Genomic DNA, 106,030 nt, shown 5'->3' with positions numbered 1-106,030 from the left:
GGGATGTGAATATGGAATCTCATTCAACATTATTATAAAGTAAAGGTATAATTGCAATACAAATGAGATGACATCAATGAATAAGATTGTACGGCTTCCAGTGTAAAAGTGAGAGCTAATGAGATTTGTTCTCCACCAGAATGGGGTATTGGGATTGGTGATCATTTACTGCGATTATCCAAATCAAAAGTTCTTTCTGCATGAAAGCAAAGTACTGTAGGGAGCTATAGGGTTAACAATCTATAGGTTTAAACCCTATAGCTTAAACCCTACACTTCCATCTTTTCTGGGCAGAAACTATTTATATCTATTTTGCTATGTAGCATAGTTCATAGTATTGGCCATATGCCTTATGACCACTTCCTGTCACACTGTAATATAGTGTTGAGCAGAGGGTGGAATCTTCCTTTTTGGCCTGCATCTGTTGAATCAGGTGGATGTTCCACTGAGCCTGGGATTAACAAGGCCCCAGTAAAGCCTCATCTGCCCTAGAGAAGCCATCTTTCTCCAGTGAAGTCGGGAAGCAGGGAGAGATATACAAGGTGAGATAGTCAGCTTTTGTTAGAAAGAGCAGCTTTCTGGCTGCAACCAGGAGAGATAGCTGGGAGTATTCTCCGTTACAGGCTCTGCTGCCTTACTAAATGGACCGCAGCAGTGACAAGGGTATCAGGCATAGTCTTCTCCTGAACCACATCAGCTGTATGGGATCTGGACCATTAAGGTGGAAACCCTAAGGATAAAGAATTGATTACCAACTAATTTACCATCTGCCTTTACCATCATTTGAAGCTGCCATTCTTGTATTACAACCGCTTGTGAGTATTGATAACCCTGCTCTTGGACAATAAACCCAGTTATGTTCATGTTTTTTTAGCTTCTGGCATCCTCACTTTTACTTTTACATTTACTTTATTACATCTGGCAGTGTGCGGTGTAGTGTAACAACACCCTCTATAATCATCCTTCCACATAGCACAGGCCTATCTTTTGAGAGAGTCCAATGTACATGGGGTAACCCCTCCCCTATCTCTAAGCTATCACTAGCTGGACTTGCCTGTATTGCAGCCAAAAAAAGGGTTACAGTACATTAGTGAGTCATAGGATGGACTAAATCTCAGGTTCACTTGGTTTGTTTAAAAATTTGCACCCATTCCATTTACAGGTTTGTGCAGTTGTGCTACATCATTGGTAGGAAAGTGTAACCCAGAGCCATCCCCCCTATAAAGCCTTCCTTCAGGTTGGCCTTGCATTGAGAAGTCCCTTAAGAGTTTGACTTGAGCTGAGAAGGGGTGGGATAGGGTGGGATGGGGTGGGATAGGGTGGGATAGGGTGGGATGGGGTGGGATAGGGTGGGATAGGGTGGGTACAGATGGGGAAGTTCCTGACCCATAATGTACCTGGTTTAATGAATAAGATAAGCTTTGGAAAATATTATGTACAAGTACTGTATCTAGTATGTAGAACCCCTAGAAATACAGTACCATGTTCCTTACTGTCCTGTTTAAAAAAAAGTTTTTTAACCGATTTGCTTTTTTTGTGCTGATTCCCTGGTTTGGGATTCAGCTAAATCTGTCCCATTTTGAGCAGGATTCTGATTCAGCTAAATCCAAGAGTCTGGCTTGGATCTATATCATTTTAAGTCCAACATCTAGTTAAGGCAACTGAGAACATAATATTGTAACATTACACTCCCATTTGCCCTCCCAGACCATTGCCATGGGCCTCTCTAAGTGGCAGTGAAATAAATGGCAACCCACTGAGTATTCCTGAGTTTTTTAGTAGAACCCTACGAGTTTGAAATAGATGATCCTTCTGTGCCCAATATTGACCTGGATTGAAGGGAAGTGGGCAATTTACTTTATTCACAAAGGAATAATCACCTTTTTCTAACTCACTCATTTCCATTAAATGCCCAGAATAAGACAGCCATTATTGTCTCCCGAAGGTCTTTGCTAATCGCCCTCTAATCAGCTCATTACTTCGAATGCATTCATATAGAAACACATGGATGTATTCATACCATGCTAATTATCCATCTGCTTAATGCCGCTACTTGTGTGTTGGTAGGGTGTGTTGTTTAGTACGAACTGGTGAAAACATCTATATTGTGATAGGTTCTGAAGGGATTTAATACACAAAGTACTGCAGCAAAAACACTGCTCCATGTTTCCTGGGGCATAGTAATAAGGTTTGGAGAACGATGGTGAATAAGGTCAGAAGATGGTGAGCTCCTGTGGGCAGATTTGAAGGCCTGGATTGTTACTGTTATATGAGTCCAGCATTCCCAGCCTTATTCTTATTAGGTTTTAGTTCTCTGGTGCTGTTGCTTTGTACTTTGGTGTTACAGGGGGTTGGGGGGGGTGTTTTAATTTTTTTTATATGAAGTCTATGCAGGAATGCCATTTTATTTGCAGACAGGGCAGCCATCAGGGGGCAGAGGGGATACAGTTGTGCCAGGCCCGGTGAAACCTTCTGAAAGGGGGCCCAGTCAAGTTATAAAAGTCCTACAAATTGCGTGTTATGTATAAAGTTACACCAAAACTCGGGCAGCCACATTGTGGCACTCACTGGCTCATTATGTGTATGTGTGTGACATAGGAGGGTGGGTCACATTTGGGGTGATTCCACTGCCCCCAATGAGCTGACTGACTTATTAGCACATTAATTATTGATTTTAACTATTTATATGAACTGTTTATTATAGAGTTACATCAGCTGTTTATATTTGGATCTATTTACTGAATTATATTGGCCTCTTCTACATGAACTTCAGGGAATGGCTGGTTATTGTGCCCCACAGCAACATCATTGGGCCCCTGAACTTACACAGTTTCTGTAACGTATGCAAAAACGTATGTAACTTCCATATCAAGCAATGACAGCACAGAGAAGGGGCACGTAGGTGGGAAGGGGTTAAACTTTGGCCAAACTCCTCTGACCCTCGATAAACCGAATAACTTTTTAGCACATTTTGCTGCACTGCCCCATATAAATAACTTGTGCGGAGCCCCAAAGTTTCTGATGACGGCCCTGTTTGCAGAGTGAATGGGCTTTCCCAGATATTTATAGTGTTATTGTTGCAAGTGAGACTACTGGATCATCTGGCGCAGCAGGAGCGACGCAATGAGTCACATTCTCACTGTGTCATTCTCAGTGCACACAGCAAGGGGAGGCTGATCAGCTCACGTGACTGCCCTCAGACCCAAAGTTTATGCCAGTGACCCTCTCATCTCTGAAGTGATGCCTCGGGGGTAAGGGTTTCATATCAATAATTAGAATTATTTATGTCTGAAGACAGTGTGAGGTATGCCCATGGGGAAAATCAGGTTGTCCTAGCCTGAAGAGCTCACACTTGCTCCCCGCTGTTTATGTCACTTCACAGTCTATTTTTTCTCCCTGCCCTGAATAATAATGGTGTCCCCCCCGCCTCCTCCATAGCTGTGTCCATGGAAACAACCAATAATAGCTACAAGAGATTGCTTACTGTGTTGTGCTGTGCTGAGAGGGACAAAGCGAGAGACAGACAAAGAGAGATATGTACAGCGAGACAGAGCAAGAAAATGACAGACACCAACTACCAGACAAGGAACAGAGTGATGGCACAGGGCAAAATGCCCTCTCATGCACCATGTGGCACTCTCTCCCTACGTGGAGCCCTTAGTTCCTATGCAGTGTGTGGCACTCTCTCCCTACAGGGAGCCCTTAGTTCCTATGCATTGTGTGGCACTCTCGCCCTATGTGGAGCCCTTAGTTCCTATGCAGTGTGTGGGACTCTCTCCCTACGTGGAGCCCTTAGTTCCTATGCAGTGTGTGGGACTCTCTCCCTACGTGGAGCCCTTAGTTCCTATGCAGTGTGTGGCACTCTCTCCCTACGTGGAGCCCTTAGTTCCTATGCAGTGTGTGGCACTCTCTCCCTACGTGGAGCCCTTAGTTCCTATGCAGTGTGTGGCACTCTCTCCCTACGTGGAGCCCTTAGTTCCTATGCAGTGTGTGGGACTCTCTCCCTACGTGGAGCCCTTAGTTCCTATGCAGTGTGTGGCACTCTTTCCCTACTTGGAGCCCTTGGTTCTTATGCAGTGTGTGGGACTCTCACCCTACATGGAGCCCTTAGTTCCTATGCAGTGTGTGGCACTCTCTCCCTACGTGGAGCCCTTAGTTCCTATGCAGTGTGTGGCACTCTCTCCCTACGTGGAGCCCTTAGTTCCTAGGCAGTGTGTGGCACTCTCGCCCTACGTGGAGCCCTTAGTTCCTATGCATTGTGTGGCACTCTCGCCCTACGTGGAGCCCTTAGTTCCTATGCAGTGTGTGGCACTCTCTCCCTACATGGAGCCCTTAGTTCCTATGCAGTGTGTGGCACTCTCTCCCTACGTGGAGCCCTTAGTTCCTATGCAGTGTGTGGGACTCTCTCCCTACGTGGAGCCCTTAGTTCCTATGCAGTGTGTGGCACTCTTTCCCTACTTGGAGCCCTTGGTTCTTATGCAGTGTGTGGCAGAAAGTGTATACAGGAGTGCCACGGCTCTATATGCTCATCAGATACTATAACTGCAGGCCAAAAAATGATGAAAACAGCAGCACTCCAGTTGATTTGAAAAATGTGAAACTTTACTCAAGTGCCAAAGGCAACGTTTCGGGCTTCAATCCAGCCCTTTATCAAGCCTGCAGGCCAAGCAACTTCTAGTTACTGACCTGACATGATTTGTCTATTCTATATCTGCATCCTGCCTGCATTAATATGAAAGGGAGTTATTTACTGTATCTGCTCCATGAACCCGTGGTCCTTCAGCTGCTGTTAAACTTCAGCTTTATGCCCTTAGTTCCTATGCAGTGTGTGGCACTCTTTCCCTACGTGGAGCCCTTAGTTCCTATGCAGTGTGTGGGACTCTCTCCCTACGTGGAGCCCTTAGTTCCTATGCAGTGTGTGGCACTCTTTCCCTACTTGGAGCCCTTAGTTCCTATGCAGTGTGTGGCACTCTCTCCCTACGTGGAGCCCTTAGTTCCTATGCAGTGTGTGGGACTCTCTCCCTACATGGAGCCCTTAGTTCCTATGCAGTGTGTGGCACTCTCTCCCTACGTGGAGCCCTTAGTTCCTATGCAGTGTGTGGGACTCTCTCCCTACGTGGAGCCCTTAGTTCCTATGCAGTGTGTGGCACTCTTTCCCTACTTGGAGCCCTTGGTTCTTATGCAGTGTGTGGCAGAAAGTGTATACAGGAGTGCCACGGCTCTATATGCTCATCAGATACTATAACTGCAGGCCAAAAAATGATGAAAACAGCAGCACTCCAGTTGATTTGAAAAATGTGAAACTTTACTCAAGTGCCAAAGGCAACGTTTCGGGCTTCAATCCAGCCCTTTATCAAGCCTGCAGGCCAAGCAACTTCTAGTTACTGACCTGACATGATTTGTCTATTCTATATCTGCATCCTGCCTGCATTAATATGAAAGGGAGTTATTTACTGTATCTGCTCCATGAACCCGTGGTCCTTCAGCTGCTGTTAAACTTCAGCTTTATGCCCAAGACTGATAGGCAAGGTTCTGGCAATGGGGTTCTACAATCACTGATAAACACTGTAACACAGTGTCTGTATCATTATTGCAGTCATTGTAGCCATAGACAAATATAGTATGATATTCCATTCCTTGTAGATTGTAAGCTCTTTTGGGCAGGGCTCTCTTCACCTCTTGTATCGGTTATTGATTGATTTATATGTTACTCTGTATGTCCAATGTATGGAACCCACTTATTGTACAACGCTGTAGAATATTTTGGCTCTTATAAATAAATGTTAATAATAATAATTCCATATCTGCACATATTTATTAAGATTAATCTATATCTATTTTGTTGCTTCAGGGGAAATTGACAATTGACTGGCACTATATAAGCAGCTAGCCTGTGGCAGACTAGAACTCAGCATGCACTGTTGGCATGCTTGCACTTGCCTCTTAGGCTTGAATAAATGAGGCCCTCTAATGTCTCATGGTGTTTTGAGAAGAATCAGGACAATTGTAACAATCTTACACAAATCACTGATTTTGATCACTGTCAAAAACCTTTATCTGTTTTAAGACTCCTACCGCCCTCTTACTTAACAGCAGCTGGGGAGCGGGAGATGCAAGCAGCAAGGAAGTGGGGTACAGGGCCAAGAAGGGGTGGATGTGTGCGCCAGGCCGTCAAAAGCTTCCTCTGCAGGGGGGGGGGGGGGGGGTCCGGTGCCATGTAGGTACACCACTGCCTGATTCAGTTAGTGATTTGGTCAAATCCAAGAGCCTGGCCAAAATGAATTGGAACCCTATGCATTCAAAAATAATTGTGTGTTCACCAACGTTTGCGACTGCATCTTTGGGAACATCTGCTTCCAGGTTCGGGTTCGGTTTGGTACATAAGGATTTGGGGTTCAGCTGAAAACTGAATTACTGGGTTTGGTGCATCCCTACTGCCTATAGGGTTGCCACCCGGCCGGCATTTCACCGGCCTTGCCAGTAAAATACCAGCCAGGGCCAGAGCTGGTATTGCAAATTTACTGGTAAGTATATTGTAATCCCTAGTTGTTCGGCCTCCGGTCTGCCCCTGATCCGCCCCAGTTCTGTCCCCCACTCCCCCTCCATAATGCCCAATACCAATTTTGCACCAGCTTCTAGCTGATTCTCCTTCTCCTTTGCCCGATGGTGTAGCAGCTCTGCCCCCAACCGTGTCATAGACCTGCCCATTATGCGTAATAATTCTGCCCCTTTTGGTCTCACCCCCCCACCTCCATGTCATCGGCTGGTAAGGGGCCCACGAAAAGGTGGCAATCTTAACTGCCTATGGCATCTTACTGCAGCCACTCTGACAGAATCCACAGATTGCCAGTCTGGGCCTGGTCATATGTATATGTTATATCAATATAGAAAATGATGTATTATATTATTTTTTTTTATATTATAATTATGTATTATATAACAGTGTTTTGTATGCATGTCTTTACTGCATTGATGCACTGAATCCTCTCTATCTCCACCTGCATATACATTATCTGCAGATAATATCTAATTAAACCCATAGGTGTCTCTATAAATAGAGGCTCTAAGCTTGCTCTCTAATGTTAAGCAATAGTGATCCCTCATTGGATATGCACAGTCTGTCCATGTTCCAAGATCTGTCATGCTCTCCACGGAAAAAATATTGGCCCGCCATGACAGTTTTCACCACGCCATATGTGCTAAGCCTTACGTATTCAAGCTGATAAATAATTCATATACATATGGTTCAAAATGCAATAGTTCCTGGGAGCAGGCTGGTTCCGCTGGACTGTATTATTATCAAATAACCCCAGTTTTTATATATAGGGAGTGCAGATTTGTGTCCCCATTTAAAGTATTATTATTATTAACATTTATTTATAAAGCGCCAACATATTCCGCAGCGCTACATACAGAGTAACATATAAAGCAATCAGTAACGATACAAGAGGTGAACAAGAGGTAAATGCCACATAATTCTACCTACTGCACCCTGCTACAGGCGTACCCATCATTAATTGGCATGTTGTGCCCACCAGCAATGGCAAGCTTGAGTGCCCACTATGTAACAGCCTTCTAGATCACTTGTGTTGCTATAGGCATTGGTTGTTGCACCTATTGTAGAGTAAGTAAATGAGGAGCATACAAGTAGAGAACCATATCCTGACCCTATGAGGATGGAGGCAAATTGTTCCAAAATGCATGTAAGTTAAGAACAAATCAGTTTGGTACGGGTGCTGTTACATTCTGCAGTGTGGGCACTCTGCTCTTCCTTATAAATGGCCCTGAAATCTCAGCTGCATTGCCCCCCTCCATATAAGATACCTCATAGAAGATGTGTTTTTTTGTACAGACTTAGTATTCACTTCTAAATATAGCTGGTTGGGATACAAAAAAAAAGAATGTTCAGCATTTGCACAAAAAGGAAGAACATTTGGTACCTGTGCATGCAGCATTTAATAATGGCTTCATTTTGGATCTGCGAATGGGCACTTTTGGTCTGGTAATTAAGGGATTTTCTACCCCTGCTCATCAGCCATGCTCAGAGACTGTATTTATAGGTGGGGATTTATACAGTTCTTTTTCTTATGCAAACATATTGGAATTGGATCAGAACTTACAGACAGGATATTCTCCTTCGACCAGCTGACATTTGCCTGATGTGAGAATGGGAGTTTCCATTCCATGTAGTACAGGTATGGGATTTGTTATCCAGGAACCTGTTATCCAGAAAGCTCCAAATTACAGGAATGCCTTATCCCATAGACTCCATTTTAATCAAATAGTTAAAATTTGTCAAAATGATTGCCCTTTTCTCTGTAATTAGAAAACAGTACCTTGTTCTTGATCCCAACTAAGATATAATGAATCCTTATTGGAGCCAAAACAAGCCTACTGAGTTTATTTAATGTTTAAATAATTTTTTAGTAGACAAAGTATGGTGATCCAAATTATGGAAAGACCCCTTTTCCGGAAAACCCCCGACCCTAAGCATTCTGGATAACAGGTCCCGTACCTGTATAAATGCAGGTGGCAGCCTTACTGCAGGAAACCACCAGTTAAAATTTATTCAAGAGATTAAGTGGTTTATATAAATAACAGACCCCCAAAAACCTTTTTTACATCATAACCTACTGCAGTCAATACTGTTCCCTGTTAATATTGACTATCAGCAACTATGGTATTATGGTTTCTTTATATTAAAGGTACAGTAACTCCAAAAATGAGTGACAATACATGAGAGCAAACATGATAACTATGTTCTGTATTTAGTTTTGCACAGCCCATCCTGCCAGTTGGTACTAGCAGCCTAACACTAAACTAACAATGTAACTGCACTGTACTCTTAGGGCCCAGGTATTAGCCATTTATGTCCATTCAAAATAAACTGTATATGGGCAGAGATTCCAAATCCTCCCTATTATTTGAGGTACATAAAGGCCCGAACAGCCCCATGTTAGCCCAGTGGAGCACCACTCTATTGCAACTTGCAGAATCCCCTCTGCTGTTTACCAGAATATACAGATTTCCAGGGCAGCTGTCATCGGGTTTCAGGTAGTACATATATTTGGCTCAGTCATTGGTTCAGCCCTGAGAACCAATATTTACAAAGCTACACTATAGCACACTGGGCCCACAATGCATTTTGCAGTTGTTTTGGCCCGTGGTGGCTAAATGGGTTTCTGCTGGCAGTCTTGCAGATCCCAGCCATAGATCTTGTCTGCATTCTCTGTGTGGATCTTGTTTCCAAAGTCTACCCTCAGTTGGCTTTCTATTAAGTGGGACCAGCATTCCTTCTTTGGATGTTATATAAAGTACCCTTTTGTAAAATATAAGGATATTATAAGTCACTGATGATTCCCTGACCATATTAAAGCACAAGGCCAAAGCTTTTATACAGTTGACAGATCTCCGAGGTGACTTCTAATATCCCTTTATTTTTCAACAGGGGGTTCTTATTTATTATAAAACACAAGTTTCAGTGAGTCACGTGACAGAAATGACATCACTAAACACTGATTATAACTGATTATTTCACTAAGCACCTTTTATAAGGATATAATTTACAAAATATTTATGGCTCTTGTGTATTATATATTAATCATCAACATCTGAGTTCATTATGTATGAATGCATGTATTATTTAACTTTACCTTTGGAACTATATTGATACATAAAGTTATACATACATAAATCTCCTATAAAACCAATTATATACACCGTAAGTTTATTTTCACTTCATCACCTGCTATAAGGTCAGTAAGTGTTCCCCAATCTACTTCATAATTATCTAATATTCATGGAACACCCATCAGTTCTCTTCAGAATTCCAAGCAACACAAGGCTCTCATACTAGCTACTCCTTAACTGTACTTGCACATTAGCTGGAAGTAACTATACTCTGTGGTGCTTATGAATAGAAAGATCTTGATGCTCAGATCTCTGTATTAATTATATGTCAACCCATCAAAAGCAGAAAAAGAAAAACTGTCCTTATCTATAAACTTGTCATTGCAGTCATTGATTACTGTAAATCTCTCCCAATAGACCTTCAGACTTTCCTGCCCCAAAGTAATGCATACACTGGGAAACTCCTGGGCCCTTGGGACTTTCCACCGAGGAGATTTCTTTAAATAATTATAGTCCAGTCTGTAAAGGTGCCGTACAGCAGGAGACATTGGTTGGAGGTCCTCAAACTCCTCACTTTTTGAATTCAAGTCAAACACACTGCACAGGTCCCCTGTTTTATCCAATCACTGGCCTGAGGGCTGAACATTTGTGTTATACAACCAATCTATGTGGGCTGCCATTTGATAGGAGGCCAGATATCTCTATATCAGTGCTGTCCAACTTCTGCGGTGCCGAGGGCCGGAATTTCTCTCGCATACATGGTGGAGGGCCGCAAATGGAAGCCAGTTTTGACCACTTCCCCTTTTAAACCACACCCACTTCAAACCACACCCATTTTATCACAATGGTGGTAGTGCAGAAAAAACCCAAATGCTTGGTCCTCACTGCAGGGATATCAACCATCATTCATATGTGAAAGAATTACATTATTTCATATTAAGATATACCCTAAAATCCATATGCCTCCTCCTCTTCCCCTGTGGATAGCACAGGAACCCCCAGCACATAATTACACACCTTAGGGACCATTTAATGGCTATTTCCAACTGCTAACAAACTCCCAGAACAAACCCCTGCCAGGTTCACCTCTCACAGGCACCTACTTGTGTTTGACATACTCTGCCTGCCCTATGATGCCTGTGTATTCAATACCCTCCCTGTCCTATGCTGCCTGTTTATGCCATACCCTCCCTGCCCTATGCTGCCTATGTGCCATACTCTGCCTACCCTGTGCTGCCTACACACAGACAGCATAGTCCAGGCACTACATACAATGTCTGAGGTGTGAACAGACAAACAAGGTGGGTGATTACAGCCTGAGCCTGAGGTGTGAACACTGCAGGGGGTGAACAATGCATAGATTAAAAGGTGTGAACAACACAGGGGATTACATGTTTAAACAATACAGAGGGATTACAGCCTGAATCTGAGGTGAGAACCATGCAGGGGGGGCAGTTAATCTCAGTACTGATACCATTTAAAGTTTACACAAGGGTAAGCCATCAAAGCAGCCAGACAGGTGGAGGGCCACACAGAGAGGGGTCGCGGGCCGCATGCGCCAGTTGGACAGCACTGCTCTATATATTTACTAGCTAGTGGCTCTGCACCCTTTGCTGCTGGGGCCACGCAATTACCCTAACTGTATTTAATCATTTTTTAAAGAATTCTGTTAAAATTTCTCATTTATATTTACTTTGGGAAACCATGCTCATGTTCAGTGGGATATGCTGAAGGCTTATACATCCGTAAATAGCTGCATTTGACAATTCTACCTGCTTACACTCTATTTTTTTACTGGGGCCCAAAAACCTGTAGTAACCCAAGCTAAATAGCATACATGAATACTAAAATGAAATATGGTTCCAATGAGGGTAACAATATAGAAATGCACCCACTGGGTGAGCTTTAAAGCACAATTACACAAGGTCATATGGTCTGCTTCTCTCCACCTGCATAGGCAGAGAGAAGTGGATCCGCTCCTATATGCTCTCTTATGTAGTGTCATGTGTGACTGTGCCCTTAGCCTATAGGGTATATAAGATAAGTATTTTGCAGCTTACCCAGGAGCAACCTTGGGAGAAAAGGCAGTAAGACAGATGTTCTGAGCTTTGCTTCATCATAAGAGGATTCATAACAGCAAATGTTGAGCAGCAGATAAATGTGCTCTGATAGATTCCAGCTTACTGAGATCTCTGCAAGCTAACACATAATAAGAGACCATCTTTTACTACCATTAGAAGGTATTATAGTAACCAGGACCATCCTGCACACACAAACAGGCATACCTCCTAACTCTGGCTACTGTACTGTAATAGGAGTTAACTGTCAGTGTATGAATTAGGGTCACCTTTCATCCCCAACAAGGTGACCTTAAAGATCACTTATCTCCATTTCATGGACAGGTGGGTATGGGTAGGTTAGATGACCCTCTTTGACAGATCAGAAATACTCAGGTTTCGCTGTTTATTGTCAGTACCATTTGTGTATTAATAACTCAACATGTATTGCTTTACTTTTACTAAAAGCCACTCTAGAGAGTCCTAAAAGGCTTTCAGAAAAATAAATAAATAAGGGTTTATTCAGTGGAAAACACTGTACTTCGACTGCTCAGAAAAAGCATCTCACTTGTAGTTCATAAGCACATCCCAGCAAACTCTGGTTAGCCAGATCTCCACCTGGAGCATCCTAAGCTTGACAAAGTCAGAGAAGCTGGAGAGGAACAGTGTGTCCAGTTTAACGCCACCCAAGGTGAACATGCCCAGTGCTGGTACCAGCTTCTCATTTTAAAAAGGCTGTTTAAGCATGTGAAGGTGGATTTTATTAGGACTTAGGTGGATTTTATTAGGATGCTATGGATATACCTGCCTTTGGATCAATGGGAACTGGTTATCGGAGTTAACAGTACACATGCGCCCCCAAATGCGGTCTTAACCCATGGTCCTTTCTGTAACGTGATAATCTTTCAAAGATCCTACTTAACGTGGTTGTACATGTTAAGATCCACTTGTTTTGTGAGGTCTCCAAATGGGGGATCTTCTGATATGCCCAGCTAAGGTGGGTGATATCAGGCTAATTCAATCATCATTTGGCCCTAGGGCCAACAACAGATATAGGAGCCGTTGGACCAAGGACCGCATCAGCTCATTCTGATGGGAAAATTAAACCTGCCCGATAGACACCTGCCCAATTTTCAGACAGATATTGATTAGGAAGGCCCACTGGGGGGGGTGGGGGGGTGTCTACATGGGCAGATAAGCTGTTGGTCTACATAGGCAGATAAGCTGAATTGGTCTAAATCAGTGCTGTCCAACTTCTGTGGTACTGAGAGCTGGAATTTTTCTGGTGGAAGGCTGGTAATGGAAGCCAGTTTTGACCTCACCTTTTTTTTAAACACACCCATGTTATTACAAGATCTTACAAGAGTACACACAAGCAGTGCAGGGCAGGCAGAGTATGGCACACACAGGCAAAGTATGACACACACAGGCAGCATAGAGCAGGTCAGGCAGAGTAGGGAAGGAGACAGGGAAACCTATCCTGTCTATGTAAGTAACCACTCCAAGATGAAGTTTGTACTGCAGTACATACAGTGACAAAATGCTGGCACTGCTCCTACAGTCTGAGGTGTGAACAGGTGAACAATGTAGGAGCCTACAGTCTGAGGTCTTACAGGTGTAAACAATACCGGGGCTTTTAGCCTGAATTTGGGGTGTGAAAAATGCAGGGGGGGTTGCAATTATGTTCAGTACTGAAACCATTTAAAGCTTACACAAAGATAAGCAGCCATAGCAGCCAGACACATGGGGGGTGGGGGGGGGGGTGGGCAAGGGCTGCCAATTGGACGGCACTGGTATAAAGTACTCAAATCGGCAGCTTAAATCTACCCATAGATGTCCACCTCACCTTTACATTATTCCTTTACATGATGAATTGCAGTGAAGGCTGCATCTGATCAGTTGAGGCAGGGCTGGGTGTAGGATAAGGTAGAATGGTTTTTTTAGTGGAGTGTTCTGCCCAAATTGGCACTGCCCTGCCTAAAAATATCCTAAGCACTGGACTGGATCAGGTAGCTTGCAATTTAAAATCTATTAAGTTGTCAATAAAGGCTATGTATTTAATAAGTAAACTTTACTGGTCATTTTTAAAAAAAAAAGACAAATATGAAACGGTCACGTACTTCTATACTATGTGCTAGTGATCCTTTATAAAGGCAGGGGCTGAACAATGCACTGTGCAAGGCTGGGTTCTAAGGTGCTGAGTGATTCTAAACCAAGACGAGAAGATGGACCATAATGGAGCCACCACTGGAATCCTTCACTATGGGAAATAAGTATTGAGTCCCAAGGCTTGCTTTCTCATTCAGAAGTATTTATCCTACTGTTAAAGACACAATGACAGATGAGACATCTTGGGAAATTACTGATTTACACTTATAGACCACTGTCCTAATGACTGTATTTGATGACACTGCCTGGTCACACTACATCCGGATATAAGGGCCCCTGAAACTTGCACTTGCATTTCTTACTAAACAGTACACATGTCTATGAAAATGGACAATGCTTATAATGTGGGAAGCAGTAAAGCAATGCTCCCACATAGACATACATGCAAATATGCTGAGAAGGTATTTTAATGTGCTTACTTGCAGGAAACATGAATGGAAGATAAACTCTAAGGCAGCGTTTGCCAGGCCGGGGGTCCCGGAGCAGCTCAGGGTATGATGGTACAGCCTGAAGACCAGAATTTGAAGAGAATGTGCATGTGGGTCCTACTTGAAGGTCAGTGAGAGTTATGAACTAAAATGGGGCCCTGAAAAAAAAAGATGGACCACCAATGGGGACTTGAACCGGAGAAATCCAACAACAATTACTGTAAGGTATCTCTAATGTAACAATGCATGGTCAATGGACATCAATGCTTTTCATAAACTGGGCCTACAGCAGATGAACATCTAAGTCATTTTAGCCATGCTTTGGAGGCTATTTTTTTATGGGTCCATATCTTTATCATTAGAGTAAGTATTCAAGGTAGTTGATTATCTATGCAAAGTTGATACATTTTATTTATCGTTATTTATTCAGCGACCAATTCAGAAGGAGAGCTCCAATAACGTCCAGCTACCAGCAAGGGCGTAGAAAAGAGAATTTGGATGAGTATACCACGAGGAGTAAACAGAAAACACATATTATTATTATTATTAACATTTATTTATAAAGCGCCAACATATTCCGCAGCGCTGTACAATAAGTGGGTTTCATACATTGGACATACAGAGTAACATATAAGGCAATCAATAACAGATACAAGGGGTGAAGAGGGCCCTGCCCTAAAGAGCTTACAATCTACAAGGAGAAAGGGTTGAGACACAAGGTGTGGGAATGGGCATGACCAGAGTTGTGAGAGGTGCGGCACAGGGTATTGCTTTAAGCAGCACACTGAGGTCATGTTAAACTAAATTAGGGTAGGCTTCTCTAAATAAATGTGTTTTTGAGATCTTTTGAAGGCAGAGAGATTGGGAGAAAGTCTGACAGTTTGTGGGAGCGAATTCCAGAGAAGGGGGGCAGCCCTTGCAAAGTCTTGAATGCGAGCGTGTGAGGAGGGAATGAGAGAGGAGTTGAGGAGCAGGTCAGTAGAGGAGCATAACAAGCGGGTTGGATGGTACCTAGAGACAAGTTCAGAGATGGAGGGTACATATAAAACTGACATACAAGCAGCTGCTAAACAAACATGCAAAGCATGTGTTCAATAAGGTGTGTGTTCATCCTTCCCCAGTCTGTACATATTAGTCTTTCCTCAGGTCCAAAAAGCAATATTTAGCATATTTAGTATGGAACACTAGAGTTCACTTAATAACAACAGGCACATTTGCACTAGTGCAGTAACCCATGGCAACCAATACTAATTTGCTTTCATTGTTTTTCCTGTAGCTCTCCGTACAAAGCTATTCACTGTAATGGGTTATTGTCGAGGGTAGTAAAGGTCCCCATACATGGTAAAATCTGCTCGCTTGGCGAGATCGCCAAGCGAGCGGATCTTCCCCCGATATCCCCACCTACGGGTGGGCGATATCGGGGAGCTTGAAGTTAAAAAAAAAAATAATCCGATCGTTTGGCCGATGCGGCCCCTGATCCGACTGAATCTTTTAACATGGCCGATCAATATCTGGCCAATTTCAGGCCAGATATCGGTCGGCCAGTCCATTTGTTTCTGCCCCTACTCGGGCAGATAAGATGCAGAGTCGGTCCAAGGGACCGATATCGGCAGCTTCTATCGGCCCATGTATGGGGGCTTATAATGAGCTTGAAATGGTATGCCCTATCTGTACAAGGCATTATATGGTCTACTGGTATTCCAAGTACACAGAGGCCCAAACAGCCTCACTAGACCAATAAATAGTGACTGTCTATGGCTTCTTACAGCAGCCCAGCATTTGCCAGAACCCACAGATTGCCAGTCCGGGCCTGAATGCGGTTTCTTAATTTCTAGGTCCAGCCCCAGCTGGTCCATATTGGCTTGCAAGGGTGGCCAAATGAGCACCTGCATTTTCCCATATCTTTCCCTTTAAATTGTGCTATGACAACACTGGCTGTAGTAGAACATTGCATAATCCTGACCCATTCCCTCTAGGGAACAAATGCTGTTATGAGAACATTTTACAGACCACTGGGTTCCTTAATATGGGAAAAAATGAGCACACGTGCGTGCCTGAACAGACCTGACATGCTCCCCCTCCCCATGTCAGGGCTATTTATAGTCACATCTTGACTTTAAGAATTAAACCTTAATTTCTCCCTCCTGACACTTCACTTACGAAAAGGGACTCCCCCCTTTGTTGCGTGAGGTGGGGGTAGTATATTACGATGTCATTGTTCCAGTAGCTGTTGCCATGGCAACATGGCACATGCTGCATCTCCATGCTTGGCTCAGGCCAAATGCAAGTAGCCAGATTCCCAACCCCCTTCCTTGACTACTAATTGCCTACACTACAAATAGTTTGGGTGAAAGGTCACCCTTTAACCCCTTCACTGCTATAATATATGTATATATCAAATATATGTATCCTAAACTTACATTCCTTGGCTAAACTTCTTCCCTTTGCCCTAATTCTCTCCCATGGTGACTACTGTAACAAGTTGTTCTTTGTCAGCCTCTCTGCTTGAAAATATCACGTATAAAGCCTTCAAGTGATTTGCACTCAGCAAAGCATTTAGGCAACACAACCACCCCCCAGCATTGTATCATAATTGCAAGGAACCCCCCAGCACCCTGCAATCCCATTATATGTACTTTTGTACTTCATTATGGAAGCAACAACTGTCCACTGATCCAAGTCCTGCCCATTCCAGTATAAATGAATGGAGAATGCTACCTGGAGTTATACAGCAGACTGCCAGGTATTAAAAGAACAGTTTAAGATTGGGATCAGTAGTAGCATATGATCTCTATTTTAAGGGCCCGAAAACAGGGTGCGTATAGTATTTTGGGTTACAATCTGTGGCCCTCTAGTCACATCTTCCCCTCATCCTTTTGGGCCTTATTCCTTTAGCAGGCCACAGATGCTGCTAAACTACAACTCCCATAAGCCACCACAGGCAATGCTAGGAGTTGTAGAACAACATCTGGAGTTCAGACATCTCTGCACTAGGCCATAATCAACTCCCCGCAGCCAGTACTGCAGTGTGGAACTGCTGGACTGTCTGTATCTGTGTTTACCAGCTAGTTGCACAGCCTGGGGCAACAGGACACTTGCATGTATTTATGATCAATAAACAGACCAGAAGTCTATGAATTTGCTTGGTTACACACAGGAAAGGGCCTTAGTTAACCCTTCAGTGCCTGGAGGGAATCTGGCATATATTATGCTGAACTGCGTTACAGACCCCAATTTTCTCCATGGGATGGCAAATAAATGGTTGCTTCTGTCCTGTCCTCAACACTTTTTTTTCTCCTGTACCCCCCTCCTGTTCTCTTCATCTGCCTGTATCTCTACTCTATCTCTGCCCTCCCTCTCTCCCTCTGTTTCCCTCCCTCCATCCCTCCCTCTTCTTCTCTCAGTCTGAAATTAATACAGGCAAGACACATTCAGAGCTGCTCCTGCCTGTCTCTCCTCTCTTTTTTTTTTCCTTTCTCCCGTTTTCCCTAGATTTCTACCCAAACCCTCTGTCTCTTTCTTTCTCCATCCCCTTTTTTGGCTTTTTGTTACCCTACATGCTTTTTTTGGCATTTATTTATTGTGTGTGAGTGTGTGTCTGTGTGTGATAGAAAAGACGCAGAGAGCCCTACAGAAGGTGCAAGGAGGGGGAAAAAAAAGAAGCGATTAAAGGACCAGAAGGGGCAGGTAGAACACTCTCCAGAGCATCTCACCCCCTGCCACTCTATTCAAATCAGGACTGAACAGCTTCTGTCCCCAACTAAAGCCAAGAAGCACTGCAGAGCCGGGATCCCATGCAGACATGGCTGTAACCTGCACTCGCTTCACAGATGAGTACCAGCTTTATGAAGAGATTGGCAAGTAAGACATCACCCGATTCCTCACCTGCAGCTGGGCATCTTGGGTTATAAAGCACCCTGTTGGGGGTGGTGGGGGCAGAAACCTGTCTCCATCCTTTTAATAATGGTTTGGGTTTACAAACTGGACTCCCCAATAGGATTATTTACACCAACACCCCTGAATACCCTGCTCAGTGCAACTGGACTTGGGAAAGGGCCCTCTGGTGTAGACAGGGTCATACAGGGTGTTTATGGGTGTCAGTTTGTTATCCCTTGATGTGACTGCAGATATCTTTAAAGCATGCCTACATGTGTCTGAGATGATTAATCCAGTCCAGCGATGATAGTGCATTTCACCCTGCACCCAATGTTAATGCACTGAATATTCTATACCTATATTCATATATATCTATTTATCTATCTGTGTGTCTGTCTAATACATAAAGGGTATGCTCACATTTCTGTCTATGTGTTTGTATATGAAAACGTGGATATACAGGTGCATATATGCATGTGAAATCCTATATTGTACATTGTTGAGCATATGTTTCTGACTGAGCGACTACCTAAAATTCTGTACATATATATATATATATATATATAGAGTGTCTGGGTGCCTAGCGGAGTGTCTGCGTACATTCCTTCTGGGAGGTGTTATAAGATGCAGGGTGAGGTTTGGGGTGACAGGGGCTGAGCAATGCTGAATACTATTCATAGATTGCAGGGGTATAATCGCTGGTTACTGGCAGACACTGGTGGGGTGGGCAAGAATCCTTTATTTGTTTAATATCCAGTAAAATGTGGCAAACTGGGGTTACGTTGGTGGATAAGGTGTGCCTGATGGATGGGTGCTAATTATTAATAGCTGAATTTTGCCCCATTTTATGTACAGGAAGATTTTGACAGTGTGCTCTGGGTGACAATGAAAGTACCTACTGTGATTCTGGGGGATGAGTTTTACTGACAGGAAATTCACAGGGGGGGTGTGAGTGGAGATAGATGTTCGATTACATTTTTTAAGCCTGAAAATCTTGACCACAGGGGCAGGTTCTTCTTTAATTATCAGCAGTAAAGCATCCAAACATATTAAAAGTGAGGGTAATTATGAAGCAACTGGAGTTATGAAATTCCTTGGGCACTTTGGCTTACTGACCAGCACTGACAAATATAAATAGGAAATTGACTGCCTGAAATGTCTACAAGCAGTAAGCATTTTGTATCCATTAGGGTATTTCATGGATGATTGGTTAGGTAACACTGGGTTTGTGAAGACTCCTGATTTGATTGGCAGGTATATTGGTATCTGTGTGTCCCCTGGATTCTTACACGCCCCCCCCCCATCCGCCCTCGTGTTCCTAGTCCTCCCTCCCCCGAGCGCTGATGTCACACTTGGCTGTCACATACATGAGGTTTTTGGGACAGGCCCTGTAAGATGTGAGGTCACGGTGTCACCAGGATGTTCAGGAGGGCGGAGGAACTGACCTGGCCTAATTTGCCCAAACACAGACACAGTGGAAGGATTCATTAATCTGTACCGACACACAGCTATAGCTCCCTGCCTGTCTAACCTTATTAGCCTTTCTGTTTGCTTTCTCTTTCCTGCACCCGGTATTCTCTATCCTATCCATGTAGCAAATACATGTATGAACCTTGGCAGTGTTGCTTATGGTACCCAAAAATGCTGGGGGTTTACAAAACTGTACCCAGAAGAACTTGCACTGCAGGCCTTTACTAGTGAGACATGGGTAAGCTATGATTGGGTTAAGGAGGATGTAGAACCTCTGGTCACAGTACTTTGGAAAGGTGGTGCATCTGTTCTGCTAGATGGATTTTGCCTATGTAATATGTTTCTGCCAGTTATTACTAGTTGTGCCCAGGTAGTTCATATACCTACAATACCTGACAATGTATGCAGGCCACATTCTGCAGTACTAAAACTACATACTTCTAAGTCATTGTACCAATACCTGCACCCGTAAATGACACCTGAATTGAACTTTTTGAACTCTGTTGGCTTATGGCCAACAGTAACTCCTTGCAGTTCACTCTGCACCTATAACAAACTCCATGCACATGTATAAAACATTTTAGGGTTACTTAAGCTTTTTTTAAGTAATAGAAAGGAATACTAGTACTTATGAACCGCACAATTTGATCCTAAGTCTATAGTTGTCTGTGCGTTACTCAGTAAGACCATGTTGCCCAACCCTGGTTCTATAGAGTTTGTCCAAGAAAGTCATCTTTTATATACTTGTCTGTTCCTATATGGAACCTGGTGTAGAACAGGAGGAAAATAATAAAAGAAATTATTTGCTTAAAATTGATTCTATGGAATGGGCTTTCATCTGGATATTGGATTTTTAGATAAGACATTCCATGCCTGCACCATGTATATTTGCTTTGTGGTACCGGAATACAACTGTATATAAGTACATTATTTCATAGTATACAATTCCTCTTAATTGGAACATGCCAGTTTGTATGCACACAAATTAATGCCAAACACTGACTACAGAAAATGTATCTGTAGTCTAGGAGATACTGATGCCTAATAGGTCTGTATGAAGCACGCAGGTAACATGGGCACAGCACTGGTCACTTATGTACTGCTGCTCCCATGTTACCTGATGGCCATAGCAGCATATAAACAGCAGATCTTGGACCATGGTAACTCTGCACAAAACAGTTCATTCTTGGGTGGATATGTTCTAATATAATAAGCCCTAGATATTATTTGCAGCTATATACGCTAATGATGATAATTTGTTGGCAATGTGAACACTTATGCATATACAGAGGACATATGAAGTGCTATCAAGGCTGGGCTTGCCTGGCAGGACATGGAGTCATATGCCTATATATACCTAGCAAAGTGTTTGCTCAGCACTACCCAGCATTTGCCCAGCGGTACTTACACCAAAAAGGGCAGAGCTCTGCAGAAAAAAAAACCCCTTGCCACGTTTTTTGTGCTCCGACTCTCTGTAAAATCCAATGCGCTCTGCACAGAGGCTGAGCATGGTGTTTGCTCACATCCAGACACCAATATTAATTTATTCCCCTCTGGGAGCATACAGAATGTGACTACATAGTGGGGTCAATAGAGACCTATATTTAGAATTCTGCTGGATGTGTGTGAGGCTGTATCACAGATATCTGCAATTCCCAATGCTATTCTAGCACTGAACATGCACAGCTGTCACCTCTCCCCGTCGCTTCCTACGGCCGCATCTGCTGTTCCAGTACTGACCCCCGCACACACCACTCTCAGGCTGAGATGAATTAACTGGTGACAAAAACCTCCAGTGAGTTAAAATCTTTCCCAGTTCCTATATAATTCTTTGGAACCCCTTTATCACATGGAAACCATGTTTAGACACATTGATAAATGGGCTCCTTAGAACCTCCTAGGAATTAGAGAGTCTTGAGTCACTGGAGAGTTTCCCTATAGCTTAATACATCAGTACCTGTCACTTGCAATCCATTCCACCCTGCAGCCATCTCTGTTATTGTTTTACTGACCAGGAAAATACACGCCTCTAACTACATCTCCATCTTCCTATGACTAATGAGCCTCACACGATGATATCTCAGCTTCTCAGATACTTTTCTGACCATGCATGCTACTGGTACTTTGCCCAAGCTCTTCCCTTCATGTATTACTTATGCCACTCTAACAAATCCTCTGTGCTGAGTTGCTTTCAGGTGGATACAGTCAGGGGCAACTGTTCCAATACTACACAAAATATTTCCTATCTAAGTTCTGAGAAGCAATTGCAAATGCTGCATAGTGCCTATAGTGTTGAGGCTTTGCCTGTGCCACCCACTGAACAATTGTAAAGATACTGGAAGTATAGATGCAATGGATCCATAAAAGCCAACTAATCCTACACATGGCACTGCACAACTGCATATTCACAAAAGTAATGAGTAATGGGAACAAATTCACTGACACCACCTTTATCATGATTGGATCCTTCCACTGGGTTGTGAGAATTCCTTATACAGGTATGGGACCTGTTATCCAGAATGCTCAGGACATGGGGCTTTCCAGATAAGGGATCTTTTCATAATTTGGATCTCCATTAAGTCTGCTTCCAATAAGGATTAATTATATATTATGGAATCAAGTACAATGTACTGTTTTATTATTACAGAAGGAAATCATGTAAAAAAAATAAGAATTACTGTATTTTCTTATAATGGAGAGATGGCATTTCCGTAATCCGCAGATTTCTGGATAACGGGTTTAGATATAATAGACCCCATACCTGTAATTGCTTCTGCATGCTCAAATTTAGCAGGCAGGGCTACAGCAGACCTGTAGCCAATCAGAGCAATAGAACCTTCATAGAATGAGCAGTGTTGGAGGTCAACATCTGTTTTATGGATTATACAGTGAAGGGTTACACTATAATACTCCTCATAAGGAGCCCAAAGATGGCGTAATGAATTTCTAATTACTAGCGCAACATTAGCAGCACTCCTGTTCCTGTTCCATATGCTGGCGTGTCACTGCACCCTGTCTTACCCTTCAGTGCCTTGATTCTGACCTGCATTCTGTTCCTCTCTTATTATGTATTGGCAGACAGAATCTGTCGCTGTATCACATTGCCGCCTACCTAAGGTTCAGCATGTAATCATTGTAATCCTCTCCATCATAAACACCTGCAAGAAACAAGGTGAAGCTGGAATCACCTGCTGGGTTGGACTCTCTGGCCAAAGAAACAGATAGTCTTCCTAGGCTTCCTCGGGGTATAGGGGACCACAGGCTAGAAAACACTCTACCAGCCCTTTATAATTTGCTCCTTAGCTCTAGACAAGGTTAGTAGCATTGAACATTTTCTATGGCTAGGGAGGCCACTCTGATCTTGATTATCTAGGATAGTGCTGTCCAACTTATTACATGTAGTGGGCAGATTATTTCTCACATAGCATGGTTATGGGCCAGATTAAATTAAAATAATGACGCTGTATTGTGAAGTCTATGGAGCCTTCAAGCAGACTGGGGGGCATAAAAATCCTTTTGCGGGCTACATACGGCCCACTGGTCACCAGTTCGACACCCCGGTTCTAGAGCAATTATAAAAAGAAACCTAGTAATGTTGCATATTTAGCTAGTAGTATATTGCCATAATTTCCACACTCACCAAATACATGACACATTTTAAGAGACTCAGAAGGAAGGAGGTGTCTGCCCTCCCAGAGAACTGGGTGAATACACAAGCAACTGATTGGAAGTGCTAAGAAGTACTGAAACTTTTTATTTTTTTATTCCTACTCAGATAATAAAATGATTTAGTACCCCATTTAAACTTTTGTTTGCTATCTACATGGCTGGGAATAGTTAATTAAAAAATGAATTAACTGGTGAATGGGTACACAGTGTTACTGTGTTAAACTACCTTTTTCCACCTGCAAGTTAAGTACAGACTAGTTGCCCATATGGATTTATTTATCCATAGGGTGAAGTGCATGCTTCACCCTTCGAAGTGGAATAAAGAATTTAAAGGAAGCAGATGGTATGTATTTTTAAGAATTTAACTGGTGCCTTATCTATCTTTTCCAGGGGAGCATTCTCTGTGGTCAGGCGCTGTGTAAAGCTCTGCACAGGCCATGAATATGCAGCCAAGATAATAAACACCAAGAAGCTCTCAGCAAGAGGTGAGTGGCGACCAAAGACAGTATGTTGAACTTCAGATAGAAAAGGTGCCTGAAGCAAGGAGTGTTGGTATCTGGAATTGTTATAAGGACCAATTTATATGGTAATGGGTGACAGTATGTAGAACTTAAAGCAATGTTATAGGAAGTATTTCTTGTAACAGAGATGTGTAATGATATGGTGTGATAGGCACAAGGAACAGTTATAGGGAGCACGTGTTTAGAGCCATAAAGGACCATACCATAAATAGGGTTTATATCTACTAATAGGAAGACTTACATGTATGCCAACAGGGGAGGTTATATCAGTATAAACAGTTCACAGTACAGAGGATACATAAAGAAGTAATTGGGGCCATACCATACACAGGTGTAATATGGACCAATAGGAAGACCTACAGGGAGAAGGTTACATGCATCTATAAGCGATAAAATGGGTTATAAGAAAGGTTTGTATGGAACAATAGGAGGATAATTAAGAAGGGGGCATATAGGGCAACAGAATGGGTTATAGGAAGAGGGTATATGGTCAGTAGGAGTTCCGGATAATTTATGGTACAGTGGTGCAGCACAGGCCTGGTTTGGCAATCTGTGGATTCTGGCAAATGCCAGAGGGGCTTCTGTAGGATGCCATAGACAGTCACTATTTATTGGGCCTGTGAGGGGCTGTATGGGCCTCTGTGTAATTGAAATGCCTGGGTCTATTTTGAATCCCAATCCAAACTTGGTATAAAAATAATACAATGCTAAATAGCTCAAAAAACAGAAGTTGTAATGAATAAAAGGAAAAGGCATACCTGGTTATATAGAGCACATTCATAGTACTAAAGAGATCCATTAAAAGGAACAACATCAAAGAGAAGATAACATTTGAACAAGTTGTAACATAAATTATACAATAGGAACAACAACCAAATGTGTTACATTTACAGGTATGGGACCTATTATCCAGAATGCTTGGGACCTGGGGTTTTCCAGATTAGGGATCTTTCTGTAATTTGGATCTCCATACCTTAAGTCTGCTACAAAAACATTTAAATATTGAATAAACCCAATAGGATTGTTTTGCCTCCAATAAGGATCAATTATACCTTAGTTGGGATCAAGTACAAGGTACTGTTTTATTATTACAGAGAAAAAGGAAATCATTTTCAAAAATTAGAAATTTTTGCTTATAATCGAGTCTATGGGAGACGGCCATTCCGTAATTCGGAACTTTCTGGATAATGGGTTTCCGGATAATGGATCCCATACCTGTACCAGCACAAATGGAATCTAAATCATAAAGTACATGCTATTCTATATGAAGAAAAAGATGTTACTCTAATGCCATCCTAAGGTGTTTACCTTCATATACATAATGCTAACCAATGTATTGTATGACTAGTGAGAGATCCTATCACTTTAGTCAGCAAAGCACTTTCCATTTTATTGATAGATGTGTGGAATTGAAATATTGTACTGATAAAGTAAATTATATATTATTTGAAAAAAAAAAATACGTTCTCTGTAACTTTACTGGTTTAATTGTATTCAAAATCAGGTTAAAACTGCACTTGGTGTGCCACTGTACCCAAGAGTGTTTGCTGGCCCAATGACTACATGAATGGGATGGGCCAGGAGCATGAAGGGAGACAGAATGGTATTCTGGCACATGTAGCTTTGTGTTCCAGAACAGCTAGTGTATACATGCATGGTGAACCGCAGTATGAAGACTAAGCTTCTTGGTACCAGCAATAGAATTGGATCATCAGGAGAAAGTGATATAAGATTTACTTTTCCCATTCATTGATTGGATGGATGCTGATGATGTCATGGTGCCAGCTGATCACGTTTGCTTCTCCAGGAAGCATCTGCCAGTGCAAATATAAGATTATTGGATTATGGTTTATTAATATCTTTCCCCCCATATGTCTACATGTCACTGACTCTATTTACCTTTCTTCCATATGGCCCACAATATAGAGTTTAATATCTCTCCTGTCAAAAATGGTTTGTAAGTGTCTAAGTTTCCAGCAAGTAAGTGTATTTTCTTGGCTTGAAGAGAGACTCCAGATGCAGTTAAAAAGCAATACTTTATATACACAGGGCTGAAATTGCATTTACATTGTACTGCATAAAGGCAATAAGCCCTGCTGCCACCTTGCACACTGTAGTGTGGCATGCACAGAATCAAAATGTCACAATCAATATACAATGTTTCTATGTATATAGTTCTATGAAACACATGGATTCCATTCTTAGGAAGTGCATATTATGGTATATGAGAAAAGAATAATGTTGCACGGGTGTCTATTTGCAAAGAAATATCCCCCTTACATGATAACTCTTCCCCACACCCTTGGAACAAACCATATAAGGTTGTTCCTACTGAGCCACTACCAGCTTTGTATGCACTGCTGATGGGTGATAAGCTATTTGTAAATCCCATTGTAACCACTTAATGCTTAGTATTAACATATTAAAGGAACAGTAACACCAAAAAATGAAAGAGCTTTAAAGTAATAAAAATATAATGCACTGTTGCCCTGCACTGGTAAAACGGGTGTGTTTTGTACAGTAACACTACTATAATTTATATAATAAGCTGCTGTGTAGCCATGGGGGCAGCCATTCAAGCTGGAAAAAAGGAGAAAAGGCACAGGTTACATAGCAGATAACAGATAAGTTCTGTAGAATACAATAGTGTTTTATCTGTTATCTGCTATGTGCCTGTGCCTTTTCTCCTTTGAATGGCTGCCCCCATGGCTACATAGCAGCTTATTTATATAAATTATAGTAGACTTTCTGAAGTAAACACGCAACTTTTACCAGTGCAGGGCAGCAGCACATTATATTTTAGTTACTTTTATACACTTTCATTTTTTGGTGTTACTGTTCCTTTAAGGGCTCCTCTTCTATCCAGTCTTGCTGAATCCAAGGCTGTACTTTAAGATTGTAAGCTCAGTTGAACAGGACCCTTTTTACCTATTGCATTGATCAGTATGTGTCTGTAATATGGTATACTATAGAAGTATACACCCTTCTGTTATACAGCTTTGTGGGATATGCTGGTGCTTTATAAATACATGTCAGTAATTATAATGATACAAATATATTTCCATACCACAGTGGTGCTTGTAGTAATGGATATTCATTTTCCCCTGGTGCCACAATAGTAACATAAGTTCATTAGAAGTTGCTTTAAGCAGGCACACCTCTGCTATCCGACCCTATTCCTTGAATAAGCCTAAAAATAAAGGTGTCTTATACAAGTTATATTGCAATAAAGTCAATAAAACCTTAAAAAAGCTAAAGAGAAAGCAACTACACTGTAATCTCTTAATGCTACCATTACAGAAGAAAAAGTATGGATCATAGTCCAGGTTTTGTGCACCACCAACCAACAGATTAGCCAGAGGCTTTGGGGATAGGGTGCCTAGTAACATACAGTTACAGCACTGGCTGGAAGTAATGTTTATGCCAGTTTTTGACTAGATCAGCTTTATTGGAAGTGACACATCTGTACATTACAGAGGAGTTACACGACAAGCAGCTGGTTGGTTTCTCCTTAGCTTGTTTAGATATTGATTTTTGGACTGTTTTCCATTGTTGCCTAAAAATGTTACAGGATACCATGTGTGGCCATTATAAACAGCTCACCAAACTCTTTTTCAGCATGTAGTAATTGGTACATAGGGCATTTTAACCACTGCTGCAGTCTGGTGGAAACCAACAATGGTCAAAACAGCTCTCAAAATGCTACTTAATAAGAAGGCCACTAAGTGAAGCACATGCCAGCAAGTGTTTTGGCACACAGGTCTGCCTGTCAACCAGGCCTGGACTGGGATTCAAAATAGGCCCTGGCATGTTAAGTACACAGAGGCCCAAACAGCCCAACACTTGCCCAGTAAATAGTGACTGTCTATGGCATCTTACAGCAGCCCCTCTGGCATTTGCTAGAACCCACAGATTACCAGTCCAAGAATGCTGACACAGCTACATGCACTCTACACACTGCTACTTATCATTGAATAGCTACTTATCATTGAATAGCAAAAATTACAGGTATATCTTTTAAATTCTCAATTCCCAAGAACCTGGTATGTCCTATTTGTAGCCATCAAATAACCATGCCTGGGGGGCAGGGGAAACAAAGGGAAATCTGTCTCTGGTGATGCTTACTCCATCTTATTGGAAAAAAGGGTCAGTGGTCTGAAATCCCTTTAGGGGAATGTCCGATAGAGATATCTCTGCTATCGCGTGCAACTAATCTCCCCGAAATGCCTTTCCTCCGGCAACAAAGGGAATCGCCAGTGGAAAGGCCTACGCATCACTTTGGTTTTACAAAGTCGCGTGGTTTCCTCCTGCAGGCAACTTTGCATGACTTCAGAAAACCAAAGCAATGTGTAGGCCTTTCCACTGGTGATTCCCTTTGTTGCCGGTGGAAAGGCATTTTGGAGAGATTAGTTGTCTGCGGTAGTAGGTATTTATCTCAGGCAACTAATCTCTCAGTGGGCCATTACGCTGTTGTGGTTTCCAGCCACTGGTTACTTATCCTTGACCTAATACAGAGGGTTCCATTGCCAGACCACAATAACATCTGAGTACCAAAACATTAAACTTGCTTTAATGGTACATATTTTGTATCTATCCATGTCAGTAGCCACTAAATAGGCAGCCGATATAGAATCAGAGAGCAGGGTTGTCGAAAAGATCATATGAAAAAAAAAATTATATTTATATAAGTAAATTATGATTGTGTGTCATTTTGTATTCATATGAAGCACTGTGTACTGTGTGAAGTGATAAAATAGGCTGCAGATAACCTAGGATTAGTGTCTTGGTGTTTATTTTTTATTTCTAGTTTTATTGCTGACTGTAGCTCATAAACACGTTATGGGTTGGAAAAAACGTGCACACCTAGAGAATAGCCTCATATAACATTAGTTCAGGTTTATCTCATATATAAATAAAAGGCAGCATTAAACGGCCCTCAAATGATTATGGCGCATGATCACTAATCGTCTACAGCTTTAAGCAGGGTGGGCAGGACAGAATGAAGGGGCTGCTCCCATTTATGATGACGATTCTTTATGCACCTTGAATTGCATGTTGGTTAGAGACAATGGTTTGTATAGAGCCCCTCTGCCCACACGGTGGTTAGTTACCGATTTGTTGTCCATATCTAGGGGGGGTTAAATACTTGCTCCCATAGCCTAGCTAATATCAGACCTGGACTGGGACTCAAAATAGGTCCTGGTATTTCAAATATATATGGACCCAAACAGCCCCCAGCAGCCTAGTATAAAGTGACTGTCTAAGGTATATTAGAGCAGCCATGGCATTTGCCAAATTCACAGATTGCTGGTCCCAGCCTGGCAACTTATCCTAATCTTTAAAAAACACTGCTGAATGATGGAAATGCCTCATCTGGTGATAAATGGTAGCAAACAATGTAACATATTTTTGTAATGGGTGCACTATAGCTGGAGATGAGGCCATGTTCATATTAACATACCAAGGGAGCAGATATGGGAGATGGGAGTTTATATATATACTGTTTATATATATATATATATATATATATGGGGCAAGAGAGCAAATACATTAAAAGATAGATTAGAAAATAGAAGAGATCAACAGTTGAAAATCTGCATCAATGCAGGTGATTTCTATGCAGTCTGTGCATTATATATATATATATATATATATATATATATATATATATATATATATAAATACAGTTTAATTTAGTCGTGAGAAGTTATTTAGGATACAATAATGCTCTAATAGTTAACAGTCTAACAGTTGCCTGCTCTGATTTTTCAGACATTTCCAATCTGTTTCCACCACCACACCTTCCCCATGAACATTAACTGACAAGGCAGGCTTGAGATCAAAGGTTCTGTTGATTCATGAATGGAGATCCTCCTGTCCAGGGAAGGATTTCTCTCACCTTAGTAGATATTTCCCAGGAGTGAAATTACGGCATAAAATGTCAAGGCATGTATTAGGAGAGAGGAAGAAATGCACTAATTAAAGATTAAACTCTCAGGGGGGTTCAGCATTGGAGCTTTGAAAGTGTGTCCCTAGTGCATGAGTAATTTAGGGCCCCTGCTTTAAAAGGATGCATTTAAATAGATTCTCTTTTTGTTGGTAGCATGGATGCAGGCCCTTTGATGATGCTGGGCCCTGCTGATTCACACCTACTTCCCAAGGGTAGTGAGTCTGTATAGCTTATAAAATTAGAGCCTAGGGAATTTCATTGAGAAAGTTTTGGAACCTAAAAATAACAATAATATTCATATGGAAATAAAAGGGTTTAAAATGGCAAGGTTTGAAATCAGGAACAAGAGATCGACCCTTTCTCCTGTCATCAATAAATGTATTTAGGTCATTTCTTTATATATAGATGGGTCATTTACAGTATGGTTATGTGCCCCCAACAACAGCCAACCCCCTTTCGAGACAAAAGCTTGATTCAATAGGTCAATACAATAGGTCAGCTGATCAATGGGACATGGCTACAAGCCCAACTAGCAGGCAGCTAGAGACAGAAGTTGTACCATACTATTTTGATTTTATTTTCAGTGGTGCAAAAGGTTTACATGTAAGGTAAGGTTTCTAGTGATCCAAGACAAAAGATGGCCACTGTGCAGCACTATGGTTTGGCCAACTCCATAATCACATGGAGGAGTCTAGACAACGAGCAAGAATTTATTTGGGTGTTTCCTGAGACACAGGGAGATGAGGTGACTTACCCAAAGCCAAAACATAGTCAAAATAAATTGAACCAAAGACTCCCAAGTTAGAGTTGACAAAGTTACTGAGCATAAAGCATTCCTTCTCTGCCCATGCTTAGGTGAGGAATGCGTTTGGAAACTACAGTAAAAACCAAAGGACAGTTTGAAGCTAGAGCATTAGTGATACAAGTTTAAGTCCACAAGATTCTTTTTCACCTATAATGTGAAGTTTATAAAAGGGCCTCTATGTCCCCAGAGTGAATACAATATCCAGGATAAAATGAAAAAACAGCAGCACTCCGGAAATGTTGTAGAAAAAAGTGACTTTACTCAAGTGCACATAGCAACGTTTCGGGCTTAAACCAGCCCTTTATCAAGCCTAATCATACAAATACAATCAAGTGTTATATACCCACAGGAAAGGGAGGGACCATCACTCCAGCCCTCCATTTAACCCATAGTGTTCAATATACAAATTTTCAATATATAAATTCTCAAATTGCACATATCAAGTTTTCAGATTACAAAAAGACATTATTAGTATAAATATAAATATAAAGCAGCACATGTGTATGTCATAGTAATACTTTCATAATATACTCCAGTGTATCAAGTGCATCAAAATTTAATAGTGGTAAATATACTGCTAGCGTATAGGAACAGTAAATGTCTTTCTTTAATGTATTTCATTAAAAATAATTTCTTTTTCCTTATTTCTTTTTCTTTCTGGCTCTGATGCCATACTCAGGGGACAAATCACCCCTGAATTGTTAGGAATCTGGGGCTTCCACATCTCTGAATCTTACTGTCCTATAACAAAAACAGTAATAAACAAATTTTTAGATAAAAACCAAAAGCAAAACACAGTATTTGTTGAAAACAAGCACTCGTAATCACTTACTTATATAAATAGCATAGGGGTATATTCCCTGTTAAGGACACCTGGTGACAAAGTACCCAATATATTTATCCAGCGCATTTCTAATTTCTTTTGCTGACCAAATCTAGATGACCAAGATGAATAGTCATAAGATGAATGCTTGTTGTTCTACCTGGCACATAATACACCCTTATTCAAAGCCCTTCTCAGAGCATTGTCTATTACAATGTATTACTTACATTGCAGGGTAGGTGTTCTTACAGAAGACCTATGTATGTATGTATAACTTTATTTATACAGCGCCACTAGGGTACGCAGCGCTGTACAATCTTACAATATACAAAATTACACACAGGGAGGACAAGTGTTATAATAAATACAATAAATAAGTATAAATACACAGGGAGTAAGTGCCATGTGGTATGGGACACAGTAGGAAGGAGGTCCCTGCCCCGTAGAGCTTAAGACCTATAATGTATTATCTTTCCATTTTTCTCACAAAATCACTCAACCTACTTACATTGAACACATGTAAAAGTCCAATTTGTGATGCTATCAGCAGCAGCCGGGACTACATACTGTGAGATAGAGTGACTCATTGATTAAGTCACTGGACTCTGACTCAGAGGGACCTGGGTTTCTTTACATGTCAACTCGTGACTTTGGAAATGGAAACGTTCATCTTGAGGAGGGTGCCAGGCTACAGTCTGTAATGTAGTGCTTTAGTGCCGAGTAATCTGTCCCAGTCCCCAAAGGGCCGTGCTGAAGAAATGTTGCAAGCATTAATTCCCAAAGCAACACCAAATCTTGCCTCTAATGTTCCTCCTATAGCCAACACACAGCTGTTTGTCTGTACCATGACACTTGCTAATGCAGCCCATTGCCTTGGGCCTTCAGAAATGTCATGGGGATTCATTAACACTGCCTGTACCCAATGGGACTACCCTGCTTTCGTGCCATGTGTGGATACCCAGAGCTAGCTACATCTTAAATGGGGAATACTGGGCAACCTGTGGGGTCTTTCTACACTCTTTTTTTGTAAGATACCCTAGATCAGGGGTCCTCAAACTTTTTTTTACTTGTAAGCAATATTTAATAATATAAAAAAAGGTTGGGCAGCAATGTTAGCATTAAAAAAAGTTCCTACAAGGTGACCAGTAATGGCTGTGATTGGTTATTTGGTTGCCCAATGTGGACAGTCAGACTACAAGAGGCTCAGTTTGGCAGTACAGTTGGTCTTTATGCCTCCAATATTAACTTCCAAGTCAGAATTTCAAAAATAAGCCCCTGCTTTGAGGCTACTGAGGGCAACATCCAAGGGGTTGGTGAGAAACATGTTGCTCATAAGCCACTGTATGGGGATCACTACGCTAGATACGGAGGCCAAATCCAATGGTTTGAGCATTGTTGATCAATAAATTCTAGTAGTTTAATAAATGCTACTACATTCTATTATATCTCTTTGGTCTGTGAATTAGGAGAAAACCTTACGTTTATTTTTATGCCAGGAATTGGTGGATCTAACCTTCTTATAAGGGGACTAGACAGAATAGGTGGCATTAAGGAGCTGGTAAGGCAGACAAGGGCCAACCAACCTAAAACAGCAGTAGTAACACCATCAGTTATGGACTGAGATTCAAAATAGGACATAGTACCCAGAGGCCCAAACAGGCCCCCGACAGGTCCAATAAATAGTGGCTGTCTATGGCATCTTACAGCAAATTGTAAATTAAAGTCTGCCAAAGCCAAAGCCTTTCATTTCTATTTCCAGTTTTCACCCTGATGACAACAGGCAGCGCGGTAGGATCAGTCTGCCATTACACTGACATGTGCAGTATATACATATTTAATCAAAAACCAATTATCAATGCTGTGAGCTATCACATGAAGTCAGCACCCGGATGTACAGTTTTCTACACCCAGATGTACAGGTTTACATCTACATCTCTAACATTTCTGAACTTTTTCATAGGAGCCTCATCAGGTCAGGTCTGAGATTCAGAATAGGCCCTGGCATTTCAAGTAAACAGAAGTCCAAACAGTCCCCCACCTGCCCCATAAATAGTGACTATTGGTGGCAGTGCCGGATTTCTTAACTGGGCGCCTTGAGGCCGCCCCCCATTAACAACCCCCCCCCCGCGAATGCGCATTAACAACCCCCCATGCATGCGCTACAGAGATCATTTAACATCGCATAAGGAGCAGTGGGGAAAGGTCCCCTTTGCTCCATATGGGAGCAAAATTACAGTGCGGTGAGGGGATATGCTGCCCCTAAATTTGTGCCGCCATAGGCCCGGGCTTTGCCACAAATCAGCGCCTCATCAATAGCATCTTACAGCAGCCTCCAGGCATTTTCCAGAATTTACAGATTGCCAGTCCGGGCCTGTACCCTTCTCAGAGCCAGCAATCCTTTTTACAAAGGTTTGCCAGATGTACAGTATTGCCGCTACATTTTGCACATAGGGACACAATATTGACTTTTTTTCAGTTTCTTGGGACATTGAGGGATGGCAGTAACAGGTGTTAAATGTTGCCTTTAATGTTAGATACATAATAAATGAAATTCTAACCTCTGTGTTGATATGCTGTCCCACTGGTAACAATCTATATGTTTCTTTTCCACAATCGACAATTCTTCAAGGGGTTTCCTGACATTTCTGAAAATGAAAATGAGATTTGTAGCTTGTGCCCATTTATAGTTTTATGCTGCTCTCTGCATCTATTACAGTCTCTGCTGAAGACATGTCATATGCATGGTTGCATACCTTCTGGGCTCAAAGAATGAGATTTGGTTTTCATTGATCACAATCTAGTTCAAAGACTCCCAACCTGTGTGACTGCCCTACTGAGGTGGGGGCGCTCCAAAACAATGACATTAGGGTTGCTACCTGGCTGGTATTTGGCTAGCCTAGTTGGTAAATCACCAGCAAGGGCCTGCATCGGTATTACAAATTTACCATCATTTTACTTGCTGGTAAATTTGTAATGCCTTATAAATCCCTCCCTTCCCTGACCCTCTCCGCTGCCTATCATTAGTGATGAACAAATTTTTTCGCCAGGCATGGATTTGCAGCAAATTTCCGTATGTTGCCATTGGCTAATTGTTTTTTGTGAAACTTCTGTGAAAATTTACCGCACGAACATTTTGCCATGCGTCAAAAATGGGTGCGATCACATAAAAAAAGAGTGTAGTCGCGGAACAAAAAAAACGTGGGCGACAAAAAAAGACGTGGGCGACAAAAAAATGTGTTTCGCAAATTTTCTTGCCGTTTCGCGAATTCTATTGCGAAGCCAAACAGGACAGATTCGCTCATCACTACCTATCACCCCTTATAACCACAGGTCTGCCTCTGCTCTGCCTATTTCCCCACCCAATCTGCCCATTTGCACATCCCATATGCCATAGCCCCAACCCATTTTACATCACGGCCAGCCCCTAGCCCAAAAGCCAGTATCAAGAATAAAGAAGGGGACAACCCTAAGTGAAATGGAGAGTCCAGTCCGGTTGTCATCAGTGACGAGTGCTAAATTGCTGTGGTTGCTACAGCAACTATAGTATTTTGACTACTACAATAATGCTCCCATATAGGCTAAACCTCATTAAGAACTAAGTGCCAGAACTTACATTAGGTCCCGCTGCAAAAACTCTTGAATGATAAAAAACTGATGATACTATACATCAGTGCTGTCCAACTGGCGACCCCCCTCTGTGTGGCCCCCCACCTGTCTGGCTGCTTTGATGGTTTACCCTTGTGTAAACTTTAAATGGTTTCAGTACTGAGATTAACTGGCTCCCCCCTGCATGGTTCACACCTCAGATTCAGGCTGTAATTCCTCTATATTGTTTAAATATGTAATCCCCTGTACTGTTCACACCTTTTGATCTCTGCATTGTTCACCCCCCTGCAGTGTTCACACCTCCTGCTCAGGCTGTAATCACCCACATTGTTCGTCTGTTCACACCTCAGACATTGTATGCACTGCCTGGCCTATGCTGTCTGTGTGTAGGCAGCACAGGGTAGGCAGAGTATGGCACATAGGCAGCATAGGGCAGGGAGGGTATGGCTCAAACAGGCAGCATAGGACAGGGAGGGTATTGAACACACAGACAGCATATGCAGCATATGGCAGGGAGAGTATGGCACAGGCAGGGTAGGGCAGAGTATGGCACACACAGGCAGCATATGGCAGACACAGGCATCATAGGGCAGTCAGAGTATGGCACACACAGGCATCATAGGGCAGGCAGAGTATGGCACACACAGGCAGCATATGGCAGACACAGGCATCATAGGGCAGGCAGAGTATGGCACACACAAGTAGGTGCCTGTGGGAGGTGACCCTGGCAGGGGTTTGCTCTGGGAGATTGTTAGCAGTTGAAAATAGCCATTAAATGGTCCCTAAGGTGTGTAATTATATGCTGGGGTTGCTGTGCTATCCACAGGGGAGGAGGAGTCATATGGATTTTAGGGTATGTCTTAATATGACATAATATAATTCTTTCACATATGAATGATGGTTGATATCCCTGCAGTGAGGACCAAGCATTTGGGTTTTTGCTGCACTACCACCATTGTGATAAAATGGGTGTGGTTTGAAGCGTGTGGTTTAAAAGGGGGGAGTGGTCAAAACTGGCTTCCATTAGCAGCCCTCCACCATGTATGTGCGAGAAATTCCGGCCCTCAGCACCGCAGAAGTTGGACAGCACTGCTATACATGATCACAACCCCTAAATGCTGTGAATAACAAGACTTCATGTTACATATAACTACATATCAGTGATGAAGAGCAGGTTGGCCAGACTATAATTACATAACATGCACTCCAGAAGGAACCATTATCAGTCATTATCAAATCTGCATAAGGAATTATCAGGGCACTTTGTACTGGAAACCGATGTATGCAGATAATGAGAGTGTAACCTTTAGGGACTGGGCTGTGCTCTATAATGGTTTTGGGTACTGGAAGAAATGAAATCTAGCACTATAACAAATCTGTTTATATTTCCAGTAGGCTCTCTGTCTCACTTTCCTGTACACAGCTAATACGGAGGTCTGAGAGGTTTTTTATTATATTACGTCTCAGTTTAGTACACTGGTGCTTAAGCAAAAGGGAAGGAAGAAATGAAAGGAACCAGAGTATATAATGTAGAGATAATTCATTCCCTACTTAGACATTATATGATCATAACGGTGCTTAGTAAAATCTGCTTGTGTCTCCAGTAGGCTCTTTGTTTCTCTGTATTTAATCTGTAGACTATCTTCTTTTGTCTTCCTACATGCCTTATACAGAGCTTCATTATTATATTTAATTGGTAAAGTTTCAGCTTATTCTGCAGAGCAGTACATTAAGAACCAGACAAACACAGACGTCTAACAGAATAAACATTAAAGGAAAACTATAACCTCAGAGAGAATAGAATGAACTGACCGATAGTTTATATTATGTTAAGTGGCCTATTAAAGAAACTTGACAAAATGGAATAAAATAAATATAGGAAATAAAAAGGGCAATATTTACTTAGAATAGGTAAATATTGCCCTTTTACATCCTTTCCCTTAAGCCACCATTTAGTGATGGGCTGGGTGCTCCTTCAGAGATCAGCTGACAGGAAATAATGCAGCTCTAACTGTAACAGGAAGTAGTGTGCGAGTAAAAGACAGAACTCATTGTTGTGCATTATGTAATATACATAATGCACAATTGCATTAATTGGCTGATGGGGCCTAGCATGTATGTGTGCCTTGGCTTGTTTGTGTGCACTGTGAATCCTATGATCCCAGGGGGCGGCCCTTAATTCTTAAAATGGCAGTTTCCTATTTAGGATTACCCAATAGCACATACTACTTAAAAAGTAAATTTTTATGAAAATGGTTTATTTAGATGAAGCAGGGTTTTACATATGAGCTTGTTTATGCAATATATTTTTATAGAGACCTACCCCCAATATTGACCCCCTATCAGGGTCAATAGCACACGTTTTCCAATGTCCCTATCTCTGAAATTAAATTTGAAGAACTACTGCATACATGATATTATTCCTGCCTTACTATTGTGGGAAATGTAGGCTATGTGATGTACTGTTAGGGGCAGTGTGGAATATGTGATGCTCCTCTGGGGTTCTCTAAGATATGAGATGCAATATTTGATTCATGTACTGCTGGGGCAGTATAGTGGTTATGCACTAAAGCTCAGTGATTAGCAGGTCAGGACTGGAACTCAAAATAAGACCTGGCATTTGAAGTATTAAGAGACCCAAACAGCCCCCCACTAGCTCAATAAATCGTGGCATTTGCCAGAATGCACAGATTGCCAATCCAGACCTGTTTATGAGGAATTTAAATGCATATATAAAAATAATTTGTAGTCATTTACCTGTCAAAGGCAGTTATGCATATTTTGTATGATATTACATCACTTTTCTTTTTATAATCTACTCATTATTATTAGTAGTATGGCCATATCCATTCTCCATGAGCAGCTATGTACCGAAGAATAACAGATAAAAGCAGGGTCATACTGGGCTGCCAGGACACCAGCGGCCCAGACCCGACGCTTGCCGGCGCTCCCCCTGCCTGACAGTTCCTCCCACGTTAAACTTACGTGCGCTCAGGGGAGGACATCGGGTGGGGTACTGTAGGGGGATAGGGGGGACCCTGTGGGAGGGGGGTTAGGGGACACGGCCGACGGGAGCCAGAACATACTAGGTTTTGCTTACATACAGCTCTGCCCAAATCATTTATTTGCATCATCACTTTGTTCTTTTTTACAAATGCATATCCTTCTTTGCCGCTGGTACAATTTATTAAAGGTAGTATGTAGCTTAAAATAAAACTATACCCCTAACAATGTAGGACTCTATTGCCAAAAACAGTTCATACATAAAACCCTACTTCACCTAAATACACTGTTTTGAGAAATTATACTTTTTTAGTAGCAAGTACCATTAAATAATCCAAAAAAAAAGAAATTGCCATTTTAAATACTAAGGGATCATACGATTCACAATTCACACAAATAAACCAAGGGCACACATACATGTTAGGTCACATCAGCTAATTAATGGACAAAGTTTGGTCTTTTGCTCTCACACTACTTCCTGTTACAGTTATTTCCTGTCAGGTGATCTCTGAGGGAGCACACAGCCTATCACAAAATAGTGGCTTAAGGGAAAGGATATAATAGGGCAATATTTATCTATCTATCTATATATATTCAATATATATATATATATATATATATATATATATTCCAGTTTAATAAGATTCATTTATAATTTAACATTTTTCTTTAGTCTACAAGATTGTGTATATAGAGCATGAAGAACTTGTTATGGACATTTCTGGAATATTGAGCTATTACAAGCAAACAATTAAGGGCATCAGAATGGAAGTAAAAGTCAATCTCATTGGCTTTCTGAGGGGAACAAATGGGTTATCACACCTCATTTGGCTCTCCACTTATCTAGTTTAAATACCTGTCCTGACACATCTAATCTTAGCTCTGAGTAACTACTTACTAGCGGGATGCCAGTGATCTTACTAAATGGGTCTGTTATCACACCAGGCCAAGCTGCTATTGACCAGTAACTCCAAAAGGCACTTCATTGTACCCTGTTTGTAACAATTCTATATTCCACCCTCTGCAGTTTCTGCTTGTGCTTAGGAAAAAGACAAATATATTGGCACTGTATGTGGCATTTCATGATTTAAACCTTATTTAACATTGCTTATAATATGCCTTGTATGGATACATGCCCATATCATTAGATGATAAAGTATATGTTGCTACATGTGATGTTTTTAGCAGGCTTGCAAAAGGGTAACCAAAAAAGTACCTTGCTGCATTCACATGTAGCACTATGAATAACCAGTTCTGCCAGCAACTCCTGGTTCCCCCCAAATTCACCAGATACTTAGCATTAATGTAGCTAAAGGTTAGGAAACTGTTCACTGTATGTACACCTTGTAAAATAAGTAAGAGGTTTCATGGAAAAATAACCCACACAGATGTAACAAATATATCAGCAAAAAACTACAGCTCTCAATTCTGATGCCCAGGGACAATCTCTGGCTCTTTTTCTAGAAACGCCCCAGGGTTTTGTAACTTAACTCTTGCCCATTTTGCCCATGTGTGTCAAGAATGCTAGACTATGGACCTTATTTAGTAACAGTGAGGGAAACAGTACAAATGGCAAAAATCAGGTATAAAGCACTTTGCACCTTGCGTTAAAGGACATGTCAACCCCAAAAATAACTTTTTGCCTAAAAAAAGAAAACATAATTACAAGCAACTTTTCAATGTAATTTTATTGAAATTTTTTAGTGCTTTATTTGTAAATGTAATTGCTATTGAAAGCAGCATTTTCTGAACTCCTGGTTGTTTCTTTTTAAACAATGTTGCAAAGGTCAGTCTCCTCCAGCAACACAGGTCTGTCAATCTGCACAGTCTGAGCCCCCAGGGCAGGGAATAGAAAAGGACAGGAAAACACTTCTTCTAATAGCAGTTATATATACAAATAAGTCAAAAACCATTGCAGATTTTTAATGAATGTATATTGCAAAGTTGCTTAGAATTGTGTTTTCTTTCATTAGGCCAAAAATTATATTTTGGGTTGCACCCAATAACTCACAAAGTTGCACCTTACTCTGTATGCAGCATGGAATGCTCCCTTTCTTGAACGCCATTTAGACACTCAAGCTAGGAAGCACCAGGGGGTACAGGGCACTGGGGAGCAGTCATTAAGTACAGGTCACCCTTGCCTCTGACTGTGGAGTGATCTGCCCTTTGTTTTAGATTTTAAATCCAGTGCAAGGTGCAAATGTGATCATTTAGACTTAACCTTTGCTGGAAATTATTGTTATGCCCAAACAGTTCTATTCCATAAGACTTTGTATACAGAAGCTGCAAATTGTGTGTGATTAATAGCAAAATGTAGGCATCATTATCTTCTTTCAAGATGGGCATTGATTAGCACATGCACTAGAAATTATTCAAAGCCTTTTTGGGTTGTCACTAGCCAGAGGCGATTGCTGTCTTTTTCACCCCAAAATGGGTCAATTGGCTATTGACATTTTTTCTTTAGGCAGTTTGATGTAATGTTAAAAAGAAAACACCCCTGCCACTGGCTTATAGGATTTTCATTAAAAAGAAGATACCATAAGGATCATTGGGAAGAAAACATTATACTAATAAAGTTTAATGAAAATATATAGAGACATAATGGATATAAACTCTGCTTATAGATTTCCTTTATTTATAGGTATCAGTGCCAGTGCTGCAGCTGGTGACTTACCCAATGTGATTAAATCCAGAAAGTGGACACATAGTTAAGTTCCTACTGGGCCTTTAGAGTGGCGGCCACTAGTAACTTATGTATGCTGTATATGACCTATGTGTACTTAAAAATATAATTATGTCAAACTAACTGTGCATTGCCACACTAGCTGATAACCACACACATATTTATATAATACAGGTGCCTTTGAAGCACTTGAACAGTCCAGCCTGTGAATAGTAAAAGGGCTCTTATACTTACATAGGGTCTATGTTGTACAAGTGCCACTGCCAATAGCAACCAATCAGCTTTTTGCTTTTAGCTTTAATTTCCTAACTTGTAGACTGTTTAAAACTAATTTATGATTGGTTGCTATTGGCAATGAAGCACCTATGTTTGTAAATCTGTCCCAAAAACATGCACCTTCTTCCTATGCAGCTTCAAACTGCACATCCCTACTCTGTGCTGCAAGAGATACTTGGAGACCTTTGGCTTCAGGCCCGGACTGGCAATCTGTGGGTTCTGGTAAAGGACAAAGGGGATGCTGTAAGGTGCCATAGACACTCACTATTTATTGGGCTGGTGGAGGGATGTTGGGCCTATTTTGTATCCCAGTCCAGACCTGAACTGGTCTTTCTAGCCATGTCTTCAAGGAATTCTCATATAATTGCATTATATGCATGGAATTCACACCTTTGGATTTGGCCAAAGGCTGTACCTTGGACATTCAGCCTTTAGCCAGGCGCCCAACCATTACTGTATCAGCCATTCAGCCATAGTTCCAAGAATATTTGCAACAGCACATGAGTTTTCTAACCAACCTTAACCTTAAACCCAGTCACAACCTCCCCAGGGGGCCAGATCCACAGAATCATATTTGGTCAGGATGTGAGGGACAATTTTTTTTAGATGTTTTTCAATATGTTTATATCATTATAAGCCCTCGTAGAAGGGCAGATATTTCTCAAGCATGTCTAGGTATTTTTTTTCAGCTTTTCAGAAATTTTTCACTTTTTCCACATGTGTAAAGATGCCCATATACAAAACCTAGGCATAAAAAGAATTCTTTATTGGCCTAAGCCACTAGAAACTATATAGAAGTGTGTTAATAGATGGGTCTGAGTAAAATATTGTTTCTCTATGGCAGGTGGTGGTTTTCCTTGCCGTGCATGCAAAAAGGCACATACACCGGGCTTTATATTGAGTGCTTCCTTATGGTTTAAAAGTAAAGGGTTTTTTGAGGTAGCTACTCTGGACCTGAATGGCGTGATCATAGAGTCAGGTTCTCTGTTCTTGCCTGATAGATAATGAATTACCCCTTTTATATGTAATGAGCTTTAAAGGCAATGTACGTAATGTACATATGAAAAATGCATTTGGAAGGGACCAAGGAAGTCTATTAGTGGTGGGTGTAATTGGGGGCATGAAGCTGCAGGGGTGAGAGTGGGTGGAAGGTGAAGGAGTTGACAGTAGGGACTTAAACCCAGGGCAATATGTAGTATGAAGGGGGAAGAGAAGCAACCCTGGTTCATGTGAATGCTGTAGAATAATGGAGTAATCATTACAGGCCAGAATGTCTCCTCCTCTATATTTATGCACAGCACCCACCGTGCCTGTCTGTGGAGTTATGACTGCCAGCGCCTGTAGGTAGAAGGTTACATGGCGTAAACATTATTTTAAGTGACAGCAAATTAGATTGTATCCCTTTTTTTTCCCTTGAACTCTCTGGTTGCACAGCATTTTGCATGCCACATTTCCTTCTCAGGCTGTGGCTCTCCAGCTGTTTCTGAACTCCTGGCAACCCCTGCTTTAGGCTAAGCATCCATCACATACCTACATGGCATGATCAGTAAAAGAAGGAACGCTGCGTTGATTGCTGGCAAAGCAAGGGTTAATGCCAGCACACATCCGGCTGATTTCCCAGATCAGTGAGGTGGGGGATGCAGGAAGGAGGGGGGGGTGCTATGGGAATCAGCTGGGTGGGGGGGAGATGGATGCGACAGAGTGATCTCCATGGTAACTAGCATCACACAGTCAGCAGAGCATGCGCTGGATGGGGAGATATATATAACCAGAGACTGCCTCTCATGGTACATCCCTGTGCTGTTTCTCTGCTGACCCAGAATGCACAGCTGGCATTGAACACTGCCTCACCCCTGCACCCCCTTTATGCCCTGAGGCATTTTCCATTATTTATCTGCTTAACCAACCAAACAGTTCATGTACCCTTCTACTATTCCTACTATGCCTTCCAGCAGTCCCTGCACATCCATTTATTATACATGCATCAAATATAAATTTGCCACTACAGTCCCTTCTTTCCCTGCCATAACCATCACATGCTGCCCTTATGGCTTGGAACAAATCTCTGCCGATAAGGATTTCTCTAGATACCTTACTGCAACAGCAGAATGTTCCCAGCCTCCTCTCTGCGTTTGGATAGAGTGCCAGTTCTCCTCCCAGCACCCTGCGTGTGGGAAGCTGCCCGTACATACCACCATCTGTGCATTGCACCATCTGCATAGCCCAGGTGTGGCATGGAATATGGCTATTGGTATGCTCACACTATCTTATCAAATTAAGAAATAAATATAGTTATTCATTAATTATAATCCTTACCTCCCCCCCCCCCCGCCCACTCCCTTTCACTGAGAGCTGACTCCTATATAGTGATGCTGTAGGTGGGTCCCCCCTCAGTACATCTATGGAGAGGTCCAGGGCCCCTTCCACCAACTACATTTTCCTTTTCTGCCTTTGCAAGCCCTTTTCTCTTGAATGATGTAATAGATATATCATATAACCCTGCTCCTGTCTGAAAGGAAATGGGCTATGGCTGGGTATTTTTCTATTCATATTTATTCAGGGATTTACAGAGATCTAGAATCCATGAAAGGAAGCAATGCATTAGACCAGAACAAATATTACCCTGACTAGTGCATAATTCATAGATCAGATGTGAATAATGTGAAAGAAATGTGGCTGTGGGATAGCAGGTATAGTATGGTAAGATGTTGCCTATAGTAGCAGTGGGGGGATAATAGCCGCTGGGAAGGGACTGGGGCTGTGGGATAGCAGGTATAGTAGGGAGAGATGGTGCCTATAGTAGCAGTGGGATAATAGCCTCTGGGAAGGGACTGTGGCTGTGGGATAGCAGGTATAGTAGGGAGAGATGGTGCCTATAGTAGCAGCGGGGGGATAATAGCCTCTGGGAAGGGACTGTGGCTGTGGGATAGCAGGTATAGTAGGGAGAGATGGTGCCTATAGTAACAGTGGGGGGATAATAGCCTCTGGGAAGGGACTGGGGCTGTGGGATAGCAGGTATAGTATGGAGAGATGGTGCCTATAGTAACAGTGGGGGGATAATAGCCTCTGGGAAGGGACTGTGGCTGTGGGATAGCAGGTATAGTAGGGAGAGATGGTGCCTATAGTAGCAGCGGGGGAATAATAGCCTCTGGGAAAGGACTGTGGCTGTGGGATAGCAGGTATAGTAGGGAGAGATGGTGCCTATAGTAGTAGTGGGGGAATCATAGCCTCTGGGAAGGGACTGTGGGTGTGGGATAGCAGGTATAGTAGGGAGAGATGGTGCCTATAGTAGCAGTGGGATAATAGCCTCTGGGAAGGGACTGTGGCTGTGGGATAGCAGGTATAGTAGGGAGAGATGGTGCCTATAGTAGCAGTGGGGGGATAATAGCCTCTGGGAAGGGACTGTGGCTGTGGGATAGCAGGTATAGTAGTGAGAGATGGTGCCTATAGTAGCAGTGGGGATAATAGCCTCCGGGAAGGGACTGTGGCTGTGGGATAGCAGGTATAGTAGGGAGAGATGGTGCCTATAGTAGCAGTGGGATAATAGCCTCTGGGAAGGGACTGTGGCTGTGGGATAGCAGGTATAGTAGGGAGAGATGGTGCCTATAGTAGCAGTGGGGGGATAATAGCCTCTGGGAAGGGACTGTGGCTGTGGGATAGCAGGTATAGTAGTGAGAGATGGTGCCTATAGTAGCAGTGGGGATAATAGCCTCTGGGAAGGGACTGGGGCTGTGGGATAGCAGGTATAGTAGGGAGAGATGGTGCCTATAGTAGCAGGGGGGGGGGGGGAAGGGACTGGTATAGTAGTGAGAGATGGTGCCTATAGTAGCAGTGGGGATAATAGCCTCTGGGAAGGGACTGGGGCTGTGGGATAGCAGGTATAGTAGGGAGAGATGGTGCCTATAGTAACAGTGGGGGGATAATAGCCTCTGGGAAGGGACTGTGGCTGTGGGATAGCAGGTATAGTAGGGAGAGATGGTGCCTATAGTAGCAGCGGGGGAATAATAGCCTCTGGGAAAGGACTGTGGCTGTGGGATAGCAGGTATAGTAGGGAGAGATGGTGCCTATAGTAGTAGTGGGGGAATCATAGCCTCTGGGAAGGGACTGTGGGTGTGGGATAGCAGGTATAGTAGGGAGAGATGGTGCCTATAGTAGCAGTGGGATAATAGCCTCTGGGAAGGGACTGTGGCTGTGGGATAGCAGGTATAGTAGGGAGAGATGGTGCCTATAGTAGCAGTGGGGGGATAATAGCCTCTGGGAAGGGACTGTGGCTGTGCGATAGCAGGTATAGTAGTGAGAGATGGTGCCTATAGTAGCAGTGGGGATAATAGCCTCTGGGAAGGGACTGTGGCTGTGGGATAGCAGGTATAGTAGGGAGAGATGGTGCCTATAGTAGCAGTGGGATAATAGCCTCTGGGAAGGGACTGTGGCTGTGGGATAGCAGGTATAGTAGGGAGAGATGGTGCCTATAGTAGCAGTGGGGGGATAATAGCCTCTGGGAAGGGACTGTGGCTGTGGGATAGCAGGTATAGTAGTGAGAGATGGTGCCTATAGTAGCAGTGGGGATAATAGCCTCTGGGAAGGGACTGGGGCTGTGGGATAGCAGGTATAGTAGGGAGAGATGGTGCCTATAGTAGCAGGGGGGGGGGGAAGGGACTGGTATAGTAGTGAGAGATGGTGCCTATAGTAGCAGTGGGGATAATAGCCTCTGGGAAGGGACTGGGGCTGTGGGATAGCAGGTATAGTAGGGAGAGATGGTGCCTATAGTAGCAGTGGGGGGATAATAGCCTCTGGGAAGGGACTGGGGCTGTGGGATAACAGGTATAGTAGGGAGAGATGGTGCCTATAGTAGCAGTGGGGGTAATTGCCTCTGGGAAGGGACTGTGGCTGTGGGATAGCAGGTATAGTAGGGAGAGATGGTGCCTATAGTAGCAGTGGGGGGATAATAGCCTCTGGGAAGGGACTGGGGCTGTGGGATAACAGGTATAGTAGGGAGAGATGGTGCCTATAGTAGCAGGGAAGGTTTTATATAAATGTTGGTAAGTACAGGTTTAAGCCATTGATGGAATTTGTAAAGTAAAAGACACATATAGAAACAAATTAAGATTTTTTTATTTCATGGTCATGTAATCAATTCCCACCAGAAATACTTTATTTAATTTTCCTTGTGCCTGCTTGTTGGGGAAGGTTAAAAAATACATCTCTGGCATTTTATTCTGTCCTTGCTGTGAAGGGGGGTGGTGCAAATTAATATATTCTGTTGGCTCCTAGCAGGATAGAGGTTAATCCCTGGATAAATAGTGCCAGGGAGGGATATTCAGAGCATCACTATTACCCTTCCCTGTTCATAAAAGGGTTACAGTGTAGAATACAGAGACTGATTGCTATTGGCAGAGAAATGGTTACAAGGGATATGCCAAGCTCTGCATTGCAGGTAGTATGTGGAGCAGCCTCAGAGCATCAGACGGAACATTCCGTGCATAACTAACAGCCTGATCCAGACAGATCCACACACTGCCAGCACCGTGGCACTCTGGCAGACATAAATTCCCACACATTGCCAGTAGCCAGACACCCTGACAAACATTATCTCCTGCAATCTGATTGTATCGGGACACCTCTAACAGACGACCACCAACATTCCTCAATTGCTTTTCATTTTTTTATAGTTTGTGAATAATATGCCTTCCTCTTCTGACTCCTTCCAGTTTTCAAATGGGTCGGGGCCACTGAACCCAGCAGGCAAAAAACTTTTGTTCTAGGAGGCTGCAATTTTATTGTTATTGTTACTTTTTATTACTTATCTTTCTTTTTAGGCCCTCCTCTTTTTATATGTCTATTCTCTCTTTCAAATCACTGCTTGGTTGCTAGGGTAAAAAGGCCTTAGCAACCAGATAGCTGTGGAAATGCTAAACTGGAAAGCTGCTAAACAAAAAACTAAATATTTAAAAACCTAAATTAATAAAACATGAGGACCAGCTGAAAACTGTCTCTGATTAGCACTCTCTAAAAAAAAGTTAATTTTAAAGGTGAAAAAACCCCCATAGTTGTGAACTTGAAGTTAACCTTTAATATGATGTTGAGGGTAAAATTCTGAGGCAATTTGTAATTGGTCTTTATTTTTTATAATTTGTATTTTTTTCATTATTTAAATATTTGTTCAGCAGCTCTCCAGTTTTGAGTTTCAGCAGATATCTGGTTGCTAGGGTCCAAATTACCTTAGCAACTGGAAGTGGTTTGAATGAGAGACTGGAATATGAATAGGAGAGGCCTGATTAGAAAGATAAGCAATAAAAAGTAACAATAACAATTAAACGGTAGCCTCACAGAGCAATAGTTTTCTGGCTGCCGGGGTCAGTGACCCCTATTTTAAAGCTGCAAAGAGTTTGAAGAAGGCAAATAATTAAACTATAAGAAATAAACAATGAAGACCAACTGAAAAGTTGATTAGAATTGGCCATTCTATAACTTATTAAAAGTTAACTTAAAGGTGAAGCAGCCCTTTGTTGCTGTGATTTTGGTACTGGTTAATAAAGCTTTGGATTTAGACAACACTTACCCATTGAGTAATTCCAATACTTCACACACAGTTGTTTTTCTGAATTAAAGGATTGAAATGGTGATGGTTAGTGCAGTAAAGTAGAAATACATGTGTAGGGGTAGGGACCTATAGGGTTAAATCCCTTATTAATTGTTCCCTCCATGTTTCTGTTTTCTAAAAGCCTGGTACCTGTAACCTGGATACCTGGGTGGGACGAGTTCCTTATTGGCCCAGGTGGGTTCTGACCACTTCCTGTGATAGTGTGATATAGTATGTGGGAGCAGGTTGCTCCTCCTCTTTGGACTTCACTTCAGGAGGAAGTATAAAGTTGCTGTGGAGCCTGGAACTTAGGCCCCAGTAAAGGAAAGGTATTGGATATTGGTAGGTGTAGCTCCTGTCATACTATACCCTAGGAGTGCAAGTCAGGAAGGGTAAGTTAGAAAGAGCATTTATAAACTCCAGTGTAGGAGTGGTAGATTGGAGGCGTCTCTCCCAGGTGACACTGCCTGTCATACCTCCCAGCCTGATATTCACAGGACAGTCCCGACTTTAACTACTCAGCCCGCAGTCCCATAGTCCCCTCGTTTCCCTTTGATCTGATGCACTGACTGCCAAAAAAGATACAAAGTTTCTCAAAGTTAATTAGATAAGTAGGGTTTTGGCAAAGCCCAGAAAACCCCTGCACTTAGATACAATTGTAACTAATAAGCTAAACTGGTCTCTTGGGGGAACTGAGACTTGCATCTTAAAGGGCAATTTCACCTTCATTAAAAAAAAAAACAAAAAAAAACCCAGAAATGTGTTCAGACTTTACATAACCTGCAAAATTTTGTAAAATGGGGGTGGTATTTAGGGGGTGTGGTCACAAAACAATTGCCATGCTACATGTTGCATTTATTTTTGTCCCTCTTTCCATTTTTCACAAATTGGGAGGTATGGCCCATTAGTGTAGGGATCAAAGTAATTATGAAATTAGGTTAGAGGACTCCCTACAGGTTCCACTGGAGGTGATCCGGGTCCATAAAGGGTGTCACAGAGGTGAAGTGGGATTCCTGCCAGGTCTACCCAAGGCAGTGTCAGTGTGTTATTGAATGTACCCCTTTACTGTATAGAAGCAGTGTACTGTTATTTTTGTTAAGAACTCCTGGCCCCCAGGGCTACTATTTTGAGCACCTGAGAGTTATAGTTGTGCACCATCTCACCCTGTCTCCACACTGTATTGCAGGAGACCAGCAGAGGATCTAATGTTAGTGGTGCTCTACCACTGCTTATTGGAAACTAGTCCAGGGAGGAAAAATAAGAATGTGTAAAGTCATCAGAATTTGTGCCTCTGGACACCATTCTGCTTTATTGGGTGCCTCTATATCATTAATCTCTGCTGCAAACTTCATGCTGGGATTAAGGGTTTGAAGAATTTTTGAACATTTTTTTTTTACCATGCTATAAAAGGCTGTATTTATGTGGTCTTAATTCAATTTTCTTTTTCTGTCGCTCTGCAGTCTGGCAATCATACTAATATCTAGGACATTGGCAACTAGACTGTGACCTAAATTGCACACTGTAGGTACTAGATTAGAGTAATAATCACAATAATATTATTCTATAGGTGGCCATACACAGGCAGATTTAAGCTGCTCGATTCGAGTCCTTTAGACCAATTCAGCAGCTTATCTGCGCATGTATGGGGACCCCCAACGGCCCTACCCGACTGATATCTGTCCGAAAATTGCGCGGGTGTCAATCAGGCAGGTTTGATTTTTTTAGTCACATCGGGAACCCCATAGGCTTATTGCTCTGATTGCTCCTATCTCCACCTTTGTAATTGCCAACCTTGGGTGTACATGTCGGGAAAACATCCGCTTGTTGGCGAGATCATCTTCTAATGTATGCCCACCTTATCTAGTCTGCCACGCGTTATCCTGGGTGCTAATACCTGAGGAGGTAGAGAAACGATGAGTAAAAAGGTAAATGGGGAAAAAAAGTGAGCACATGAACAGAGACCAATAGCAAAGCTGCCTGAATACCCATTTGTGTAAGTACATAACGATAAGTAGCTTTATAACACAATTTTGCAAATGTTGCATGCTGATCAAATGGAGTTTGCTACTCACCCTGCTTACTGTACCTGGCAGGAAATGCTTGTTCCGTAATGCTCCTTTAATTGCATGAGAAATGAAATGCCTGCGTGTTCATTGTGATAGAGAAACCACAAACGTCTTTCCTGTTATCTTATACACTATAGCAGGGGTCCCCAACCTTTTTTTCACCACGGACCAGTTGCAAGGCAAAATTTTTTTCCACGGACCGGCAGGGGGTGGGGGTGTGCGCGTGTGCACGGCGTTCATTCGCCTTTTATGTGTGCCTCTACGCACGCCTTTATTGGCGTGACGCGTAACTTTGAACGCACGGCGCATCATTTCGTGCCTTTATATTTGCGCCGCCTCCATTTTTACTGCGGGCAGGAACAGAGGCGGCCCACAAGCAAATAATTAAAAAATTACATACAAATACTTTGAAAAGTAATACAAATACACAATGAAGATCAGTTTAAAAGTTGCTAGGAACAGGACATAGTACAAAATGCCTTTGCTTTAAAATAATTGTATATTTCCCAAGCTGAGGCAAGAGGAGAAGGTAAGAGCCAGCCAACATCCACCTGGTTTAGGAAAGGAGGCATAAAAGCAGTGTTGGGTTGGGACCCCAGGGGCCCACCAGAAAACCTTAGACCCTAGGCCTACTCTCTAAACTATTTTTCCTCCTTTCCTCACACAACCAGTTTATTCTCCTAGTCTCTTTTATTTACATGCTAGCATCTATTCTTCCATCTATTTCTCCTCATTCTTCCCATTCTGAAACAGGGAATGACCAAATACATACTGAGTGCTAAGGTGACAATAACTGCTGATATGACTTCGGGGGGGGGGGGGGCTGCACCTGAGATACAGCATTACATTTACAGATCTATTTGTGTGGGGGGATGTGTGCTGGGCTGCCATGACAAACAATTCCAGTTTCCCCCTATGTCTTGGTTTCTGAGTAGAATCCTTGCATGGTTCTGGAATGTGGAATCCTTGCATGGTTCTGCAGAAGTCAGTAAATGGCTCCATGGTTTGATTGCTTCTGCATGCTAATTAAAGATTTACAGATATAGTAAACTGGTAGGAGGCAATTAAATCTGGTACTAAAACAGCCAGTTTCCTGATGAACAGCATATCTCCCCCTTCTTCCATGTAATATTCATAGATCAACTTGAGCTGTGACTGAAAGGATGCGGCTCACACAAGAGCAAGGGACTTATAACACGAAGAGAGGGTGCCTTCAATGTGCAGAACATATTTAAATCCCCGTGGCTTAGGGTTAATCGTTGTAAAGGGGATTTTATTCCTGGGGAGGATGCAGAGATGCTGATTCAGTACATCGGCACACATGGAAAGCCACTTGCTTCTGCGCAGTCTCACAGTTTTTATTCATGGCTCAAATTTTAACTACACAAATGCAAAGCTGTGCAAGGCAGCCATTTTGTATGGTGTAATCGGATGGCTGTGTGGGCACACATGGCTTCTTCAGCCACTGAGCCTAAGAGAGAGCATGAAACTCTCATGTCTTGCCCTTATCCTGCTGTGGAGCTTACCTGAATACATTGCTATTGATGATATGGCAATAATGACTTTACTTTGGAAATCTATACTGTGTAATAGCTAGCACCCTTGGGTCATGTATCCATATGTATGTGTTCCCATTCACAGTTCTACCAAGTATTTTATTATTTATTGAGATGTGCCAATTCCATAATTTGTGACTGAATATGGGTCGTCTATTAGAGACCAATCCCAATGCTAAGTCCTTCTCAGAACTTGTATTGTGTTAATAGTCTTGGCTGGGGGCAAGATGACCAACAATACAATGTTCCAACTGCATAATTTGTTAGAACAAGTAGTAAGAAATAGTAAGAGAAAGAGAGATACTGATTTCAATTGATCAGTCATATTATGTTTGTAGATAAAAATTCATGGCTTCCATTAAAATGAATGATAGGTTCCTTGGCCAGACTCGGGCTCTCTGCTGGCTGAAAACCCCAGAAGGCAGGTCTATTTACTATAAAGGAACTTATATAGACCTTTGTGACCTTCCCAGAAATCTGGGCCTGGAGTCCAGGCCTGAGGTGGCAGCTTTAGGGGACCCATATAGGAAAAAAAATTGCTTTTCAAAAAGAATAATTGGCGTATGTGGTGATTGGCAGTGGGAAATGGGCAGGTTCACTACCTAGGGCAGCACCAGACCTAAATACATTCCTGAATATGCTCTTTGAGCAAAAAGCCTTAGGGTTAGAGCTGCCATAAGTTTAGTAGAGTTCCCATAATAATAGGAAGTGGCTGAAGGTGGGCTTAGGGCATTCCCTCTGAGAGCCCCAAGGTTTTCAAAATGCTGTTTGTAACTTTTACACCTAATATGAGCAATCATGGCTGCTTCTGCTCACCTGTGGTTTCAGTTCTGTCAGCTTAAGACATCACTGTGAAATCACCCTTGTGTGTACAAACTGTAATTTTGACTATTTTATTTAGACATCAACTTCAGAAAATATAGACATATTTACCCCAGCTCTCTAAAGGGCCCTGCCATTCAGAATCTGCAGAGCATGACCTCTTGTTTAGCTGATGTGCTCCCTGGAGTCCCCCTGCCTCCTGCTCGCTTGTGCCAAAGAAAAGCAAACTAACTGTACAGCCACATACTGGAAACATCTATTAATATAGTATCAAGACTGGATGGTATATGCTCTTGGGTCAGAACGCCATTATATAGACCTAACTACCTTTTGCACCCTTAGCGCGCTAGTACTTGCCCCTGGGGCCAAACTACATGACCCCAAATATGTCTTGAGCCATTTTGCTAGCCCAAGGCCACCACAGCTCTTATTATCACTTGTCCATAAATGGTTTAGACAATGCACTTATTATTAGAAAATCTGATTTACTTTAATTCAGAAAAGACTAAGGCTACTGAGGTTTTATATTTTATTGTTGTTATGCGGATTTTTTACTTCCTTCCAGTAATGTTCTCAACTACAAAAGAGTCAGCACTAGGTGTAGAGCCCAAACAGATCCCGGACATAAGTGCGCTTTGCATGTGTGCCTTGGGGACCACATCAATGAGCCGATGCGGTCCCCAATCTGATGAAAAAATCAAACCTGCCCGATCGAGATCTGCCCGATTTCAGGCCAGATGTCTGTCAGCAGGCCTGTCGTTAGTGCCCATACATCAGTCTAAGGGACCGATATCGGTAGCTAGAATCGGCCCGTGTATGCCCACCTTTACCTGAGCTTACGGGCCAACTAACAATATAAAGCAAACATATCAAATAAAACAGAAGATGACAGAAGACTACGGAGTACTTAATGCACATCCACATAACATGACAGCTCAGAAAACATTATTCTTGCATTCTACTTCAAAATGTAATATTAGCTCTGTAGTATCAGCTTGTATGAGAGAAGAACCTCATTTTCTGCTTGATAATGTCCAACAGCCCCAAAGCTTAGCTTCCCAACAGCTGCCCAGAGCTCACTGAGCATGTGCGGTGTCACTGACACTCAACAGATGTCCTTACAGGTTTCAAGATGGGAAACTTAAGTGCACAATTTTACAGGCTTGGATCATTACTGCTAAACCTATCCACAGGGGTATGGTAAGTTCAGTATATAAAATACACAAGCCATATCCATGTTTAGGATTTATGTTTCTAATCTTCCCAGGATAAGAGTTGTAAAGCCTAATAGTTTAGTAATTTACATAGGGGCCACTGATCATGCCTAATCTTCTGCCATAGGGACAGCAAGGAGACAGAAGGAAATAGAAGGCATAAAGTAGAATAAAATGTATTCATTCCTGCTGCTAGAAAAGGTCTCTATATGTGAATATAAATCAGTTTTATAACCCCAAAGATCTACACATTACCCGCTGTTTTCAGGTGTAAATAAAACAGGCCTTTCCTGATGATAGCATGCATAATGTATGTATGCTTCTTTAGCTCTTTTATTGTACAGAGGATCTTTTATGGCCATGAGATGCCCATCAGATTTCCCAAGAGCTTCACTGCTCTCAGAAAAGGTGTTTATCAGTAAACATGCGAGCAGCACGGAGATTAGGGCTAAGCAGTCAGCACATTTAATGTTAATGCAAATCAAACACATATAGTTCTAGGTCAAATTATTGTGGTTCCACCTACATATGGTTTATATAAGGAATAACGTTTGCCTTATGCTTTTATATTGTCATGGAACTCTTCTGTGCAGAGTCAGGACAAATTTATAGGGCCACAGTTAGGGGGGGAGTGGGTGGGAGTGGCTTAATGAGGGAGGGGCGGAGACAATGAGCTGGAGTGGAGATGCAATGCGCAATATCGCCTTGTTGCACTAAACATAGGCAGAAAGTCGATGAGTGTAGGGGCAGGCAGATAGTTGAGATATGTGTCCAATGCCCTCACCACTGTTGTTCCCTAGGCACGTGCCTCTTTTGCCTCCCCCTAGTTCCGTCCCTGCTTCTGTGACATCTCTTCTTCATATTTTACAACAGGGAGTATTATCAACCAATGATACCCCTAGGCACAAATTATAACTGATGACATCACAAATAACCATTTAAAAGCATGTATTTTATAGGATAATCACGGCGCTTGTGTATTACATACCAATTATATATATATATATATATATAGCTTTAAGGAAGAGAGCCCTTATGTGGGAACTTAGGTTAAAGGGGTGGTTTAACTTGTATGTTGAGAATGGCCTATTCTAAGCAAATTTTCAATTGGCCTTCATTTTTAAAAAAATATTTACGTTTCTCTTCAGACCCCTTCCAACTTTCTGGAATGGGGGTTACTGACCCCAGAATCCAAAAAACTATTACTCTGTAAGAATACAATTTCATTGTTACTATTTATGCCTATAACCAATTTCACATTCTTTTTTCCTCTAAAACCTACTTAGCTAATGTCATTTCTATATATGTACCCTGCTTGTAGCCGTGCTTCCGTAGCTGCACTGTACCCTGTCCCAACAGATTAAATGCTGCATCCATTACCCATTCCCAAATGAGCTTTACATACACTCTGTGCGTCAAGTAGATCATTTTCATATGTATCCTGTCTCTGTAAACGATACCCTCTCTGTACCCAAGAGGTACACACTTTTATAATATTTCCTTTTTATAATAGCCGCTTTTCATGACAAATCATTTTTGAAACACCATGTTTTACACTGCTAATATAACGACATTGAAACAACAGCACCACCTGCTGGTAATTTATTGTCTTCTGGACTCGGCAGAAAATTAATTTAGTGAAGAACAGAAAGTCTTGTGCGGTTGCTCTGCTGAGAACAGATCAGAAAAACGTCAGATGACTCTTCCCACTAATCTGCACAAGTGCTCAGAGGCTCACCCAGAGTCATTTTACATAATTTTGTTTACATTTCCTTTACAATGTTTCAGTGGTCTAGCTGTTTATATTTTCTGCTCTGCTGGTTCTACCTCCTGAAACCAGAATCCAGAATCCAGTTGATTAACAGACCCGGAGTAGAACAGACCACTGCTGCACTGTTTTAATAATTAGAACCACGGGGGACAAACAAATGCTGCTTTCAGTTCAGATTACAATTACAGATTACATTAAAAACACCCAAATTTATATACTGAATGGTTGCTTTTTATTTTTTTTGGTTTTGGGTGGGGATCATGCTACAGAATAAGAACTGAGGAGTCCTGTGATAAAAAACCTTTGCTCAAGGCTTTCAGACATCATATTCATCTTCTATGTTCATGCTTCTATAATTCACATGTAATAAGCACACTATTACCTGATTACCTATTACCTAATGTCCCCTTGTGGGCCAAACCCATATCTCTTTCTCCCAACAGCCTCTCTGCAAGATGGAATTAGGGTTCTACAACTTCATCTCTGCCTGTGGGTTTGTTTGTATGTGCATCCAAAACCCAAAACTAATGGTTTAATAGTTGATATTTAATGGAAATAAAGTGCTTGCATAATTGGGGCCACTTGTAAGAAAACCGGCATGAGCGGATGGGTTGGTGGAGGGTTTTGGAGAGCTGAAACGCAAGAATTTATAGTGCAATACCATCAAAAAAACAAAATATCAGAAGCAAATTGTATCCCTAGTCTATTGATAATATAGATATCTATTTGTAGGGTTTAAAGTATGAAAGAAGTAAAAGGCTGGAAACTGTTGGAAATCTGGCTTCTGCCAAGGGATCCAAACTTTGTGGAATTTCTTGAGTGTACCTCTTACCTCTACTGTTATATTGTTATAATAAAGGCGTGGTTTACCTTAACTTGAAAATGAACTTTCAATATGTTATAGAATGGCCAATTCTAAACAACCTTTCTGTATATATTTCCTGCCACCCCTTCATGAGATGACATTAAGGGGCCCATTTACTAATGTTCATATTTTTTTTTTCATGAATTGGGGTTTTTAGCACTAAAAATCATGGATACTAATTACACAAAACCCGCAAAAAAAAGACAAAACAACACTAAAAGCTGTAGGGGCATGTAGAAGTCAATGGGAGTTGATCTAGGCAAATTGTAACAATATTTATTTAATTTTTGTTTTTTTCTGGTTTTCAGGGTTTTTTCATTTGTAAGCGCACAAGGAAATGACCAATTTGGGGTTTTCGTGTTCTTTTTGTTTTCGTTCCACATTCTAATTCGTTTGCGCTTTTTAAATTCTGATCTTTTAATAAATGACTATAGACATTCAGGGTTTTTGTGGAAATTAGTTTATTTATGGTTTCAAAAAACTCCTAAAATCCTAAAACTTCAAAAAATCACTAAAATCCGAAAGTTCAAAAAAGGAAGTTGCAACAGGATCTACCATTACAGAAAAGAATGCGATTGGCTACTAACTGGTTATAGCTCTGCCTGCTTCAGAGTTGCTCACAATCCCAAATACTTACAAAAGACAGAATTAGGAAGAATTGGTGCAAGAGGAAGAAAGATGAGATGGTTGAAGTGAGAGAAGGATGTGGGGAAAGAAGGGAAACAGGAGTGTGAGATATATAAATAAATGGTATATCATTACGTGGGAGGGGGTGGTGTAATCAGGGTTAAAGCACCACAAGCAGTGAGCAAGAGAATCACATTCTTTTTCAAACATAGTCCCTATAAATAAAAAACTGATACATAATAATTTTCTGCTTGTTCTCCAGGCTTCACCTTAAAGGCCCAATGGCAGAGCGTCCTGCAGTTCTGCACTTATTCTGATCATGTTCTCTTTCCATTTTCCTACAGATCATCAAAAACTTGAGCGAGAAGCTCGAATTTGCCGTCTCTTGAAGCACCCAAATATTGGTAAGTCAGGGAATAATGATGATATGTCATGCACTTGTTTGTTATGCATTATTGAATTGAGAAGAGTAAGAATAATATATTATTGATGTATTACTGACATTCTAACATAACTGTCACTGGGCGGGGCTATGATGTGGCAATTGGCAATTAGCCCATAACTGTGTCAATCACTGAGAGTCCTGCCCAGTTTTACTAAATTGGAAAACAGGAAGGCAGTTTTGACCCAGACATCTCAAAAGGTGGCAACCGTAACACAAACTCATGTACTCATATATATATATATATATATATCTTCTCCTTGACGGCACTCACCACTCTAGAATTACACGCCGTGTACTCACCAAAAATGTATCCACACATGACCAGTTGTAAGCACTCACGGCTCAATATAATTTTAAAAAATCAAAAAGAATTTTATTGCTCCACACTCACATCGATGCGTTTCGATCCACAAGGGATCGTCGTCAGGATCCGTCAATGTGAGAGTGGAGCAATAAAATTCTTTTTGATTTTTTGAATTATATTGAGCCATGAGTGCTTTCAACTGGTCATATACTGTATATATATATATAGAAAATAATAATCATCCCTGGCCAGCACACCCTTCAATGCTTTATAAAAAATTTATTGAAAATATATTGTTTAAAACCATATATTTTTTTAAACAATATATTTTCAATAAATTTTTGATAAAGCATTGAAGGGTGTGCTGGCCACGGATGATTATTATTTTCTGTATATACATAATTTTGGCTATGCACCCCGCAGAATATTGAGTCTTGGAGTGCGGACACCATTTAGATTGAAATATATATATATAATCAAGTATTTATCAATCTAAAAAAAACTTGAATAGCTCGAATATAAAACTTTGCCACCAAATAGCTTCTGAAGTCAATGGGAGCTCTCGGAGGCAAAATCAGTGAGTTTGAGGCATTCGAGTTTTTTCTCCATAATTTTAATTCTTTTTATTCAGATTTTCAAATAAATATGCATTCAAGTTTTTTCAAATATTGCGTTTACTCTAAGTAGAAAAAACCTTTGAAAATTTGAGTTTTGATAAATAATGCCTAAATATTAACATTTACCAATGTTAATATTTCTTTTACAATTTATTTTTTTTGCGCTAAAGCACTTTTTTGTGTGACTTACTAAGAGTTAAAAACACAAAAAGCACTTAAACAAAATTTCACAATCCTAAAGCTGTCGGGGCATGTGGAAGTCAATGGGAGTTGTCCTAGGCAAATTGTAACAATATTTATTTACGGTAATTCATGCTTTTAGAGGTTTCGCCTATTTCTAAGTTTGTAAATCCACGAAGATTTGTGGAAAACCGTAAACACCACAAATATTCAGTGTTAGTATATGCCACTAGAGATTTTTTTAGCAGAACCCAGGGAAGATATTGTGCAATAATCCGCTACAATACTGTAGTACTTCTGTATTATAGAGTACAATATAACTGTGCAGCGCACTGCTGTATTCCTTATCTGGGCCAAGTCCCTTCAGTACCAGGATATCTTTTTAGGCATGAAGTGGGAAACATTTCTGCCTTCATTCATTTGTTTTATTTCCCAGAATCCTACGGCCACTTCAGGCTTTCAAGGTACCTCCTTTAGTGTGCGGTGCCAGTTTTTATTTTTTTTATTTTTCCTGATGCACGTGCAATTATTATTTCCAGCACTGATAGTTATTCAATTACTTTGTTGATCAATTGAGAATAATCCAGCAATACAAAACTTAGTCTGTTTGCTACTGTGCTATACTTGTAGCAGCAGGGGAGTAACAACAGAGGACGCAAATCCCATACCTCCCAACTGTCCCAGTTTCCAAGGGACAGCCCCAATTTTGACAGCTCAGCCCACAGTCCCAGATTCTTTCTGAAAAGTCCTTCTTTTCCCTTGGATCTCCCGCACTGACTGCTAAAAAAGATACAGTGTTTCTCAATTTTAATTTAAAAAGTAGCTTTTGGCAGAGCCCAGAACAGTTAACAAGCTAAACCTTCTCTTAGATACAATTGTAACTAATAAGCTAAATAGGTCTCTTGGGGGGACTGAGACTTGCATCTTAAAGGGCAATTTCACCTTCATAATAACACATAAAACAAGACCCCAAACCCCCCAGAAATAAGTTCAATCTTTAAATAACCTGCCAATTTTTGTAAAATGGGAGTGGATTTAGTGAAGAGCAGGTGGGTTGAAACACATAGATGTCCCCTCTTCCGCCCGTACCTTGCGCATTATTCAGACGCACACATCACTAACAGCCTGATTATTCATCCAACACTGAGCAGAGCAGTGCGCCCCCTGGTGTCTTAAGTGACCCCTCTAGTGTAATGTACTTATATATAAGACTTAATGAGTAAGTAAAAATTATGTAAATGTTTGTGTGCGGTTCCTTTGCTACAGCAGTCTCTGCAGCCTAAGTTCAAGCTATTAACTTTCCTCTTGCTGTGTCTGCTCTCCTGCCATAATGCATAGGAGCAATCTAATCAACTGGAGCAGTTATGAAAGGAATACTGTCATGGGAAAACATGTTTTTTTCAAAACGCATCAGTTAATGGAGCTTCTCCAGCAGAATCCTGCATTGGAATCTGTTTTTCAAAAATATTCAATTTTGAAATGTCACATGGGGCTAGCCATATTCTTCATTTCCCAGGGTGCCACAGCCATGTGACCTGTGCTCTGAAAAACTTCAGTCACACTTTACTGCTGCGCTGCAAGTTGGAGTGATATCCCCCCTCCCCCCAGCAGCCGATCAGCAGAACAATGGGAAGGGAGCAAGATAGCAGCTCCCAGTAGGTATCAGAATAGCACTTAATAGTAAGAAATCCAAGTCCGGCTTCGGACTCCTCCAGTTACATGGGAGTAGGAGAAACAATAGGTTAGCTGAAAGCAGTTCTAATGTGTAGCGCTGGCTCCTTCTGAAAGCTCAGACTCAGGCACAATGCACTGAGATGGCACCTACACACCAATATTACAGCTAAAAAAAATGAATAAAATTAAAATTTTAAATGGTAGAGTGAATTATTTGCTATGTAAACAGTGTAATTAAGAAATAAAAAGTACAACATAAAAATCACGACAGTATCTCTTTAAATGCAGGGAGTAGCAAATGCTGTACCTAGCTAGATTGTGAAAACACACTGCTTATATACAATATATATATATATATATATATATTTTTTTTTTTTTTACTTTTTAAACTTTTACTAAGGATATCAGGTTACATAACAGAGACAAAACTATTTTACATGATTTTGTACTTCAATAAACTGTAGGTCTCTACTAGCAAATATAATTTTCTATGTTTTATTCTTGGGGGTAAAGGGAAGGGGGGGAGAACAGATTAATAGAAAAGAAAAGGGAAGGGGAGAGATGGGAGGGAAAGGAACACAGTGTAAGTTGGGTTATTTCTCTCTCATAACTTACAGGCTACATAATGCAATTATAATTAATTAATTTAGAGTGGCATTTAGTTGTAGGGATGGCAGGCAGATCTTAAAGCGATAACATCACTAATGCAGTAACCCTTTAAGCCACATAATGTTCCCCAGTGGGAATATATGTGCAGACTCTCACTCTTTACAAATAACATTTATTAACCACCAAGGATACATCCAGGCAGGTTGTCAAATAAAATAATTTGTCAACTGCTTGCTCTCCACAAGGATATACCATAGGCCAGTTTCTCAGGAAATTTCTCTCACTGTTTCTGTTACCATGGAACTCTGTTCCCACCCATCTGCTCTAGTGGACTGGTATTCCTTACTGGTACCCCTCCACTGTCTCTAGTGGTTTGGTACTCCCTAGTGATACCCCTCCACTTTTACCCAGATAGGCATTTCCTCTAAAGATTCTGGTCATAAGCCTCTTGTACGCTTTCTCACTAGCTGTTCCTATACTGACACTGGATCCGTCTAACGGGGGGAACCTGTCTGAACCTATTTCCCCTTTCTCCTCGTTGGCACAGAGGCTGCTCATTCTACATAACCTGACTGCCTTTTCCCTACTAGTCTATTCTAGTTATTCCTGTCCCACAGGTGTTGTGTGCTGACTTGCCTCCTTCTGGTAGATGGTGACTTGGCCACACCCTCCCATCAAATACCTTAAACCTGTATGTGGCTGCTCCTTTTATACCTGCACTGCCCTCTGGTGTGGTGAATCACTGGGCCACATGTGTTTGTTTGGGGCTAGGTGGCTGGCCGGGTTGCTTAAGGCATCAGGCCGGCTTGGCCCACCCCCAAGGTTTCAGCTTCCACCTTATTATAACCAGTCATTTTATCCCCACATTGTTCATTAGAGAGGACAACATGGTTCATACCAGAAGGGCTGACATAACGTACCCAGGGATTCCATCCTTTCCAAATTGTTTGCCTGTCATTTAGGATGCTTGTCAATTTCTCGTTGACTAAGATCTAATTAATCTTATTCTTTAATTGCTGTATAGTTAGTACTGGAGATTCCCACAAACTTAGTTGCAATAAAAATTTGAGTAATAAGAATTCTGTATTCCTAGTAGAATGTGGTCTGGTAACTCAAGCAATGCTTGTATATTTTTAAATTACAGGTATGAGATCTGTTATCCAGAAACCTGTTATCCAGAAAGCTCTGAATTACAGGAAGGCCATTTCCCATAGACTCCATTTTAATAAAATAATTCACATTTTTAAAGATAATTTACTTTTTCCTCTGTAATAATAAAACAGTACCTTGTACTTGATCCCAACTAAGATATAATTACCCCTTATTGGGGGCAGAACAGTCCTATTGGGTTTGTTTAATGTTTGAATGAATGTTTATAAATTTTAAGTATGGTGATCCAAATTACACAAAGACCCCTTATTTAGAAAACCCCAGGTCCTGAGCATTCTGGATAACAGGTCCCATACCTGTACCTTTATTTACAACAGAGATAATTCAGTATGAATACAGAACAGCATAGTGTGTATAAAAGGTAGTGAGATCAATAAGCACTAATTACAACCAATCAGAACACTAAGCCCCATTTTCAGTTACAAACACAAAAACAGTATACAAGGTGCGATTCAGATGTAATTTGCCACGTTCGACATCCGACACAATTGTGCTGGATTGTGTTAGTTCCAGTGCTTGGCGCCCCAACTATAGGGAAGCGTAAGGAACAGCTTTAGATGCAAGAAATGGCGTCATTGAGTACATTGTAAATGAAGCGGTACATAAAAACTGATACACCCTCTACTTAAGGGATTGAAGTTGACTCAGAGCTCTGTTTTTTTTATATAAAATCACTCATTGTCTTCTGATATCCTTATATTTTTACAAACGGAGGGGTCTCTGGAGGGTCTATGCTGCTGTATATGATCGTGCAACAATGTTTGCAAAGTCAGAACTCTGCGCTGTAAAAACAATGCAATGTAATAATGTACTGTATGTGCATTGATTGTGCATATAAAGTAAAGTGATTATGTTGTGAATACAAAGACTGCAAATCTTATAAAAAGGATTTGTTGTGATTATAGTAAAACTCTATTCTGCTCTACAGAATATTAAGAGGCTGTATAGTGGGTATAGAGGTTTTACCAGGCATTAAATATGAATAGTAGCATGGATGTTCAAGAGGCTCTGCAATCTGTACCCTGCAGCTACTACTCTGTGTAGTACATACATCGCACAGCTGTATTGTTCCCAGGTAGACTGGGATATTCTGTATACATACTAAACAGACAACTATAGAGCTGTATAGACCGTAACCTGTTATTGTAGGGAGCTTAGGAAATGGTATGTCATTCTTTATTTACACCATATTGTGTTTGGTAAAGTGCACAGCACATACAGTTAGTTGTATTGCCTTGTTGCGTGACCCTACTGATAATGGGGACTGAGGATGCTGGGAGATGTAGTTCAGACAAAATAGAGCCATCATATGGGGTTCATTGCCACAAATCATATACAGGCAAAACTGTAGAAACAGTGAACCACTGAAATATAATAAATATGCAACAAAGTAACCTTTTATTTCCCTTTTTCTGCAGTGCGGCTCCATGACAGTATATCAGAGGAAGGGTTCCACTATCTCATCTTTGACCTGTAAGTGGGCAGCTATCCATTTTTTGTTTTTATTCAATTTCTGGCTGTCACCAGCTAGCAAATGGCACTTGTTCTAAAAAGGTCCCGCCAGTGCCACATTCACAGGTTAAAAATAGCACTGCTGTACTTGGCATCCCCCCTGGGATACGGAAAGAATCGCAGCAGGCTTTGTTTGTATGGGCCAAATTCCCTGGTGACTCAGATTGCCCCGTCCTGGCACAGATTTCCTGGGGTGTGTGAGGCTATGTGCTACCTACTGAATCTGGCCATGCAGCATGCTGTATATAATTGAGATGTAATTGGCCCACTACTTATATTAAGTTGGACAGTACAGTACAATTGACAATGATATTCTGAGACAATCTGCAATTGGTTTTCATTTTTTATTACTTGTGGTTTTTAAGTGATTTTGCTTCTTGTTCGGCATCTCCTTAATTTGGAATTTCAGCAGCTATCTGGTCGCTAGGGTCCTATTTACCTTAGCAACTAGGCAGTGGTTTGAATGACAGACTGGAATATGAATAGGATAGGGCCTGAATAGAAAGATAAGGGATAAAAAGTATCAATAGTGATACCATTGTAGCCTCACAGAACAATACAATTAATAAAATAAATAATGAAGACCAATTGTGCTAGGAATAGGACATTGATAGGAATAGGACAATCATAATAAATGTTAACTTAAAGGTGAACCACCCCTTTTAGCAAAGGTAATACAGCAAAGCATCCATAAATAGTGAGGTCTATGCAAGCTGGGAAGAGCTATTATGGGGAAAGCCTGGCAACAGTGAGAGCTAAAAAAAAGGCGGAATGTGAGAGAAACAAAGAGGTGGAAATACAAGGCAAATTGAAGAGAATGAAGAATGCAAGGAAAGGAAAGAGATAAGTTGATAAAAGTAAAGAAAACAAAAGAGGGGATAAAAGAGGGCTCCAATGGTAAAGCATAAACCAATGGGAAAGGGTGAGAGCAGAACGGAAAATGGAAAGATCACATCATTATTGCTGCTATTGCTAGTATAGATACAAAGCCAAGCAGCAGCTTACAAAGGATAGTAATGTATAAAGTGACAAAAGAATATTACAGTTAGGAAGGAGGTCCCCTCATATCTGGCTTGGGTAGGGGGTCCTAAAAAGAAGCAGAGCCAGTAATCAAGCATGCCCATAACTAGAACCAAGTGATACACAGTTCACTCATTTGTTTTACTTCATGTCCCCCCCCCCATAGGTTCTTATGTTATTACTCCCAGCGCAAGTGCCCCCACCTTTAATAATAAATGCCTTTAGTCTTATTGACTCTATTTAAAAATCAGTTGGAAGACTGACGGGTCCTTTTGGGGTGTCTTTTCATGCACGTTTTTCCTGTCTGTATGTATCTGTCTGCCTATAATGCGTCTATATCCTGTTTTTGGCTGAAAGAAGTATACAGAAGACTGTGGGTACAGCAAAGGTGGGCGTTGATTTCAATGTGGGGGTGCAGGCAGAATAATTCAGCTCTCCCTCACACTTTGAACAGAGAGTTTTGGTGCAGAAAAGGGGGTGGGGGGATTCATCCTATAAATACAACATGCTGTTTTTGGTGTTGGTGTCTGTGGGCGTCAGAAGAAGACAAGACATCACAGTAGCTGCTTTTCTCTGCACCTTTATATTTCCCTTACAGCATCTCTCTATTTCAGTGCTAAAATGCCCAACACTATTTAATCAGCACAATTCGCACTGCACTGTAAAACATAGTGCTACCACTTGGCACATTATAGGGGCACACCATCAATCATTTAGCAATTAATAGGGTACAAACCAGCAAGCTGCAATATAAAGGTGCGTCATGCATTGTGATCCTGTTTCCCTTAAGATGTCACCAATACCAACTCCCCATGTATATAGCTTAGAACTAAAGTGGGATGATTTACTAACACGGGTGCTAAGTTGCATCAGCATAGATGTCAATAGGATCAGCAATCTATTAGAAGTTAGAAAGTTAAACCAAAGATTTCATTGGTTGTTATAGGCAACTGCTCTGGTGCAGTTTAGAACCTATGTTAGTAAATCGGCCCATGAGAGCATAATATGCATTGATGGGGGGATTTACCACCATTTCCTCTTTGCTTTTTGTTTCACTATTATCTGGGGATGAATAAAAGATCTGTTATTATAGCTGGGAAAAAGGAGAAAAGGCACAGGCACATAGCAGATACGAGATAAGCTTTGTAGAATATAATGGGGTTTTTATCTGTTATCTGCTAAGTAACCTGTGCCTTTTCTCCTGTAAATGGCTGCCCCCATGGCTACACAGAAGCTTTATTATATAAACTATAGTAGTCTTTCTAAGGAAAACACACCAGTTGTACCAGTGCAGGGCAACATTACATTATACAGTAATTACTTTTATACACTTTCATTTTTTGGTGTTACTGTCCCTTTAAGGAGGCTGTATCCTTCTTCAGCTCCCAGGTTTCCTCCCACCCTTTAAATACATACAGGCAGGTTCACTGGGTCCTTATAAGAATGTGATAGAGACCTTAGATTGCAAGCTCTACTTGGGCAGGAACTAATGGGACAAATAAAAAATGCCTGTAAAGTTCTCTATAAATGTGTTGTCACTATATAACGAATAAGGATAATAATGAAATAACAATACATTCCTGGGCTTACTACTCACCTCCCCGTCACTACACCTCCAGCCTGCCCTGCAGTCTCCCCTACTAAGGTTTAATCCCACACAGCTGTCAGCACATCTCTGCCACCCACCCACTCTGCTGCTTCTGGACCGGTACCACATGGCTGTGCCACGCTGCCCTCTCTATTTTTCCCCTTGCATAGAGGGCTGTGTCCCTTTTGTGCGGCACACTGTGTGCTGCTCCCCTCCTCTTTCAGTCCCACTGATGGCACTGACACATATTGAAACTCATCATTCTATATATAACACAGTGTGTAGCTCTGACACAGTGCGCAATTAGACACAGCCTCTTCATGCCTTCACATATCCCTCTCTCTCTCGCTACCCTTTCCTTTCTGTATTCCTCTATCTGCTCACGCCTACATTGCTCATTTAGTCACCGCGTCTGCATTCATCTGTCTGTTCCCACATTCATGCCCCAATCTGCTCTCTCCATATACACCCATCTTACAGGACCTAAACATATAACTCATCTGTTAGCCCACGTTCCTTCAGCACACAATAAAAAATCCACATAGGGGTCATTTATAAAAACTGGGCAAATTTGCACCTGGGCAGTAACTGATGCTAACCAATTAGATTACTGCTTTTAATTATTGACCATTGATTAGTAGGTATAGGTTACTGCCTGTGTGCAAATAAGCCCAGTGTAAATGAGCCCCACTACGTGTTTCACCATACATGGCAATGTAAAGGAGTTTCAGCCCAAATACACATATAATATAGATAGTACCAGAGGGAGCAGGGAGCATTGGGGCGGGGGGGGTTAGAGAGGGATACAAGGGACAATATAAGGGGATATGGAGAAGCAGCAGGTATTAAAGAGAAATTTCACAAAGCAATTGAAGAGGTATATATGAAGTAATAGGGGGCGCTAGAGAGAGAATGTTACATGAAGTTATATATTTTTATGTTTGTTGACTGAAAAACATCATAAGGAGTAGTTATAGAGTGGTTATAGAAAGCAATAATGGGAGTTTTAGAGAGAATATATAGAGCAATAGGGGGACTTAAAGGGACAGAGAGTTATAAAAATGGGGTTATATGACCAGCAGGGTGAGTTATATAGAGAATCATGTACCCCCTATTATAATATATAAGATTATTAAAAGTCACCAAAGAGTTCCATGACCATGTAAGGGTATAAGACTGAAGGCTAACTCCTTTTATACAGGTATTGGGATTAATATTCTCATATTTTATAACAGCGCATATATTATCGTTTATAGTAAACAAGTTTCAAGCGCCATGTGACACAAATGACATCATTAAGCACTGATTATAAGCAATGGCATCACTAAAAAGGGTTTTATAGGATATTCATGACTCTTGTGTATTATAGGATGAAATATTATGGAACAGCAGTGTAAAAATGTGGCGCTGGGCAGCAACTTACCCACCAGCCTCAGAGTGCAGTTTCAGGGGGATAGTTATATTAACCACTAGGGGGAGCAAAAACGAACAGTTCAGTGTAAAAATTAAACTGGGTAAAATAGACAGACTGTGCATAATAAAAAATGTTTTCAGTATAGTTAGGCAAAAATGTAATCTATAAAGGCTGGAGTGGGCAGATGTCTAACATATTGGCCAGAACTCTACTTCCTGCTTTACAGCTGTCTAAGCTGTTAGCAGTCAGTAACCAATCAGTGATTCGAGGGAGGGGGGCATATGGGACATAACTGCTCAGTTATTTTGCATTTGAATCTGACCTGTGAGCTCACAAACTAACTGAGCAGTTATGTCCCATGTGCCCCCCCTAAAGTCACTGACTAACTAAGAGGTTAGAGAGCTGAAAGCAGGAAGTAGTGTTCTGGCCATTATGTTAGATATCTGCCCACTCCAGCCTTTATAGATTACAGTTTTGCCTAACTAACTATATTAAAAATATTTTTTATATTGCGCAGTCTGTCTATTTTACCCAATTTAATTTTTACACTGAATTGTTCCTCTAAGGAAAATATTATATTGAGAGGGCTGTAGGATGTAACCCCCAGTCAATGTAGTCCAGTTTTACTGGGTCCCCTCCCTTGAAACCTTTGCCTCATCCTCTGGGCCAACAACTTTCACCCCCCACACAGAAGACTCCCATCAGCTTTGTGACCCAAGACTGGACTTGGAATTAATGATGTTTCTCATTTAAAATATAACTTTATATACAGTCATGGTGACCAACCCTAGAAAGCACAATCATTCATAGAATAAGAACCCCTGTAGTCCCTGTAGAATAGGATGAAGAATACAAAGCAACAGAAGACAGTATAAAATGCCGTTCTCTAGAGCAATCAGTGATGATATATCATGCTATTATATAGGTCGCTGGGCGGAGCTTCCCTGCAGTAAATGATAACAATGCCAAAAGTCGAATATGACTTTGACTTTAAAGGACATTGTCCTTCTCTGTGACTGTGTTTGTTAGGTATCAAGCCTCTTTTATACACAAATTCGCATTTCTCAAATAAAATTCTCTCTGAATAATACAAAATATGAATTATCTCTGTCTAATACGCCTTTGTCCCAAATACCTACTTTTTTTTAGGGTCACAGGAGGGGAGTTATTCGAAGATATTGTGGCAAGAGAGTATTACAGTGAAGCAGATGCAAGGTGGGTATCCAGTTACCCTGTAGTACCCCTTGAATCCCTTCTCCCCCCATTCCCTTCCTAGTCATCTTCTTTGGGCATAAGCTGGGTTATTTGCTTCCAGATACAGAAATGCACATTACAAATACTAATCCTGCCTGGGGGGGGGAATTATTCTAGAAAATGATACATACCTGGAAATGTCAAATAGTCACATATTTACCAAGAGCTAAAAGAAACACAAAGCATGCTGACAGAATGTCTCAAAAATGCACTTACTAACCCCCCACAAAAAAAAGATCTTTCTAGTTTGGCATTGGAGTCAGGCATTTAATAATACAGGCTGGAGTATTTTAGGGGAGTTCTTTTCCAAATACTTATCAAATACGTACAATAGTTTGTTTATCTACAACTGCCAGCGCCCAAAGCTGCCTTCCACTGTCTGTGGGTTGCTGGGTTTGTAGTTCTGTATCACCTGGTGGGCCAGCGGTTTCCCATCCCTCATACAGAAGGCTCTGTGCTTTTCAGAGGAAGTGCAGAAGGTAAAGTGTGACCCTTGGGCATTGGCTTTAAGCATTTTTTTCCCAACAGCTCAATAACAGGCTAAAATGTCAATGAGCCAATTGAGCTGACCTATTGAGTTCCTAGTCCGGGACCTCACACTGCCACCTGCACTTGTAGGAATCTGACAGAAAGTCTCTATCACTATTAGTCTTGCAGAGATCTAGACAGGCAACTCCATAGGGAGGTGTCCTTGTATATGTCTGTTAGATACAAACAACATAAGGCAGCTCAGTCACACATTGGCAGGGCAGTTACAGCAGGGATCACTCCTCACTTTATTGTACCCCTCTGCATGATGCCTGTTTACCAACGTGATGGTTTGTGATGTTAAGACACTGTGTTTCTCTCCTCTTGTTCCCTTCCCTCCTCCCTTGATCTGTTTCTCTGCCTTCCCTTTGTATCCTTATTTCTGGGCTGATTCCTGTTCTTGTACTGTACCATTTGGTTGGGTACCTCAAAACATCTCCCATTCTCCCACTCTTGTCCTTGTTATGTATGTTATGTGATTTCCTACCCATCCTTTTTTATTTCTTTCCTTCTTACATAATACCCCCATAATACCCACATCACCCCCACTTTATGTTGTTCTTTGAATTCAATTTCATGGCCTTACTAAATGGTCTTCTGGTCATTTTAAAATGCCATTTTTGTGGTTGTTCCATGTTGTCTATGCCATTCCATTTCCTTTCCCACACCCCATGATACAATGTGCCCATGTTCTACACCTTGTTTCATACTTTGTGCTCCACCCTACACAATTGTCCATTTTGTGATAATTGCTTCCAACCACATGTATAATGCTTTCTAACTACCGATATAATGCACCTACTTCCACTGTAAAACAATATTTGCCCCTTTTTGTTCCCTCTGTGCCTCCTTTTTTTGCTCTTATGTGACCCATTGTTGCTTCTCTTTGCCCCCTCAATGCCCCTTTGTGCCTCCTGGTTCGCTTGTTTTGTTTTACAGTCACTGTCTCCATCAGATATTAGAAAGTGTTTGTTTCACACACTCCTGTGATATTGTACACAGGGACCTGAAGGTCAGTATCCATGGGTGGGGCGCTGTGACATGGCATGGGGGAGGCTGGTGAGGAGTGGCGCACGTGGGCACTGCACCTTTCACCTCCCGGTACCATCCCACTGTGGGAACACTGTGCATGGGAAGCTGTGGGTCGGGCAGAGGAATGGGGTTGTGGTGTGCATCCAGGTGGGCATGAAAGGGATCAGCTAATCAATACGTAACTGTTTGAGGTGCCGTGTATATGTATAAATACATGTATATCCACCTTTAACTACAAAAGAGGAGTGCTCCTGCTTCTCTAGAAATACTGCACTTAATTTTGCAACTGAAATGCCCCGGCTGTCACATTCCTCTCTCTTTATTGCCTCTGCTCTACCAAAAGTTGTATGCATCTTGCTGCTTTGACTTTTTTTGTTTTCTTTCGTTTTCCTCCATCTTCTCTTCTCTTTTGTCTCTGCTGTATCTTTCTTCTTCGCTTTTCCTTCCACCTTTACCCCAAATTTCTGCCTTGACAAAGTGAGAAAGAATGAACCCCCAGCACCTGACCTATCAGCGGGAATGCTGGTCCCAGCATGCACTGCTCCATGCACCTGCTCGCAATGGGATTTAGGAATTCCCCCAGGTGGAATGCTGCAGTGAATGTGCTCAAAGTATTGCACAGCCTCTAATGCGATACTCTCAAACAAATTCTTAATTTAGGTTGCATCCCTTAGGCTCGTGCAGCTTAATTTTCCTCTCCTTTCTATCATCCATCATCCTTTGTTGGTTTCATCCCTCCTCCCAATCTTCCCTATTTAGCAGGTTCCAGTGTTCTGCCATCATTTTTGTGCGCTGTTCCCATTCTCTCTATCAACTTGCCACCTCTTTATATTCTCCCTCTCTCATCTGTTCCTACCATTCCTTTTCCCTCCCCCCACCATTAATCCCTGCCTCCATTTCCCCACCACATTTGCCCTTATCTTTCTGTCTCACTCTGCTCCCCATCTCTCTTCTCCTCTCACTGTTAATTCTGCTTGTTTTTTTGCTCTCCTTGGCAGATATTTTTAGTCCCCTCTCTCCTCCTCCATCTGTCTCTTCCCTGTCCTCCCCCTCTTGCGCTCTCTCCTGTCTCTTTTCCATGTGTCTCTCAGTTCTCATTTTTCTTTGTGCTGCGTTATCCCCTTATTTGCATGGCTGCATCGTTCACAATATTGGCCTAAGGGCTTATGCCCAAGTCAAAGGCAAGAGGTCAAAGAGTAAACCCCTGGACAATCAGGTGTCAGATCTATCTATCTATCTACCTTTCCACATTTGTTCCTCTTTGTTAGCTTCCCTGCTCATTTTCTTCTGTCTTTCCCCTCTTCTTTTGGCACTAACGTTATCTCTCTCATATCTGTCTGGTTCCTCTGTCAATGAACAGTCAGACATTCCTAATTCTTTTTTTTTTTTTTTACTATGGGTATAGGATCTATTATCTAAAAACCCACTACCCAGAAAGCTCTGAAATGTAGCATTGCCATTTTCCATAGAGTCCCCTTCAATTAAACAATTCGTACTTTTTCACTTTTTATCTGAAGTAATAAGAAACTTTATAATAAGGACTTTAATTAAGAAAAAACAAACAATACCATTGGGTTTTAATAAATGCTTAGGAGTGTTAGTAGGGTTATGGAATGATGCTGCACATATTTTAGAAGAATCTCATACACAGATGATCCCAGCATCTCACTTAATAGATCCCATACCTGTATATTATATGAAGTCCTGTCTGTGTTTGTGATCTGTGTTAGTCTCCCTTTGGTTAATGTGTCCACTTGTGCCCATGAGGCTATTCCGATCCCTTACAAGGTAACTTTCTGTCACTTTCTGGGACATAAGCCTCAGTCTGCGCTCCATAGGAAACCCTACAGTAACTGTGCAGTGGAGGAGTCTGTGCGCTGTGTATGTGTTGACAACTAAATGTGTCTGTGAATGCATGTTACACAGATAATCTATATGATACATGAGCCTAGATATAACATATAACAACACAAACTCCTGACAACACAAATACAAATTCTATAGTCACAACATACTGAGGCATCACCTATAATAACATACATAGCGCATAAGGAGCAATGTAGCTCAGTAACTAGGTGAAGCACAATGAATTTATGAATTCAGATCATTTATTCCCAGGCATACGCATTTTTACAAGAATTCTCCAGCATATTAATATATAACAATGCCATAAGAGCTCTTTTAAGGTGGCCATACACGTAGCAATAACGATCTTTCATGCGACCATTGGTTTCGCATTCGCATGAAAGATCGTTCCCACCCTCAATATGGAGGTAGAAACAATAGAAATTCTACCTCCACCCGCTGATTCAGCCCTAAATGTAGATTTTGCTCTGGCGCCTTCAATGGTGCCCAATCAAAATCTTTTAATCTGGCTGATTGACGAGACGACCAATATCCGCAGCATTTGCAATATCGGTCCCCTCTTTGAGCTGCCATACATGCACCGAATATCGTACGAAACAAGGTTTCGTACAATAATATAAGTGCGTGTATGGCGGCTTAATGCTGAAGACGTGGGTAAATTTCTAACAAAATGGAAAGCGTTGGCATTCTTTTTTTCACAGTGGAACACAGTGAATATATTAAGGTGGCCATACATGGACAGATTTAAGCTGCCTATTTGGCCAAACGATCGAATTAGCCTGATATTGGCCACCTGTAGGTGTATGGCCACCTTTAGGGGAAAAGCCATTTATACTCAAAACACCAACCAGTAACCAGTAATCAGTTTTATCCAAAATATCTACAAACTGGCAAGACATTATAGTGATTAGTTTGGTAATATGGGTGCTTGCTTTATATATGTGCTGCATTCATAAGTGATAGTTGTTTTTTCCAAAACATAACATAGACCTTATAAACATTTAGCACAGTTAAGCATTATCAAGAATAATACAGTATGCAGAAACTATATGCTACTTGCCTTCCAAAATCTATAAACCTTAAAAACACTGAATGTAAAAATTTCTCCAGCATTTTTGCAATCTACATTAATGACTTATTTTTTTCCAGTTTCAAAGCTATTTAAGATTTTATTAACTGCCAATATAATGCATTTTGTAACATTAGCACCACCTTCTGGTCAGCTGCTATAACTGTACAGTCCGAGAGAGATACATTCAGAAGGAAAACAGAGAAATGCACTGATGTTGCTCTGCTCAGGAAGGAGATCAGAAGCCTCAGATGCCCTTTCCCATCTTTTTCCTAAGCAGAGCAACATCAGAACACTCTGACTGCACAGTTGCAAAAACTGACCAGTGCCATCGTTACAAAATGCATTATATTGGCAGTTAACAAAAACGTATGTTATATAACTTATGAAAAATAAATCATTGATATAAATTGCAAAAGTGCTTAGGAAAGTACCCTGAGCAATTTTACATTTTTCAAGGTTTGCTTACCTGATAGCCTCACCTTATAGTAGAGTTGTACATGCAGTGTGGTAAACAATGAAACATTATCACTCTGTTAATTCATATATATTCATAGTCAATCAAACTGTATCAGACTAATCCAGTAATGTAAGCAAAGTTAGTCCTGGACCAGTAACCCTCAAAAACCAATGAGATATTTGCTTTAATGATTCTAACTGCACTGGACCTGTATATACTGCTCATTGGCTGCTAATGATTGCAGAACTGTTGCTTCACCTGCCTGATATAATCTACATAATTCCCATTTGTGTATATTTCCCACGCTAATAGAAACACACTGAGCTCAAGGAAGTAGATATTTTACATATCATGATATCCCACCTACAGGCAGCATAATCAGCCATAGTAGTGTGACAGCCCAAACACAGTGGTGTCACATTGCAGGATATCAGGTAGATATATGGTGTAAAGACATGAAAACAGGGTGAAAGTTGCGGTCGTCCAGCCCATGGGTGTGTGATCTGAGCACTTTGGGCAGCTAGAGGCCAGCCAAGGAGCCATATCTCAGCAGGAAACATAACGCCCTTTGCAAAGGGGTTATTTTGGTTGGCAGGCACCCTACCCTTTCTTTCTTGCCCTCCTTCCCTCCATCAGCCCACAAGAAACACACAGCTCTTACTAATGCCCCCCCTGCTGTTTGCACGCAGTCATTGCATCCAGCAGATTCTTGAAGCAGTCCTCCACTGCCACCAAATGGGGGTTGTTCACAGGGACCTAAAGGTGAGTTTTGTATCCCTCTTGCCATCTGCTGTACCATGTGCATGCCAGGTTGGAAATCCCTTAATCTCCCCATCCTAAACACAGCCTCCTCCTGGGAGTACCATATGCATGCAGGTGATGCGTTGTATTGGGATATCTTTGTGGAAGTGGGGTGGCAGTGTATATCATGGCATGTGGGTGCTTGAGTCTAGTCGTAGGCTGCATTTATTGGTGTGCAGTGCATGGCATGCTGTGGGACAGTATAATGACATCTTTTTGTTAATCAATGTAACATTTATCGAAATGTTTATATGTATATCCACTGTGTATACACTGTATAATCCCTATCCTCGCTCCTTTTTTTCTCTTTCATTTAATGCCCCTATCGCTTTGATCTGCCTGGTATCTCTGTGCCAGCTGAACACCCAGTGGCATCTGTTATGCCAGGCACTTTGGAGGTGGCAAACTGGCAAAGCAGAGGTCCCAGTCTTATTTTAGTCACAGTGCATTTCTCAGGGGCTCTCATAGCCGATGCATCTGTTCCTAATGCAAATGGAACAGCAGCTCTGGCATAGAGAGAACGCTCTAGACCAGAATACATTAAATAGAAGGCATCGGAAAATGAAAATACCCCTTTCTGTAGTAAACAGAGAGATACAAGTCACTACCTCCATATGCAGAATATTGTACTCAACCTTCAGAACAGTTTAAATTATCATCTTGAAGGGCCCTTGGGACAAAACAATACAAAAAGCAGGAAAGGAAAGTACTGGAACCTGTTCGTTAGGGCCCCAGTCAGACTGGAACTGGCAACCTGTGAATTCTGGCAGATGCCATAGTACTTAAAATCCCAGGGCCTATTTTGAATCCAGCTCTGGACCTGTTCCCACTTACCCTAGCAACTAGGCAACACTCTCAATAACAGAGTGGGAGATATAGAAAACGCTGCTGAATAGTAAGACCTGTAATATTGGTAAGGGTTTATTCTAGGGGAACAATTTATTTAATACTTTATCAGAAGGAATGAGCAGTGTCTGTGACCCACCATTTAAAAATGGAAGACAAAACCAAGATTTGTTGCCAACTGTAATCTTCTTAATCTATGAAATCCACAGGTTGCAGGGCTGAGAATCATTATGAGGCATACTGCGTGGTTGCATGGGAACCAGATCAGTCAGCAGCATGCATTATTTATCAGCCCTGCATCAAGCGGATTTTATTGGTGTTCCAGATAAATGGTTGAGTCGGCAAACCCACGTGGCATTAATCAGTGTCAGATAAGTGTGGCACAAAGAAAAAGACCTATATTGATAGGTAAGATAAGAAGAGGCTGAAATAGTGGTGGTACCCGTCTTCCCTATGGGGTAACATCTAATTTCTCGTCATATTTAACACTTCTAAAAAACTAGCATAATTAAAGGCTAAAAAAGGATATGACTGGAAATGTTATTGTTTTACCTACTAAATTTACTATACTAGCACAGAGGTTTGGAAGCCCTGAAACTACTGTTCCATGCTATTAAAGGTGTCACAGCTGATCCCCATCTTTGATCTTGTTACACTGTCAGTGGCATTGCACATGCTCAGTGTGCTCTGGGCTGCTGTTGAAAAACTAAGCTTAGGGGTCTTTGGAAAATAGCAAAATATTAGCTCAGAGTGAGGCTAAATCTGTCATAGACTGATTCAAGAGAGTTTATTATTAATTCATTGTGACACAGACTGCTCTGCCTTATATAGTATAACATACAGTATATTGTGCTTCGGTCCCTAAGCTCAGGTAAGTGACAGCAGCACAGAGCATGGGGCAGTGAATCTGCAGAAAAGAAACTGGGGGGCTACTGGGGGCATCTTTGAGGGCACAGATCTTCCCTACTAAAGGGCTTAAGTTACCTTTGGCTGGTACAGAAGCCCAGAACATATGGGGTAACATGTTCTCCTTTAATGCCTACTCTCAACTGTATAAAAGTACCTCAAGGAAGTGAGAGGTCGGATACAACGCAGATCATGCTATTTAAAACTGGGCTCCGTTGTGTAGCTGAAGAAGAGGTTGCCCATTTCTTATCCTTGCTAACAACATCTTTGTCAATAACAGCCAGAAAACCTTCTCCTCGCCAGCAAATGCAAAGGAGCTGCAGTCAAGCTGGCAGACTTTGGTTTGGCCATAGAAGTGCAAGGGGACCAACAGGCCTGGTTTGGTAAGTAATAAGGAGATAACATAGGAAAATGCACTGGATAAGGGTAAGAACCCACGAAGCAGCTCAGTCGCCTGAGATTTATCATAGGCAACAAACCGCACCGAAAAGGTTTTTCACCGGCAACAATAGGAGTCACTGGTGGAAAGCCCTTTGCATGCTCAGTTTAGCCCATTTTGGCAAGTGGGGGAAACTGATGCAGGCGCACTGCAATTGAATCATTGGAATTGTCCAAATTTGTCCCCTGACTTTAAGGTGAAAGTCATGGGATTCATTTGAATTCCTAACTAAAACCTGGATTCAAGGCTTTTTACAATTTTTATGAAACATGGACAATAAATATAATTTGCAACTGACTCTTTGAATAGGAATGAGAAAGGGAAAAGCGACAGATGGAAGATTCCTAGGCCACAGTAGCCAAGGCATTTCAGGGAGATTAGTCGCCCACAGTAGCCAAGGCATTTCGGGGAGATTAGTCGTCCACAGTAGCCAAGGCATTTCGGGGAGATTAGTCGCCCACAGTAGCCAAGGCATTTCGGGGAGATTAGTCGCCCACAGTAGCCAAGGCATTTCGGGGAGGTTAGTCGCCCACAGTAGCCAAGGCATTTCGGGGAGGTTAGTCGCCCACAGTAGCCAAGGCATTTCGGGGAGATTAGTCGCCCACAGTAGCCAAGGCATTTCGGGGAGATTAGTCGCCCACAGTAGCCAAGGCATTTCTGGGAGATTAGACGCCCACAGTAGTCAAGGCATTTCGGGGAGATTAGTCGCCCACAGTAGCCAAGGCATTTCGGGGAGATTAGTCGCCCACAGTAACCAAGGCATTTCGGGGAGATTAGTCGCCCACAGTAGCCAAGGCATTTCGGGGAGATTAGTTGCCCACAGTAGCCAAGGCATTTCGGGGAGATTAGTTGCCCACAGTAGCCAAGGCATTTCGGGGAGATTAGTCGCCCACAGTAGCCAAGGCATTTCGGGGAGATTAGACGCCCACAGTAGCCAAGGCATTTCGGGGAGATTAGTTGCCCACAGTAGCCAAGGCATTTCGGGGAGATTAGTTGCCCACGGTAGCCAAGGCATTTCGGGGAGATTAGTCGCCCACAGTAGCCAAGGCATTTCGGGGAGATTAGTCGCCCACAGTAGCCAAGGCATTTTGGGGAGATTAGTCGCCCACAGTAGCCAAGATTTAACCTTGGGCAACTTATCTGCCTGTGTGCCACTGCCCTAAGGCAAAATAATGAAGGGGAAGAGAGATAACGTGAGGCTGTATGACTCCCCTCTTCTCCTTTCTCCATTATCAAATAAGGGTGTAGTTACTGGAAAACAATTTAATGAGCCATATGTGCTGTGCTCTTAATTGAAAATAATAGAAATCTACAGATTTATGTAATTCATGTGTACTTGAAATGCCAGGGCCTATTTTAAATCTCAGTCCGACCCTGATCATACGCCTCTGTAAAAGTTTTTGTATAATGGTTTTCTCCACTTTTAATTGGTGGCATATTAATTTTGACACAGACTGCACTGGCTTCAGTGGTGCCATGCAGGCCCGGATTTGTGGCGAGGCCACAAAGGCCCGGGCCTAGGGCGGCAAATACACAGGGGCGGCATGCCGCCCCGCCGCAAGCAAATGTTAACATTTTGCTCCCATATGGAGCAATGGGGACATCTCCCCACTGCTCCGTATGGGAGTTCTAAGTTAGGCGCTTGCGCATGCGCATTAGCGATAGGGGTTGCTCGCGCATGCGCAAGTTAGGCGCATTCGCGTTTACGCGGCGGGGCGCCGAATGGGGGCGGCCTTGGGGCGCCCCAAGTAGAAATCCGGCCCTGGTGCCATGTAAAGTGAATCTCAATTAATTACTAATCAGCCTTGTATCATGGATACCATGTAACAGCTACAAATTACTTCTGTAACTGAGGCCCCTCTGCAGTGTCCATATTGTAGCTCTATAGGGAAAGTAAAACAGTGCACAACACCTTTTTACTTTCCTAGGATTTGCCGGGACTCCAGGGTACCTGTCTCCAGAGGTTCTGCGAAAGGAAGCATACGGCAAACCAGTAGATATTTGGGCATGTGGTAAGTGGCGAGCCTATGCAGTAGGAATAAAAAAGTTGAAGTTTGGGGGGTTTCAGTGTTTCAAAATTGAAAGTCAGTAGTAATTGTGTGGCCTTGTGCAACATACACCAGCAATAGACATAGGGATTAATTAAGACTATGAAAAGAATTGTGGGTTGAAATTCACTACGGATATTTTTTTTTCCCACTATGGATATTTTTTTAGTATTTTAATGCCTATACTTCCTTCCCATGAGGCTTGTTTAACTGAATGTGAGGTTATGTAAGGGTAGGGTGGCAGAGCTCTCAGAAAGTATCTGATTTTAAAGGAAAATTAACCCTAAAGTGAATATTGATAGAAATGCTGTATTTTATATATTGAATGCCCTGCACCAGCATCTCCATAACATTAATGACCCAGGCCTTCAAAATTGTGCACAGGAACCCTCCATCTTGGATTTTGATTGGGTGTCAGTGACACTGCAAATGCTCAGTGTGTGGATATGGTCAGAAATGATGTTTGAAACCTGCTGATCAGATTTGCATGAGAATGGAATACAAATATAGGGATATGTGTGGGTGACAGTGGATGAGAATGCTAGATGTGAATGATATTAGAAAACATATTGATGTATTAAGCTGGTTTTATGAGCTTAATTTGTGAATTTTTTCCACCAGGTGTTATTCTTTACATCCTTTTGGTTGGTTACCCACCATTTTGGGATGAAGATCAGCACAAGCTGTACCAGCAGATCAAAGCAGGAGCGTATGACGTGAGTCCACTGTTACCAGGGTTATGTGCTTGGTGCCAATTCTATATGAAAACAATACAGTGGCAGTAGCCCAGACTATAGTTTCTGGCAAATGCCAGAGGGGCTGCTGTAAGATGCCATAGACAGTCACTATTTATTGGGCTGGTGGGGGGCTGTTTGGGCCTCTGTGTACTTGAAATACTAGGGCCTATTTTGAGTCCCAGTCCAGGCCTGAACACCATTGTATGACCACCATCTTAACTAACCTTCCATCTTCTTTTCTTTGTAGTTTCCCTCTCCAGAATGGGATACAGTGACCCCTGAAGCCAAGAACCTCATTAACCAGATGCTGACCATTAACCCAGCCAAACGCATTACGGCACATGAAGCTCTCAAACACCCGTGGGTCTGCGTGAGTACCCCACTACTAAAAGTACAAGGAAACATAGACATAGAAGAAAACTATAGAAACGGCAACATTCTGAAAAGCTTTTAATATGACAGAAGAGTATTTTCCTACTGAAACAAAGCCCATTGCCCAGATAGTTATAAGGGAAAGGTATATCCAATCTAATTTATAATTGCTCAGATTGATCTTGCGAATACTTTTGCCATTTACATTTTTTTATATTTTTCTAGTTTTTTAAATCTTAGCAGTTCTTACACAATTCTTGAGCAGCAGTTGGTGCTGTTGTTTCAAATTTGTTTTATTAGCAGTCTAAAAAATTCTAATATCATGATAACTGGAAACAAATGAATGTATAGTGCAGAAGCACTTATTATTTTACATAATTCTACATTTTCTGGTTACACCTATATGAAATATATGCTCTTTGTTCTCACAGCAACGTTCCACCGTGGCTTCCATGATGCACAGACAGGAAACAGTAGAATGTCTGAAGAAATTCAATGCTCGTCGGAAGCTGAAGGTGAGCCTGGGATGCAGCTTTGTCCCTTTTTTCTCTTTTGTATCATCTCTACCTCTTTATAACTTTATCCCCTTTATCCAGAGACTGCCTGGTAATCTGTCACTGTTATATTATTCATTTAGGGGGCCATCCTCACCACAATGCTGGCCACTAGGAACTTCTCTGGTAAGTGTGTGCTCACCTAGACAGTTTTATGGATCCATTGGACAATGCTCTACAGATTAGACTCCTTATGCAATATTGTACAGATCTCATGGCACACAGAGGCTCCATGTTCAGTGCCTAGTGCATTATACATGAAGGCTCAGAAACACAAATATTCCATATATACTGTGGTAGACAGAATTCTCTAAAACAAAGCTCTGCCATTTGTATCAGTGATATCTCTTTGCACAATATTGTGCAGAACTCACAGATTCCCTGTACAGGTTCTACAGATCCTTCACTGAGATTCCTTGTGCAGACTATCCTGTTGCTTATACAACAGTTGATGTACTTGAGCAATGTTCTGCAGACGTCAAGCAGTCATTCCTTATTTAAGGTTCTAAAGACTCTATGTTCTTTTTCTGTGCACTGCAGATCTCACAATTAGTGTTCTAGAATATTCTAGAGATCTCTTGTGCTTAGCAATGCTCTGGAGATAGCACTGAGGTTCTTTGCAGATCACAATGTCTTTCCTTTACCAACACTTTCAGACAGGGATTTCTGGGTGATGTTCTTGTACCCCTTTAACAGGGTTTATGCTGGGCGGGGAGCTTGTACAGACCCCAAAGATCTGATTGGATTCTCATGGATTCCCTGTCTGATGCTTTTCAGAAAAAAAGCAACATTTTCTTGTGTCTGCAGTAGATCCATTACGCTGTGCTCTTCAGATCTCATTCTGGGATTCATTTTGTTATATGCATCCCTCACTGAGATTCCTTCTGTACTGCTCCACTCACTTTCCAGAACTTGTCTCTGGGTTTTATGTGGAGTGGTCTGCAGTTAGAGTGTTGTGAGGGTGTCGTTACCATTCAGTGTCCCAGACTGATGATCAGCAGTCACTGTGCCTAAATGTATGATGATGTTCCAAGTCAAGGATGATATCATACGTGATTGGGGTTTCTATGCTCTTTATCTTCTCTCTCTTGTTTTGAGTCTGCTTTATTCTACTTATTGCTTTTCTTCTCCCCCTCCCTTTCTCTTTATATCCCCTGGTACTTTAACCATCACATTTCTCTTTTCTTGTCTTCATTATTATTTCCATATGTTTTGCATTCATACGTAACCCTTTCTTCTTACACTTCTTTGCCAAATCTTTATTCTGCCTGTTTCATATCTCCCCTCATTTCTCTCAAAATCTCTAAAAACCTCTTGTTACATTTTACTTTCTTATTCTTCTATTTTTTATTCTTATCACACACACTTATATTTTGTCCCCCCCTTCTATACATTCTTCCCTCTGCCTCTTCACCCCAACCTTTTTTTGCTCTCACAGTGGGCAGACAGACCACAGCTCCTGCCACAATCACCACTGCCGCCACTAGTACAGCCTTGGGGTTGGTGGAACAAGGTAGTTGTGTCCTTAAGGCACTTTTTCCCTTTCCACGTTTGCCCCTTCCCTCCCTTGAGAGGTGACTGCATGTGGCTGCTTTTTCCCAGCTACCAGCCTGTGTGGGTCATTAGTAGGAGGTGTGATTTGAGGATACTTTTATGGGTTTAGGAAGAGTGCAGGGCACTGGCATCTGGAATAGTAACAATACACACAGAATGTCCCATAGGAACCCAGAAGAAGCTCTGAGTGTTTAGTACAGCCGGAATGCTTTGGTACAAGTGTGGGGACATAGGATCAATTATTTAATAGCCAGGTGGGCCACACTACAGTTTTGGATATATTCAGAGAAAACACTAATGCTTCCTGCATATATGATAAACCTTTAAGATTCTAATATGATGCATACCATATATTCAGTCTGATTTAAACAAGATTACATTTTATTATAGTAAAGAGAAATGGGAGCTAAAATGTATGTGCAGGAATGATTGGTGATCTGTGGATGTATGGAACTAGCCAGACTCTTTTGTGCCACAAATACATACAGTATCACCATGTACCGGATATCATTTTAGTGTAGATATGTGCCACAGAGATCCAACATGGCCCTCTAGCCTTTGTAAAACAGCTCCATACCGAACGAGGGAATTTATAGTTCTGCAGAAGGACTTGAAAGTTGGATGCCACTGGTACACATTAGGCTCTGTGTGGGTAAATAAGATGGAATGTGGGACAGCTATTTTGTAGCATGGTTACAAGAATGATGACAGTGTATAGGAGGTCCTTAGCTTGGTGCCTCCTGGAGATGCTGCATGTAGTGTTATGTAACCTTGTGCATGCTGTGTGCCCAGCATGTCATGAGCATGGCATGGGCTGAGAAAGCAACCCAAACCTTCTCAAACCTACGCTGTACGATTAATACATCATGTACAATGAGTGAGGCATGTATTTAAGACCTGCTGACTCAGTTTGTTCTCTAGGCACTGAAATAAATGTAAGAGCTAAAACCAAAATAAGGCCAACGCTGTAAATAGACATTTTAAAACTTCCCCTGGGGGCTCCATACACACAGCAAAATGAGTGGAGTTTGCTGAGTCTACTATTTTTCAAGCATCGAATAAGTGGTGAGCATGTGCAGCGGCCCTCATCTCCTGGTCCTCGGGGAGGGCTGTGACAAAACAAATTACCTTGAGTAATTATAAGGCTTGTTAGGAAAACTTGGAGATGTTGGTCTCGACTTCAAGAAAGAATGTGGATACATGACACAAATGGCTAGTTCCTTCATTTCCCACATATTATGAGCCGACTGCTGTTTTTTTCGTGTCTGTAGAAGAACATTCATTATTTTTGAGGGTTTACATTTCCAGTTCTTTTTAAATAATTCATCCACTTATGCCCAAGGCAGTTTGATAATGGCAACCATTATTTATACTAAGCTAATTTATTTACCTGTAAGGGTGAAGACACACAGAGCTACTTAGTAGCAGCTACTTGTCACAGCTACTAAACTCCAGAAAATCCCCTGCCATAGACAATACTGAGAATTGCCTCTGCTAAACACACATAGAAACAGTTATCGGTAAATGATCAGCATTTTAGTAACTGTGACAAGTAGCTGCTACTAGTAGCTCTGTGTGTCTTCACCCTTTTAAATGTGAAAAAGTAGCTGCTACTACTTAGGGTGAAGACACACTGAGTTACTAGTAGCAGCCACTTGTCCACGGCTACTAAACCCCAGAAAAACCCCTGCCATAGACAATACTGAGAATTGCCTCCACTAAGGGCTCTGGCACACGGGGAGATTAGTCGCCCGCGACAAAACTCCCTGTTCGCGGGCAACTAATCTCCCTGAGTTGCCGTCACCTGTAAGTCGCCGGTGGGATGGCACACGCGGCGGCACGATTTTGCGCAAATCGCCGAAGTTGCCTCGCAAGGCTTTTTCGACGATTTGCGCGAAATCGCGCCGCCGCCGTGTGCCATCCCACCGGCGACTTACATTTTTGCCGGTAGGATGGCAGGTGAAGGCAACTCGGGGAGATTAGTCACCCGCGAACAGGGAGTTTTGTCGCGGGCGACTAATCTCCCCATGTGCCAGAGCCTTTAAGCACACGTAGAGACAGTTATTGGTAAATGATTAGTACTGTCTATTTCTGTAGCTGTGACATGTAGCTGCTACTAAGTAGCTCAGTGTGTCATTGCCCTAACCCCATGTTTGATCAATGCTTTGTACTGCACCAGTTTTATCTTATACAAGCTTATCCAAGGTGACTGTACATTTGGTCTATTAGATAAAGATACCTTATACAAATAATGGCTACTATCAGCCTATGTTGGTGTTTTTCTAAACAAAACAGTAAAACAACATTACATTATGTAACAAAATTATGACACCGCTAATACATTTTGGGCAAGTAGCAAGCAAATCTGCTTACACATTTGGGCAATAGCAACCTCGCAGGAGTTTTGCCGCCATTTTGTAAATATGCAACGTATTTCAGCTTAGTGTATCTGTGGATCCCATATGAAATGGAGTTTTGTAGGCGTATTGGTGTTTCGCCAGACAAACGCATACAATGGCGTAGCCAGAGAGATGTCACCTTGTAAGCGCTCTGTGGGATTACAAAACTGCATATCCCATCATTGCCTATAGGGCTGCATATAATGCATATTTATGCTTGAAACTGCATTTTTGTTGTGTGCCCATGCCCTTAGGGAAAACTGGCCATTTACACAAGGTCTTTATAACTGGTAGTCCTATATCTTACAGGGGCCATGGCCCTTATATTAACTGGAGAATTACTGCACACATTCACCAAGCTTTTCAAACCAGATGAGTATGATTTGGACAGATTTAGAAGCCTCACCTAGCATTTCATCAGTGAGATTACGATCATATCCTGGTTTGGCTAGCTGCTAGGGTGACCAGATTACTTGAAAATTCAGGGACACGTCTAATAAATATCTAGACTTTTTAGATGTATCCCTGAATTTTCAAGTAATATGGTCACCCTAGGTTTGGCCAATCTAAGTGGAATAAGGTCTTCACTGTACAGGACTGAATCACAATTAAATTCTGTGTATTGTACGTGTGTGTTTAGAGCAGTGACACCAGGCTGGGTTAATACACTGTGCAGTGTAGATGTGTGACTCCCTCTTGCTTTCCTGCAACACCAGCTATGTATTTGTGTTATTGTATCTGTGCTCAGTCATCTATTTAAATATGTTCCATTTACAGCCTATATTGTATGAGCAGAGCTGTGTGTTTATGTGTGTGATTGGGTCTGTGCTAAGTCTTTGTGCATGTTTAAATATATATATGTGTGACTTTGCCAAGGTCTGTGCAGATTGATATACACGTATATGTATGAATAAAGAACTGTGTACATAACTGTGCATACGTACTTACAGGACAGCATTTATGTACTACTGTGCAGATATTGTTTATTTGCAGTGCATGTTTTGCCCTGTTAATCTATCAGAATAGCATATATTTACTGGGTCATGGCAAAGTGCTATACGGTTTTGATACCTCCCCCTTGCCATGCATTTGTACTTGTAATTGGCCCTAATTATTACCAGATTAGCAGTGGATTGTGATCTCTCATAATATAAATGATAGCCCATGTGCAGTGCCCCTCTGAATCTCTGCAGACACTTTGTGCCTACTGAGTTGCTCGGTGTCAGTTTGTACATATCAATGTAAAACATTATGCAATTATAGTGTTATGGGAGGGAGTACGCAGAGTATTAAACCTGCCTATAAGGTTGCAGAGCCATGCGTCTGATCAGGATCCTGACTGCCTCAAACACTGTCTCCTCTGTTGCCCTCAGATAGGTAGTTCCTTCATGAAACCTTATGCCTAAAGGGCTATTGCAAGCATTTTGCCTCATGCCCATTACACATTTAACATTCTGTCTGGTGTCTCCTCCCTCAGCTTTTTTGTATTTTCTTATATTTGTGTACTGCTGCCATCTAATGATACCTTGGTGCAAACTCACACCATGGTATATTGGTATCTCCAAACTCTACCAACAGCCATGGTATTCTACAGAGTAATTATATGGCACTTTTGGGGAAATATATATATATATATACTGGTTCCTGCTGAACCTCTGTGACCAGTGGTGTAACTATATGCTATGGGCCCCCCAGCAAGTTCAACTTAGGGCCCTAAAACAATTCTAGGTTGGACCAGTTCTGCCAAATCCTACCAAAAAACTGCTAATTACTTAAGATGGTCATACACTATAAGATTCACTTGCTGGGTGAGGTTGCCAAGTGAGCGGATCTTCTCCCTATATGGGCGATATCGGCTAATTCAATCATTTGGCCCTATGGCCAAATGATCAAACTGAAACGGCAGGCATAGGCACCATCTTATCAGGATCCAACGGAAAAATCAAACCCGCCCTATCAAGATCTGGCCAATTTCTGTCCAGACGTCCGTCAGGGAGGCCCGTCGCTGGTGCCCATATACGGGTAATCCGAATTGGTCTAAAGACTGAGATCAGCAGCTGAAATTGGCCTGTTTATGGCCACCTTTAGGACCTTCTACACTCCCGGGCCCCCTTGCCCCAGGGGCAGGGTTTGCCTCCTCTGTAGTTAAGTTCCTGCCTGTAACAAGGATTCATGATATTTAAGCTGAGCATAGCAGCCAACCAAAAATCTCTAAAAATTCTTCCCCTTGTTCAAGTATGGTGTTTCTTTTTCTCTAAAACAGTTAGGCCTGACTTTGACTGAGTAAGGGGGAGATTTAGCAACATTTTTCTAAAATCTCTTTGGTTGGATTTGCACATTTCTTGTCTTTTTACTTTATCAGGGGGCCAGTCTTAGGTAACTGTTCCAAACCATATTTTTACATTAAAAATCCTGGAAAGGCTGAATATTTTTAAATTGATGTACAGGTATAGGATCTATTATCCGTAAACCGGTTATGTGGAGAGCTCCAAATTACAGGAAGTCCATCTCCCATATACTCCATTATACTCAAATAATAAAACCGTACCTATACCTTACCAACTAAGGTATAATTTATCCATGGATGCAAAACATGAGTTGTGTTTAGGTGGTGTTCCCCTTTAAATACAAAATGCTGTGCAGTATGGCATCTGCTCAGATCCATTTCTCAAGTCTGGACTCTCAGCATTACCCAACGGCATACTCAAAACACCCCTCCAAAGATTCTGACATTTCTGTTAGTAGACTAAAAACCACTGCGTGGCCTGACATTTCCTTTGTATTCCTGGTGCTACAGATTTTTGATCGATTTATTTAGGATTCCTTATTATTTCTGGCTGCTTAGAGTTCAGCAGCTCAGGCATACTACACTATACACAGGGCAGCCCCATTCATGCACTGTTAGTGAGCAGTTTGTGTAGGCAGAGGGGGTGCTGGGAGTGCAGTGGCAGTGCGTTGGGGTAGATATCTCAGGGCAGGGTTGTTATGCAGCCGGGCATACAATGAGTGATGCAGAGCATGAAGCAGAGGATGTAGACTGTAGTAAGATGCAGACCTGAATGCTTTTGGTTATAGAACCCTTATGGCTGTGCATGTGATGGGCATCCTGTCTTGCCAGCCTGTCGATGCCCATAAATAAAGATGTTTGCCACCTTACAGTTCCCACCAAATGTATCTTACAGCTATATATTTCTCTCTCGGCCTTCTAACTTTATATTTCTCATTTTATTTATTTCCTTTCTCTCCTTTTATTTCCCTCTGTTATCTCTTGGCTTCTTGTTATTTTGTCTCCTTTTTTTCTGCAATTCTGCTTTGTTTTCCTCTGTTTCTTTTGTCCCCTTCTGCTTCTCTCTCCTTTCTAACAAGGTAAGTTTTTTTTTATTTGAAATTAATTTTACACCTTGCATTCTAACACTATGCTGCAGGGATAGTGGAGTATTTCAGGAGTTGGGTTATCTTTGTGATATAACAGTTAAGTCCTATTATAAACTGCCTGTACAAATAACAATTACCAATGGTGGCACACCAGCACACTAACATAAAGGGAATATGTCTGTGAAGGTTTTCATTCATTCAGGTTGTATTATATGTCAAAGGCTGATGTCCCATGAAAAGATTTAGTCTCCCACGATAGATCTCTCCAAAATGCCTTTCCACCAGCAACAATATGAATCAATGATGGAAAGGCCTATGCATTGCTTCGATTTTCTAAAGTTGCCTGCAGGAACAAACTGCACGAAGGCCTTTCCACCAGCGATTGATATTGCCTGTGGAAATGCATTTCGGAGAAATTAGTCGCCCGCGGCAACAGAGATCTATCATTGGAGACTAAACCTTTTCACGGGACATCAGCCTAAAACTACTAGATGTTGTAACCTAGGGCGACCACCTACTATACATAAAAGGTTATTGAATCCCATACAGAAATGAACAGTGATAAACACATTGAATCAGTATTCTATAGACACAGATCATATACACAAAGATACCCAATGACTTCTCTAGGCACATATGAGCCATGCTAGGTAAGCACTGTTATACTAACTGGTCCTTCTACTTCTTCTTCTGGCCTTTCACAGCAGCCAAGAGCTTACTGAATAAGAAGACAGATGTTGGAAAGGTAAGAGTTAGTATGTATTAATATGTATGTTTTTAGGGCCCCATAAATGTCCAGAGGTTGGCCTGTTTTACCAATATATATTTAAATTGCTCATTAATTAGGGCCTCATGGGCCCCCCTCTACCTTCTGGGTTCCCCTGCAGCCACTGTAGTTACGCCCCTGCTCCAAGGGCCACCAGCTGAAATACAATCTCCACAATCCCATTCACTCAAGGAAACAAGCAGTAGCAGCATAAGACCAGACTTCTCTGTATGTCTATTAATGATTAGTTTATTACTTTATTATTATGATTATCATGGTGCATTTATAAAGCTCCACCATATTCTGCAGCCAAAAATACACCAAATTACCTGTACAAGATATAAAGATGACCCTGCCCAGAAGATCTAAATCTAAAAGATACTTTATATTACCCTCACTGGCAGCTCCTTCAACTGTTCTTTGCTGAAATCCATGTTTTGCCACATATAACTTTGCCCTTTGCCATTCATTCCTCCTGTTTGAACATAACAGTTGTTTAACACTATTTTTGGATGCCTTTAACCAATCAAGTCTTCCCGTCTTTTACAGCCTCAGACAAACAGCACCAAGAATAGCGCTGGAGTGACCAGTCCAAAGGGGCCCATTCCTCCTGCAGCACTGGTATGAGGGGTATTGTAGATGGGTTGGCCAGGAAAGAACCAGATCACTTTGTGTACCTGTCATATTTCTAGGGGTAAGGGCAATGGGCTTGTCGGGGGCTGATTCCCCTGGAACGAATCTACCCTACACCAAAGTATCTTCCTCACCACCCTCATCCTTAGAGAGAGCCTTTTCTGCTTCCGATATGAATGGGGTGAAGCCTGTGTGCTTAGTTTGGGGAGGTCTGTTTTGTGTTCGTGATTTAGCGACGTCTATAGTTTGTCTTAGCAGGGTTGCTCGCTAAGGTGTACAAGCCCCTTTGTTATTCGTCTGTGACAGAGATTGTACTTTGTCTTTGGGAAAGTCTGTTACCTGTCTGTGGTTGAGATGGATTTGTGGAGAAGATAGAGATTTGTGCTTTGTGAAGCATCTTGCTCCTTGCCTTGTCAGCCTTCCATTTCTCACTCCGTTCTTCCAGCCTCTAACTTTCCTGGTAATTCTCATACTTTCCCCTTCCTAGATTACCCGTTCCCTTTCCATGTTTCCTCTTTTTGCCTTTTTCTACTCCTTCTTTGTTTTCTGTTTTTTTTGCTTTCTCCTCCTTCCCATTTCTCATTCTTCCTCTTCCTCTATAGGAGACTCAAACCACAGTAATTCATAACCTGGTGGACGGGATAAAGGTATTTGCTGTGTCTTTACCCTCTGTCTTCACTTGTCATGTCTCACCCACATCTTTCTCTTAAAAAAACAGTTTTGGGGGAGATGTTGGGGGATCTTTTCCCTTGTGTATTGAGTGGTTCGATTAAACCGTTTCTGACAGGAGAGGCGTGCCGCACATTTGTACTAATGGTTACTTAGCTGTTTTCAAGTTGTTTTCAAGAGTTTTATCTCTAATCATCAGTATACCATGTGTGTTACTGTGTTCTATTATATTAATCTATTAGCCATATTGGTTTAGTCATAAATGTTTTAGGCTGAAACAAGACTTTTAGTTACACCAAAATCAGTTCTCTTCCAGATGAAATTGTCACTTATGTCCATAAATATGGAGATGGGGCTGTTTGTGAGAGATTTGTCCATAAAGTGTGATATTTTCTCTATATGCTGCATGATAGAAGAGGCTTTGAGTGCATGACCATGCAGTGAAGGTAGTTTGAGGGCAAAGCACAGAAAGAGATCAGTGGTTACTGCTTTCTTATGGCCAAGTGATTATTATACAGGTGCCTGTGTCTGGCAGCAGCACAACAAGTCCCATTGTGGCTCATGTTAAGTTACTTGGCCAATGAGTGGGCGCATTGATCTTGTGGCTCCTAGTGCCCCAGTGTGCTGCCTTGTAATACATGGTTTGTAACTCATACAACACAGACCACTTCTCTGTATGTAATGATTTCCACTGTTCACAAGAGTATGTTTGTATATGTGCATATAAATATAAATCTATTGGTTAACGTAACTTTCTGCATACCAGTGTTTTCTGTCGTCATTTCCCTCTGATTTTCCCCTCGTTTCTCTTCTCACTTTATTTACAATATTTTTTATTATCTCTCGTTCGTTTAGTGATAACATACACTGCAGTGCCACACATAGGGAAGATAGCTTATCTTTACAGATAGCAAAACGGTTGCAAGAGCTTACAATTAGAGATAAACTCCTCCATATAGTGCAGTATAGAGCAGGGAGAAATACACTTGGAGGAACACACATCCAGGAATAAACAGGGTTGTGGGGTTATATATAAAGGACAAATAAAATAAGGAATGAATTATTCTGAGAGGCCTTTGTTTTCTCCTCTCGGCACACACTGTAAATGTAAATGTAATCAGTGCAGTGAGATGCACTTCTCTCAGGCAAAGTAACTGCACTGTTTTTGCTTCCCTAAATCCTATTTATTTTAGTAGTTCAGATAGTGATGGTGGCTTTCCATATTCTACTTTTACTTTTTGTGCACCTTTTTCTTACTGTTTGTAAAGTATTCCCAGGCACAGAATATGTAATCTTGCCCTGTGCCAGTAGCAAAGCCCTACAAGCTAGAACCCGACAAGTTAAAGGAGGGGGAGACCAGGAGTCCATATATGGTCCCTTGCCCTCCCATTGGTACAGCCGCTTTTAGACCTGCCTGACAATGGTCAGCCCTCTCTCAGAAATGAGACACGGGTAGAGACACTATGCCTCAGTACAGTGTGCAGAACATTCACTTCTCAGCGCTTTGGATTCATCCGTAATTTGGTTTGTACAGGTTTATGAATAGCTTTCATATTGTAGTAAGGTACAGGAATAGTGTTCCTACTTTGTACCAGAGATTAGAAGTCTTTATAGCGGGGTATTTGTGGTTTGGAAATGACAAACTGTCTGAAACTGACAATAATCAGTCTACTGTTTTTGCCTCTCTCTTCCACCTTCCTCCTACTTTGGTCTTCTCCCTTCCCTTTCATGACTCCATTTCTCTTCTGCTCTCCCACGTTCTCTCAGGAGTCATCAGACAGTACACATACAAACCCAGAGGATGAAGAAATGAAAGGTATTGTGCTCCATTCTTTGTTTTATAAAACCACCACCCCCTGCACTGCACAAGTTCTACTTTATTTCCTATTACACGTGATGCCCATACATATAGTGAACTCCATACAACCTCTAATGCCCTTGGGTGCAGGAGCTGGGAATTTGGAGCCTTATATAGAAGGAATTTAAGGAGATGAGAGGAAAGGTAGGAGGCTGGGAGAAAGGATGCTGCTTAGCCAGGGCATTACAAGGGAAAAGGGAGATGAGAAACGAGAAAGAAAAGAGAAAGGTAAGCCACAATGGCAAACAGTAAAGCAGTGTATTTGCGCGCGTGTGTGTGTGGAAGTGGGTTCTAGAGGAAGACATGGGAAAGAGACAGTAGATGAGGAAAGACTGGAGAGTGCAGAGGGACTATGGAGTGGCAAGCTGTTGTATTCTCACACAGTTGCATGTGGTACAATTTTCTGCAAGGATGGGTTTCCTGTTGTCACTCTGATGTCACTTCCTGTGCCTGCATCTCACTATCCCTCTCCAATATTCACCTGCTCTTATCCCTCACTCTCCCTCCTCTGTTTATTAGACATTATTACCTTTCTTTGCTTTCTCCTTTTCATTGGGGAGGCAGCTTTCTAGTTATCTCAGATACTGCTATATAATACCTATTCTCATTTATGAACTATCTCTCACTCACTATATAATGCCACTGATTAATGAGTTATCTCAGATACTAGCCTCTCTCACTCACTATATAATGCCACTGATTAATGAGTTATCTCAGATACTGCCCTCTCTCACTCACTATATAATGCCACTGATTAATGAGTTATCTCAGATACTAGCCTCTCTCACTCACTATATAATGCCACTTATGAATGAGTTATCTCAGATACTGCCCTCTCTCACTCACTATATAATGCCACTGATTAATGAGTTATCTCAGATACTGCCCTCTCTCACTCACTATATAATGCCGCTGATTAATGAGTTATCTCAGATACTGCCCTCTCTCACTCACTATATAATGCCGCTGATTAATGAGTTATCTCAGATACTGCCCTCTCTCACTCACTATATAATGCCACTGATTAATGAGTTATCTCAGATACTGCCCTCTCTCACTCACTATATAATGCCACTGATTAATGAGTTATCTCAGATACTAGCCTCTCTCACTCACTATATAATGCCACTGATTAATGAGTTATCTCAGATACTAGCCTCTCTCACTCACTATATAATGCCACTGATTAATGAGTTATCTCAGATACTGCCCTCTCTCACTCACTATATAATGCCGCTGATTAATGAGTTATCTCAGATACTGCCCTCTCTCACTCACTATATAATGCCACTGATTAATGAGTTATCTCAGATACTGCCCTCTCTCACTCACTATATAATGCCGCTGATTAATGAGTTATCTCAGATACTGCCCTCTCTCACTCACTATATAATGCCGCTGATTAATGAGTTATCTCAGATACTGCCCTCTCTCACTCACTACATAATGCCACTGATTAATGAGTTATCTCAGATACTGCCCTCTCTCACTCACTATATAATGCCAATGATTAATGAGTTATCTCAGATACTGCCCTCTCTCACTCACTATATAATGCCACTGATTAATGAGTTATCTCAGATACTGCCCTCTCTCACTCACTATATAATGCCACTGATTAATGAGTTATCTCAGATACTAGCCTCTCTCACTCACTATTAAATGCCAATGATTAATGAGTTCATGAAACGTTGGTCCAATATATAAACACAAATACAATGGTGTAGACTTTTAGCATGCAAATTCCTATGTTTGCACACAGATTCAGACTGTAATGTCTTATCCCCTTTATATTTGATGTGTCCTAAATCACAGTCCCCATGCATTTATGCTGCCTGCATTTGTCCTTGTACCCTCTTTCTGCATTATTTTCTATCACATTTTTTGTCACACTCCCATTATCCACTAGTACTACACCTGACCCAAATCACTTTGTGCTCTAGTCCCCCCTCCCCACTCACAAACTCCTCTTTTTACTTTTCCTCCCCTTCCTCTGTCTGTCGTGCTTCACCCCCTTTTCTCTCCCCATTCTCTCTAGTGATGAAGTTCTCAGACATATTAAGCTCAGTGAGAAGGGGCTCGGGGGCCCTGGAAGCTGAGGGACCACAAGCAGCGGTCGCTCAGCAGCCCCTCTCCCCGTCCTTCCCCCATTCACCTCTCGCACAGCGTAAGTAGGATGGGTACACAGGAGACATCGATTCGTTTGGAGGTTTCATATAATGCACAGTCTATAGAAATGAGCAGCATGCTATTAACCTGTAACAAAGCCAAAGCCACAGTCTAATCTTGTGTTGGTGTGGTGCTCTTTGTGCTGACTACTAACCTTTCCATGTATCTTATTTATGCCATTGATGCCCACATCACAAGTTGGGCGCAAAACTGTAGTAAAAGCTAATAACAAAATGTTTGATATTAATTAGCCCTTTAACATGGGTTTTTATCCGTACGTTTCTAGCCCAGGATTTAGAGGGCCCTCTTGAGAAATATCAGGCTAGCAAATCCTCCTGTCTCTGTCACTGTGGTGTCACCTTTTGTGGTGGGAGGGTGGTGGGTCAAGGCCAGTCCATATAGCAGTGCTGCTTCCTATCCCGGTGGGGTGGAGTCCAGCACTGCTGCTGCCTGTTGTGTGGTTTGTTTGTGATAGATGTTGTGTACTGTATTGCGTGTCACTCACATTGCTGCTGTGTCTCTGCTCTCTCTGTGTTGATATCTGTTCTCTTATTTATTTATTTTCATTTTGTTATCTGTTCCCTTTCTGCTCCAATTATCTTCCATTCTATACTTTCTGCTCTGGCCTTTCATTTTTCTCCCTCTTGCCCCTTGTCTTTCTCCCTGGCACCCTTCCCCTTCTTTGTCTCTTTGCCCTTGCGTTTCTGTCTCTGTCACCGGTCTCTGCTGCTCTGTGCCTTGTCATTCTGTCCCTCTTTCTGTCTCCTGTCTCTCTACCCCCTGTCTCTCTGTCACCCTCCCAGCTGCTAGATTTACAGATATATTTAACACAGTCAGACGAGGCTCAGAAGCAGAGGGAGTGCAGTATTCCAACACGCAGCATCGGCTCTCCCAGCCCCACCTAAACTCTCCGTTTGTACAGCGTAAGTAGAGCTAGTACATACACACACCCTTCAGAACATATAACTCCTATCTCCTTTTCTTTTGTGATCATACAGTATCCTAATTATTACTGTCTTTCTTACTACTAATCTCTTTTCTAACCTCTCCCCCATCATACACTATTTCCAAGTTTAAGCCAACATTTTGTCTTTCCCATCTTATTTATACTGTTTATATCTTTGACCAACATGATAATTTTCTCATATTTTTCATCATTGTGTTGAGACAGTTTTCCACACTCTCCCCATAATACAGACTCCCTTCCTTATAATATGAACAATCCTGCTGAATCCATTTTCTGCCATCAAGTTCAAGCTCTTTCCCAACCTCCCCACTATTATGCTGCGCTTACTGTTTTTGCACCCTTGCTACAGTCTGACTCTCCTCCATTTTCATGTCAACTTTTTTTTTTAATAATTCCTTCATGCGAGGACCATGTCATGAAATATTTAATTCTGAATAATGAGTCATTTTATCTCTTTGACTGCCTTCTGTCAGGTTTCCTGCCTTCTGATGAGGAATCATTCATGGATGCCAATTGTCCCTGCTATCTGATTTTTTTCCCATTTACCCCAATGTTAAAATCTTTATTTTGCTCCAGTTCCAATTTTTGCTTAACCTTCACTCTTATTCTGCCATAACTAATTTTATGATTTTCCAGTCCCCTTGTCTTCATTTTTTATAGCATGGTATTTTTACTCAGTCTTTAAGTTTTCTTCTTTCTTATCATGGTTTGGTACCTTACCACTGACAGTAATATGTGCCTCCCCAGCTCGGAAACAGGAGATCATTAAAATCACAGAGCAACTGATTGAAGCTGTGAATAATGGTGACTTCGAGGCATATGCGTGAGTACCTAATGATTACTTTTATTACAATGTATTAGTAACATCTAATCTATTATCTTAGCCTTCTGGATAAATACAAATTCTTCTGTAAAGATATGGCCCATACCAAACAGATCCAAATTGCAGATTAGTAATTGATTGCCTGAACACTCTGATTTAGGATACCCTGAGAACAAAGAAATAGCTGAATAAGGTATCTGATCTTTCTTTTTATATATATATATATATATATATATATATATATATATATATATATATATATATATATATATATATATATATATATATATATATATATGTATGTATATACATGTGCACTTATATATAGATAAGATAGATATGTGTATATATCTATGCTATATATATCATGTATAGATTAAAACTCAGTGACTGGGTTCAGTTAGACATGAATGGTTTTGTTTGTGAGTGGTTTCTTGTGAATAAATTATTAGAAATACATACCTAACTCACTCTGTGGTTTTACAGGAAAATCTGTGATCCTGGACTGACCACATTTGAGCCGGAAGCTCTTGGTAACCTGGTAGAAGGGATAGATTTCCACCGTTTTTACTTCGAAAACTGTAAGAAATTGAAAGATTCAAAATATAAGAATTGTTTTTTGTCAACGTCCTAATGGAAGTGCCTTTTTTTTTTATAATATCAGTTATGTCTCTGTACATAAGAACCAGCCCATAGAAGGCCTGTGATCAGGGCCGCCGTCAGAAATTTTGGGGCCCTGCACAAGTTATTTTGGGCCCGGCACAATTGTACCCCCTCTCCCCCCCCCGATGGCAGTGCTGCCTGTGATAACTTCGACCAATCAACATAACTGCCCATATATCCACAATAGTTTTCATTTCTGAAGCTTGCCATACACTGAATGATCTGCTAGTTTGGCTAGGTTGCCATATGAGAGGATCTTTTTCTGATATGACTACCCTGGTCAATATCAGATTGATCCAATCACATCAATGGGTTGCTGGTTATCAGAGTAAGGACCTCATCAACAAGCCAATGCACTCCTGGCCCCAATTTTTAAACCTCCCTGAATGGCATCTGCCCATTTTTCACCCAGATATTGCTCAATTATCCCATGCATAAGTTGATAAGCTGCCAACTCTGTCCGCTGAAAGCTTTTTAGTCTATATGGCAACCATAAAGGAATACTGTCATGGGAAAACATGTTCTTTTTAAAACACATGACTTAATAGAGCTTTTCCAGCGGAATTCTGCATTGAAATCCATTTTTTAAAAACACAAACAAATTTTTTTTATATTTAATTTTGAAGTCACATGGGGCTAGCCAGTGGCTGGCCCGTGGAAAGCCCTTTGCAGCGCTTCGGTATCCGAAGTCACGCGAAGTTGCAGCTGCAGGAGGAAACTTGTCCTCACTAGAGCAAGCACCCAACTATGCATCACATAGAGCTGCACAAATCACCAGTGTATAAGTAACAGTACTGTAGCTATGTGTTTTAACCATACCAATGTACACCAGATTCTCTGGTTCAACTAATTTTTTTTTGGTCCCCAGTGCTGTCCAAAAACAACAAGCCAATCCACACGACCATCCTAAATCCTCATGTCCATGTAGTGGGAGAGGATGCTGCTTGTATCGCTTACATTCGTCTGACGCAGTACATCGACACGCAGGGGCGGCCTCGCACCAGTCAGTCTGAGGAAACCCGTGTCTGGCATCGTCGTGATGGCAAATGGCAGAATGTGCATTTCCACTGTTCAGGGGCTCCCGTAGCACCCCTCCAGTGATGGTATAGATTTTTAAATAAAGATAGATAATCATAAAACTACTTTTTTATTATACCAGCAAAAAGATGGCTTTCCTTTAACGTATCCCGCTGAAGTTCTGCGTGTGTTTTCTACCAGCCACGTCATCACACAGGCACAGACTGGTTCCCGGCCCATGTACATTGGGCCATATGGCAACTCAGTGCTTACAGTGCATAAAATGCATGGGTGACTCAGTAGACTAATGGCCCGACAGAGAGGAAAAGCCCTTAAAACCACTACTCCACATGACCAGTTAGGAGGAGGATATGTTCACCTCCGAAGGATGCTATACATGCTGGGTAGTTCCACCATTTCTGATCATATATCTCTGAGCATTTAGGTCCCATGGGCTTATTTATTTAGGAATAGCCAAGAACAACATCATTTAGTAATAATGCATTTTTAAATGTAATACTTTTACATTTTATATTTGGCCAGAATAAATGCCCTAGCTTCAGCAGTTTTACCTTATGGGCAATACTTTTGCCAAGCCAAATATATAGAAATGTAGCAATGTACGTGTGTTTTCACATAAAGTGATCTCAGTACTAATTCCCAAGGTAGCCTCTTGTATTTGGCTGATGCAGTGTAAAGGTGGCCATACACGCACCGATATTATCGTACGAAACCTCGTTTCGTACGATAATCGGTGCGTGTATGGCATGTCAGCGAGCCGACCGATATCGCAGGAAGCTGCTGAAATCGGTCGGCTCGCCGATCGGCCAAGTTAGAAAATTTTGATCGGGCGCCATAGAAGGCGCCTGACCAAAATTCTCCCTTCAGAGCTGAATCGGCAGAAGGAGGTAGAAATCCTATTGTTTCTACCTCCTTACCTGCCGATTCAGCCCTGAATGGTGTGTGGCGGATCTGACGATGTTTCGTGCGACCGACGGTCGTACGAAACATCGTGAGATCGCCACGTGTATGGCCAGCTTAAATTATATCTACAACATCCGCAGATTAATGCACAGGGAAGCTTTCAGTGACAGCTCTCTAACCATGAGAAACAGGCCAGGAGAACATCAATCAAACAGAAAGAAACTTGTTATGATTCACATTAAGGAGCTGTGATAAATGCTCTTCTATCATATTCATAGTAACACAAATATTAATACAGAATTTAGGAAAGCCATAAAACTGTTTGCCTTGAAGGTTTTCATACACTGTGCCTTTTTTTTCACCATTACCATTTCTTCTACCAGGCCTCAGTAACGACCTTCTGGCTTCACCAGAGAAGAGGAAGTGCCAGAGACTTTTGGCTCCGCCGCTCAGAGAGTTCCAGCGGCGAGGAAAAGCACGTGACCGCATGCTTGTGCCGTTCCTTCCCGTCCCTCCTCCCCCCGACCCCTCCAAATCCAGACTCTTCTATTCTTGCCTCCCTCAACCACCTCAATGGCCCACGTTCCCCAGATATCCACTGCCTGGATTTATGGGGACTAAAATGCAGCAAAACGACAGGATAAGGTCTTGGTGATAGGTTTTCCCTTTGATCTTTTTTCGTGACAAAGCTGAAGAAAAGGAGGCTCAACATGTATGGCCCTCCTTTAGCAATGAGCGGGGTAACAGTACTCATCGACCTGTTGCAGGAAAAAAATATTGACCAAAACCACCTTTTTTGCTTTTTGTTTGCCTTTTTTTTGGGTGGGGGGGTGGAGGGATTGTCTGAAATCTTGAGGGGTGGGGGGAAAGAACCGTGACCTTCCTGTGGAGCAGTTTCTTCCCATGTGTTTGCGCGTCCAACGTGAAATGAGTTGTCCAAACAGAACAACGAGTAAACAAAAAAAAAAAATGGAAATACAAAAAAAAAAAATCAAACAAAAAAGTAAAAAAAAGAAAAAAATTGAAAAAAAATCTATTTTTAAAATTCATTTCCGCAAAGACGTTTTCCTAGGGCCACCGCTGCCGCCCTTTTATGTTGTTCATTTTTGTTTCAGGAATGCAAAAAATAAAAACAAAGAAAAAAAAAAAAAAAGATGTATATTCTAAGATATGACTCACAACCCCTATTCCGTTGCACCCCATAAACGATGATATGATCCATTGTCCGCAGTGGAAGAGCCAGTCCTAAAGCATGACCGGCGCATTTTATGGAGTGTGCTTAATGTCTGTCCATTCTCAAGCAAGGCCTTTCTCCTCTGACATGCGGGGTCTGTACAAAGGATTCATCATGTCACACCGTAATCCTGAAATAACCTACACACAGGGACTCCTTGCACCAAACCCCCCTCAGAATTTTTACGATGGACCCTTGCGAAAATGTAGGGTTTTCAGAATGATATTTTCAGAACTACTTGTTCCTAGGGTAGTGTACTTTTTGTACTTTATGGCATTTTTGCTGAAAGATTTGGATTTATAGGATTTCCTGTGTTTGTAAAGTGGGATTGTGTAACCCAAGGATCATTTTGGCATAACTGACATAAGTGCATATTCTTCAGGAAAGCACTAAATTCCCTTTCGCGTGCTGGGAACAAGCAGATCGCCACATCTTTGGGGCTTGCGGGGGAACTGGAAGTGTCATCTTGTTTTTGTATCTGATCTGTCAAGATCATAGTGAATAGAAGGGCAGTGCTCTCTGCTGAATCTCATAATGAGACGGAAGTGTGTAGGATTCATCCCCAAACAGATATTAAGGCAGCCCTGAATTCGCTGGGTTCCGAGCAGTGACCCCAAGGGAGAGGAGAGGCTAATCTCCGGCCTGATTTGTTTTAATTTGTTGCTGTTTCATTTTCTGCATGCCCTTTGAAAAGAAATCCTATAAATAGATATATATACATAAATCTATATATATATATAAGAGATACAAGATGACAGCTTGTTCGTTTTATGAATGCCAGTGGGGTTTTTTTGCTGCTGTCTTCCTTTATATTTCCGTTTCCTGTCTTTCTCTTTCACTCTTTATTTTCTGAGCCTTGTAAGTGTTATAAGCTAAGAGGACACACAAAGAGCAGAAACAAGATCTTCCTCTTGAATTGTTTCAAATTATTGCAGATTAAAAAGAAAAACCAAACCCTGTCTAACTGTCATTTATTTCCTGTATTGCCCCAAGAAGGCTCATGATATTATAGAATTATCCATACTACTTTTTCATGCGTACATACATATGGCTCACAAGTTATTTAGGGTGCTCTGGCATGTGTGATATTTGGAAGCGAGGGTGGTGGGCCCAGTTCCCAGAAATCACCCTACTGCCAATTACAAACATAGCATGAAATCAGTCGTGCAAGGTCTTGTCAAGTGGCAGCCCTTAAAGGGGTGGTTCACCCTCAAGTTACATTTATTTGTTACTGTATGTTACATAATGGCCTATTCTTAGCAAAATTTCACTTGGGCTTCATTTGTTTTATTTTTTTTATATAGTTTTTGAATTATTTACCTTCTTCTTGACTCTTTCCAGCTTTCAAATGGGGATCACTGACCCCAGCAGCCAAAAAACTATTGCTGTGTTGTTATTATTACTTTGTATTACTTATATTTCTATGTAGACCCTCCCCTATTTATATTCCTGTCTTTCTTTGAAACTACTGCCTGGTTGCTAGGTTAAATTGGGCCCTAGCAACCAGAAAGCTGCTGAACAAAAAGCGAAATAATTCAAAATTAACAGTCCACCCCAAGAAACATAGTAGAATGTAGGTAGTCAGCCACAGCTCTGTTGTCCTACTGCTGTTCCCTGTTAGGTCCACCTTTCTACTAGCTGTCTGCCCCCCAGATATGGATTTGCTACTCCCCATCTTGCAGAATAGTGCCAGTGGCTTTTCTATACATGCTGAGAAAGTAAACAAACAGGAGTGGAATTGCTGTGGGTTTTTGGGAAATGAGTAAAGCAGTATAGGAGTGAACTTTTAAAGGCCCATTCCTTTTATTTTTAAACATGTATAATAAAATGGCAAAAAAAGGTTTTGGCGCTATAAACCTCATTTAAGACGGCAGTGCAGCTCGCAAAGTACAGTTGTTTAATGCAGATCGGCATGTCATTGTCATTGTGGCCATGTCCCAAGCTGGAGGCTGTTTAGACCATTAAGCCTGTGATCCTGTTGGATCCTGTTGCTCTAATCATTTGGGACAATGCTGCAAAGGTGGCCATACCCTGTAGATAAGAGAGGTTCCTCCTAAAGGTGCCCATACACTATCGGATCTTCACCCGATATCCCCACCTACAGGTGGGCGATAACGGGTAGCAAGGGACTTAAAAAAAAAAAATAATCCGATCGTTTGGCCCCAGGCCAAACGATCGGATTACATTTGAGCTTATGGGGCAGTCGGTTCCGACCGGATTTTCTAACCTGGCCGATCGAGATCTGGCCAATTTCAGGCCAGATATCGGTCGGCCAGGCAGCTCTGTTCTGCCCATACACGGGCCGATTAGCTGCCTAATCGGTCCAAGGGACCGATATCAGCAGCTATAGTCGGCCCGTGTATGGGGACCTTTACACAGAGAGGCTTTAGTTTTGGAGAAGCAGCCTGCACCCCCTTTTTCCACACATTCGATGAATAGGTTTTTGCCAAGGTTTGCACTTGTAAGGGCAAAATCTGAAACTGGAAGCAAAATCAAATTCTATTTTCAGTCCACTTATGTTTACAAACTTTTGGCAAATTGATGGTAGTTTCCCCCTCTCCTGAGCCGCCATTATAAAGCTTGAATGTTTGGCTCTCTTCCCCTCCTCTTCTGTCTGATTTCTCCCTGCTCAAACGCAAATGATGGTGCTGCCATGTCATAACTCCATACATCACTTCCTCCATCACAAGACAGCAATGTCCATGCACAACTCTAAATTCTCCCCCGCCCATAATACAAATGTTATAATATACAGAACTTAGTAATAAATTCTAATCTAATTTAAATCATTGGTTAATGGTTATATAGTGATTAATGTACCCTGTATTGTAAAATGTAAGATGTTATAAGCTACCAGGGAGTTCCATGACCTCATATTTCACAACAGGGGTTACATTATTTATTATAATACACAAGGGTCAGTGAGTCCTGTGACAGAAATTCCATCACTAAGCACAGATTACAACTAATGACATCACCAAGCACCGTTTATAAAGATATAATTTACACAATTTTCATGGCTCTTGTGTATTATAAATATATGCAGACCTCATGCAGACAGATCGCTTGTGATAGAACCTTTCCTGTTACTTCACATAAAGCCGGTGTGGCTAGGAGTGAGCAGGGAGCATATAACGGAATAGGCAGGCGGGGCGTGCAGGTGGTGATGTAGCCACGGGGGCAGCCATTCAAGATGAAGAAAAGGCACAGTGTACATAGAAGATAACAGATAAAACCCCATTATATTCTATAGAGCTTATCTGTTATGTAACTGGTGCCTTTTCTCCTTTTTTCGAGATTGAATGGCTGCCCCCATGGCTACACAGCAGCTTATGTATATATAAACTATAGTACAGTTTATAATGCAAACTCACCAGTTTTACCAGTGCAGGGCATCAGTAGATAATGTTTTAATCACTTTAATACATTTTCATTCTTGATGTTACTGTTCCTTTAATATACGCTGCACATTACCAGAAAGTAGGATCCGACAAATCCCCTAAATGATACAAAATGAAAATAAATTCAAAGCAAATAATGGTGTTACTATGGTTTGATAATAGCTACAATCATAACTGTATTTAACGCCTTAAAAATACACAGGGTGGTGCTACATATTCAAATAAGGAAAATGGCACAGAACAAATATAACATTATAGGAGCTTTATCATATACTAATGAATGAAGGAAATACACAAAAATGACCACAGATTTGGCTGTTCAGTCTGCAGGTAATTACAGGCCAGTAGTCTGTGCGTATGCCAATGGCTGGGAGAAGGGGGAATGCTGAGCTCTAGCGCCTGGGGCAGCACTGGATCTATATACATGTGTTGGGATACAGCCCCCCCCCCATGTGTTGGGATACAGCCCCCCCCCCCATGTGTTGGGATACAGCCCCCCCCCCCATGTGTTGGGATACAGCCCCCCCCATGTGTTGGGATACAGCCCCCCCCCCCCATGTGTTGGGACCCAGATATGTGTTCCCATGCTCTTTAGTATCAGTCTTCATGAACCCATTTAATCTGGGGTGTTTCTGGCCCCATTTTTATTTGTCATTCCCACAAGATCCCCATGGCATTCCCCTGACCACGACCACAATACGGATGTCTCCCAAAAATCTGGGACAAATAACCAGTGGGTGATTTATAAAATATGGAACCGAGCAATCACTGAGAATCCCCAGAAATTTGATATTTCTCACATTTAATAAAACCATTCTAGCTGTTGGGAACATTTTCTTAAAAGGAAATATTTAATCCACACTAATCTGTAACTATCATTACCACTAAGTAAAACTTACTGAGCAGGGGGCAATTAACCACCGTTTGTCGTAGACCCATGAATGAGGTGTCAAACCGTGCGGCTTATTCAGGAATGAGGTGCTATGATTTTACTCGGGGGTGGGCAGTTAATTGCCCCAGCAGGGGGCAATTAACCACAGTTTGTCGTAGACCCATGAATGAGGTGTCAAACCGTGTGGCTTATTCGGGAATGGGGTGCATTGACTTTTCTAGGGGGCTGGCGGTTAATTGCCCCAGCAGGGGTCAATTAACCAAACTGAAGGAAACATTGTAATATTGGGGCACGAGTTTTGAAACGGCAAGCACCACTCACATTTTCTTCAGGAAATGTACCTCTCTAGTTTTGTATATTATTCGGTGCATGTAAAAAGATTTTGCACGGGTGCCATTGAAGGTGCCTGAGCAAAATCTACGTTCAGGGCTGAATCGGCAGAAGGAGGTAGAATTTCTATTGTTTCTACCTCCATATCTGACAATTCAGCCCTGAACGTCAGCAGGGGAAATGAATGACCATTGGTCGCAGGAAAGATCATAATTGTAAGGTGTATGGCCAACTTTAGGGAACCACAGAGGAAACACTGTGTGTAATTGTAATTTATTAAAGTAGGGTGAGCAAGTGCATTAGCGCTAGGCTTATGTTGTAAGCAGAGTTTGTTTGGAAGGATGCATTTTTTTGTGCACTTAGAGCTTTGCCATTGCCAATACAAAAAAATAGATATTATAGCAGATGAAGGTTTCTCTAATGTATGTATGTGTAAAGGACTTTTTAAAGGACAAGTTAACCCAAAATTACCTAATGAAAAAAAACATAATTCTAAGCAATTTTCCAATATGAATTCATTATATATTTGTAATGTTTTAGTTATTTGTGTATATTATTGCTGTTAAGAGCAGTGTTTGCCTGTCCTTTTCTCACAATGTAAGACAAGGCAGCAGCCTGACAGACCTGTCTCTGGGGGGGATGAGGCCTTTGCAACATTGTTTATAAAGTCATAACCAGGAGTTCAGCAAATGTTGCTCTGAGCTGAATTACATTTACAAATTACGTTTAAAGCACTAAGATTTGTAATAAATTCATATTGGAAAGTTACTTGGAATTATGTTTTCTTTCAATAAGCAAAAACATTTTTTTGGGTTGATGTCCCTTAAATAGTCTAATAACTTTACACATACATAAGAGAAACCTTCATCTACAATCATTTCTATTTTTTTTATATTGGAAAAGAAAATGATAATAATTTATTTGTGCAAAGGGAAGCATGACTAGCTGTCTGTGTATGTGTGTGTGTGGGGGGGGGGTTAAGTCTTTAGTGGAATACTATAGAAATAGGCCCAACTTGATGGACTGGTATCTTCTACAAACTATCCTGGCAGCCAAACACAACACACACCTTTTCCTTGTCTTGCTGCTTTTCATTACAGAGATTTTTTAAACAAACAATGATCTCCACCTTTTGTAAAGAAATGGTCACACCTGGCTGCTTGTTGGCGTGCACAGAAACACAGGCCAAGAAACAGCCATTCCACTCTTCTCTGCTCGCTTGTGTGTCAGGTACTGCAGCAGCCACACACAGGCACACAGAGCAGATTTTAACATGAAATTGCCTACTCACCCAAATCCACTTTGTGTGTCTGAACGCAGGCCGGCGTTGTGCCAGTGGAGAGACACAAGTGAGCAGTGAAGAGATAAAAAGCTGTTTCTCAGCCTGTGTTTATACAACTAGGTCTGCCCCTAGCCTGTAATGAGAAGGAAAAAGAAAACATAAAGGTGAAAACAGGAGGGTAAAAGCATACCTCCCAACATTTGAAAAATGGCAATTTTTAACCACGCGCCTTTGTGGCCATGCCCCCCAATTACCACGCCCCATTTTTTAAAAAAATAAATACTCCTTTTATATAGTTGAAATGGCAGGATCAGATGCAAATGTGCTATACCCTCATACTGTACTACCTAAGGAAAACAATATAGCAACTCCTACATATAAAATACAAATATAGACAGAAGGCAGTCAGTTATACATGCATTATAACTATGTACCAGTTTACGCAGTGCCCCCCATGCACAGTAACCCCCCAAACACAGTACCCCCTCATACATGCTGCTGCTTCTTCTTTAGCGGCTCCTCTCTATATGCAGCTACTTGTTCGGCGGAGCCGGGCCCTTTTATAAGGTTGCGCCCGTGCGTGCGTGTGACGTCAATACGCACGGGCGCAACCTTATAAAAGGGCCTGGCTCCGCCGAACAAGGAGCCGCATATAGAGAGGAACTGTTGAAGAAGAGGGACGCCTGACTACAGCCGGCGCATCCCCGTCAGAGATAGTTCCATGAATGTCCCGCATTTCCATAATCTATTACTGGGGCGGTATGCAGACCCATTGTTATATGTATAATGAAGCAGTAGAATTGATGAGATAAAAGTGAGTATAGGACTGGCCAGACCAATACAAAGTCAGTCTGGTATGTGTGAATCAGCTACAGAGAAGGTATTAGTTTTGAATAATACTTGTTTTAACACAATGACTAGAAAAGTATGATATTACACGTAAAAAAATGGACAATTGTCTGAAGATAATATCCAGCGGCACATTGTCAGTAGGCACCACATGAAACCTGCACATCGTGCCACCCTACCACTTACATCAGGCTTACTTTCCACACTTACAGCAAAGCAATTATTTGTGTATTAAATAGGCTAGGTCAGAGAAGAGGCCGAGAACAGATTTTTGGCCCGAAATACATTCTGTGTTGTTGGCCTGCTTGAAGCT

The 106,030-nt window shown here is 41.6% G+C and overlaps 1 protein-coding gene and 1 long non-coding RNA gene across 22 annotated transcripts; one reads left to right on the top strand and one right to left on the bottom strand.

The window, feature by feature from the left end:
* The first annotated feature begins 17,681 nt into the window (after positions 1–17,681).
* Positions 17,682–99,917, top strand: camk2b (calcium/calmodulin dependent protein kinase (CaM kinase) II beta). Of its 21 annotated transcripts, none has more exons than XM_012959303.2 (23): positions 17,682–18,145; positions 23,690–23,784; positions 56,812–56,871; positions 62,885–62,939; positions 68,150–68,215; positions 69,722–69,794; positions 76,043–76,145; positions 78,130–78,213; positions 78,871–78,965; positions 79,234–79,356; positions 79,790–79,873; positions 79,996–80,038; positions 81,351–81,428; positions 87,948–87,985; positions 88,556–88,627; positions 89,242–89,286; positions 91,076–91,124; positions 93,205–93,333; positions 94,139–94,258; positions 95,050–95,125; positions 95,612–95,706; positions 96,657–96,891; positions 98,113–99,917. In XM_012959303.2, the coding sequence occupies exons 1-22, from the start codon at positions 18,087–18,089 to the stop codon at positions 96,887–96,889; spliced, it is 1,875 nt and encodes a 624-aa protein (XP_012814757.1). In that variant the 5' UTR covers positions 17,682–18,086; the 3' UTR covers positions 96,890–96,891; positions 98,113–99,917.
* LOC116409786 lies at positions 81,834–95,704 on the bottom strand. The gene is made up of 2 exons (XR_004222067.1): positions 95,588–95,704; positions 81,834–82,731 (listed from the first exon to the last, which is right to left on the bottom strand). It is a non-coding gene; the product is annotated as an uncharacterized LOC116409786 (long non-coding RNA).
* Positions 99,918–106,030: the final 6,113 nt, after the last annotated feature.

The sequence above is a fragment of the Xenopus tropicalis genome, chromosome 3, assembly GCF_000004195.4.
Source record: "Xenopus tropicalis strain Nigerian chromosome 3, UCB_Xtro_10.0, whole genome shotgun sequence".
NCBI classification, from domain to species: Eukaryota; Metazoa; Chordata; class Amphibia; order Anura; family Pipidae; genus Xenopus; species Xenopus tropicalis.
Note: the sequence above shows the minus strand (reverse complement) of the source record. Positions and strands in the feature narration are given on the sequence as shown.

Bases quoted from the DNA above. Each gene is read 5' to 3' on its own strand.
- camk2b (XM_012959303.2), top strand. From the start codon at position 18,087: ATGGCTGTAACCTGCACTCGCTTCACAGATGAGTACCAGCTTTATGAA. The intron at 69,795-76,042 runs GTCAGTATCCAT...TGTCAATAACAG, and splicing joins TTGTACACAGGGACCTGAAG to CCAGAAAACCTTCTCCTCGC. The intron at 93,334-94,138 runs GTAAGTAGGATG...TCACCCTCCCAG, and splicing joins CCATTCACCTCTCGCACAGC to CTGCTAGATTTACAGATATA.